The 111,971-nt window shown below is 47.8% G+C and overlaps 4 protein-coding genes, 1 non-coding gene and 1 pseudogene across 10 annotated transcripts; 5 read left to right on the forward strand and 1 right to left on the reverse strand.

Annotated features, from left to right (window-relative positions):
* The first annotated feature begins 2,587 nt into the window (after positions 1-2,587).
* On the forward strand, positions 2,588-17,502 carry MEIOC (meiosis specific with coiled-coil domain). The gene is made up of 8 exons (XM_033847544.2): positions 2,588-3,047; positions 3,660-3,794; positions 7,052-7,209; positions 9,226-9,330; positions 11,491-13,360; positions 13,865-13,999; positions 16,605-16,785; positions 17,221-17,502. Exons 1-8 carry the CDS (start codon positions 3,042-3,044, stop codon positions 17,448-17,450), a joined length of 2,820 nt encoding a protein of 939 aa, XP_033703435.2. The 5' UTR covers positions 2,588-3,041; the 3' UTR covers positions 17,451-17,502.
* On the reverse strand, positions 3,981-30,392 carry CCDC43 (coiled-coil domain containing 43). Of its 2 annotated transcripts, none has more exons than XM_033846625.2 (5): positions 30,129-30,392; positions 26,669-26,756; positions 24,861-24,996; positions 23,480-23,538; positions 3,981-4,290 (listed from the first exon to the last, which is right to left on the reverse strand). In XM_033846625.2, exons 1-5 carry the CDS (start codon positions 30,330-30,332, stop codon positions 4,223-4,225), a joined length of 555 nt encoding a protein of 184 aa, XP_033702516.1. In that variant the 5' UTR covers positions 30,333-30,392; the 3' UTR covers positions 3,981-4,222. The 2 variants fall into 2 exon arrangements, with proteins under 2 accessions (XP_033702516.1, XP_004311199.1); XM_004311151.4 differs by lacking the exon at positions 3,981-4,290 and adding an exon at positions 20,493-22,331 and having other exon boundaries at positions 30,129-30,384.
* LOC117309881 (small nucleolar RNA SNORA11) lies at positions 9,541-9,670 on the forward strand. Its single transcript, XR_004524171.1, has one exon. It is a non-coding gene; the product is annotated as a small nucleolar RNA SNORA11 (small nucleolar RNA).
* Positions 30,393-30,438: 46 nt separating the features above from the next.
* DBF4B (DBF4B-CDC7 kinase regulatory subunit) lies at positions 30,439-72,587 on the forward strand. 5 transcript variants are annotated; one of them, XM_073798456.1, is made up of 15 exons: positions 30,439-30,552; positions 44,304-44,401; positions 45,555-45,787; positions 46,272-46,334; positions 53,739-53,893; positions 57,074-57,259; positions 57,882-57,932; positions 58,688-58,775; positions 59,789-60,024; positions 62,076-62,109; positions 63,559-63,604; positions 65,916-66,032; positions 69,284-69,392; positions 69,531-69,655; positions 70,496-72,587. In XM_073798456.1, exons 2-15 carry the CDS (start codon positions 44,376-44,378, stop codon positions 71,433-71,435), a joined length of 2,409 nt encoding a protein of 802 aa, XP_073654557.1. In that variant the 5' UTR covers positions 30,439-30,552; positions 44,304-44,375; the 3' UTR covers positions 71,436-72,587. The 5 variants fall into 5 exon arrangements, with proteins under 5 accessions (XP_073654557.1, XP_033702514.1, XP_033702511.1 ...); XM_033846620.2 differs by having other exon boundaries at positions 30,532-30,552; positions 44,304-44,475; XM_033846622.2 differs by having other exon boundaries at positions 30,534-30,552; positions 44,304-44,475; positions 59,951-60,024.
* LOC101319819 (protein tyrosine phosphatase type IVA 1 pseudogene) lies at positions 40,467-42,411 on the forward strand (annotated as a pseudogene).
* Positions 72,588-77,345: 4,758 nt separating the features above from the next.
* ADAM11 (ADAM metallopeptidase domain 11) lies at positions 77,346-97,711 on the forward strand. Its single transcript, XM_033847840.2, has 26 exons — positions 77,346-78,014; positions 78,471-78,646; positions 86,854-86,930; positions 87,079-87,145; positions 88,145-88,230; positions 88,312-88,387; positions 88,801-88,867; positions 88,936-89,003; positions 89,347-89,421; positions 89,502-89,573; positions 89,780-89,946; positions 90,485-90,569; positions 90,685-90,775; positions 90,892-90,943; positions 91,452-91,551; positions 91,634-91,705; positions 91,815-91,907; positions 92,271-92,351; positions 92,896-92,946; positions 93,045-93,108; positions 93,311-93,410; positions 93,614-93,733; positions 93,825-93,993; positions 94,083-94,197; positions 94,285-94,375; positions 95,026-97,711. The coding sequence occupies exons 1-26, from the start codon at positions 77,945-77,947 to the stop codon at positions 95,072-95,074; spliced, it is 2,334 nt and encodes a 777-aa protein (XP_033703731.1). The 5' UTR covers positions 77,346-77,944; the 3' UTR covers positions 95,075-97,711.
* Positions 97,712-111,971: the final 14,260 nt, after the last annotated feature.

A 111,971-nucleotide genomic window follows, 5' to 3' on the forward strand; every position in this document is an offset into this window, starting at 1 on the left:
CAAAAATAGCAAGAAAAAAATGAATTTATTACTTAAGGGCACCATAATTCTGAGCTGGATCAAAGTTACTGAAATGTGGTCATCTTATGTAAAGATCTTCCCTGGTTGCTCCTATATAGGAATATTCAATAAATGGAGACAGGTCACCATTTCCCCCAAAACTTTAAATTCAGATGAAGGCAGAGAACACATAAAACAATTATTTGAGTATTTGTAACCCCTTCTCATTTTAGTCTGAGGTTTGTATATATCTTTAGGTAATATTGTGAAACCAATTCCATCTACCTTTCAACATACCCATTCAGAATGAGATCTTCCAAAAAACAAATGCAAGAGCTGAAAGAAAGAACTAACTACACACTGAATACTTGTTCTGCTCCATAACCAAAATGTTCCCTTTACTAATGTATTCACTTGAGTTCAATGGAGTGTTACATTTTCCTGTAATATTCACTTTCAAAACAAACCATATCAATACTAAACAAGACAGTACAACCTCAAAAATGAGCAAAGGGGCTTCCCTGGTGGCGCAGTGGTTGAGAGTCCGCCTGCCGGTGCAGGGGACACGGGTTCGTGCCCCGGTCCAGAAAGATCCCACATGCCGCGGAGCGGCTGGGCCCGTGAGCCATGGCTGCTGAGCCTGCGCGTCCGGAGCCTGTGCTCCGCAATGGGAGAGGCCACAACAGTGAGAGCCCCGCGTACCGCAAAAAAAAAAAAAAAAAAAAATGAGCAAAGGAGTTAAATAGATATTTTTCCAAAGAATGTACACAAATGGTCAAGAAGCACGTGAAAAGATGCTTAACATCATTAGTCATAAGGGAGATGCAAATCAAAACCACAATAAGATACGTTACACCCTCTAGAATGGCTATTTTTTTTTTTAAAAAAAGGAAAATAACAAGTGTTGGTGAGAATGTGGATAAATTGGGATCCTGATGCATTGTTGTGGAAATGTAAAATGGTGCAGCTGCTGTGGGAAAGTTTCGTGTGGAAAATGTTAAACAGAATTACCATATGACCCAACAATTCCACTCTTAGGTATATGTATATCCAAAAGAATTGAAAAAGGGAATCAAATAGATATTTGTACACTAATGTTCGTAACAGCATTATTCATAACAATGAAAAGGTGAAAACAATCCAAGTGTCCATCAGCTGATGAATGGACAAAATGTGGTATACACATAAAATGGAATACTATTCAGCTATAAAATGGAGTGAAGTTCTGACACGTACAACAACATCGATGAACCTTGACATTATGTTAATAAGACAGTCACAAAAGGACAAATATTGTATGATTCCACTTATATGAGGTACCTAGAATAGGCAAGTTCATAATGATGGAAAGTAGAATAAAGTTCCCCAGAGAGTGGAGGGAAGGGGAAATATGAGTTATTTTTTTATTGGGTACAAAGTTTCTGTTTGGGATAATGAAAAATTTCTGGAAATGGATAGTGATGATGGTTGTACAACATTGTGAGTGTACTTAATGCCACTGAATTTTACACTCGAAGGTGGTTAAAATGCTAAATCTTATGTATATCTTACTACAATAAAAAAGATACATAAGAGAATTCACAGCTTTTCAAAATCATTCTGGGTGTTATGGGAGAGAGAGAAAAGACAGTACGCTCTGTGAATGGCAGGGTGGAATATGCTCCACGTCAGCAACTTTAAGGGTGAGGTAGGGAAAGAAATGTAATTGGTACAGCCACGTCACCTAAACAGCTTTCTTTTTTTTTTTTTTCATCTTTATTGGGGTATAATTGCTTTACAATGGTGTGTTAGTTTCTGCTTTATAACAAAGTGAATCAGTTATACATATACATATGTTCCCATATGTCTTCCCCTTGCGTCTCCCTCCTTCCCACCCTAAACAGCTTTCTTAACTCAAAGCTGAGAAGAGAATCTGAAATAACTCTCAGAATAATACGGGCCAATAAAACGTGTCCCCCTATCCTATTTCCATTTGTGCCGGAGTTAAAAAGAACATCTTCCACTTAATTGAGCGCTTCTCAAATTTTTATTTTAAACATACGTGCCCTAAAGGTGCCTACTGTGTTTACTTTGATCGTCTTCAGTATTTCAACGCACACGAAATTGTTTAGCATTGTCTGGGGAGAAAACCTTGAGATATCACATCCCCAAATGGGACCGCCGATGTGAACGGCCTGTCTGGTACAGGTCAGAGTAAACTTTGTTCAGGAGTTCCATTAGCACCAAGATGCCTTCACCCCCACCGAAGTGTGGGGCCTAGGACAGAGAAAAGCTCTCTTCCCCCTCGGAAGGGGCTCTCCCAACAACACCCAACTCCATAACTGTTTCCTCACGCTCCGTTAAGCGGGCCCAAGTCTATCACTCTCCGGGTTGCTCCAAAGGATTCTGGGAGTTAGGGGCGGGACCAGGGACAAAAAAGAAATGTTGGCCCAAGGTGAGCAGCCGATAGGTTTAGGATTATCGGCTGGTTGCTGAGCGATTTCTCAAATCTTCCCGACAACTTGCATCACTTCTCCCACCGGGTACGCCCGCGCTCCTTCTCTTCCTTCCACGCTCCGCCCCCTAGGCTGCCCTATTAGCCAATCATCAGGTGGGTGCTTGACGGGCCGGGCCAATCCCGAACACGCTTACTTTGAGCGGGAAAGTCTCAGAAGCTCCGGGAGAGAGAGGTCGCCTAACTGCCGGTTCTTGGCCTTGTCTCTGGGTGGGAGAGTGGTAACAGGCCCTGGAGGCAGCCGCCCATTGGCCGGGCAGCGGGCCAATGAGGGGTGAGAAAGGGGGAGCGGCCCTGCCATAGGGGGCGGGGCGAGGCGGGCAGGTGCCAGGTCGCGTGCTGGTAGCGAGCCGGTGCAGACAATGTAACGGCCTTTCCCCCCCACCCCGCCCCTCCCTCCCTGCTCTGGTCTCCGCACCCACAGACCGGCTCCAGGCAGAGCTGTGGGCGGCGGCGGCGGGGTGCGGGCTGAGGGAGCCGGGCCTCGACGCCCCCTCACCCCTGTACCCGAGGAGCTGTGCCTAGTCCAGGAGGGGCTGGGGGCACCATGGAGGTGAGCGGCGGAGACGCCCGTCCGCCCTCTTACCCCCCAGGCCTGAGGGAGGGACCAGAGGTAACCCACGGGGATGGTCCGAGTCCGGGTGTTGGCCGGGCTTGGAGGACGGCGACGGTGAGGAGAGACTGAGGAGCGGGCGCGTCCCTGGACGCGGGTCTCTGAGGCGGCCAGGCTGGGCGGGAGAGGCCGGGTCACCAGCTAGGAGCCCCGACGGGGCGCCCGGGCCGCGCCGCGGGGGTGAGCGGGGGGCGCAGCAGTCGGTCGGGCCAGGGCCTGGGGGCGCGGTGCGGGCTGACAGGACGGGCGGCCGGGCTGGGGAGGGAGGTGACGGCCCGCGACGCCCGGGCTGCCGCTACCTCCTCCACGTTGGGCCGCGGCGGCGCTGAGGCGGAGGCCGGCGGCGAGGGCCCGTCGGGTGGGCGAGGGCCGCGCCTCGGGGTCGGGCCTGAAGGTGGAGAGGGAAGCCGGGGCCCCCAAATGAATGTCCTGGGAACTGATTCCGGGTGGAGCTGGGCGCACAGCCGACGTGGAGCCATCGTCCGGCCGTTTCGGTCCTGGCTCTAACCTGCATGATGTCTCTCTCCCGTTCCCTATCCCCGTTTCGTGCAGCGGAAAGTCGCGTTACGTGGAGGTGCGAATCGCTGCTGGAACCTCAGTGTCGACGCCAGCAGTCGGCTAACAGATGTCTTCAACAGCGTGATGTTGACTGGCTCCCCTTCCTTCTATGATTGCTACAAGTCGCAGGTCAGTTACTCGGCTCTGCCTTTGGTAGAGGATTTTTTTCTCCATCAGATCCAGCACCACCCCCACTCCCACCCCCCAGGCCATTCACATAGGTGTTTAAATTGCTCCATGTTTAGGACCAGACACCCGGTAACAATATATATTTTTTTTAATAAATTTATTTATTTATTTTTGGCTGCGTTGGATCTTCGTTGCTACGCGCGGGCTTTCTCTTGCAGCAGTGGGGTCTATTCTTCGTTGCGGTGCGGGGGCTTCTCGTTGCGGTGGCTTCTTTCGTTGCCGAGCACGGGCTCTAGACCTGCGGGCTTCAGTAGTTGTGGCACACAGGCTCAGTAGTTGTGGTGCACGGGCTTAGTTGCCCCGCGGCATGTGGGATCTTCGCGGAAGGAGGGCTCGAACCGGTGTCCCCTGCATTGGCAGGTGGATTCTTAACCACTGCGCCACCAGGGAAGTCCCCGGTAACAGCATTTTAAATACAGAGTCTGCAGAATACACACTGGTTTCGAAAAAAAGTTAAGGAATAAGATTTTTCGTTGATTCTTATTTTTGTCTTGTCCTCAGCATGACGTGATGCCAGAAATGTAAGAAAAATCTGTATTTACTAAGACCATAAAATATTTCTTCCTTCCGGCGTTTATTGTAAGTCGGTGCAAACATACGTTTTATAATTTAAATTTTTCTTTACTCTTTTATTCTCTGGCTCTAACAATGTCTTTGGTGACATGCTGCCTTTTACCTCACGTAAAACATTTAGTTTTGTTGTTAATCGTGTTAAATTAAGCTTAGGTTAATGTAAGCCATTTTCATTTGAAATTATTTAACCAGGACATCACTGTTGATATTGTTATACTTTGAATTATAACAATATCCTGAAATAAATAATTTTATTTAATTCACACTACAACCTTGTATAGTATTATACCCACTGTACAGATAGAGAAACTGAGGCTCAGAGCGTTTGACTTGTGCCCTAAGTGACAAAGCCCATGTGGAACCCAGCTCTTTTTCACTGCCAAGACCAGCATTCCACTGCTCTCTGTAATGTTTACATGACTACTAAAATTTACTTGGATTTAATTTCAGTTGATTAAACATAGCAAGGATAAAGTGATACATTTTGCAGTTATCTAGAGTAATTAATATGCCAACCCTAAGCATTTGCATATTTAATTTCCAGAAATATTTTGACTGAGAAGGATCCAGATATTTAAAGTATAATTGTTAGAATCCACCACATTACTTTAGTTGCTTGTTTTATCCTGGCATATTACAGTTAAATCAATCTTTTAAAAGGATTTTTTCTAATACTCAAATCTTACTTTAAAGTATAAAATATACTTGAAATAATACTCCCAAAATACATTTAGTTTCAAATACTGTTTACTTCATTTGATATTATATAATCTGAAAATGCTTATTTTGTTTAAGCAACTCTTTCAAAAAATGAACAATTATTTATGTCACTTTGGATACTTCAAACCTAAAAGAGAGTTAAGGGGGTCTGTGATAAAAACTGCAGAACTAAAGAAAAAATTATGAAAGGTTCTAACAATAAAATCCTTTATAAAAGTTACTGCTAACAAACAGAAATTTTGGAAAGACAGTTTTTAGTGGCACTCTTAGCAAAATCCCTTCTGTGCCTCAGTTTCTCCAGCTTCAGAATAGTCAACAAAATATAAGCTATAAACGAGAAAATTATAATGTGTAGGTTTCAAATAGTAATCATAACTGGAATTTAAACAAATGGCTGTAAAATATTTGAGATTCTTGAAGGTGAGTGATTAGAAGGTATTAATTTTCATATATTATTGGTATAAACTCAGTGAATGTTTAAAGTGTTATTTTTCAATTATCATGTCTATGAAGAACAGAAGTTTAGGAATGTTTTGATCTAAACATGTTTTATCTCTTTTTACATAAATTTCGATTAAGAGAATGAAAGCAATTAGAAAATATTTTTAACCAGGATTATATACCTTCTATATTTATAAGAAAATACTATTTCTACTGTGTTTATGCCTGGATATTTATAGTTATTACATCTCACGTTTTACTAGCTCCTTATTTGGAGAGTTAAAAATTGTGAATCTGGGCTTCCCTGGTGGCGCAGTGGTTGAGAGTCCACCTGCTGATGCAGCGGACGCGGGTTTGTGTCCCGGTCCGGGAAGATCCCACATGCCGCGGAGCGGCTGGGCCCGTGAGCCATGGCCGCTGAGCCTGCGCGTCCGGAGCCAATGGGAGAGGCCACAACAGTGAGAGGCCCGCGTACCGCAAAAAAAAAAAAAAAAAAAAAAAAAAAAAAAAAAAATTGTGAATCTATACTTTCAGACTATTTTAATTATTTAAAATTTGAGGGGGCAGTATTTTCACTGTACCTCAATCCCTTTGGGAAGGAGGCAGGACTTTTAAATAATTCATTAAAATCTTAAAACTCAAACTTTTTATCTTATTTACTCAAAATTCATTATAGAAGTGTTAAAAAAGAAAATGAGCTTGTTTTTTCTTCTAATTGTAATATCTTTAAAATTTCTTAAGATATAACATGTCTCATCTCATTTTTACACTTTCTCTTGGAAATAGAAACTAGGCTGAAAATTAAAGATATTGTTTTAAAAGGCCCTAATGTAGGAGTAAGAAGGCCTTGAGATTGGGTTTTAGTTTTGTCACCTCTTAGCTCAGTAACTTTTAGCCTCCATTTCCTCATTTTTAAAATATAGAGAATATCCATGTCATAAAGTTGACTGGATACAATAATGTTTGTGGAATTTCTTTGAAAATTCTATGTAAATGTACATTCACTTTTTTTTTCACAGATTGGGGGCAGTAAGACTGAGTTTTGTAAATGATTTATTAAAAATAATACTGCTATAGTCCACATAATGCTCATCTGTTCAAAAAATTAAAACTGCAATAACTGTGGGTGTTTTATACCAGTGATAAGCAACAGATACTGAACAGGACCAAAATTTTCTTGGAATAACCACGCCCACTTGTTTACATACTGTCTATAGTTGCTTTGGTGCTAGAACAGCAGAGTTGAGGAGTTTCAATAGAGACCTTAACACAGCAAACGCTAGAATATTAATTATCTGGCCCTTTACAGAAAAAAATCGCCAACCCCTACTGTAAGGTAAGCTTAAGTGGCTAAGTCTAGATTTGTCTCCCAACTCCTCAAATTTCCTATTATTTGGCTAATATTCTGTAATAAATGCAGTTTTGATTGTGTCTGGTATACAAACATGTCTTTAAAATTTCAGAGTGAAGACAGTGTTGACCTAAGGCAGACCTATGCTCCACTTTCTTCATCAACAGAATATGCAAGTTCTGTAGATTCTTCACTTTTCTATGCACCATCGTCTATGTATGGAGATGATATTAAACAGCCCTCTAATTCTCAGATCAGTGTAAAGAACAGGTAAATTAATAAATTAGATTTCTCAGGCTAAATGAAGTGTTTTTAAGTTTGATTACATGGGAACGTAGTTGTATTAGCCCTTTGTTCCCTATATCAGCATTTTTATGTTATGGCATAATTTTGTTTATCAAACTTTTAGGAAATCTTAAACAGGATAGTTACATGTGTATAATTTTTTCTTATTACTTTTTTTTCATTCATTAGAGGCAACCCTGAGTAAATCTTAAGTTCCTCTTTCTAAAGATAACTTATATAAATGAGTTACAGTTTTTCAATCTATTTTTTTAATCCAATTCTAAATTTTCGGTAATTTTTCCTTCACAAGTATACAACAAACAGGATTTTATCAAACATAAGATACTTTAATTATTTTTCTGTTCAATTCCAGTAATAATAAGGGCCTACTCTATGTCAGATTCTCTCCTACTGGGGATATTAGAATTAACATGGCAAAAATTATCCCTGCCTTTATAGATCTTACAGTAATGATGATGATGATGACGACAACTTGTCAGGCACTGCAAGTATAGTGAGGTTTGAAAGAAGTAGTATAGAATGTTACGGGAGCTTACTGCCAAGAGAAGCTTAAGGGAGTGACAATACCTTTATGTTAATTATAATAAGGGAGCAGTTAATAGAGGCCGATGCATCTTTAGTTTAACCAGGACATAATTATTTTTAAAATCTACTAATTAATTAAATAATTGTTAAAAAATTTTAATTTGGTAAGTTCTCTAAAATAGTGATTTTATTAGAAGGACTATATAACATATAATTCCACAAAAAACAAAAATATTTTTTAAGTTGATACTAGTTCATTGAAAAACTTCACACTTTACAGAAATATATAAAGGCAAGCAGAATTTTACCATAACCTTGCCTCTCCACCTCCCAGTAACAACTATTAACAGTTTGGTATATATTACATAGAATATTTTTCTAGATATATACTAACATTATTAAACAAAAAAACTTTATATTGAATCTTTTTGAAATAACAAGATGTAGTGGAAAAAGCATTAGACTTGTAGGCAGACCATTTACTCAGCAAGTGTATAGTAAAGCATGGCAAATCACATGCCCTTGCAAAATTCAAGTTTCTTAATATCACACATGATCATTTATTCAACAGCTTAACGATTACTAATATCTTCCCTTCCTATGTTATGAAGATCAATGAAATTTTGAGTGTTATGCAAATATAAGGTATTTTTATTTATTTCTAAAATGTCCTAACACTATGAAATGATAGACATAAAATATGAAAAAACAAGAAATTACAATTTAAAACAACATATTACTTCTAGGAACAAATTACCCCAAATCCATAAGCGGTAAAAAGGCACCAATTTTCCCTCTCCTTGTGGCTTTTACATTTTGTATTATTTAGATAGTTTTAGTCACTAGGTAGGATTTCAGGTACATGGAGTACCAGTCACTTCTTCGGCAAAGATTTAGGGGTAGCCTCCAAATCTTTTACATTTAAGGGACAACTGCAATGTTGCTGTGATATCTAGGATGACCATATCACATTTCACTTTTTAATCCAACGTTTAGTATGAAGAGTCACAAAATAGAGCAACAGGTTCATATGGTTTTCAAATCACAAATGGAAAAACTGAGCAAGTGTTGTTGATGTAATGATGTATACTAGGACTAAACATGATTTCAGGAGCAGCCATGGTACCAACCGTGTCTGCAACATCATGGATCAGAGATTTGTATCTTGATCACCTAAAACGAATAGCATGTGTTTTGGAGAAATAAGAGGTAAGCATACATTGTGAACTAGACATAGGATTTGGAATGAAGGAGAAATACTTATGTAACATAAACACTATGCTAAAGTGGAAAATATTCTGAGTTCCTGTTCCCTTTTTATTTGAAATGATGGTATAGAGTCAATCCAAATATTTTATCGAAAAATAATGGCAGAATAAGTCTGGAAATAGAAATCAATATATTGTATTTCAATATGAGCAAAAGTATTTACATGTGATATTCATTTATCTTTAGGATTCAAACAGAAAGAAATGACTATGGTAGTGAAACAGACTTATATGGACTTGTGTCTAACATTTTGGAAGAGCAAGATAAATCACAGCCATATTTCACTGAGGGGTTAGTATATTATATAAGCTATACAGTGTGTAGTAAACCTTTAAATTCCCAGGTACTAGATTACCCTATTAACTTTTATTTTTAGTTAATAGAGGATCATCTGACAGTAGACATCTTAATTCAGATATTTGTTTCGAGAAGCCTTGATTTTGCTGTGGTGCTTGCCATACAATTGAAAGTTTAATTTGCTATTAAGAACTTTCATTTGTTGAGGTGTGCTTAGAGCAGGGGGTCTGAAGAAATGGCTCGTCTGTTTACAACATACCCGACAGGAATCTGGGTTCATTGTGACAAGGGGCACAAAACTTGTGGCCTTCCTATGAACAAATACCCAACACGTATCCCCCTGCACCTCCATGTGGCTGCTGGGCAGGACCAGTGGGACAGGGCTCAGTACTGGAAGGAAAGCTACAGCATGCAGTGGGGAAGTTTGCCACGTGGAGCCTGTCTGGTCCACGTGTGAGTGGGCCATGAATGGTCTTATAGGCATAAAGGCTTTGAACCCCTCTCTTAAAAAAAAGCAGAAAAATAGATTCCAACTTATGCCATTCTGGAAAAGGCAAAACAATGGAGACAATAAAAAGATCAATGGTTGTCAGGAGTTTGCGGGGAGAGGGGAGATGAATACATAGAGTACAGAAGTTTTTATGAGGGGTGAAAATACTTTGTATGACATTATAATGATTTTATGTCATCATACTTTTGTCCAAACCCATAGAACATGAAACACTATTCACTTCGTAAAGTGAACCCTAAGATGAACTAGGGATGTTGGTGATTATGATGTGTCAATGCAGTTCAGCCTTGGTTAAAAAAAAAAGTCTTAAAATGAATTAACACTCGGGGTAGACGTTTTTGGCAAAACTTTTGTTTCACTTTTATATATGTATACACATTATATATGTGTGTGTTTGTTGGATTGTGATGTAAAATGTGCTTTTTAGATTAAAAAAGTTTGCAGGCTACTGTAGTTATACTGGCAAATAAAAGACAAATTAATTTTTTTTAAAAAAAGAACTTTCATTTGGAAACTTGCATAATTATTCTTGCATAATTCAGAGCTATTTCCCTTGAGTTCATGAGCTAAAATTTGGCTTAAAGAATGTACATTCCAAGGACTTTTATACTTATACCTACAAAAATAAAACTATCATTACTGCTGTGCAGAAATATGTATGGATTTTATTCATACGGTAAAAATTTTTTAAGTATGCTTTAATCGTTTTATTTGGGTGTGGAAGCCATGTTATGCGGCACGTGGGATCTTTAGTTGCAGCATGCGGGATCTTTGGTTGCGGCCTGTGAACTCTTAGTTGTGGCATGTGGGATCTAGTTCTCTGACCAGGGATTGAACCTGGGCCCTCTGCATTGGGAGCACGGAGTCTTAGCCACTGGACCACCAGGGAAATCCCAGCACATCTTTTTTATTTAAAAAACATTGAGGTCAACAACACTTTTGTATTATATAATAACTTAATTAAAAGAAAAACTTATTTTGGTTTCTACTTACTATATATAAACAATTCATGTGGGGACTTCCCTGGTGGTCCAGTGGTAAAGAATTTGCCTTCCAATTCAGGGAACACAGGTTCGATCCCTGGTTGGGGAACTAAGATCCCACATGCTGCGGGCAGCTGAGCTTATGCACCTCAATGAGAGAGCCCGCGTGCCACAAACTACAGAGCCCATGCACTCTGGAGCCCGTGCACCCCACAACTAGAGAGAGAAAACCCACACGCCACAGCTAGAGAGAAGCCCGCGGGCCGCAACATAAAAGAGCCTGCATACCTCAACAAAGATCCCACGTGCCGCAACTAAGACCCGACACAGATAAAAAAGAAAGAAAAATAAATTAAAAAACAAAACAAAACAATTCATGTAAGACCATGTAGTCACCAGCCTCAGGCCTTAGTATATGTCTCTTGGGAAAGTATAGTGAAGACATATTAAGATTACAATGCATATTTATATAGCATATAGCACATTTCAAGTTATAGTTATTTGGATGTAATGGCAGCTTATAAGGCAAAGTTGGAAAGGATTAGAGATTGGTGAGGTGGGGCAATATAAATGTTTTTGAAAGCCTTTCCTACCTTCTCCACTAAGAAAATAAAGACTTTTAAAACCTAAATTGTAATTAAATGTATTTACTTGTTCTAGGACCTGCTCCTCCAATTTAAAGTCAGTTTGGCCAGTGAACACAAGCAGATTTGCAGATCACCATGACCTCTTAACAGAAACCAAAAGGCCAATAGATACAGCCATCTCTCAGCAAGCTTTTTATACTGGTGAATCTGTGTCAGCAGTGGAAAAGCAGTACCTGCATAATAGTAATCTGATACCACAACAAAAAATAGATGAACTTTATCATGGATTTACTGGTTTAGACCTTGAAGAACAATGGATGTACCCCTCACGAAGTGATCATTCTAACTGTTACAGTATTCAGACAAATGATACAGCTAAGACGACATTTCAAGAATATCTATCTATCAAAAACTGTTTTACACCCCACATTGGTCTGTCTGACATCATGAAAGAATCAGGAGTTGATACCTACTCTTATGGAAGAGAAAAAATATGTGCTAAAGGTCTTGAAGCACCATTACAGCAAAAGAGGGCAGAGATGTTTCTTTCCCAATTTAATAGATACAATGAAAATGCAGATTATTGTAGATACCCAGAATATGCTTATCCTAATAAGGCTAAGCTGAATAAGTGTTCAAATTTTAGTGTCCAAGATAGTAAAAAATTAGCCAGTGGCACACCTGAAACACCAACTGTAGAAGCAGACACCTACACAAAGTTATTTCAGGTTAAACCAGCAAATCAGAAAAAAATGGAGGCGACAATACCTGACCAGCAGAATTTCACATTTCCAAAAACTATACCACATCTGACAGAAAAACAGTTAGCAAAGGAAGCATTTACTGCTGATTTTGGCTTAAAATCAGAATGTGGACTAAAACCTCACACAGCTTGTCCAGCTAATAATGATTTTGTCAATGTCACAGAAAAGCAACAGTTTACTAAACCTGACCCCCCAAATTCTGAGTATTTTAGGTCAGTGAATTTACTAGCAAACTCAGCAGCATCTTCAGGCAGTATCAACTTAAACAGACCAACTTGGATGAATGTCCAAACAAAAAATAACACTCTTATTCCTTATCGAAATCAAGGTAACTTGATGAAATTAAATACTCATTTAAGTGCAGCTTCAAAAGGTTCTAACCATTCTTCAGATTTCCTGCAACTATCATCTACAAATTTAACAGCAAATAGCAATTTATTTCAGAAGTATTGCCAAGAAAACCCTTCAGCATTTTCTAGTTGTGATTTTGGTTATAATGGTGCAGAAAGAATTCAATCTGTCAGTCACATGAAAGGACTGACAAAGACTGGAGAAGAAAATCTCTTTGAATCTGTTACCGATAAAAAAATAAAGCAGCCAAATGGATTTTATGATAACTATTCAGCTCAGCAGTATGGGATCATTGAAAATGTAAACAAACATTATTTTCAAGCTATGCCCCAGAGTGGCCATTATGATCCTGAGGAAGGGCCTAAGCATTTAGATAGCTTATCTCAAAATACATATCAAGATCTGCTGGAGTCACAGGGTCATTTTAATAGCCACAGACAGGGAAGTGGAGAGAACAATATTAATAGCCGTGTGAATCGCACACAGGTGTCATGCTTTTCTAATAATTATATGATGGGAGATTTAAGGCATAATCAGAGTTTTCAACAACTTGGTTCAAATGGGTTTCCCCTAAGATCCACACACCCACTTGGCCATTCAGTTGTTCCACTGTTGGATTCCTATGATTTGTTTTCTTACGATGACTTAAGCCATTTAAACCCGTATTTCAATGATATGATGTATGGTGATAATTCCTTTTCTGGTTTTGTGCCAACTTTTGGATTTCAAAGACCAATTAAAACCCGTAGTGGACCAGCCAGTGAACTTCATATTCGTCTAGAAGAGTGCTATGAACAATGGAGAGCATTAGAAAAGGAGAGAAAAACGGTAACACAAAACTATCCATTTAGGTGTAACTTAGTATATCCCCTTTGCCTATCTTCATTTTATTTACCTTAGTGTAGCTTAAGAAAGAGTACTTGCCTTATTTTTAAGTTGCATTCTTCTATAATGTGTAGTATTTGTTAAGTTCATGACTATAGAGAATTAATTAGGTAATTTAGAGACTAAAAATGCTTGGGGTTTAAAAAAATTTGTTATTTTAAAGTTTATTTTGCCTATTAGGTAGACTTTTTCCTTAATGGGTTAAAAGTTTATTTCTTTGAATTTTCTAAGTATTAAACTATTGGAGTGTTTAGGTATTTTATGCATTAAGTGTGACAGAAAAGTACTGTGGTACTGTGGTTTGTATTTGTTGCCTTTTGATACCAAAACAATTTTTATCTAAAGGAGTAATTTTCAATTTACTTCTTAGGCCTATGAGAAATATTATTCATGATTGAATCATATTTAGAAAATTTAGCATCTAAAAGTCATATAATTTTTTTACAGACTGAATTGGCCCTTGCCAAAAATTATCCAGCGAAAAAGGTATCGAGTACTAATAATACTCCAATTCCAAGGCTAACCTCCAACCCATCTAGAGTTGATCGCTTAATTGTGGATGAACTTCGAGAACAAGCCAGAGTAAGCTGTGAAAATATCCAATAGCAGATTTTTTAAACTGATAAAATTTTAAAATGCTTCAGCAAGTTAGAATTCTGAAGGATTTTAAAATCACATTTATGTGTAACTCTCTGAAATGTATTCTTTTCCATGTTTGGACCTAGAACTATTAGTTATTTAGGAAAGGGAAAATAGCCCCACTCAGTCATTGAAATAGTAGGTTTAATAGTCTAAGTGGTTCCTCTTCAAGAAACCCAAATTAGCAATGGAACTAATCCTCAACAGAAAGAAAATTCTTTTTAAGCAAAAATCATTTTGCCTTTTACAGGGAAAGTCCCATTTCTTAGTCACAAATATTTGTTTCCTAGCTTCATGAGCAAACTGCTTGCATTATACAAGATAGTAAATTAACAGGAAATTACCATATCTCATTTTCTTAACTCTGTACTCTTACCTTTATTTTTGGCTGCATTGGGTCTTCGTTGCTATGCATGGGCTTTCTCCAGTTGTGGCCAGCGGGGGCTACTCTTTGTTGCAGTGCATGGGCTTCCCATTGCGGTGGCTTCTCTTGTTGTGGAGCACAGGCTCTAGGAGCATGGGCTTCAGTAGTTGTGGCCCACGGACTCTAGAGTGCAGGCTCAGTAGTTGTGGCAGACGGGCTTTGTTGCTCCGCGGCATGTTGGATCTTCCCAGACCAGGGCTTGAACCCGTGTACCCTGAATTGGCAGGCGGATTCTTAACCACTGTGCCACCAGGGAAGCCCACAGAGTCTTATTTTATTGAACATTAGTTTCTTACTTGTACCATGCTGTCTTTAAAATACAGATATGAACTACTTCAATGGAAAAAGATTGATTTTACCTAGCTTTCAGCCTCATTCAGTTGTAATTTTTAATCAAATTTGTAAATTTGTACAATGGAATTTATCAGTGGTATAGTCAGATACTGACATGGGTTATAGCCAAACGTTATAAAAACTTAGGTCTTCTGTTTTTTTCTTAAAACTGTTCCAAGTTAAATTTTTTTTCTCAGTAATACATTTCTAGGCAATAAATCAAAGGATTGCTAACTGTGGATATTAAGAAATATACTTTTTCCAGCCTTACTTAGGCTTCACCCTAATTTAGAAGGTTATGTTTATAGCTGTTATAATAATTTTGTTTATATTTAGCAACATTAGATCAGTAATACACAAAGGGCAAAAATATTTTTATGTGTACCACTTTCTAGTTTGCTGGTTTTGTGGAATTCTGAAAAAAATCTTTTAAAAGTTTATTAAGGGCTTCCCTGGTGGCGCAGTGGTTGAGAGTCCGCCTGCCGATGCAGGGGACAAGGGTTCGTGCCCTGGTCCGGGAAGATCCCACGTGCCGCGGAGCGGATGGGCCCGTGAGCCATGGCCGCTGAGCCTGCGCGTCCGGAGCCTGTGCTCCGCAACGGGAGAGGCCACAGCAGTGAGAGGCCTGCATACCACACACACACAAAAAAAAGTTTATTAAAAATCACCTGTGTAAATTTCTTTCTCTACACTTATCATTTATTCAAAATGATTGTCTTATTTTAAAAATACATAATTTGTAGTTCACTGGAGTTTTTTCTATGGTATTTTCTTTTGTTGTCTTATTTTCCCCTCAAGAATCTGGCTGGTTGTACAGTTGGGAAGAAAATATTTTATACCTGTACACTTGTGTTTTCTCCATGAGCTTAAACTGGGATAGACTTATTCCAAAGAAACTTGATAGGAGTGTGAGGTTAGAGGCATCATTCAGGTGCTTATTAATTGAGAGGTATTTTTCTACTCTCTCCAATCACTGAACACCAAGTTCTTAATGTAAATTTTAAATCATTTAGCTCCCAAAGGCAATTATTGTATTTATTTGATGTCCAAATCCTACTTACTCAAAAACTGCTCTTTCCTTACACCTTACAAGTTTAGAATTTCAAACAAGTTAGGCATATACAACTATGAAACGTACTACCCTTACTGATACACAGTGCTCTTCTTTAAGCTTAATTAACCAGAAGATTGAGACTTCCTGATTTTCCTTAGCAGTTTTGACAGTTATAGGATTTATTTTGTATTAGCTCAGCATAAGTTTAAATTGGTATTTTCTGGATTATGGATTCCTTAAAACTACCGCTAGCCAGTATTATTTCTGATTTCCAAAAGGAGAACTTTGGAGGCCCAGAAAGGAATTGCTGAAGTCAAGATTAATCAATCTAGGATTTCTCCTTTTTAGCTCAGTTTTTTTCCCTTTTAATTACAGTAACTCCTAATAATGCTCTATTTGCAGGCTATTCTCTTATTTGCCAAAAAGAATGTCATATCTTATATTTGCACTTACTGTTAATAACATGGAAATATTTGAATGTTTGACTTTTTCATTGTTGCTTATTCCCAGTAACTGACTACCCTTAAACCTTTTAGAATTAACATACACAAATAGGTACAAATACAGACTTTCCATCTTTGTTTCCTCCAGCATGGTGTCAGGACATAGTAAGCATTCACTTATTTATTGATTATTACTGCTCTCATCTCTATTCTGCTTCATTGAAGATTTGTTTTAAGTTACTGACAGGGCAATGTGGTTACATGCCTCATCAAAATTTAAAATGTTTCCCTCAGGTTGTGACTTTACTGGGCAAAATGGAACGGCTTCGAAGCTCTCCCCTTCATGCCAGTATCTCTACAGCTCTTGATAGACACTTGGAGTCCATTCACATTGTACAGTCACGTAGAAAGGACGAAATTGTTAATGCTTCAAATCGGCAAAGGCAAGGTGTTCCTAGATGCCAAGACGACAGAGGTACAAACATGAATGCATGTTCTTTTGATAAGGCACTGAGAGGATTTGAATGTTAATAAAAGCAGACTCTAAAGTTAAAGGGTTGAATTTCTAACATTTATACTTATCTAAAGAATAAATTGTTAAATGGTGCCCACATAACTTACTCCAGAAGTACTTTGATCTATTTTGCTAATATTACCCATTTAATTATAATAACTCTGTTACAGTCTGTGTTCTACCTAAAGCATAGTCATGGTTATACAAGTCAGAAATAAATACAAGTATCAACACTTTTAAATATTAAGTCAAGTACTTTGGTTAGCTCAGTCGATAGCCATCCTTCTTTTATAAAAATAATGTTTGATCATTTAGTAGCACAGCACGGGGTTTTATGAGTTAAGGGGTACTTAAATGGCATCTGATATGAACTGACCTCAAATATTTCTTTTACAGATGTTTTTGCCCTTGCTTCAGCAATTAAAGAGATGTGTGTGGCTACTCGGAAAGCACGCACTACCCTGTGGTGTGCACTGCAGATGACCTTGCCAAAAACAGCCAGTACAGCTGGCCAAACAGATGTGGAAAAGGCTTTACAAGATATAGTAAACTGTGAAGATAAAGTCCATGAAAGCCTAAATAGTAGCAATCCAATGAACCAGAGAGGTGAAGCAAACAAACATTAAGGAAATGCCAGCAGAAAGAAGAATAAAAAGCTGATAAGTAAATGTATCAAAACATGCTAAAAAATGTTAATGAACTTGTCAAACTTGAAAATTTCATTACATTAATTTTCTTTCAGATTTAAAGGTAATACCTTAATGAAGTCTAACTTCTATTTAAAAATCTTCTATTTGGAATGAATCAGATGTAGTTTAAAGTGAACTCAAAGCTAAAGTTGACTACCCTAGGGGTTCCTGGGTAGTCAAAGATAACAAGTTTAAGTAAATTAAATATTTCCTAACAGCTAAAATATTGCTGAAACCCATTCTGCAGTGCAGGTAAATGCAAATGTGAAATTCTTCTAGAAGATGTTTCATTTAGGTCTGCCTTAGTAAGTATAATTCCAAATAATGAATCTAAGTGACTGTAACCCAATTATGGCTACAGTCTAGTAACCAAGACATAGTTTTGATTGTGATATAAAAGTGTTTTCCTTACAAAACTGGATAATACCTAGGAAACAAAGGAAAACAAGGATGAACCCAATATTCATGTAAAAATATTTAAAATACTACCATATTTATAAATTTGAAATCTTAGTACCTAAGTATATGGAGGAAAATGCATCTGATTCTCCTAAAGCAGGGATAAAAGTGCCAGTGAAAAGACCATGCAAGTTACTGAATATAAAGCCTGTTCAAATCATTTGTGTATATTCTTTAAAATTTAATTATACTATCAATTATTAAATATTTCCAGTTTTAAAGTATTTTAACTGAATCAAAAACAAAACATTTCCTTTATCTGGATCTTTTAGACTTGATGCACAGTAACTAAAATAATGATTATTGTTTTAATATCCTTAGTTTGCTGCCTTTTATGAGGGTATCACGAAGTTCTAAAATGTATTTTTTTAAGGTTAATCTTTAACTTGTTTAGTTTGCAATTGGTTAGTGTATATTTTGTGTAGTTCTGTTCATTAGTTTGCTTCTGTATTTTTTTAAGAGCGTTCTTGAAAGCTTGGCTTTTTCTGTTTCTCATCACTTAATATCTTTGTATGGAACCTGAGTAATTCATTAATATGAAATGTTGGTATTATGTGACTCAGAAGATCTTGGGTTTTAACATTTCTAGCATGAGTTAAACTATAATATAATGTACTTATGAAATTTAATTGAACTATCCTTGACTAGAAACACTAATGTTTCAAATGTTGGTGTGTTTCCTAGTTTTAGAAATCCTGGTATTAAAAAAAAAAAGTGTAATCACACCACATAAATTTTCTTTAGATGATATTCAGAAGAAACTGATTGAGAATGCAGGATTAACTGTAGGGAGAAACACTTTGATCACTGAAATGCCTTAGAACTACCCAAATGAATTACATTGAGGGTAGTCAAATAAAATAGATCATCCCACCACAGTCACTGTATAGAAAGTGGTTAAGTTTGACGTAAGACATGTTGGGTGTTATGAAAACAAATATTGAACTGAATTTAGTCTCTCAGGAAAAATAAATAAATTACTTTGTTGAAAATATTTAGTTTCATTTTTTTACATGTTTGTATTAGTTTTTTTTTAATATTTATTTATTTTCTTTTATTCTTTTTTGGCTGCGTTGGGTCTTAATTGCAGCATGCGGGATCTTTCCTTGTAGCGCGCCAGCTCTTTGTTGCGGCGTGTGGGCTTCTCTCTAGTTGTGGCTTGCAAGTTTTACTCTCTAGTTGTGGCACACAGGCTGTCCAGGGCGCGTGGGCTCTGTAGTTTGCAGCACACGGGCTCTCTCGTTGAGGCGCGTGAGCTCAGTAGTTGTGGGAGCCGGCTTAGTTGCCCTGCGGCATGTAGGATCTTAGTTCCCCGACCAGGGATTGAACCGGCATCCCCTTCATTGCAAGTCGGATTCTTTACCACTGGACCACCAAGGAAGTCCCTGTATTAGTTTCTAACATTAAGAGTCACTCATGCCAGAAAACCAATTAAATTTCATTTAACTGATAAGAACTGGTGGTAAGTTTTAAATTTCATTATTAACACATAAATAATAGTGTTAGTAGATAATAAACCCATGCCATTCAGATATCCTTAGATCTAACCTGACCTCCTTCAAATAAATTTTTGTTCTGCCTTTGTGCTATTCCTGGCAAACCAGAATAAAAATTCTGGGGAAACTTTTACATGACAGTGGTCAGAAATTAAACACTAGTCCATTAACAAAATACAAACACAAAAATTCTTTGAAATTCTGTTAATCAAGTCATGCTTTGGATAACTCAAGTTAGTAGGTTGTTCCTTTCTATTGTATACCCTCTAATGGATGGTTCTTAAGCATTGTACTTCTGAATTACAACCTATGAATAATCTGGTACTATAATGTTTTAGAGGGTTGGGAATTAATGTTGTGACCGAAATTCCAAATTTGGCCTAAAATGTCAATCATACCACAGAAAATATGGTTGTTTAAAATTTGCCTTTTGCAGTATTGAATATTTTAGACATAAAGGATTTACTGGCACCTGAGTTAACTGGATAACCTTACTCAAAGCCTAATGAGCTGATCCTCTTTTTCTGTTTAAGCATTAGTTCAAGTGTACACTAACTATAACCTATGTAATAGAGTCCCAGAAGAAAGAATTGCCTACTGTTGTAACAGATTGAAACTAGAACCCTTCAGGGGTCTATGGATATAACTTGACTCTGCTTCAGAGACCAAAATCAAGGTGAGAACCAACCAAAAATCCAAAATATGGGTTATTAAATTAAAATAGGCTCTCTCATATGCTATCTGTAGCCACAGCCACATATGAAACTAAGACTCCAACAGTACTTCAGAGACTTCAAAGCCAATCTACTGACTGTCCAAAAGAGAAGGTAACCTTTCTGATCTCCTAATATCCAACTCATAGAAAGGAAAACTGAGGCAGAGAATTTATAGATTCCAGGAAGAGGTTCTACTAGCAGAAGAGATAACTGGGCTAATCAAAACATAAGTAAAATTCAAACCCATTCCTAAGTGACTATCCACACAGAACTCACTTCCAGGTGGAAGGAATCAGAATAAATCAGAAGACAGTGATTTAAATAGTTTATTTTTTTAAAAGGTGGTTATTTAAAAAAAATTTTGCAATGCCACGGTTATAGGAGTGTATAGAGGTGACACATCATTTCCTTAACCATGCGTTTTACCTTCCACAGAAAGGTAAAAAAATTTGTTAATCTCATAGTTAATGGTATAAAACAGAGGTCAGCAAACATTTTCTCCAAAGGGCCAGGTAGTAAATATTTTAGGCTTTAAAGGTCACATAAGGTCTCTGTCACATATTCTTTCTTTTACAGCCCTTTGAAGATGTGAAACCCGTTGTTAGCTTGCACCGCACAGAACCAGACTGGGCAAAATTTGGCTGCTGGCAGTTGTTCGCCCACCCCTGGTATAAAATATCTACTTTCTGTCTTGACAGAGGAATTGCTGTCTTCAGGCTTCTTGACAGGCTACTGCCTGAAGTAGGGAAAGGCCTATTTACAGCCGAATGTGGCTTGTGACAAAAGTAGACATGGAGGAGAGTTCCTACTCACTTTTGACTCTCCCAAGCAGTTTTTCCATTCACTCACTCGTTCAATAAATTTGTTGCACCTACTATGTACACTCTTAAATATCTTTGTGTTAGCAGAGGTTTCCAGTGTTTCTTCCTTAAAAGGGTTTCTTTAAACTTGTAATTATCAGGTCCTTATATGTTTTAGGGCAGATCAGGATTAAAATCTCTACTAGCACTCAAGAGGATTCATGATTATAAAAAATGAATCTAGCTAACAATGATATCCTTGCACTCAATACTGACACATCCTTCTTAAAATCACAGCCCAGGGCTTCCCTGGTGGCGCAGTGGTTGAGAGTCTGCCTGCCGATGCAGGGGACACGGGTTCGTGCCCCGGGCCGGGAAGATCCCACATGCTGCGGAGCGGCTGGGCCCGTGAGCCATGGCCGCTGAGCCTGCGCGTCCGGAGCCTGTGCTCCACAATGGGAGAGGCCACAACAGTGAGAGGCCCACTTACCGCAAAAAAAATAAAAATAAAAATCACAGCCCAGATAAGGAAAAATATATAACTATCTCTTATTAAAAGACACTTTGTTTCCTACCATAGGCTGAAACTTTTAAAAAATCTCAAATGTAGAACAGCCACCAAATAACTTCTCATTTTCCTAGTTTGTTGCCATGTAACATAAAGTCTGGATCCAGGTGGGGCTCTTCATCAGCTTCCTATTTCAGCCATAAAACAATACATTTAGGGGTGAATACTACTTCTGAAGCAATTGACACTCCTACATTTCATCTCAGGGAAGGAGTGGTCATGATTCTGCTCCTTCAGGACAAAAACTGTCAGCTTTCTGAATATTCCTGCTCTTTATCCCAGGTGAGGGAAGACTTTTTAAAGTGGCCAAAAGGAGTACAGGACTTCAGTATTAAAATATAAAGATTGCCCCCATTCCAGATCTTTGGTACAGACATCAACTACAATAATCTGCTTACCCACATCACAGAGACATGGCACATTTTGTAATTAGAAGTGTTTGTGATTTTCCTTTTGACCATGTAAACAAAAGGGGAAATGCCTTGGGAAACCACTTTTGCAATGTTTTCTCATTTCTCTTAAATACACAAGTGCACAACCAGTTCTCCCTTTGACCAAGTTCATGAGGAGAAAGAATAGAGTGGACCAAGGTTATCGCTTTCGCTCTCCTCTTTGAGTCCTTTTCTTTTCCTTTTCCTTGCGCTCCTGCTTGGCTAGCTTGTCCCTCTCCCTCTGCAGCTTGTCCTGTTCCTTCTTCCTTTGGGACTCATCCCGAAGAGAGTCTCGCTCCAGTTTTCGGGCATTAAGGACATCTTCCACGTTGGTGTTTCGAAACAGGGCTACAGGTGAGTTAAGGGATGAGGGTCCAGGTCACACAGGTCTCAACTACTGCTCTCTCCTCATTCTTGCTGTCATCTCTCTACATGCCAAGTCTTCAATACTCTCTACCTATCCCTAGTCTTAAAAAAAAACCCTTACGTTTATCTTTGGTCTAATGGGAAATCCTAAAACTACCATTAGTAAAAAACTAGAATAAAAATCTCATTCAGACTTATCTGAGTGTTAAATATTTCATGAAAATGAAATTTCATTCTACAATAAGTACTTATATCATTCACTGACGCAATATTGTATAGTATCCAGGCTAGTTTTAGTAACTAGAGTATTAAAGTAACTGGCAAAATTTTTATGTACTTGGCATTATTAAAATGCTTGAAAAGAGTTAAGTTGTTTAACCTTACTAAACTTTATCAGGTTGCTTTTTACCCTAGACCACTAAAGCTTAAGTGAAAATCATGTTCTAAGGAAATAAGTTTAACCAGTTAGAAAATACCTAGCCAAAAACTTTACTCTTCATTTCTTACAACTTTAAAACATAACCTGTTACTACCAGACAAGCTCCTCTTTACACTTAAAACATAATTTTTTTCTGCCTTTAGTGCTTTAAAATGAGTAAGTCTCACTGAAATAACCCCCCTTCTCAGATAATCCACCATACTCCTCACCTTTAAGGCGGATTTCTATCCACGTTCTCTAGGAAGCTGCTCATAAGTGATTCTGTTGGTAGGGATTTTCCTCAGCACGTATGTTCCAATCTGTCCGTATTTTAACTTAAAGTCTTCAGTGTTTGTAGTGTCTTTCCACTGAATTATAAGATCTTTGAGGACAAAGACCAAAACTGCAATATTGTTCTATTTGCTTCCACATTGCTCGGAAACCCAGCGCCATATGCACGGAATATAGATTCTCATTTTCCCTTAGAAATCCTTTCTCTAAGCCCTTCACAGTTCATGTTAACATATTTTCTTTGGGGAAAATTCTTGCTAAATTGACTATTTAGTACTGTCCTAGGACTGAGGCTCACAATGCTGGCCTGACCTGTGTCATTGGAGGTAAATGGAGCCCCCAGCAAGGACAGTAAAATAAAAACTGACCCACAAGAATATTCTACGGAGGAACACATGGGGATGGACACAGAGAAGGATACATTTCTCAGAACCAGTGCTCATCATGGTGGCACCTGAATCATCCTTCTCATCTGCTTCAGTGAGTGACGTTAAGGAAAGTCAGATGGAAAACAAAGGTTAGCACATCCCAACCCAACATCAGAAAATAGTGACTAAGGTGATGGGTAGGAAAAGCGCGCTGAATGGAAGGACTCTGTCAGGGATATGACGGTAGACCCAGGAGAGTCATCTTGGGAAGTCTCAACTTGGGGAAGACTGCTCAGAGCTTCTGTAAAATCCTTATCTGTCAGAGGCTGAAAAGAAACTGAAGCTGGTCTAGGTGGACTGCCACATTACCTGGGAGCCAGGGGATGGCAAGATAACCTCAAAAACGGTGGTTCTCAAAGTGTGGTTCCCAGAACTTGTGAGAAACACACATTCCTGGGCCCCATTCTGGATCTACTAAATCTAGAACTGTGGGGCATAAGGCCCAGCAATCCTCCGGGAGAACCACTGCTTAAAACATTCTTTTCTAGCCCAAGAAATGAGATTTTGTAGTTGGAACCTCAGCTCTGCCAAACCTGGCAAGAAAAATCATGAGGGAAAACTAGAAGAGGAGTTGGCCCCAAAGAGCCTGAGAATTCTTTCCTAACCTAGTGACATTTCTGGTATGATGTCCACTCCATTCAAGCTGGCTCAGTAAGCTAGGCATTCCCTAAACAAACTTCAAATTCACAGGAAACCAGATCTGCCCCCACCAGCAATACCTGCTTTTCACACAGTCCCCGCTCAAATTCCAGGTTTATTCTGGTGTTGCTTTGGGGGGTTCAGTCTCACTTTGGGGGTTCAGTCTCACTTTTATTAATTATGTGGTCACTGGAATATTAAAAAAAAAAAGATTCAAATGAAATTGCTCCAAATTTGGGAATCCAAATTCAAATCCAGGTTCTAGTCCTGGTTTTGCTATTAATTCTTTGAATGTCTCTGATCACCCATTCATCTCTTAGTGCCTCAGTTTCCTTATCAACTGTGAAAAAATATAAAGATGGATTATACATGTAACACTGTACTTCATAGAAAGGTATCATACAAATGTAAAGAATCATAAGTGTAAATCAACTACAAAGAATCACAGCTAGAGCATATTTTCTGAAAACATAATAACAGTGGTCCATTCAGGCATTATTTGTTTCACACTGAAGTTTTCAGGAACATATAGATTGTGTCTTAAAAAATGTAAGTCCAGTATCAACCATTCCAACATCATTCCTCACGCCCACCGAGGGCTACAGATCACTGCCATTTCAAAGAAGAAAATTAAGCTATAGAGGGGGACTGGCAGCTTCCCAGAGCTCACTGTAAACCAGCAAAGGCTTTTGGCTCAAGCCTCAGCGAATAGCGCTGAGACTCCAGAAAGGATATTCCTCTTCGTCTGTCACGTCAGCATACTGCGCCAGGAGCGCAGCTTTCCTCTGCTTCTCCTCTTCTGACACCATCCTGGGCTTCACCACAATCTGCGCCTGCTTCTCAATGAGGGTGGCAATGGCCTGGACCTCATCTGGGAGGTGGTGGGAGGGCAGGGAGGGACAACAAGGTTGTATGTGAGAGGAAACATGCTCACCGAACCACTAGTCCACCACCCTGGCAGTGCTTGGAGTAAAGGCAAGGGCATCTGCTGACTCCTTAGAGCTCTGGGGTGCAAAGGAGGTGCCTCGGGGGCCAATGAGAAAGACAAGGAAAGGCCGTGAAGGCCAGGCTTTAGGTCTCGTATTCGTCTTCAATCAGAGCAGCCCTGCTTTTACTTATTTTATATAATGAAGTTCTGCTGCTTTAAAAAAAAAAGGTTAAAAAGCACCGCATTAGAACCATAGACAATGAAGCCTCCAAACATGAAACTTTCTCTCCTCTCAGCTCAGAAGCCAAAGAGGGAATCTAGCATCAACTTAAGCTGGCCTATTTCATGTTGATAATTATGCTAGGTGAAATTCTTATACTATTTTAAAATAAAATCATCTGTTAACTTCTCCATTCTCAAAGAAAGGAGGCAATGGTGTAAAGCAGTGATTCTCATGCCTGGCTGCATATTAGAATCATCTGGGGGAGCTTTAAAAAAGATAGCAATGCCTGGGTCCCCACCCCAAAGATGTTTATATAATTGGTCCATGGTGCAGCCCAGGCACAGGCACTTTTATTTTTATTTATTTATTTTATTTTATTTTTGGCTGTGTTGGGGCTTCATTGCTGCACGTGGGCTTTCTCTAGTTGCAGCGAGAGGGGGCTACTCTTCACTGTGGTGCGTGGGCTTCTCATTGTGGTGGCTTCTCTTGTTACAGAGCACGGACTCTGGGCACATGGGCTCAGTATCTGTGGCATGCAGGCTCAGTAGTTGTGGCTTGTGGGCTCTAGAGTGCAGGCTCAGTAGTTGTGGCGCATGGGCTTAGTTGCTCTGCGGCATATGGGATCTTCCCGGACCAGGGATTGAACCCGTGTCCCCTGCATTGGCAGGCGGATTCTTAACTACTGTGCCACCAGGGAAGTCTTGGCATTGGCACTATTAAACGTACAGCAAGCAATTCTAGTGTACAGCCACGACTGAGAACCAACATGCAGATGGCTTAGAACAGATTCTGTTCAAGTTTGGATTTATGATTTGAGCTTTCTGCAGCTGATTTGTCATCCTAATGGTAACATCTCTTTCATTTTAAAGGGTGGAGGGTTTAGCTGAATAAAGTAAAAGACCAATCATAATTTGTGTTATGAAATGAGAATATGAAAAAGATGGGAAAATATAGTTGACCCTATACCTGCAGAGCAAATCTACAAGGGGGAGTGGGAAGAGGAATGAAAACGAAAAAAGAAAAAACCACAGTGAAGAGAGCCATGGTCAGCTGAAGCGGAAAAATGTAAAAGGAAAAAAGAAAACCAATGTTCAGTTAAAAAGTTAAAGTAGGACTTCCCTGGTGGCGCAGTGGTTGAGAGTCCGCCTGCTGATGCAGGGGACACGGGTTCATGCTCCGGAGCCTGTGCTCCGCAATGGGAGAGGCCACAACAGTGAGAGGCCCGTGTACCGCAAAAAAAAAAAAAAAAAAGTTAAAGTAAGCTGCTCTGTGTTTGCCAGTTTAACTTATTTTAGGGCAAATGAGCATCCACTGGAGAAAACTAAAAACTCTTTCTCTAACAGCTGTAGAGTAAAGGTTGTTGGAGATTAGACGTAAAAACTCCAACTCTACCTTCTTTTTTCACTTTGGTGACAACATTCTGAGTTTCCGACCATCGTTCCACAATCTCCTTGCAGATGTTAAGAAGGGAATCTTCTTCCTGGTTGGAAAAGTAGACCAATTAATTTCCTGAGAGCTCTCAACCTGAACAAAGTCTATGCAGAGGGCAGAGCTCCCCCTGCTGGTGATGAGAAGAAATCACAGGGAGGGTTTGGAAGCCACAGAATAGAGATTATGTTTCTCTTCTGAGGCTCCAAACACAGAGGTAATCCTATGCGTGAGTCCCAGAAGCCACACCTGCTAGGTCAAGAGCACCCACCCCATCCTGTCAAGCTCCAAAGGAAAGGATTCTCACCAACTCAGGGCAGTCCTTCTCCTTTCGGGGCAAAAACCTCTTGCTTGAGTCAAAACTCTATGAAATCTTCCTTGGCCAATTTACTCAACTCAGAACACTCTCCAAAGTTTATCAACTTTCTTGCTGGAACATATCCACGAGCTTGCTGATCCATAATAAAGAGAAGTTAAGTGAGTAGATGGTCTCCTATACAACCATCCCTCTGTCCATTTTTCATAAGCAGACATATTCTGCACACCAACCAATCTTCCTCCTTAGCATGGTATGACAAAAAGGATGTTGGCTTTGGTGTCAGACTTACTTAAATTCAAATCCCAGATCTATGAGCAAGTTTCTTAACTTTTCCAAGCTTCACATCTTCCCAGGATTTGAGAGAGGATGAATGTGTATAAAGGGCCTACAGTCCTAACCGCTGGTGGTCCAGCGGTTAGGACTCTGTGCTTTCACTGCCGTGGGCCAGGATTCAATCTCTGGTCAGGGAACTAAGATCCCACGTGCTGTGCACCGCCAAAAAAAAAAAAAAAAAGGCCTACACCACTGGGCAAAGAACAGGCATTTCAACAAATATGGGTATTTCCCTCCATCTTCATTATGGCTGCCTTCACCACCTTCACCTTCTATCCCTCAGGATGAGTTGTCAGTGTTCACATTTCCTACTGTGTCAGGCACTGTTCAAATACATAAGAACTCTCAGAGTTCTTAAAACAGTCTCAAGAAGCACTCTCAATTTAGAGATGAGGAAACCAAGGCACAGAGGTTAAGCAACTTGCCTAAGGTGATACAAGTAATAAGTGGATTAAACAGGATTTGAACCCAAGCATTCTGGCTTTGAGCCCACGTTCTCAACCGTTATATTACACCATCTCTCAGAGAAAAGTAAGGAGAGGCAGAACACAGACTTACTGTGGATATCCTTATTCTGTACCCAACAAAGGATTCCATCCTCTACCCTGCATACTTTTAGCATGCATGCCAGACATATTGGACTTCTTTGGTCCAGAGTTCCTGACTTGCAAGGATCCCCAGCAGGAAAAGCAAAGGGAGAGGAAAAGAAAAAAGGGTAGGAAAAGGAATGGAGAGGCAAAAGAGAAAGGGCACTCTTGGAGGACGAGGTGGTTTATTCCCCCAATCCCCTCATCCAAACCAAAGAAGTTCATTCCTCCATTCGTTCATTTATTCATCCAGATGGTTCCTGCCATATTCAAGGCACTAAGATGAGTGCTAAGAGATGAATGAGAAACAGTCACTAGCCTCATGACACTTACAATTTAGAAGGCTGGTATATAAACAGCTGTGACGAAATGTAATCTCCTGTTTACTAAACTCATTGTGATAATCATTTCATGATGTATACTGGACACCTTAAACTTATGTAGTGCTGTATGTCAATTATATCTCAATACAACTGGAAGAAAAAAATGTAACATCCTCCTTAATGCTATGACCCTACTTAAAGCTGCTCACCCCTCCATTCCACTCCTGATCCTCTTACAATGCTCCTTTTTTCCTAGCACTAATCATTTTCTAACATACTATATAATTTACTGATTATGTCTTTCCTTACCGGAATATAACCCTTTGAGGGCAGGGATTTCTGTCTATGTTGTTCCCTAAAGTACCCCAAGCACTTAGGGCAGTGCCTGGCCGATGGATATTTTTATCCATCGATAAAAATTTGATTAATCAGTCAATCAGCGCGGGACTTCCCTGGCAGTCCAGTGGTTAAGACTTCGTCTTCCAGTGCAGGAGGTGCGGGTTAGATCCCTGGTGGGGGAGCTAAAATCCCACATGCCTCACGGCCAAAAAACCAAAACATAAAACAGAAGCAATATTGTAACAAATTCAATAAAAGACTTAAAAGAAAAATCAATCAGCGCAAGTGCAATCAGAAGGAATAAAGGGAAGGATGACAGAAGCTTTTGTTTACTGTCATTTGCTCCCAATTATATATACTATTCTTGAATCTTACCTCAAATTGTTGCTGACAAACTTCTAAATTCCTAATATTGAATCTAGCCCAATATGGCAATTGAGTTGGCTATGCCTTTTGTTTTTCCTAGAATGGGAAAATAAAATAAATAAATTTTTTAAAAAGTAATTTAAATTGCTTGCCTCCTACTCTTTCCCTCTATGACCTGCAATGTAATAGTTCAAGGAAATAAGTTATTCCACTGTGCTGTATTTCCACTGAACTTATGAGTTGCATCACAAGCTGTGTTAAGGCTTTCCCATTTATAGGTCAATCTCACCAGAGCAGGCTCTGGAACTAAAAGGGGGCCCTTGCCAGGAGGCCCTGGGACAGCTGCACTAGTGTTATGTTTTAACCACGTGACCAGTCAATGAACTGCACTTTCACCAAGTAAGTGTAGGTAGAGATGAGGGCAGGAGAAATGATCAGGTTGGAAAAGTGGACATCTTGGTGACTTACCACTTAAATACAGTTTAAAGCACAATTTCTGAATTCTTGAATCTGCTTCTAAAAGGCTAAGTATCAAGTTTATCTCTCTTCTTTAAAACTCTGATCTCTCTTACTCCCCAACCTACTCCACCCAATGATTACTGCATTTCTAAATACAGTAAAGGATCAAGCACAAAATTTGTTTCCATTCTGCCTAGGCGTGAAAAGACCTCTACCGCCTAAACTGACCTTTTTTGGACTCCTACCTCCAAAATAGGAAACCGAGAGGGTACCTCCCGCAGGCTTTTGTCAGGGGCACTGCCTCTTAAAGGGCACAGACATCTCAGAGCACTTAATTCCCCCCTCTGAACACTGTCAGCGGATGGGAATGAAATTGGTTGTTAGACGTTTATGACAAAACTCATTCAGACATTTCAACGCCTTTGGAAGAATACTCACCCAGCTCACCGACAGGCATCTGAGAGGGCCTTGTCCTCAAGAATAAGGTAAAGCCTTTCCTCTCTATGCACCTGCAACCTTCCGGCTCCCAAAACCCTGCATGGGGAGCAACCCCCTTCCCCCGAGGCCCAGGGCTCAGAAGAGTATTCCTCTCCCAGGTGAGACCACTAATCCTCTGGGACACCAAGTAGGGGAAAGGGGATACGAAGTACTGACAGGGGCCGGCAGAGAGGCTAAAGGAATGTGTCCGGGCTTCTCACCAGGAAAGCAGAGAGGATACCCTGCAGAGCGTCCAGCTTCTCCTCTTCCTCCTCCTCCTGAAGGACTCCCAGGATGTAGGCACCGTAAACGGCTCGGTCCACTCCCAGCGCCTCCAACCGTCCGTCTAGCCACGATTCAAAGCCGCTGCCCCCTCCATCGCTCTCGCCGGAGGCAGCAGCGGCCACTGCGCTGGGCGCCGCCATCTTGGGGCCAGGGTCCTGCCAGCCCCCAGGGCGCCTACCGCAGCGCCTGACGGGCCGCGCCACGGGCTCACTGCGCATGATCAGAAGCGAAATCCACGCCCCGGCGCGCGGGGCGTAGAACCTAGTCGACCCGTAGTGACCTGCCGGGTGTTTTGTACCTTCTAAGTAGAGCGCGTCTTGGTTTACGCACGGTCATGTGTTCTCTCAGGAATCCTGGCTGGTGAGTAGTCTTAACCGACTCTTTTTTTACAGTTGGGGAAGTTCGGAGGGGTTCAGTGACTTGACCAAAGTCACGCGGCTAATAACTAAACGGGACTGGAACTCACCTTCGATTCTAGCGCCTCGACCGGCCTCACCAAGCCGCCCTTTCACGCCACTCGTGGGAAGCTAAGCCACCCACTCCCACACAGCTTTCAAGGAGGAAACAGCTGCCTCTGTCCGGAATGCCCACTGTCTCTATCAACTGCTACCACCTGCACCTTTCCATGCTCCTCCCGTATGAAAATTCAAGCTCCAGAAAACCTCCCCTGATCCCCTGCGATCTGTGTTAAGACCACTCCAGTGTGCTGCGGTTGCTTCTCTGCATTTACCGTGCTGTGCTTAACGCGCTACCGGACACATAGTGGGTGCTCAATAAATGAACAGGCAACCTCGAGTCATTTCTTTCATTCACTCAGTCAACACACAGAAATAACTCCGAGAGCCTTCTTTACCCATTGTCAAGCATTAGCTAAGAGCTTTTGATACATTATCTCTTTAATCCTCCCAACAACCGTGTGAGGAGATGCTTTTATTGTCCACATAGTAAAGATAAGGAAAGTGAAACACAGAGTCACACAGTTACAGGGAGCCCAACCAGAGGCAAGTGCGCCTGCATAGCAGGCGGAGCCTCAGATGGCTCTCAAAACACCTGGCTCTGGGCTGAAATGAACTACCCAAGAACCCGGGTTAGCTTTCCCTGAACTGCGGAGGGGGCTGGCAGGTCACTGGCCTGACTTTTTCATTCACTAAATATTTATTGGCATTGCTGCTAGGCACTGAAATATAAAGATAAATGTCACAAAAGCTCTCCCTTCAAAGGGTCTTCAGTGGAAACAGACATGTTTAATCATGACAGTACAGTGAGATAAGTGTTTCAATATCTAATGGAGATTGCAGTAGGTTGCCTGGAAGAAGATTAGGTTAACATTGCCTGTTGGATGGGAGTTGGAAACTGGAGATGGGAGATCTAGGAAGGCTTCTGGTGGAGGCGATACTTTCACTTTTTTGAAGAACAAGTGAGAGTTTTTTAGGCAGAAAGACTAGAAGAGAAAGGGAGCAGACCCAGATGCATGGCACTGTGTGGGCCCTCCAGAGAATCATGGATGGCTTGAGCAGCAGAGTTCAGATAGAAGATTTTCAAGGGATGACAACAAAAGGAAAGGAAGGGTCTTATATACCTGGCAGGGCGCCTCCTGAGAGAATCCTCTACCCTTATTATCGTTGGGATAATGTAAATGAATGAACATGGAACATTGTAAAGCTTAGTAGAAATACAGGATACTGTGACTATTAGCCCCATGGCTTCTGTGTGCTCCCTGAGTTAGAATGTGACAATAATGGAGTCAGAGGCCGGAGTCAGCCCCCAAAGACTTGCCCCTATTTCAGATCCTCAGATGTACTTTCTAACCCAGTGGCTGTCTTGCAGGTGGGGTTTGTTGGTTAACAGACTTGAGAGCCATCATGACTCAAGGATCATAGTTTGAGGTCAGAGCCCCCACGATCAGAAAAGGAGCACAGGGGACTTCCCTGGTGGCGCGGTGGATAAGACTCCAAGCTCCCAATGCAGGGGGCCGGGGTTCGATCCCTGGTCAGGGAACTAGATCCCACATGCATGCTGCAACTAAGGAGCCCACGTGCCGCAACTAAGGAGCCCACGTGCCGCAACTAAGACCAGGTGCAACCAAATAAATAAATATTAAAAAAAGAAAAAGGAGCACAAAATTTTGTTCCTTTTTAAGTTTTCACTTTGAAATAATTACAGACCCACAGGGAGTTGCAAAAGTAGTACTTAGAGACCTGTGCATCTTCACTCAGTTTCCCCCAATGGTAACATCTTACATAGCTATAGTATAATATCAAAATCAGGAAATCGATATTGGTACAGTGCACAAAGGCTTTTTGAAGACATCCGAGAAACTTCTTACAAAACTGAGTGAAGGCTCTACAGACCCTGCATTTTACAAAATCCTCATTGGCTGTTTTATTACAAAAGTTATAGCTCATAGTTCAAAAAACCAATTCATACCACTGGACAAATGACAGAAAGCTTACAGAAAAAAATCAAGATGGCTTTTTACACTGGAAAAAAAAGTCATTTATAACTTTTAAAATATGCAAATTAAACTTGCAATGAGATAACATGTTTTCTTCTCAGATTTAAAAGTCTGATAGTACTGTGTTGATCTGACATTGGGTAACAGGCACTGGAAAATGTTTCTGCAGGAAGTAAATCGGTACAATCTTGTTGGAGGGCAATTTGAAAAGACCCAGCATTTATCCTTCTGGGAATTTATTATAATACATGCATGTGTGCAGAATGACATATTTATAAGGATATTCGTTGCAGTGACGCTAATTGTAGTGAAAAGACAGGAATAGTCTACATTCTATCTATAGGAGACTGACTCAAAAAAGCCACAGAAGGAAGTATTGTGCAGCCATGAAAGTGGAAGAAGCTCTTTATGTAGTGACATGTAACAAAATTCAAGATACATTGTTAAAGAAAAAAGTGAGGCTCAGAACAGTATGTAATGTTTGCTACCATTTGTGTTTAAAAAGTTGGAGGGATGGGGAGAAATACACACACATATCTGACCTGGCACGTGCATAAAATATCTCTGGAAAGATACACAAGGGAATGTGAAGAGGGTCGTTGCTGAGGAGGAGAACTCAGGGAGACTAGTTTTAAAACATCTTGTTTTAAAAGTATGAGCTATTTGTTATATTAATTTACCTTGCATCTTTTTAAAATATTTATTTTATTTTTGGCTGCATTGGGTCTTTGTTGCTGCATGTGGGCTTTCTCTAGTTGCAGCGAGTGGGCACTACTCTTCATTGTGGTGCATGGGCTTCACATTGCGGTGGCTCCTCTTGTTGCAGAGCACGGGCTCCAGGCGTGAGGGCTTCAGTAGTTGTGGCACGAGGGCTCAGTAGTTGTGGCTCGTGGATTCTAGAGGGCAAGCTTAGTAGTTGTGGCGCATGGGCTTAGCTGCTCCGCGGCATGTGGGATCTTCCCGGACCAGAGATTGAACCTGTGTCCCCTGCATTGGCAGGCGGATTCTTAACCACTGTGCCACCAGGGAAGCCCCATCTTTTTGTTTTAAAGAAATAATGCGTCCAATCTCCTTTGCTTCCTTCCCTACCAAGAGGTAACCTCTATTCCTGAATTTGGTATTTGTCCTCCTCTTGAATGTTTTTAAACATAGTACATATTACTACATATGTAATACATATTATAACATATGTGTGCATGTATCCATATGTATGTATCCATAAACAATATATCACATTGTTTTGCATGTTAGACTTTTCATTCTGCAGTATGCTTTTTTCACTTAAGATCTTGAAAATATATTTACCCATGTTGATACATGTAGCTCTTATTCATTCATTTAAAGCACTGCATAGTATTCCAGTGCTTGAATATAGCCCAGCTGATCCATTTCTCCGCTGATGGTCATTTAGATTATTTCCCAGTTCTTCAAACAGTGCTTCAAGTCACATTCCTTTTTATGTCTCCTTGCCCACCTGTGGAAAAGTTTCTCTAGGCCAGCAAGCATCAAACATATTTTTGCCACATCCTCTTAGCAGGAAAAATATTTTTGCTGTGCACCCCTAAAATATGAATATGTATTTATTTATGAAATACATATGTGAACCACTATTCCAAATTAGTATGTCCATCATAAGACATACAAAAAGATAACTGTAAAAAGGGCAATTGAAAAAAGAAGGAAATAATATATTACAAATATTTATTTATTTGTAGTACAAAAATCATTAGTGAGGGACTTCCCTGGTGGTCCAGTGGCTAAGCTCCACGCTCCCAATACAGGGGGCCCGGGTTTGATCCCTGGTCAGGGAACTAGATCCCGCACGCCGCCATTAAGACCCAGTGCAGCCAAATAAATAAGTAAATATTTTTTTAAAAAAATCTTCAGTGAAAATAATGTGGCTGAATATGCTTCATTACTTTCCCACTTATTATTTATTTAAAATTTTAACTGTGGCAAAATGCCCATGATATAAAATTTGCCATCTGAACCACTTTTAAATGTACAGTTCGGTAGTGTTAAGGATTCATTACTGGCAAGAGTTTCTCTTGAACTTCAGTGATTTTCTCACCCACTGACCAGCTGACTCTCTCATTGAACCTGAGAGTTTGTACTCACACTTGTGTGAGAGTCATTAGGATTATTTGTAATCTTAATCTTGCTTCTTTGGAGGAATCTTGTTAAGCCTCTTGTTCACTTTTGGGGGCTAGGAAAATCCAAATAGCATAATCTGTAATTCCATTTATCTGGGGATTTGTAAACTGTGGAGAACAGTGAAAAACACGTCGCCAAACCCTGAAAAGAAAACACAGACAACCCCTCCACATATGAAGCTCCCTTACCCTTTACCCATATAACTCACTTGCTTTACTTCATAACCCAGGATCTCCGACAAGAGCACAGGGAGGGCGCCAGCATCAGTCTGTTTCCTAAAGATTAGTAAAACTTACTTGTTTTTCTTTTGGATAAAAAAATATATTTAAATACTAATGCTTCCTTTTGGCACCTCTGTGATTATCTTGTGTCTGAGGGGTGCACATCTCTCTTTGGAGACCAGGATATACCTAGAAACAGAATTGCTGAGTTGAAGGGCATAAACCTTGTGGATATCACCATATTGCTGTCCCAAGGGCTTGTCCCAGTTTGCATTCCCACCCTTGCCTTCACATTTTTACTAAAACTTGCTTTTAATATACTTTAATTTTTGCCAGTCGAAGGGGTGTGAAAGAGCATCTAATTTAACTTGCATTACTAGTTTAATTTGCATTTAACTACTAGTGAGTCTGAGCACTTTTAATACATTTATCAGCCATTAAAATTTCCTCATCTTTTATCAGCTTGATGCTTTGTGACAATCTAGAGGGGTGGGATAGAGAAGGTGGGAGGGAGGCTCAAGAGGGAGGGGATATAGGGATGTATGTATACATATAGCTGATTTACTTTGTTTTTTTGTTTGTTAATTTTTATTTATTTATTTATGCCTGTGTTGGGTCTTCATTGCTGCGCACAGGCTTTCTCTAGTTGCAGCGGGCAGGGGCTGCTCTTCCTTGCGGTGCACGGGCTTCTCACTGCAGTGGCTTCTCTCGTGGACTACGGGCTCTAGGCACTCAGGCTTCAGTAGTTTTGGCCCACGAGCTCAGTAGTTGTGGCACACGGGCTTAGTTGCTCCGCGGCATGTGGGGTCTTCCCGGACCAGGGATCAAACCCGTGTCCCCCGCATTGGCAGGCGTATTCTTAACCACTGCACCACCAGGGAAGTCCCAGCTGATTTACATTGTTGTACAGCAGAAACTAACACAACATTGTAAAGCAGTTACACTCCAATAAAGATACAAAAAAAAAAGAAAATGAGCAAAAGACATGAAGATATTTTACCAAATAAGATACACAAGTGGCAAATAAGCACATAACAAGGTGTTCAACATCATTAGCCATAAAAGAAATGTAAATAAAAAACACTCTGAGTGAAAAAAGTAAAAAAAAAAATTTCCTCATCTTTGAATTGCCTGTTTATATCCCTTGTGGGTTTTTCTATTGGATCATTTGTTTGTCTTTGCCATGCTAATTTGTAGGAGTCTACTTTTTCTTTTTTCTTAATTTTTTCATTAATTTCATTAATTTTTCTTAATTTCATTAATTTCTATCCTTTATTATTTCTGACCATCTGTAATCTTTGGGTGTACTCTTCATTTTCTGACCTCTCAAGGTGAACACTTAGCTGATTCCTTTTCAGTCTGTCTTATTTTCTAATATAGCATATACATTTAAGGTCATACATTTCTCTCTGGTTACTTAGCTGAATTTTACAACTTTTTAAAAGGAATCTCGCAGCTTTTGATATATCGTTTTTCATTGTTGCAGTTCTAGATATATTACAATTTCCACTGTAATTGTTTTATTCTCCTATCATGAATTATTTAGAAATGTGGTTTTTTAAATTCCAGAGTAGTGCATTTTGTTTTATCCTTTAACAAACAAACAAAAAACTTACTTTTTGTTTTTGGTTTCTAACTTCATCATATCGTGGTCATAGGATGTGTTCTGTATGATGTCGAGTTTTTGGTATCGGTTGGTACTTTAGTGGCATAGTATGTCAATTTTTATAATGTTCCATGTGTACTTGAACATATTTTCTAATATTTATATATTAATGTTTGTTAGTTATAACATTGAATCTTTTATATGTTGCTAATGTCGTTTTATTTTTGTTTCATCTATCATCTGTTTTTTGGAGAAAAGTATCTTAAAATGTCCAGTATATTTGTAGATTTTACAGTCTTCCCTTGTATTTCTGGCTTAAATATTTTGATGTTGTTAGAGTCATATAAGTACCAGGTTATTTCGTCCCTGGCAAATTGTTTATCATCAAGAAATGATACCTGTATTCCTAATAATCCTTTATCTCTTGAAATCTATCCTGTCAGATTTTAATATCACTGTATCAGTTTTCCATTTTGCCCTACACTGAGAGGCAGCAGAGAGCAATGTTAAGAGCATGGACTCTGAAGTCAGGTTGCTGGGGTTCAAATCCCAGCACTGACACCTTCTAGCTGTGTGACCTCAAGCAGGTTTTAACCTCAGTGTTCCCATGTATAAAATGGGTGCAGTTACTACCTACCTCAAAGGATTATTATGAGGATTAAACTAATAACTATTTTTTAACCTAATTACTATTTTTAAAGCACTTTGAACATCATAGTAAGCACTCCATGTGTATTTGTAAAATTAAATAATTAAACATATATATGTGCAGCCCTTTTCTGTGTCACTATTTTATAGGTATTTGTCTGACAAACACCATATAGCTGCTAGATACTGTAATGCTGCAGTAGATACCTTTATTACATAAGTCATATCCCATATGTCTGAGTGTATCTGTAGAATAACTCCTAGAAATGGGATTGCTGGGTGGAAAGATATGTGCATTTGTAATTTTGCTAGATAGTGCCAAATTGCCTTACATAGGAGTCTGGTGCAACCCCAATGTAAGGCAATTTGGCACTATCTAGCAAAATCGATCTTTGCCAGGCTGTTAAGTGAAAAATGGTATTTCAGTATAGATGTAATTTGCATTTCTCTTACTTTAAGTGAGGTTGAGCATATTTGAATGCTCTTTGTATTTCCTTTTCTGTGAATGTGCCTTTACCCATTTTCAATTCGGTGGTTGATCTTTTCTGGATCTATTTGTTAAAGTTTTTTAGATATTGGGAAATCAGTCCTTGTTCTATGATATAAGCTGATTTTTTTTTTTTCTAAGCACTTCCTCTCAGGAATCAAGAAAAACAATGAGAGAGAACAACTTGAATTATTATCTCAAAATATTTTTGCCGAGTGGTAAACGCTCCCTTTTTCTGTTCACAGACTTTGTGCTAAACACATCTTTAATCTTTAAAACCTCACTTCCTGGTAGATACTGTCTTCACTTTACAAATGAAAAAACTGAAGATCAGAGAGATTCATTTTCTTTTTTCACTCATTCAACAAATATTCATTAAGAACCTACTAAATTGGGCTTCCCTGGTGGCGCAGTGGTTGAGAGTCCGCCTGCCGATGCAGGGGATACGGGTTCGTGCCCCGGTCCGGGAAGATCCCACATGCCGCGGAGCGGCTCGGCCCATGAGCCATAGCCTGCAAGTCCGGAGTCTGTGCTCTGCAACGGGAGAGGCCACAACAGTGAGAGGCCTGAGTACCGCAAAAAAAAAAAAAAAAAAAAAAAAAGAACCTACTAAATTCTTGGGGCTTCCCTGGTGGCTCAGTGGTTAAGAATATGCCTGCCAATGCAGGGGACACGGGTTCGAGCCCTAGTCTGGGAAGATCCCACATGTCGCGGAGCAACTAAGCCCATGCGCCACGACTACTGAGCCTGTGCTCTAGAGCCCGTGAGCCACAACTACTGAGTCCGTGTGCCACAACTACTGAAGCCCATGCACCTAGAGCCCGTGCTCTGCAACAAGAGAAGCCACTGCAATGAGAAGCCTGTGCACCGCAGCAAAGAGTAGCCCCTGCTCACTGCAGCTAGATATATCCCGTGCGCAGCAAAGAAGACCCAATGCAGCCAAAAATAAAATAAATAATTTTTTTAAAAATTAAAAACAAAGAACCTACTAAATTCTTTATTTAGGGGATATAGCAGTGAGTAAAACAGAAAAGGTCCTTGTTCTATGGACTTACATTCTAGGGTGGAAATATAGACCACAAACAAGAAAACAAATTAGATACTTTCTGATAGTGGTAAGTGCTGTGAAGAAAATAAACCGAAATGGTGTAACTGACAAGGAATGGGGGCGCTACTGTTGGGTTGGGTGGTCTCAGAAGTCCTAGCTGGAAAAAAAATGAGATTTGATCTGATGCCTAAAAGGAAAGAGAAGATCTGGGAAATGGAACTGTTAGTGCAAAGGCCCTAAAGCAGGAACGAGCTAGGCTTGTTCAAGACTCAGAGAGGTTTGGTCTGAGGAGCAAACTGGGAAAGCCGCTCGGAGTTTTTGAAAAGGAGGGTAATATGATGTGATTTTGTCAGTGAGGATAAGGTAGGTTCTGGTTTTAGGCCCTTTTCCATTTTTTAAAATGGAGAATGCTAGGGCTTCCCTGGTGGTGCAGTGGTTGAGAGTCTGCCTGCCGATGCAGGGGACAAGGGTTCGTGCTCCGGTCTGGGAAGATTCCATATGCCGCGGAGCGGCTGGGCCCGTGAGCCATGGCCGCTGAGCCTGCGCGTCCGGAGCCTGTGCTCCGCAACGGGAGAGGCCACGACAGTGAGAGGCCCGCGTACAGAGAAAAAAAAAAAAATGGAGAATGCCAAACAGCTTTTTTGCTTATGTGTGTATTTGTTATTTATTGCTGTGTAACAAATCACCCAAAATTTAATGACTTAAAGCAACACTAATCATTTATTTTCTCTGGGTTTCTGCGGGCCTGCAATTTGGGAGCAGCTTGGCTGGGATTTTATGACTTGGGATCTCTTGTGAGGTTGCAGTCATCTGAAAGCTAGACTAAGGCTGAAGGATCTGCTTGCCAGATGGCTCAATCACAGGATGGCTAAGTTGGGGCCAGCTCTTAGCAGGAAGCCTCCATTCCTCTCCACGCAAGCCCCTCCACAGGCATACTTGAGTGTCCTCATGTCATGGCTGCTGGCTTCCGCCGTATCAGGTGATCTAAGAAACAGCAGTACAGATATTGAAATATCTTTTATGACCTAGCCTCCGAAGCCACACATTATTATTTCCTCAATACTCTATTGGTACATAGCCCTGTTGGATGTGGGCATGCTATCAGGAGTCGAGGATAGTCAATGCAGGCCATTTTGGAGACCGGCTACCACAATGTGGGTATCTTTAAATTTATACTAATATATATATTTTATGTATTTGTGTGTATATATATTCTTATAAAATCATATTTGATATTTACCATCTTAGGAATTAAACCAAAATTTTAAAATACTAGTTTGTTCATTTAAAAATAAGCCCTCTGAGATGGGATAGGGAGGGTGGGAGGGAGGCTCAAGAGGGAGGGGATATACATATAGCTGATTCACTTTGTTGTACAGCAGAAACTAACACAACATTGTAAAGCAATTATACTCCAATAAAGATGTGAAAAAAAATAAAAATAAAAAATAGATGGGGCTTCCCTGGTGGTACAGTGGTTGAGAGTCCGCCTGCCGATGCAGGGGACACGGATTCGTGCCCCGGTCCGGGAAGATCCCACATTCCGCGGAGCGGCTAGGCCCGTGAGCCATGGCCGTTGAGTCTGCGTGTCCAGAGCCTGTGCTCCACAACGGGAGAGGCCACAACGGTGAGAGGCCCCTGTACCCCAAAAAAAAAAAAAAAAAAAAAAAAAATAGGGACTTACCTGGTGGCGCAGTGGTTAAGAATCTGCCTGCCAATGCAGTGGACACGGGTTGGAGCCCTGGTCCAGGAAGATCCCACATGCCACGGAGCTACTAAGCCCATGTGCCACAACTATTGAGCCTGCACTCAGAGCCCTCGAGCCACAACTACTGAGCCTGTGTGCCACAACTACTGAAGCCCACACGCCTAGAGCCCATGCTCTGCAACAAGAGAAGCCACTGCAATGAGAAGCCTGCGCACCACAACGAAGAGCAGCCCCCGCTCGCTGCAACTAGAGAAAGCCCACATGCAGCAACGAAGACCCAATGCAGACAAAAATATAAATAAATAAATAAATTTTTAAAAAATAAAAATAAGCCCTCTGAGGGACTTCGCTGGTAGCACAGTGGTTAAGAATCTGCCTGCCAGTGCAGGGGACACGGGTTCAATCCCTGGTCCGGGAAGATCCCACATGCCGCAGAGCAGCTAAGCCCATGCACCACAACCACTGATCCTGTGTGCCACAGCTACTGAAGCCCACGCGCCTAGAGCCCGTGCTCCACAACAAGAGAAGCCACCGCAATGAGAAGCCCGCACACAGCAACGAAGACCCAATGCAGCTAAAAATAAATAAATAAATACTTTTTAAAATAAATAAAAATAAGCCCTCTGTGTATTAACATAGATGATGCATTTTTAATGGAAATAGAATTAGAAGAATGGCCTTATTGTACATTTCTGCAAATCTCTTTAATACCTGATTTAACAGAAGAGTGTTGGATTCTCATTTTTGCCTCTGCATACTCCACTGAACATTCATGAGAGAAAGAGAGCAAAAATGGATAATGAGCATTTGGTGCCCTGAGAGTGAAGCTACAGGAGTGGACCTTTCTTGGGATAACCAAACCTATGCCAAGGGAACAGGCTGGAGACAGGTTCTGTGGTGTTCTTGGTCACCCATTTATGGAATTTCAGAAGGGCAGTGGAGATTACTGCCAGGCACAGCATGACCTCTGTGCAGACAAGTGAACTGTAGAAATTCATTACTACTCCACCGAGAAGCCCCCATAAAAGTGGCTAACCTGGACACGGAAGCGTGGAACTGAAATCCTCAGAGCATTGTACTTCCTTTCTACTGCCTCAGTATTACTGGATTGAAGAATTGCTGCTTTTTGTTAGGAGGTTCATTTCATTTCCCATTACTCCCAATTTCATACTGAAAAGCACTGAGAATTTCAAGTGCAGTATATTGAAGTAGACTCAGTTTCTTTGCATCATTTCTGTATTCAATTTTTAAAATTCTTTCATAACCCTATTGAGTGTTTTTTAACTAAATTAACATGGCTCAAATGATCCATGTGGAAGTCACTTACAAGAACATGAGATTTCTTATTACACACAATCCAACACATGTGACCTTAAGCAAATTTATAGAGGACCTTAAGAAGTGTGGAGTTACCACAATAGGAAGACTATGTGAAGCAACTTATGACACTACTCTCGTGGAGAGAGAAGGCATCCATGTTCTCGACTGGCCTTTTGACGATGGCGCACCACCATCTAACCAGATTGTTGATGATTGGTTAAGTCTTGTGAAAATTAAGTTCCGTGAAGACCCTGGTTGTTGTGTTGCAGGCCTTGGGAGAGCTCCCGTGCTTGTCGCCCTAGCATTAATTGAAGGTGGAATGAAATATGAAGATGCAGTACAGTTCATAAGACAAAAGCGGCTTGGAGCTTTTAACAGCAAGCAACTTTTGTATTTGGAGAAGTATCGTCCTAAAATGTGGCTGTGCTTCAAAGACTCCAATGGTCATAGAAACAACTGTTGCCTTCAGTAAAACTGGGGTGCCTGATGCCATTGCTTGGAAGTGGAAACTAGACGGGATGGAATTTGTCATACGTGTTAGCCAGCACGTTGGCTTGGTGAAGTCTGAGGAAGCTTCCATAGGAGTGTTGAAAAGCAGTTTTACCAGGCCAGAAACGTGGCAGAATTGCAACCTCTATGTTTGGGTTATGATCAACCTACTTGGACACTTAGCAAAGGATTCTTGCTGTTCAGCATTTAAAATGTGCTTATCATTTGTACCAATTGACCTCTCCTGAAATCATACAGTATTGAGTCATGTCTTTAAATCTGTTTCCATGCCAGAATCTTATCAATATATAAGAAATTTAGAAAGACTAGGTGCCAAAATACCCAGGACAATACTTATATATTTTTTGTATCATATAGGACTGAAATCCCAGGAACTATGAACACTCTGGACCTTGTGTGGTTTATTCCTTCCATCATTTCAAACATAGAAAGTAGGGCCTGTAAGGTTCTTTGCTCACAATTCCCACATTCATACCAGTATACATCAGATTTGCTCTTCTTTTTTTAGTTAACCAAGTCTTACAGTGATTATCTAATGTCTTTCTGTAAATCTCATTTTGTGCTGTTATAGAAGACCTCCATTTTGAAAATCTACATTGTACAGAAGCACATGTTTTTAATGTCTCCAGACAAAAAAGCCTTAATTTTAATGTTTGCGCTTTGGGGTGCAACTTACATGATGAAAGAATGGGAGGAGGCTATTAAGTACTTTTAGTAAAATGTTGCCTTTGTCTTGTGCAGGACATATAGAACATGCCCTTTAACTTAGTAAATATTTTTTAAAAGGTAGAAATACTTTGTTATTGTAGCTAAAACAATTCTTAATCATAAAATCTCTGAAATTCTTGTAATTATTTTTCAAACTTATCTGAAGCTGTTTACCAACTTAATTTTGTTTGAAGTGTGATTCCCAACCTCTCTTGCAAAAAAAAAAAAAAAGAAGTGGGTTTACATTTAATACTTTACATGCCTTTTGAGCTGTGTAACTTAATATTTGGATACTTGACAATTCGTTTTATTATGTAATTGATAATATGGTGATGTGTGTTAACGTTAGCTCAACCATATATTTATACTGCCCAGGAACATGTGGTTATAGTTCTGTGGGAGAAATAATTCGTCAGTGTTCACCAGCTTGTAAAAATCTAGTGTGAGGGCTTAAACCTTAAATAAATGATGAAATGCATTTATCGTCATTGAAAAAAAAATGGGTAATGATGTTAATATCACTGTAAAAAGTTTCAACCTCATGGAACCTTCTGAAAGGGCTGAACCACACTTTGACAATCTTGAGCTAGATTCTGATATGGTAACAAATGATGCCGAAATCTCAGTAGGTTACAACAACAAAGGTTTATTTTTTTTTAAGGTGAACGGCTTTTTTTTAAAATTAATTTATTTTATTTCTGGCTGCATTGAGTCTTTGTTGCTGCATGCAGGCTTTTCTCTAGTTGCGGCGAGCGGGGACTACTCTTAGTTGTGGCGAGCGGGGGGCTACTCTTAGTTGTGGTGCGCGGGCTTCTCATTGCAGTGGCTTCTTTTGTTGTGGAGCACAGGCTCTAGGAGCGCGGACTTCAGTAGTTTTGGCTCATGGGCTCAGTAGCTGTGGCTTGCGGCTCTAGAGCACAGGCTCAGTAGTTGTGGTTCACGGGCTTAATTGCTCCGTGGCATGTGGGATCTTCCCGGACTAGGGCTGGAACCCGTGTCCCCTGCGTTGGCGGGTGGATTCTTAACCACTGCGCCACCAGGGAAGCCCTATTTCTTAATCATGCTACACATCCATTATGGCTTGCCCATGGTTCTGTTCCAGGTCCTCTTCACCAAAGAACCCATGTTGACAGGGCACCCTTTGGCTGGACATCACTAGATAGGGGAAGAGAGAACTTGGTAAACCAGCCTGCCTTTTAAAACGTATTCTTGGAAATGATGTGTCACTTTTTTCCTTGTTTCATAGCCAAAGCAAGTCACATGGCCAAGCTGGATTCTTCAGAGCTGAGATGTGTACTCTTCTGCAGGGAGAGGCCCCATGGGAAGGGATACCAAGTATATGTGGTATATAAACTTCTACCATGGTGCTTAAAGAATATCACTGGTTGCTCATGGAGAATGGATTATACTGGGAAGAGGTAGGAAGCTATTCAAGAGTAGAAGTATGTTAGGAATTGACTGCAGTACTTTAGGCAAGAAATAACAGTGGGTTGGACTACAGTGGTGGCAGTGGTCTGATTCAAGATGTACTTTGGAGTTGGTAGAATTCGTTCTGGGAGTGGGGTGGGGATAAGGGAAAGTACTGAAAGATAACTTATAGGTTTGAACAACTGAGTGGATGATGTGACATTTACGGAGCTGGGATAGGCTGAGAAAAGGATAGGTGAGTTTTGGGGGTGGAACAAATGTTAAACATCTTAAGCCTGAGGTGCCTATTTTACACCTAAATGGAAATGTCTAGTAGGTACTTGACTATATGGCTGGAGATCTGGGGAGATGTCAGAACTTGGGCGTTAGCATAGAGCTGAATTGTAAGGCCATGGAGTTGGAAGAGATCTCCTTGGGAGAAAGTGTTAATAGGGAAGAGAAGAGGGCTGAGGGTTAAGGGCTAAAGCCTTGGCCTACGCCAACATTTTTAAATGGAAGTGGCTTTGGATCCAGCAAAGGAGGTTGAGGAGGAGCCATTGAGGTAAGATGAAAATGGGTAGAAATGGAAGCAAAAAGAAGAAAGTGTTTCAAGAAGGAGGGAGTAGGCTGTTTCAATGTTCTGTAAGTCAGACAGGATTGGGGAAAATGCAAGTCACAGTTGATAAGTGGAGGGGTGAGGATCAAACTCTAATTGGGTGAGTTGAAGAAAAGAAGGGAAGTGAAGAATGGAGACACCACTTTTGAGAATTTTGGGGGGGGGGGTTGGATAAGTGGGAAAAGGGAGACAAAAGGTGTGAAGATGAAATTGTGTGTACGTGAAATCTTTATGTAAACTATAAGCTTTAGGCTTATTTTGTTAGTTATTATTGAACTCCTAGGAATTTCAAACTAGCTTAGTGTGAAGAATCACTAAGATGCTACTGCTAGTCTCCAGCTTGCTGGCTATTAAGCCTCAAAATATCTCCAGCCTATGAAAAGCCGAGACACGAAGAGACAGAAATAGAAAACAGAGCGGAAAACGAAGGGGAAGGGGGGGAAAAGGTTTGCTGAGTTAATATTGTCCTCCCAGGGCCCCCGTAGGGCAGTCTCGCAGCTCTTACGTAGTTTTAGAGGCGGAGACGACAGGAAATTTAAACCGAAGCCGCGGCCCAGGGCACCTAGAGAATGATGTTATAGTTGCAAAGGAACAGCCGGTGCACGGGAGGCTGAAAGCTCATGGAACCCGCGAATGTGATACGGCGGCCTTAAAGGAGTACGGAGGCCGAGAAAGAGCCGAGAATTTGAGGAGGGAGCCGGGAAAGGGTACGGATGCCGGGAAGGGGAAGCAGGGGTGAGAAGCAAGGCGGAAAGGGGTCCTAAGAGTTAAAGAAGGGTGCGGGGTTGGGAAGTGGGCACAGGAATTGGGGAGCAGATAGGTCCGGGAGCTGGGGAGAGTAGAGGGACCGGGAAGGGGTCACAGGAATAGAAAGGATAGAGGTCTAAAGGGGGCAGAGGGACTTGGGGGACAAGAGCCTGGAGAGAGGCACGGGAATTGAAATGTAAGACAAGGGGTGGCGAAGAGGCCACGGGAGTTGAGGGAGCAGAGTATGAAAGGGGGCTGAGGGATAAGAACCTAGAAGGAGGCGCGGGAGTGGAGAGGGGACATGGGTTGGGATGGAGTTGAGTCTTGGGGTTCCTGGGACCCTCGATGGGAATTGTGCGGGGTTTGGGAGGCGGGAGGAGGGGATGATGGAAGGTCGAAGGCTAGTGAAGGTGGTTCAGCTGCTGTTTTGTCCTTCTTTTTCAGGCGACGATTACCTTGAACTGGAGAGTTCAATGGCTGAGAGTAGGCTCCGGGCTCCGGACCTAGGTGGGTAACAGGTCAACCCTAGGGATGCGAGGTCACAGTTGCAACTCCCGCCCCAGAGTCTCTTGGGAAGAAAAGGCCGAGAAATGTTAGTTCTCTTAAGGTTTTCTAATTACTTTGTGTGGCGGAGGGGGAGTGGGGGAGTAGAGTATGTGTTGAGGGATGTCATGGATCATTTAGGAATTAATGATAAAGGTCAAACAAGAGCTTTCAGTCAGATATTATGAATAAGATTAGAAGACTTGCTAATTATTAACTTATAAAACCCGTATCCATGGTTATTTTTACCATAAAATTCTTAAAGTTATCGATAAACGGCCCCACCCAATTAGATAAGTATTCTAGCATGTAGTCACTTCCCTAGGTACTGCCTTCTCCCCTCTTAGCATCATCTAGTTTGAGTCCTGGATTGTTACAGATATGCCGTTTGTTCGTTGCCTTTCAAACAGTGATACACTTCGCTAAATTATTTACTCTCCCTTCCCATGTCTGTTGCTTTCTTCTGGATCTATTTCTCTTTTTGCTGATGAACTTTCTCCAAGAGTGTTTTCAAAAGGGGGCTTTACGTGATAAACTTTCTGAGGCTTGTATGCCTGAGAACATGTTTATTTCACCCTTGTGTTAAAATTCTTGAGTCAAAGTTTTTTTTCCTTCAACACATTGAAAAATGACGGTGGTTTCTTCTTGCAAAAAGCAGGTGCTGTTGAAAATTGATGTCAATCTGGTTCTTGTTACTTAGTTTGTGACCTGCTTTTCTCTGTAGAAGATTTTAGATTATCCTCTTTATATTTGTTCTTAAAATTCACTATACCATAACCATGTGTGACTTTTGGAGGGTTTTAGTTTTCATAAAAATAAAATTATGAGAAATGAAAACAAAAATTACAGTTTTATGCTTACACAGTTTATTTTTTTTAATTTATTTATTATTTATTTTTGGCTGTGTTGGGTCTTTGTTGCTGCGCGCAGGCTTTCTCTAGTTGGGGCGAGCGGGGGCTACCCTTCATTGCGGTGCGAGGGCTTCTCATTGCAGTGGCTTCTCTTGTTGCGGAGCAAAGGCACTAGGTGCACAGGCTCACAGGGTCAGTAGTTGTGACTCGCGGGCTCTGGAGTGCAGGCTCAATAGTTGTGGCACACGGGCTTAGTTGCTCCGCAGCATGTGGGATCTTCCCGGACCAGGGCTTGAACCCATGTCCCCTGCATTGGCAAGCGGATTCTTAAGCACTGCACCACCAGGGAAGTCCCTATGCTTGCACAGTTTAAAAGGCCAAGGTATGTCTCTCTCTCTCACACACACACACACACACACACACACACAAGAGTGGGAGTTGCTCCTCCTTTCGTAACTCCTGATTCCTAGGGTACAACCATTTATGCTCTTTTAGCTATTTCTTCTAGTATTTACCTTCTTATTTCTAAATAGCGTGCTCATACTGCTTTTGTTGTTTTCAATTTTAAATTATGTCTATTGACTTTCTGATATAGAGGATAAAGAGGTTTTTCTGGCCCCCTCTCCTCTACATCACACATAAACACATACACATTTCCCTCCTCTCCTCCCATTCCCCCAATATATATGTAGTAATTTTTGTTGTCATTTTTGTATTTACATGATGATGATATTAGCTGAGCCATATAGCAAACCAAAGTAAGCTTTGTTTTCTGTGTGTGGATCACGAATTCATGTCTAAATATAAACCAAATATAAACCAAAAATATAAACCTTCTCTCAATACTTTCAAGCTCATGAGAGAATCCGTTTCTTCTTTGTGGGGGACATACCTCCTGAGACCATTTGTCTTAGTACTACAGTCTGGTCCAGCTGTGCACTAGGCCTGTTGCACTGATTCCATCCTAGGATCTCCCTTCATCATTCTGTGGAATTCCCTTTGCCGCTTTCCTCTGTAGGGTTCCCTGTGTTCTAAATTCCATATTTTCCTCTCTTTGTTTATATCCTCATTTTGGGCGAGTACATCTTCTAGTATAGCTTCCTGAGAAAGGGTATGTGACAAGTAAATTTTTTGAGACCTTGTAGGTATGACAATTCTTTACGCCACATAAAGAGTTCTAGGTTGGAAATAGTTTTCTCTGAGTTTTGAAGACACATTTCATCTTTTAGCTTCCACTGTGTTGTGGCCAAGTCTGATGTTACCAGTATTTCCACCCTCCTCCTGAACACTGACTGCAAGGGCCTAGGCCCCATGTGCTCTGAACCACCCCCACCCCATCAGCATGATTGCTGTCTAGCAACAATACTGTTGTTATTATTGTCTCTCCTTTTTACTTCCGAATTAGTCGTCATTATGATTGTTTTACACAGTCAGTGATTGTTTAGATTTATACATATTTTTACCAGTTTGGGGACATTTCAGTCCTTCCTTCTGGGTTCAGTTTCCTTCTTTCCAAAGTATACCTTTTAGAAGTCCTTTAGTAATAATTGGTTGATGATAAACTGTTTGGGCTTTTGATTAAAATGTGTTTAGTTTACCCTCATTCTTTATTTAATCAGATGTAAAATTCAAAGTTGACGTTTATTTTCCCCCAGCATTGTAAATACTTATTTTAATAAAATTAAAGTATTTAATAATTTAAATACTTATTTTATAGTCTATGTCTGATCATTCTGTTTGAAGCTCTTGGGGATCCAATCTTGCTGTCTTTAATTTCTGCTGATTCTTATCCATGATGGTTTGTTTTCTTTGTGTGTTTTTTAATGTTGGAGTGTGAGCTAATGTTTGATGATGGTTTTTTTGTGTGTTTTTTTTTGCGGTACGCGGGCCTCTCACTGTTGTGGTCTCTCCCGTTGTGGAGCACAGGCTCCGGAAGCACAGGCTCAGCGGCCATGGCTCACGGGCCCAGCCGCTCCGCGGCATGTGGGATCTTCCTGGACCGGGGCACGAACCCGTGTCCTCTGCATCGGCAGGCGGACTCTCAACCACTGTGCCACCAGGGAAGCCCCATTCCCTTTTTTTTAATTAAAAAAATTTTTTATTGAGGTACGATTGACATACAACATTCCTTTTTATTGTTGAATATTATTCTGTTGTGTGGATTACCACATTTTATCCATTCAGCAGTTGATGGACATGAGTTTCCACTTTCTGGCTATTATGAATAATACTGCTGTAGACATTTGTTTCCAGGTTATCGTGTGGATATATATCTTTTTCCATGAGTGTACACCTAAGAGTCATATTGCTCGGTCATATGGTAACTCTCTGTGTAACCTTTTGAGGAACTGACAGACTTTTCCAATTGGCTGCACCATTTTACATTCCCACCAGCAAAGAATGAGGGTTCCAATTTCTCTATGTTCTCACCAACACTTGTTATTATCTGTCTTTTTTTGTTAAAGCCATCCTAGTGGGTATAAAGTGGTATCTCTTTGTGGTTTCAATTTGCATTTTCCTAATGGCTAATGACTTTGTGCATCTTTTCATGTGCTTATTGGCCATTTGTATATCTTTGGAGAAATGTCTGTTCATTGCCCATTTTTAAATTGGATTTTTTTTTTAATATTTGAGGGTTTTTTTAACTATTCTATTTTTTACGTCCATTGTCTCCACTTACTTCTTTTCTTTACCTGCTGTTCCTATTTTATGTTTCTAGTATGCTCCTTGCCGTCTTGAGGATATTTATTATGCTTTAAAATTCTTTTTCCTGTCTGGTCCATTACTTATGAGAGAAAGACAGCCTATACCAGAGAAAGCATCTTTTATAGTACTTGCTTTCTTCAGTTGCCTCATATTTTCTTAGAAGCTAATGTTCTCTTGAGACTGTTAGCCACTCTGATTGGTAATGTGCTCCTGGAAGAAGATGCAAAAGCTTAGGTTCTCATGTTATGCCCCTCCTTTGAGTTTAGGGCTTGGGGGTTGGATAGAAGAGGAAAACCACCCCAAGGTGGGGAGCCCCTGGTTCCAGTGTGGGCTCAGTCACCCCCCACCTTTGCAGCAGCATTTTGAGCCCCCCAGTACACACACGTTGCTTTGTTATTCATTTGCAAGAACTGTTCCCTTGAGTTGTAATTACCAAACTAACCAAATGGATGGGGCAAGGGAGGGAGGCTCATTCGTGCCATCTTGACCTCTTGTTAACTGTTTCTCTTTCACACACACACACACACACACACACACACACACACACACACACACAAGCATATTCACCCCAAGGTAGGCTCCACCACTGCCCTGATGTTACCCTACTGTGTCTGGTTGGTGCTGGGCTGCTTATCTGGCACTGGCAGTGACCCACTGAGCACAACTAGAAGGCATTCTCCAGTCTCACCCTCCTGCGAGTCCTGGCATTCCGCTGTAGGCTTGCTGTTCACCCAGCCCCCCGTTTCTGACTCTGGCATCCATCTAATTCCCTCTTCAGTGGCTTCCCTAGGATTAGGTCCTGTGGAGAAAGTCACAGGCCTTGTGTGAAAGTCAAAAGGGCTTATTCTGAGAAAGCCTTCTATACAAATATTGAATCCTTATGTTGTATCACCTGGAACTGATATAATGTTGTATGTCAGTTATACCTCAATAAAAAGAAAAAGAGGGACTTCCCTGGTGGCACAGTGGTTAAGAACCTGCCTGCCAGTGCAGGGGACACGGGTTCGAGCCCTGGTCTGGGAAGATCCCACATGCCGTGGAGCAACTAAGCCCGTGCGCCACAACTACAGAGCCTGTGCTCTAGAGCCCGCGAACCACAACTACTGAAGCCCGCGTGCCTAGAGCCCATGCTTCGCAAAAAGAGAGGCCACCGCAGTGAAGAGTAGCCCCACTCGCCACAGCTAGAGAAAGCCCCCGCGCAGCAACAAAGACCCAGTGCAGCCATAAATTAATTAATTATTTATTTATTTTTTAAAAAAGCAAAGGAAAAGAAAGCCTTCTGGAGAAGGTGGCCTTGGGGAGGGAACCAAAATGGCTACAGTTATAATAATTCCCCTGGCTGACATTCAGCGCATACTCCTGGTGTGGCTGTATCAGATGTTTCTCGCCAGTCTCCGTTCTGAATGGTTGGTGCCTGTTTTGAATAGCTCCTCAATGAGGGTGGGTGTTTATCATTATCACTATGTCAGAAGTGAGGAAATAGGGTTTCATAGACACTAAGTGAGATTATTGTGACTTACCCAGGGTTACACAGCTAGTCAGAGGGTGAGGCAGGACTCAACAAAGGCCTTTTCTGTAAAATGCCAAGCTGACTTTCCAGTATTTCCTGTCTCTATATACCTAGGACTTTCAGGAAAAGGTTGGTTTATGGGACCAGAAGGTAAGTGCTTGAGGGTCAGGTGCCAGCTGAGGATGGGAGAGCAGGATCTGGTTTAAGCATTATGGGAATGATAATGATGTGTAAGTCAGAGGACTCTTCCCAAAATAGTTCCCAGTCTACTGGGGAGATCAGAGGTGGACCTGAAGGAGTGAGTAAACAAGAATATGAAGCTGAAAATACTAAGAGGACAGACAATCAGTAATGTGGAACTCAGAGAAAGAAAAACAGTATCTCATCAGGGCAAGCAGGGTTTAACTGAGGGGGTCCAATCAAAAGTCTGTCTGTCTGGTAGATAGGAGAAATTCAGGAATTCATGGAGTCAAAGAGTTTTAGAAGATTTTAAAAAATACCAGGTCCATGGGACTTCCCTGGTGGTCCAGTGGCTAAGACTCTGCGCTCCCAAGGCAGGACGCTCGGGTTCGATCCCTGGCCAGGGAACTAGACCCCGCATGCCTCGACTAAAAGATCCCGCACACGGCAATGAAGATCCCGCGTGCCGCAACTAAGACCCAGCGCAGCCAAATAAATAAATAAATATTTTTAAACAATGAAATCAGGTCCAAACCCCTCATTTAAAGTCCAGCAGTTTTACTAACTATATCTTGGTATCAGCTATTCTGGGTCAATTTTTTGAAGTATGTGTCATGCTCTTTCAATATGTTAGTTTCAAATATGCATTTTTATTTCAGGAAAGTTTTTAGAGTTTTTAGTATTCTGGGTGTTTCTGTTTGTTTTAGTTTTTGTCTTCAGAGACTCTGATTATCTGTATATTAGAACTTCTGTGCTTATCTTCAGTATTTGCCACTTTCTCTTGAATCCTTTTTATCTCTTCAAATGTTAACATTTTGTTGTGAAAGTTTTCAAACCTGCAACAAAGTCGAAAGTAACAGTGAGCACAGACACACCACTTAGATTTTACCATTGACATTTTATTTGTTTGTGTGTGTGTGTGTGTGTGTGTGTGTGTGTGTGTGTGTGTGTTTTGGGTTTTTGTTTGTTTTGTTGTTTTTTTGGCCGCACCACGTGGGTTTTGGGATCTTAGTTCCCCGACCAGGGAATGAACCTGGGCCCTGGCAGTGAAAGCACCGAGTCCTAACCACTGGGAATTCCCTATGACTGACATTTTAATACATTTGTTTTATCACATATCTATCCATCTTATTTTGATACACTTCAAGTAATTTGTAGACATTATAATAATTCAGCATGCATTTCATTGACCAGAATTCCATATTTGTTTGTCGTTTTTTTCCTTTTAATGTAAAATGTGTATACAATGAAATGCACAATTCTCAAAGGTATGTTCATTGAGGTGGGTTTTTTTTTAGCTTTATTGAGTTATAATTTACATACTGTAAAATTCATTTGTTGCAAATGTACACTTGCAATGCTTTTTAGGTAATTTACAGAGTTGTGCAATTAACACAACAATCTAATTGCAGAATATTTCCATCACCCCAGAAAGAACCTCATGCCAGTTTGCGAACACTCCTCATCCCCACCCCCAGCCCTAAGCAGCCACTAGTCTAATTTCTGTCTCTCTATATTTTTCCTTTTCTGAACATTTCATAAAAATGTAATTTACAGTATGTGGTCTTTTGTGTCAGGCTTTTCTCACTCAGCATATTTCTGAGGTTCAGAACTGTAGCCTGTTGCTGTAGCCTGTGTCCACAGTTCATTTGTTTTTCTTGCCAAATAATATTCCATCATATGGATAGACCACATTTCGCTTACCATTTTATTTACATTTGAATTGTTTCCACTTTGGGGCCAAAATGAATAATGCTGCTGTGAACATTCTTGCACAAGTTTTATTTGGAAGTATGTTTTCATTTCTCCTGGGGGTATGCCTAGGAGTGGAATTGCCGGGTTTCATGTTAACTCTATACTTAACCTTTTGAGAAACTGCCACACTGTTTTCTAAAGTGGCTGCACCATTTTACATTCCCACCATCCATGTATGAGGGTTGGGTTTCTCCGCATCTGGGCTTCCCGAGGACAGGAACACAAGTCTCACGTCCACCTTGGTGGACGGGTGCCCGAGGCCTGGCCAGGTGCCATGCAGGGGCTGTTTGCGAGGGCTGATTGACCTGCAGGACTCTCTCTTACCTCAGGCTTCTCACTTTGCTCCCCTTTGTTGTTGTTTTCTAGGGGCTCAGCTAGGAGTTTCCAGTTGTCTGGGAAAATGCCCGAAGAGCTCACCGGATGCTGGGAGGCAGCCCTTTTCTGGAAAGTCCTTTTACTTGGATCTGCCCGCTGGCAAGAACCTACAGTTTTTGACAGGGGCCATCCAGCGGCTGGGCGGGGTATGTAACCTGCTTCTCCCCTGTGGTACCGTGTGCCTTTGCGAGTTGTAGGGCAGGAGCTGGAGAGGGCTTATATCTGTGACCTCCAGGTATTTTTAGGGCTATCACTACATTTTCCAAAGCAATTTAAGTATAAACCATTTTTAAAAAATAAATTTGTTCCCTAATTGGAAAAGTAATATCTGTTCATTCTAGAGACTTTGGAGAACATGGAACTGTTCAAGTAACAACCATCATTGTAATACATTTATTTTCTTGTGGATTCTTTTCTTCTTTCCCTCCCCTCCCCTCCCCTCCCCTCCCCTCCCCTTCCCTTCCCTTCCCCTTTCCCCCTCTCTCTCTCTCTCTCTCTCTCTCTCTCTCTCTCATGGCTTTATTGAGATATAATTCACATACCATACAACTCACCCATTTAAAATATACAGTTCAATGGTTCTTAGTATATTCACAGAGATGTGCAAATTGTGTGATTACACAGTCAATTCTAGAACATTTTCATCAGCCCCCCCCAAAAAAAGACCCATACCTATCATCAGTCACTCCCCATTTCCCTCAACACTCCCAACCCTGTATAACCACTCATCTACTTTATTTTATTTAATGCTTATTTTCTGTATAGCTATTATCATGAATACATTTTTGATTACCAACTTTTTGCCCATAACCTTAAAGCATTAGCACTTTCCTATCATTCTTACCCCTCATGGACATTCTTTGTAATGAGTATATAATATCCTTTTGAGTAGATTATTAATTTATTTAACAGTTAACGTATGGGCATTTAGATTATTTCTAAATTTTAGCTCTTATAAATAGTACTGTGGTGAACAACTTTGGGGTGAAAGCATTTGCTGTATCTGAGTCCATTACAATATTTTCTAGAGCACATCATACAGTACTTTTAGTAAGGGGTTGACAGGGGTATTTCTGTGTTTAGAAAATAGGATGGTAACACTTGGCCCAAAAGAGGCAGGTAACTGGGGAAATTGCATGAATAGGATCAGAATGCAGAGGCTCTTTGCCGTCAAACGAATGGAAACTCAGGGATCTAGAAACTCAGCAATGGGGATGGACAGAATGAGGATTATACACCCAAACCAGCCCAAAATTACATGTTGAACTCTCAGTCTGTTCTTTCATTTAGCCTTTGCTGTATAAAAAACCACCCCAGAACTTGGGCTTAAAACAATTTATTGTTTCTCACTGTTCTGTGTACTGGCTGAGTGCTTTCTCTGCTGGTTTCATAAGGGCTCACACCTGCAGCTGCGTTCGGCTGCAGGGTCAGCTGGGCTGGAAGGACCCAAGATGACCTCCCCCACACAGCTGGCTGTTGGTGCTGGCTGCCTCTCTGTGACTTCTCATACATTGTATGAGAAGTGTCTTACATATGTCATATGTATACACACCATCCTATGTACATACAGCGAGCTAGACCAGCTAATCTACAAGGTGGTCTTAGGGCAGCTTTCCCAGAAGATGAAGGGAGAAGCTGTAAGGTCTCTTGAGGCCTAGGCTGTAGAACTCACACGTATTACTTTCATCACATTCTGTTGGTCAAAAGGAGTCCAATTCAAGGGAGTGGACAAATGGGTTCCATCTCCTGATGGGAGGAGCAGCAAAGTCAAAGGAGTGGGTTTGTTGGGATGGGAGGAACGTGTGGCCCTGAAATCATCTATCTTTTTGCCATATTACAGAAGATAGGCACACTCCTTCTAGCCATAGCTTTAAAGATTTTTTAAAATTGTGATAAAATGGATATGACATAAAATATGCCTTTTTAACCATTTATAAATTCATTCTTTTAAGTTCATTGGCATTAATTACATTCATCCTGTTGTATAACCATCACTATCTGTTTCCAAAACTTTTTTCACCCCAAACAGAAACTCTGTAACCTCTAAGCAGTAACTTCCCATTTCACCTCCCCCAGCCCCCATAATGCGAATCTACATTATGTTTCTGAATTTGCCCATTCTAGATACCTCACATCAGTGGAATCACTGATGTTTGTCCTTTTGTGTCTGGCTTATTGCGCTTTAGCGTAAAGTTTTCAAGGTTCACCCATGTTGTAGAATAGATCAGAGCTTCACTTCTTTCTCGTGGCTGAATAATGCTCCATTGTATGGATAGACCACATTTTGCTTATCTATTCATCCATGGATGGACACTCGGGTTGTTTCTGCTTTTTAGCTATTATGAATAATGCTGCAGTGAACATCGGTGAACAAGCGTCCATTCGAGTCCCTGTTTTCAATTCCGTTGGGTGTGTACCTCGGAGCGGAATTGCCGGGTCATGTGGTAATCCATGTCTAACTTTTTGAGGAACCTAAACTTTTTTTTTTAAGCCTAAGTGTCAGGTTTCTCATCCAGTCACACTTCAGAGAGATCATCCATCCTTACTTTCACAGGGGTGCTGGAGCTGGCAGCTGCTGGCTCACGGGAACCAATTGTTACCATCTCTTTCCAGTTCCACATTCACTGATGTCATCTGGCTAGCTTGAAATCAGCCACAGTAGTGTTTTACCCCATAGAAATCGGCAGATGCTACAAAGCGGGTTTTTTCACCCGGAGAGCTGGTCATTAAGCATTTGCCAGCTCACTACTGCTTATTTCCGTCTTTTCTTCTTCCCACAGACATGAGTTTTGTCATTGCGTTTCCGGCACTGTGTTGGGTTCTTGGGATGCAAGATGAGTCAGACCCTCTCAGTGCCGTGACGGGCTCACAGGTAGGATGAGCAGATATTTAGGCAGCTGAGTCGTAGCCAAAACCCATTTTTGTTTCAGGCTTTTGGTAGGGCGGTCAAGATTACCGATGCAGCGTGTGGATGTCCCAGTGTATCTTCACAGCAAAATCATGGCTCAGCCAAGTTCTAATCTTCTCCGATCACTTCAGTGTGCTCTCACTCCATGCAGACTCAAACTAGTCAAATACTCAGAGCCTCCGGGCTTCTGCTGCTGGGGCAGGAGGAGCTGCAGTTCTGGAGACAAGAACCTGTGTCATATCCTGTTGTATTTCAGGATGATGTCTTCTTGGGGGCCTGGCACTGAACTGCATTTGGTCTATTTAAAGACATTGATTCTAGAACTTCTGGCAGCCAAGATTTCCTTCCCCTACCTCTCGATATTGATGATTCTACTTCGGCCTTTTGGGTTTTAGCCACCTCTGTGATCTGGTTTCAGGTAATTGAGGGGTTTCTGAGCAAAGAAGTAAGTTACATCGTGTCCAGCCGCAGGGAGGCGAAGGCTGAGAGCAGCGGGACAAGTCACAGAGGCTGCCCCAGCCCCAGCGAGGTCACAGTGGAAACACTGTCCGTAGCCAACCCAAAAGGCAGCCATGCCAGCCCCGCACAGAAAGCTGTGGACTCGGTAAGAACCTCATGGGGAAGGAAGTGTGTGTCTGATAAACGAAGGAAGTAGGCCTCGGTGAGCCCGCTTCGGCAGTTTCTGGTTTTAGTTTCATCTGGTTTATTTTAATCTCATATTTGAATTCAGGGGCTGAAACTGTCTTATCATAGCTCTGGATCTACACACCTCAGCGACATGCTATCCCCACGCCCTCCCTTCTGTGATACACGTTCACTTTTTCTGGGACTTCAGAGTCTGAGGTTCAGAAGCAGTAGGAGCATCCTCTGTAAACCAGAGAGGCCTTGTTGGATTGGCCGAAGCTTGTCTGCTAGGGAGTGCGGGCTCTTCAAGAGAGGTCTCAGGACATTTGTAACGCTTGATCTTGGGTGAATTCAGAATGCCCTTCACCAGGCTCCAAGCTGCCTGGGCTGCAGCTCCCTGTGGGTGACCTGAACTTGAGTGTGGCTTTACCTTTACCTCTGAAAGGTTCTCCGGGCTCTCACTTCTGCCACTCCTCAGCTGTCACTGCTCCCAGCTTTCCGAGGGATGTGACTCCCAGACGTCCTTGCCAGCCCCCGTGGAAACATCTGTTTGTGCACAGGTGGTCTCCACAGCTGCCCCCATTGCTCCTCTCTTCCGCCAGGTGCCTCTGAGCAGAGGGAAGGAGCTCCTGCAGAAGGCCATCAGGAACCAGGTGAGCTAGGGGGACGGGCTGGAGGCCGGTGTCTCTGGCACAGGGACGGAGTCAGCCTTGCCTCTGGAGGTTCTTCTGAAGCACTAACACAAAAGGCACACCCGGGCAGACGTGTAGAACTGTCGAGATTTTCTCCTTACAAACGAGGAAGTGGGGCTCAGAGAAGCTAAGTAATCTGCCCAGAGTCACCCAGGGTGGAGGTGGTAGAGCCAGGGTTTGACTCCATGATCTTTCCAACTCCAGGGCCTCCCAAGAGAGCTTGGGAGAAACGCTGTGGCACGTGTCAGACTTTGTACTGCTTTCACAAGTAGCTGTTTATCCTTTTTGTGAGAATCCAGGGCCATTACAGTGAAGTGGCAGGAGGAGGAGTTCAGGTGCCGTCAGTGGGCGCCTTGGCTGTGGCTGTGACGCGGGAGGGTGGTGTCGCCGGACTCGGGCAGCCAGCGTAGTTTCCTGCTCGATGATGGTGACTGCTTATTGTGTCCTTCTGGTCCCAAGGTGGCCGGAGCAGAGCCTATAGGCAGATCAGCAGTCCGTGCCCTCCCGATGTGGCCAGCCCGTGCGGAGGAGAGGCTCTTCCCCGGGGGTTGGGATCAACTGTCCAGGCCCTGTGCTCTCGCCCCTGTCCACCCCGCCCCACACGACAACCCCGCACATGGATGACCCGGGGCTCCCAGAAGCCAGGCCAGCCTGTCCCCTGGTGGTCAGGCCTTGGGGGATCTCATGCTCCTGCCTGACTTGGCTTGTCTTTCCAGGGCAGCGGCGGCGGAGGCGGTGGCGGGCGCAGCAGCAGCCTCCTGAGCAACGCCCGCTCCTGGGGGGTGCGGATTCTCCACGTGGATGGTACCCTTCCTGCCCGGGGCCTGCGGAGGGGAGGGTTGCCGACTTTGTCTGGGAACCTCGACTGTGATAGGGACCAGAGCCGTGTACTAGTTGAAGCCAGATGTACTCAGTTACTTACTGTGCTGCTCTGCTACGATGCGGGGGGTGGCGTGGGGAGCAGCACCAGCAGTAGCAGAGCGCGGGCGCTGGGGAGGCTGCTTTGTTTAACCCAGGCACAGCCCTCCTCAGCTGCTGTGAAGATCCTGTTTTATAAATAAGAAACAAATCCTAATATCCATGACCCCTTATCAGGTATTTCCGCTGTGCTAGGAATCGCCTAATTTAATCCTCACCGCAGTCTTCTGCCCATTGTACAGATGAGGAAATTGAGCCTCAGAGAATGGATTAAGTAAATTATCCATAGTCTCACCAGGAGTGAATAGTGTGGCTCACATTCCCACCTATTTTGGCTCAACTAAATTTCATGTTCTTTCTTTCCTCTAGGGTTGCCTCACACTATAACCACCTGTTTGCAGGTTATAATAAATTTACATGAGAATAGCTGTCTTGAATCTGCAGCCAGCCCTCACACCCAGCTGCACTTTGCTTCTGGGGTTTTTTCTCTGACCCACTGAAGGGGGATGGTCCAGATCCAGCCCTAGATCTGTGGTCGGTGGGGGGGTGCGGGTGGTAGGGAACTGTGCTGGGGAAGATCCTGGTCTGGGATGCTGGGGGGTTCCATCGCCGCTGGAAAACCAACCATTTCTGACTTGATCTAATTTCCTGCCTTCCGTGTATTAGAGAAGCTGCAGCATGTGTAGCCCCTGCTGGGTCTGCCACCTAAGGGTGCATCTGAGTAACTGCCATGGCTTGGTCTCCCCCACAGAAGCCGCTTTTCAGTAGTACCTTAAAGCTCTTTATGGGTCATAAGGCACCTCCTGTTCAAGACTTGTATTCAGTGCTCCAAAGGAGCGTGAAGCCAGCTTAGGTACTTTTCCAGGGATAGAGGACCCAGCCCTCTCTTTTATTATCAGCAGGTGCAGAGATGACACGTAGCCAGAAGGTGGCAGGCAAGGCTGGTGTGATCCAGCAAGCCAGGCTGGGTGAGAAGTTTAGTCCCCCAGCCCCAAGATGGGGCTGTGCTGGGGAAATGAGGAGAGGAAGCCTTCGGCTGCAGCCCTCTGTTTCCTCCACAGAAATGATGATGCATGTGCAGCAGCTGTCTCTTGATGCGCCCTGTGTGAAGAAGCAAGGGCCAAAGAAGCCAGAGGTAGGTCATTCCCCTGAACTGAAGGGCAACAGCAAAGTCTGTGACAACGCTGGTAAACCCAGGACCCACTCCAGCCACCTCCTTCTGGCCTTGACCGAGAGGAGCTCGGCCTCTCGGTCAGCTCATCCCTGGTGCTCACAGCCCTGCGTTGCCCTGTCTTCTCTCCTCCCTGTGCTACCTGCGCATCCCCCATGCTACACTGAGGCATTCGTTGCAGCCTGGGCTGTGGACTGCCTGCGGGTAGTCCTGGCCTGGATAAAACATAAACACTCGTGGCCTGCTGGCCAGCCTGCCCTTCCGAGGATGGCTCTTGGCCCAGGAATGAGCCTACAGATTGCACGGGTGGCGGCAGTGGGGTGATGGTGTGGGAAGTAGCTGCCGTATTCCAAATCCTTGTTTGGCTTTTCCTTCCTTTGCTGGAGTTAGAAATTGATGTGTATCACATCAAGAGAGCCGGGCTGATTTAAAGCCACGGGGTATTCACCCAGCCTGAATCCGAGGAAAAATTAAGCCCCACAGGTCCATCCAGGGCCTGACACCCAGGAGCAGAACCACATCCAAACCAGATGGCGCACTCAGCCTCGACACCCCTCGCCCCAGCCCCTCTGGTTTGGGCATCTTTAGGGTCTTGCTGCCGCTGCTAAGTAGATTTACATTGCTCGCATTTGGGAAAAGTATACAATGAAAGTCTCGTTCCCCTCCAACTCCTGCTCCCCAGCCGCCGAGCTCCCTCCCTGAGGTCCACAATGTGAACAGTTTCTCAAATGTCCTTCCAGGACTCCAAGCATCTACAAGCAGATACATCAAAATTCCCCCCCTTTACACGAATACATAGTATTTTTACTTTGTTCGCTTAATAATCTCTTTTGTAGTTACTTGGGACCCTTTCGGAGCAAGTTCTGGGTGCAATCTGCTGATAGGTGAGGGCAGGTGAAGGGTTCTTCGGGCTGTGTTTGCCCCGGCAGTGCGGCCTGGAGGAGAATCTGGAACCTCCTCGGGCCCAGAGGCGCACACAGTCATGGAGCCGTTGGATCTCTCATCCTATCCGAACCCTCCCAACTCTTTAACTGATTTTTAAAAATTTGTTCCATTTGGTTTTTAATATTAGCTTTGTTTGACCTTCGCCTAAAAGTTGGTTTGTTGTTTTTTTTGTTTGTTTGTTTTATTTATTTATTTTTGGCTGCATGGGCCTTCGTTGCTGCACGCGGGCTTTCTCTAGTTGCAACAAGCAGGGGCTACTCTTCGTGGTGGTACACAGGCTTCTCATCGCAGTGGCTTCTCTTGTTGTGGAGCACGGGCTCTAGGCGCACGGGCTTCAGTAGTTGTGGCACATGGGCTCAGTAGTTGTGACTTGCGGGCTCTAGAGCACAAGCCCAGTAGTTGTGGCGCACGGGCTCAGTAGTTGTGGCTCGCGGGCTCTAGAGCACAGGCTCAGTAGTTGTGGTGCACGGGCTTAGCTGCTCCTCAGCATGTGGGATCTTCCCAGACCAGGACTCAAACCTGTGTCCCCTGCATCGGCAGGCGGATTCCTACCCACTGTGCAACCACAGAAGTCCCCTAAAAGTTGGTTTTGACAAACACAGTCAGGGTATGCGAGATAGGGCACCGTAAGCAAGAGGCGTTGTCTTCACCCTTTTCCTATCAGCTGCCCTGAAATGGCAGCCATGCCTAGAAAATACAGGCTGCCGTTAGCAAGCACATACTCTGCGTCAGGTCTGTTACCTGCTGGAATTTCATCTGTGCCACATCCACAGAGTTAAGTGGGAACTCTGCACATCGGCCCCCGAGCCCTTGCTCTTTGCTCTGCCCTGCATTCCCTGTACAAAGTCAGCTGCCGTTGAGATTCACGCACAGAGTTCACCACACTTCAAGTCCCTGGGGAGGTGGAGGGAGCCGTGGTGCTGAGGTCTGCTCCAGCTCACAGTCCAGCCGTGGGCAGGAAGCTAAGTGGGGCAGACTGGTGGCAACTCGGCTTACTGGGCCCAGTTCCTCGACCCCCCCCCCCACGCCGGCTGCCTCACATCCTTAACCTATTTTCCCTTTCCATTTAGGGAACATGTCCAGCAGAGTCAAGAACACGGAAAGGTCAGTGTGATAGCTCCTCCTCATTTAATTGCCATCCCTCCCTCCCTAAATGCTTCCCCACGACTCCCTCTGTGGCAGCATCTGCTCGCTTTTCTGCGGCAGGAAGCAAGTCCAGGTTGTATGGCCCCATCGTGTTTCCAGGGCCTGAGCTTCGGAGAGGAGAGTGGTGGGAGAGAGGCCTCCATGAGCGAGTCCCGGGCTGCTGGGCCGGGCCTTCTCTTTACAGCCAAGACCTCAGGCGGTCGCTCTGGCTCCTGCATCCTCTGGCTGTTCCTGGTCACTGATCGCAGTTCAGCATCCTTTTCCTTCTGATTCAGGAGCAGTTTGGGGTGGGCACTTTGACAGCTGCCTACCACTTGCAGAAATGCCAGACTCCCTGCAACTGACAGACAGGCAAAATGGTAGGCCGGCTCTCCTTGGACAGCAGGAGAGTTTCTCCCCCTGGATGTTCCTCCCAGAGATGCTCTTTAAGTGGCATTTATTCGTGCACAAACAGGAGCTAAGAAAAGTCACTTGGCACCTCTCACATGTGAAATCCAAGGAAATCTGTAGGGGACTTGATTTTAATCACTGGCTCAGTTAATTAGAAAGACGAGAAGTCGCCCCAAAAAGTAATTAATGGGATCTGCTGCTACTCAAGGAGAAAGGCTGCTTCTGTTTGGGCAGTGGTGGCCTGGAGCGGGTCTGGGAGCTGAGAGGGGCCAGCCTCTTTGGGGATTTGGTTCTGCCCAGGCTTCCAGTGCCTTGGCTTCCCCTTTGACAGGACTTCTGGTCATTGTGGGAGCGTGGAAGTGGTTTGTAATGCCTAAGAGAGTCTGTAAACTGTGCAGATAGGCAGCTAGTAGGGGATGAATCTCTTGATTAATTGACTCCAAATCTGTCTTCTCAGCACCCCTTTGCCCTGTTTTTTCAGGAACCAGATTTCACTTTTGATATTTTTTTCCTGTCCTTCTGCCAGGACCTTGAAACACTCTTTTGCTCCCTTCCTCACTGCTCCTCCCCTAAAAAAAACCCAGGATTCTCGTGGAGAATTCTGTCTAGGAGCTGTTCTCAGGCCCCTTGGTAAAGGTCTGGGAAGGAGCTGAGGCTTTTAGCAGAAACCAACAGGGGCTGGGTTTCTCCCACGCAGCCAAGTTTCTGACGGTCGAGGTTGACAGCCTCCAGCACCCACGCCCAGGAGGCTGAGGGCGGGCACACCTAGGACCCCGGGCACCCTGCAGCCTCTCCCCGCAAGAGTTGCTGCCTCTCTCCCAGGTAGAGGCTGGAGGAAGTAAGAGTGGGTGCCTCGCTCTGCAAATGGAAAGGCACACCTTGGGGCGGCGAGCGTTCCAGCTCCGAGAGCCCTTGAGGCTTTGGCAGAGCCTCACCTCCCTGCGCATTTCCTGCGTGTAGAGCTCAGGCCCCACACCGGAGCAGACAGATGGCTAACGGGCACACTCTTCCTTCCAGTGGCCAGACTGAAGGCACCGTTCCTCAAAGTCGAAGATGAGAGCAGGTGAGTGGGCCACCAGACGCAATGGAGGAGAGGTACTCGGGGCCCCAAGCTGCCATGGGGACATGAAGCCCCTCAGCCCTGCACTTTTGTCTTCCCCGGAAGTCCCTTTGTCCCCTCTGTCATGGAAAAGTCTCACACGGTGCCTCTCAGGCGGCACCGTGCCCAGCCGGCACTCCTCTTGGTCATACATAAGTCAGAGGTTAATGATCCTGTGTGTGAATTCCCTCCTTTTAATGCTCTGCTTTTGTGAGTCCGTGGTGTCCCATCCAGGCTCAGTTTTGCTCCTCGTTTCCCCCCCACATGCACACTGACACTTAATACCGAATCGTTGCTGGTATTAGTGCTAGTACTGTCTTGGATGAAGTGAAGATCTCTGGGGTGATATTGGGGTTCCCTTGTCAGACCACCTTGTACTTGATGCAGCCTTTCTGTCTGGCTGTGTAAAACCCTTTCCTGGTACATGTTATCTCGTGACAGCCCTGGGTAAAACTGGCATGAGGAGAGTCCATTCTCTTCCCAGTGGGGAAACTGAGGTCAGAGAAATTAAGGGACATGAACATGGCCACTTTCCTAATGAATCTTAGCCCAAAGCTAGAATCCACATCCAGCCGGGCGCCCTCTCCACTCTGCCCTGTCTGCCCCCACGAGGGCCCCTTCTTACCTAGAGCAGGAAGGTCACATTGATGATAACCTGATGAGCTGTTAGCCACCTGGGTTACCACTGACTCTTCCGTAGAAACTAGATCAGGAGTCTGTGAGAATCTAGAATTAACCCAAAAAGTTTTTTTAAAAGAGAAAAAGCCCACATGTACCCAGCAGCAACTCCTGCACCAGAATTCTCTGTGTCCCTCAGCTCAGGTGGGCCAGCTAGAGACCCAGGCCCAGGAGCCTGGCCTGCCTGCCCGCCCTCCAGATGGCACCGGCACACAGTACAGAGCTGGCTCTGGCAGCTCGAAAGCCAGTAGAAAGAACACGGGTGGAAGGAGGCCCCCTCGTCTGCTGTGCCAGTGGGCCGGGAGGCACGTCCTTCACACTCAGCCCCTTCACAACCAGCTAAGTCAAGTAGTCATGACTCCAACGCAGTGGCTGAGACACCGCCAGGGCCTCAGTATCTCTGCACACGGCATGCACAGGCCGTGTCACCGGTAACCGGAGCAGGGTACATGGGTTTGTGTGTCCCTGGCATCGTAGGCAAGATCCAAGTGGAGCTGAGCTTTCTCACGATCCTTTTTTACGTGTGGTTCTAAAGCAGGCGGTCTTCAAAGCCCAGCATAGCCACACCAAACTCAACTTTCCAGCCTCCTAAGCAGGAACAAAGAAACATGGAGGAGGCGAAAGGCGGGTACCAGGGCTGTGAAGGGCGCCTCCGTCTCCTTCAGGGTCCAAGAAGACTTTTTTTTTTGGCTGTGCCGCACGGCTTGCGGGATCTTAGTTCCCCGACCAGGGTTTGAACCCGAGGCCCCTGCAGTGGAAGCGCCGAGTCTTAACCACTGGACCACCAGGGAAGTCCCCAAGAAGACTCATTTGTTAATTCACTCCTGAGGCCGCGGGGCTCTTACTGTGCCACCCAGCAACCCAGGGCCTGCTCTCCTCTGGAGCACCGGCCACTGCAACCCAACACCGTGTGCCCAGGGTTTGCTGAGCATCCACAGATCGCCAGATCTGGCTCTGAAAGTCTCCTGAACGTGAGCAACTTGAAGCAAACCCCCCAAATCACTCAGTATAGGTCTGACTATCCAGAACCTTCACTGTGCCTCTCTTCGTTCCAGAGCACCACCCCTCAGATAGTACAAAGGACCAGCCCAGAGCAGAGATGTTCCTCTTCATGGAACAGGACGATCACTGCTCTGGGTTAAACATCCTTGCATTTAGATTCTGCCAGGCTAGAGTCCTCAGAGGTCACGTGAAGATCGAGAAACAAAATGGAAAGATGGGAGGAACTAGATCAGGATTTGGGAGACGTGGCCTCCCACCTGGACCTGGCCACTTACAGGTCGTGAGCCCTTGGGCAAGTCACAAAACCTTCTGGGCTTTGTTTCCTCTTGTGTAAAACAGGGCGACACCGTTGTCCCGCTCAGCTCAGAGGTTACAGGATTCAGGGGAGGCAGTAAGTGTAAACAGTCTTGGAAAGTAGACAGGAAGAGTGTTAATTTAAAATATTAATCTAACCTAGTAAGGCAGATGAGAGCATTGTTCTAGAATTTAAAAGTTGGGCAGGTGAGAGTGGAATTCTCGGGAGTTGGGCCAGCCCCCCTTCCTCACCCTTTCCACTTCCCCACTGTAGTCAAAGTGGAAGTTTTCTGTGTTTCAGGAAGTTTCGTCCTTTCCACCATCAGTTTAAATCCTTTCCCGAAATTTCTTTTCTGGGACCCAAAGACGCAAGTCCCTTTGAGGCCCCGACGACTCCGGGCATCTCGCAGCATACCAGGTGGGTCTTTCTGGTTCCTGAGTACCAAGAGCTGGTTCCAGGCCAAAGTCCTCCCCGTTGGGCCTGCTGGTCAGGTTTGGGAATGGCCATGTGTTAGCTCCTTAGGCGAGGTCTATTCCGGGAACTTAGCCCAGAGAAGAGAGACGCCAGGAGTGTTCATTTTATTTGGTGCTTTCCATCCATACTGAAGAATTTGACTTGTGTCCAGAGGGCAAGAGGCTGTTTTCTAAAACTCGAATTATAGACCACCTTCATCAGAGTCCCCTGGGGTCCCTTTAAAAATGCAGGGTCCTGGACTCCACACTCATAGAATCACAGTCTCTGGCGATAGAGCCCCCAAACCTGCATGTTCGTGGGCTCCCCATGTGATTTCAGTGCACATCAAAGTTCGAGGCCTTTTGGGCTAAACATGGGGGCAGGGGATCTGGGGGACCTGCCACACCATGTGGTCCAGAGTGGCTTGTATGCTGGTCGGTATTCCTACTCTGCAGATGGGTGAGAGTTTGAACCTTCACTGACCAAATCACAGAAGGAAGGTGGTTCGGGTGATGGCCTGGACACCTTCTCAGCCCCTTTCTAACTTGTGGACCGCAGGGTTAGTTTACAGACCAGGAGAATAGAAGGCAGATGTTCAGCCCGAGGGTCCCCAGGGCCAAGGAGGACCTGTGGCTTCCACCAGCAGAAAAGGGCCACGTGATCAGGAAACAGTGCTAATGGTAAGAAAAACAGAAAGGGAATGTGGCAGTAGATGGAAAGCAGAGGAAGGCAAGAACAGGCTGGGGTGAAGTCCAGGTGCCCCTCATCCCTTTCTCAGAAGGTGCAAGGGACAGCAGAGAGGAAGTCATGAGGCCGCCCGGGCTGGGCCTGGGCGGGGTGCTCGGCCTGGGATGGCCTGGGGATGGCAGAGGAGCCGACAGGTTGTAAAGGGAAGACAGTGAAGCAGTGAAGCTTTGGTGACCAGATGTGAGGAACAGAGAGGGGGTAGCCCAGCGTTTTGGGGGTGTGCATAGAAAATCTGTGGGAGGAAATGTTACATTTTTTTTTAATTTTAAAATTGTTATATTTTGGTTCAAAATTCAAGAGTTACAAAGGGTTTAAAGTGAAAAACCTACATTCTACACCCATCCCCCAATCTCTAGACTGTGAGTCTCTCTCCAGAGAGAGTTTATGGACAGAAGTACATTGTGTATCCTTTGTTCCCTCTTCTCACAATATTCTTCCCTGTGCTGGATCTTGCTTTTCCACTTAACATATCTTAGATTAATTTCTATTAGTACCTGAAAAGCATCTTCATTCCCTTTAACGGCTGCAGGGTATCCCATGGTATGGATTTACCGTATTTTATTTAACAGACACGTAGATGATTTCCAGTCTTTGGCTGTCATAAACAGTGCTGCAGTGAGTAGTCTTGTTCAGAGTAAATTTGTGACTGTTCAAGTATATTTGCAGGATAAATTCCTAAAAGTGGAAATGCCAGGTCAAAGGGTGCTTACATTTGTAATTTTGAGAAATGTGGCCAAATTGCTTTTCATGGAGGTGATGCCAGGGTACGCTGTCACCCGCACTGGACCAGAGCCCGTTTCCCCATCCCCTTGGCTAATACTGTGAGCTGTCAGACCTGTTGACTTCGGCCAATCTTATAGATTAAAAACCGTATCTCAGTGTAATTGTAACTTTTTTTCTTTTTATGAATGAGCTTAAGTGTGTTTTCCTGTGTTTGATCATTTGAATTTCTTTTTGTGTAAACCTTTTTCATATCCTTTGCCCACTTTTCTATTCAGTTATTGATCACTTACTGATTTGTAAGGAGCCCTTTGTGTTTCAGGGAAATGAGCCCTTTGCTATGTTATTAGTTATAAATGTCCTCCCCAGTTTATGGTTTGTGTTTTAACTTTGTTTATGTTTTCTGCCATGCATATATTTTAAAAAATTGCATGTAGTTGAATTTTTCAGCTTTTTTCTGTTTCCTGGGTTTTGTGTCATACTTGGAAAGTCCTTAGGGGAATATTTTGGACCCGTTGAGTTTGCTGGGACAGCCAAACACCAATGCCCTACAGGCTGTTAAAAATGCAGGACTGACTACAAATAATAAATGCTGGAGAGGGTGTGGAGGGAAGGGAGCCCTCCTGCACTGTTGGTGGGAATGTAAATTGGCGCAGCCACTATGGAGAACAGTATGGAGTTTCCTTAAAAAACTAAAAATAGAGCTTTAGTTTTGATGCCATATGATCCATCAGTCCCAAGACATGGAAGCAGCCTAAATGGCCACGGACAGATGAATGGCTAAAGAAGATGTGTACACACACACACACACACACACACACACACACACACACACACTCACACACACACACACACACACACACACACACACAGCGGAATACTGCTCAGCCATAAAAGACACTGAAATAATGCCCTTTGCAGCAACATAGGTGGACCTAGAGACTATCATACAAGTGAAGTAAATCAGGTAGAGAAAGACAAATACCATATGACAGCGCTTATATGTTGAGTCTAAAAAATAATACAAATGAATTTATTTACAAAATAGAAACAGACTCACAGACATAGAAAACAGACTTATGGTTACCAAAGGGGAAAGGGGGTGGAGGAGGGATAATTTAGGAGTTTGGGATTAACAGATACAAACTACTGTATATAAAATAGATAGACAAGAAGGTCCTACTGTATAGCACAGGCAACTATATTCACTATCCTGTAATAAACCATAATGGAAAAGGGTATGAAAAAGAAAAAATACACACACATATATATATAAACTGAATCACTTTGCTACATAGCAGAAACTAACACAACGTTGCAAATGAACTATACTTCAATTAAAAAAAAAAATACAGGACTAAATTCAGAGGAGAGGTCAGGTTCAAGAAAGATGTGAAAGTCCTCAGTGAAGGTGCAGCTGTGCGGGTCAAACGAACATGGGTTTGGGTGCGTGTGCAGAGCTGGAATGTCCTCAGGGATTCTTGCTGCCACTCATCAGCCGTCCTCACCTGTGGTTTGAGATGTGTGGGCAGGGACAGGACAGAGCTAAGAAAGGGTACTCACAGGGAGGCCTCGCCTTCCTTGCTGCCTCTCCTGAGGCCAAGTGTAGGCAGGCCAGCCTGTGCCTGCCCGGCTCTGGCCATTTTGGTCCATCCCTGCCCTGGTCTGGGCTCCAGGCCCCGGAGCAGCAGTTCCTGCTCTGAGGGCCCCAGCAGTGACCGCTTTCCCCCACCCTGTCCCCTCGCCAGAGAAGCCAGGGACCAGGAGCCAAGCCGGCGATCAGCCGCCTGCACGGTGCCCAGGAGGAAGAAGGGGTACTGCGAGTGCTGCCAAGAGGCCTTCGAGGAGCTGCGCGGGGTGAGCTCCTTCCCCACCACACACAGCAGCTCCCAGCCTGTCCTGAGGCCGCCTGCCCCGCCCGGTCTCTCCCGCCTGCTCCGCTTGTCTCCCGCCCTGGTCTGGTCTAATGCCCCTGCCTCCTCTCACCCTGGGCAGCATCTTCAGAGCCCCCAGCACCGGGGCTTTGCCCTGGAAGCCCGCCCGTACGCCGAAGTGGATCGGATCATCGCCCAGCTGGGCCACAGCTTTGCGGACATCCCCTTCCAGGCCAGCCTCCCCGGGTGAGCGCCACCGTGCCGCCCTGCTGCGGGTGGCGGGCACGACCACCTGAGGTGGGAAGGACCCTCAGGTTGGCGGCAGCAGGGACCAGGCTATGGCGTCCCTTCCCTTTCTTTCCCGCCATCTCCTGTCCTGTTTGTTTCGGGGGGGGGGGGGGGTTGGGGGGGGGAAGACCTCCATTTGTGGCTTCAGCTGATCAGATCAGGATGGGCCCTGATCAGAGTGTGGCTCCCTTTTCAACGCCCGGGCATCGCCACAGTTGGGGGCACAGGAGGAGCAGTTCAGCTGCTGTTTCCCGCCATGTGCCTGGTCATGGGCTTTTCTGGCCTTCTAGAAGTGGGGAGGGGGATTCCTGGGTCCTTCCCAGGTGGGTGAAGAGGAGGATCTTGCTGCTTCTCTAGACGTTTACCCCCAGAAAGGATTGCAGGGGATTCAGCAGAATCCCAGGGCCCTCTGAGCCCCAGCTTCCCTCTGCTGCCCACCAAGGAGCTGTGGCTTCACCTCCCACCCCAAGTCTCCACCCCGGGCAGCCTCCCTGGGCTCAGGTTGGACAGCCAGGACCTGTGCTGCTTTCTCTAGCCACCAAAGGGCACAGCCTCCTGTGTGAAGTTAATAAATGAAGCAGCCTCTAACCTGTTCCCCTGGCCAGCCCCGAGCACAGGCCGCAGAGCCAAGAATGGGCCTCTCACAGGGACCCAGAATGGCCAGCTGTCTTCAGCACAACCAGAACACAGAAGGCCCCCGCTCTGCCCTCGGCCCCAGCCTCAGCCCGGGAGGACCCCAGCTTGCCACCTGCTCTGGAGTTGAACGCTATGGCCCGCTGGGTGCTTTTATCCCCACAGGCAGCCAGGCTCCTTGGCTTCCGATTGTGACCCTCTGTGTCCTGAGACTCCGCCTCCCAGCCAGCCGTCCTATCTCAGGGCAGCATCTCCCAGGAGGAGGAAAGAAGACGATCACCAGGCCCCAGGTGCCTCAGAGCAAGATGGGACAGTGGGCAGCATGAAAGCACCAGCTGAACCTGTGGAGGCTGGCAAGATACCTGGACCAATAGCAAGCCACCAGGAGCCGGGAGGGTCGGCTGATGTCTCTGTGGACCCCCGAGAGACACCAGTGTCCAGGAGCCCTGCTTACCAGTGCCTGCTGACCAGCTCTGGATTTGCTGAACTCTCCTCTGGCCCAGACCTGGCACTTGTTGGCCACAAGCGGAAGGTTCAGTTCCCCAGTGGCAATGCCGAGAAGAGGCCAGGGGTGTCCCGGCCACAAGCCTCATTCTTCGTCCCGAGAGCCCCCAGCCCCTGTGGCACCAGGACAACCAGTGGCAAGCATCTTCCCTCCCTTCCCCTTCCAGGCCATGAGCCCAGGCCTCTGGCCTCCCTCCAGCCCGTGTGCCACCAGCAGACCTGCCTGTCCCTCCCGGGCCCCTTTCCCGGGCAGCCCACAGACAGGCCAGCAGAGTTCTGGGCCACACAGGCCCCCTGGCCTGGGGGAGGATGGCCCCCAGGATCTAAGGATTCTGAGTGCGCAGCCTCTGGCCCTGTCTCCCAGCAGGCTGAGCAGCTCCCCAGCGGCCCCGCAGCTCCAGGCCAGCTGCCAGCCCACCTGCACTCAGCTGCGGGCACACAGATCCCAGGAGGACCTGCAGAGAGCCAGGCTACCTCTCTGCCCCCGCCCCTTCCAGCCAGCCGGGGGGCCAGCCGCTCCCGATGGTCCTGGACCCCCCAGCCTCTCCCTGTCTCCCAGTCCCAACCCCAGCCCAGTGCCAACAGAGAACTACTCCTGTGAGTCCCCCCGGGCACGCAGCTCTGGGGCCAGACAGCTCCCAACTCAGGTTAAGTTCCACCTCTGCCGAGTGCTGCACACCCAGCCCGGGCTGACCGGGCACACGGGGAGGAGCTGCGCCAGGGGCCTGGCCCTTGAAGTCCACGTGAACAGCTGTGGTCATGGCCAAGCTCTGTGGGGTTGACGGGGCCAGTCCTCCCACCCGCCAGGTCTTCAGGTGGGACCAAGAGGGTCTGGGCTGGGGGCTGCCCTCTCCCCTTCCTCCAGCCATGGCTCGTGCAGCCACGGCCAGCTGCCCAGGCCAGGAGGCAGAGGCAAGGTTGGCATAGGGAGAGCCCACAGAGAAGCTAGAGCAGCAGGCGCCATGGCCTGGCTTACCGTCCCTCTGCAGGTACTTGCTCTGCAGAGCCAAGAGGGTTAGTTGTCGGTGTTCACAACCACCACCCCCCAGCCTCCTTTCCCACAAGCATGTGGCTCTCCTGCTTTCTGAGATGTGTTGTCCCCTCCCCCAGCCCCCCACGCTGGTGCACACAGATCCTCAGGAACATATGAAGCAGAGGAGGGGCTCGGCTGTGCACTTCCAGAGCTCCCTCCCTGCTGCACTTAGTGGGGGCCCGGCACTGACCTCTCCCCTGAGCCCAGGATGTAGCCAGAGCCCCCTCTGGGGACCCCCGTCAGCTCTTCCCTGCCGCTCAGCTCTGGCTGCCCACCCAGAGTTCAGTTCCAGTGTCAGTGGCTCACCTGCCAACTTCTGCAATCACCCTCCTCCCTCTCTCCTTCCCCGAGGACCTCCCCCCATTTCTTTCAGCCAAGCCATTAATCTGGAGACAGATGAGTTTGCTATCGATTCTTTGGCCACTTTTTTTTTTTTTACATTTTGTACTGTGGTTCTTCTCACCCTTCTCTGCCTCTGTGTGTTTCTCTCTTTAAATGTGGGGCTACCAGAAGGCTGGTGCTATTCTGTATCTCATTTTGGAGGAAGAAAGGGGGGCCTACCTGCAGGTGAGGACCTGAGTTGTTAGTTTGGAAATAGAGCAACTATGTGTGCAACCCTCATAGAGGTCTTGTTTGTCCTTTTTATGCCATCCTGTTAAATTTCACAATTAATCTTGGTTCAGGAGATGTAAAATAAATTTGTTAATAACAAATAGCAAAGATAGGGGGGCTGGAGTATGTGTGTCGGGCCTTGATCTCCCCTCCAGGGACCTGAGCAGTCTGACAGCCCAGCAGATACAGACAGAACAACTGGTAAAAAGGACGGCTGCCTCCTGCAAGTGGGAGAGCATGTGTGGGTGCCACCGCCCTCCTGAGGGCTGCAGGGAGGTGGGGCCGTGCCTGTCCAGTCTGCTCAGGTCACTCACTGGCCCTGCTGCCCACTGAGTGGTCGCCTGCTGAGGGCATGCTCGCCGCCCACTCCCAGAGAAACTCCTTCGCCCTAATGAGCGTTCTGCTCCAGGCCCTCTCCCCTTCCCTGGGGCCCAGACAGTAGCTTCCTTCTGAGCTCCCTGATGGGTGCATCCCTTTCCTTTTGTGACACATGGGCATGCCTTGTCCCCCAGTGCCTTTCCCATGACTCTGCCACTCTGGGTGGGAGCTCCCCCGCCCCTTCCTGAGACCTCTGATAGCCTCACATGCTACTCACTCCAAAACCGATGCACCAGGTCCTAATACCCTCATCACCATCTGCCCAGGACCTCACATCCAACTGTATGGAATTCCCCTCCCATTTCAACAATTTCATGTGACCTTGGACATCACAGCTCTGCCAGGTCAAACCCCAAGGTAACATCTCTCCACAGCCATGTCTCTGTTCTGGCCTCCAGGATATAAGTTGAGAGGAACCCAGGACGTCTGAGGTCCGAGCCAGGACAGGTAGGTGCTGCTTGACCTTGATCTTTAATTGAGGGGGCTTGTTTGAGATGATTTCAAGGGTCCTTCCTCCGATAATAAAATACCATAACCTCCTAGGAATCCCTGCGTCCCTCCTGTCCTGCTGCCACCACAGAGGGACTCTGGTCCGAGCCTGGATCCCCTGCCCACTTCGTCATACGTCTCTCCTGTTTCCTCCACCAGCCCCAGGGCCCTCCTGTGCACTCTCCCTGCTGGCAGTGCTCCCCTTAACCCACCCTCCTCCCTGTCCTCTCCGCCCCCTCCATCTCGGACCCTGTCCAGCCAGACCATCGCGGGCAATGCAGCCCCGTGTCCTCACTCTTGGGCCCTGACCTAGAATGACCCTCCAAAACAGCCGGAATGCCCACTCTTCAAGGCACAGCTTCCATATTTTCCACGAACCCTGTAGCCTTCAGGCCACGCAGGCCTGAGTTTAAATCCAGATCCTGCCACTTTGTGACCTTGGGCAAACTCCTGAAAGTTTTCTTAATCTGAAAAATGGAAGTAATTGTCATTGCCACATCACCAGGAAGTAAGAATTAAATCTTATGTCGGCGAGGTGCTTGGCACATTGTAAACACTCAGCAAACTAACTTATTATTACATCCTCCCACCAACACACTCACCTGCGAGGCCTGCCTTCTAGACATTTCACCAGAGATGAATTTCACTCCTCTCCCACCTCATGCTGGCTCTCTGACCCATAGCCCCGTCTCCAGTGTAAATTTGTGGATGAAGCTGCTAAGGGGCTCTGTGAGACACCCCATCCCTGGGCACCCCACTTTCCAACAGCCGGTTCCCCAGAACTCCAGGAGGATCCCTTGCATGGGACAGGAGGGGCAGTGGGGTGGGCGTACTGTTGGCCCCCCAGGGGCACGACTGCATTTGTGCACTGTGAACCTCTCAAAGGGTGGGTGTCCCCAGGATTCTGGCACCCTAGGCACCTCCAACTCCTCCCTGAGGCGAGGCCTCAGAGCTTCAGAGATTAAAGGAGGGGGCCACCCAGACAACCAAGAGGGAGGAGCTGAGGCTTCCCTCGGAAGGATATTCGGACGACAAGAACGGTCCTCTCCTGGTGGAAAGGACAGGGCACTGGGTGGGACCTGGGAGGAAGCAGAACGAACTTCTTGTTCCACCCCCCACCCCTCAGTATCATGTCATTAGGCACAGTCTCCCCACATGCTGGGTAGAGAGGACCCCGCACATGCTGGGTAGAGAGGACCCCGAGGCCCCCAAGCCATAAAGGAGTCCTTTGGGTCCTGGACAACAGCCAGGAGCTGGTTTCCTCCTTGTCACCATAAGGGCAACATGAACAGTGTGAGCCCAGGGTGAGTGAGCCCTTCTGTCACCAGGCACTGCTCTGAGCACCTGAGGCTCACCCACTCATTTATCTCCCCTGCAACACTGCGGGGAAGACTTTTTACCCCCATTTCACAGATGAGGAAACTGAGGCTCAGAGAGGTTGCGGGACTCGCTCAAGGTCACACAGCGATTAACCAGGATTGGGACCCCAGTGGGTTGCCTGGAGCCCTGAGTCCTACTCTTACTCACCTCACCACCCTGCCCCCTTGCCTGGCGTGGTCTCTGCTGCAGGCCTCGCAGACTAGGCAGGGGGCCTAGACTGCCTCTGTTGGCAGGAATCCCTGCCCACCATGCCGCCCCAGGGTGGAGGCAGCAGACACCCCTCCCTTACCTGCAGCTGCTGCTGGGACTAGGTCTTGGTCCCACATACGCCCAGCTTCGCCCCTGTGCAGGAAAATTTGAGGGGAAAATTGGCTGAAGGGCAGGAAGAATGTACAGGGAAGGAGGCCCCAGCCTCCTGATGGTAGGGGGGCTCCTGAGAGAGGACTGGGGGTGGGGACCAGAGCCTAACATCTCCCCAGAGGGTGGCCCGAGGATGGCATCAAGACAGCAGTGGCCACCAACCTCTGATTTCTTCTGCGTGGGGAAACAAGTGATGGGCAGAGGGTCCAAAGGAGCCCACCATAGCTGTGGGGTTAGGGTGAGCATTCCCTCAGGGAAACCAACCCCTGTTTGAGGGGGAAACACAGGCCCTGCCCTCAGGAGCCCCCATCTAAGGAGAAAACCATCCTTGCTATCAGGGGCCAAGTAGGATGGGGCGGCAATCCCTACTCTTGTGAAGTCCCAGTCTGAGCAGAAGCTGTCTACAGCTGCCACCCCCGACGTCAGGCAGGAGGTTGCGTGAGGGAATTGAAGGAAGCCTCCTGCTTGGGAGTGGTGTGCAGCTTGTAGCAGAGCTGCCACTGAGGACACGATGGAGAGGAGGGGACTTGGGTGGGGAGTGGAGTATGGTCAAGGGAAGGTCAAGCTGTCCAGCTGGGTGTGCTCAAAGCTGGGAACCCAGAGAGATAAGGGGCTGTTGGAGGCCAGTGGGCCCTACAATTGAGCTCCAGGGGAGCTGGCCCAGAAGGCCACGGGAGACGTGTCACTCAGGACCAGCAAGATCTCCCCACCTGGAAGACCAAGGAACCAGGGCCACAGAAGTTGTAGGAATGTGCTTCAGCCTAGGAGGTCCGGGCCACAGACTGGGGTCTCTGTGTGGTCTTGGGCATGTTGCAGGAGGGGATCCAGACTCCCACAGGCCCAAAGCCCTCCATGGTGAAATGAAACCCTGGGAGGCCGTGTAACATGGCGAGGGTAAGTTAGGACAGACTCACCCTGGTGGTGTCTGGGGTGCCAACCAAAGGGGTAGAGGGTGGGATAGATGGACCAGATGGGCCAGTCCCTTCTAGGTCCCAGATAGAAGGCAAAGGTGGGGATAGGGGTGGCCAGGGAGGAGGGGGACCCTGGAATATGGGATGTACCTCTCACCGACCAGCTGTTTGACTTTGGGAGGCTCGCGTAGCCTCTCAGAGCCTTAGTTTCCCCACCTGTAAAATGAGAAACACAGTCTCCCCCTCCTGGATAATTGTGGGCTTCCAGGGAATATCACACAGTAGGTCCTAATTCCTCAGAGCCCCTACACCCTGGAGGAGGTTTCCAAGATGTCTCAAGGGTGAAGGAACAATTGACTCAGACTTGCTGAGCATCTGGGTCTGGAATGGCAGGTGGTTGGATGGGGGGGAGGGGGAGTCACCCTGTTCCCAGCATTGATGTCAGCGCCTCCTGGGAAATCACCTTCTCACCTCTCCTGGGCCTAAAATAGAGCTGGGGGGGCCTGTCATGAGCCAGAGGCAGCTCCCTCCCTGGCAGAGGCCCTGGGTCCCTGGGGAAGCAGAGGACCCAGCAAGGGGATCCCTGCCTCCATTCCTGCTCCTCAGTGATCTGTGGTCTCCCAGTGTGGTGTGAGGATGCTCTGGCTTGGGGCACAAAGTCAGGGTGAGGCCTCACCAGCGGGGCTCACGCGTCTTACCACACCCTAACCCATCACTGACTCTTAGGATTCCTAGCAGGGGTCAGAGATCCCAAGCCCCCAGTGTGGGCACCCACCTTGCCCAGGAACCTGGGAGCTGAGCTGAGGGCACAGCTGGGGAGGTAGGTTGGGAGGCCAGATGGTCTATAGACAGGGCAACCTAGTTTGGCGAGAGAGGGGAGGCTGGGGCTGCAGAGGTATCTTCTGCTCCTCAAAGATGTGGGCTGGCAAGGGAGGGACAGAAATTGGACATGCTAACCTCATGTAAATTACCTGGCTAGTTTATATATTTAGGGGAAGGGGAAAGAATTGAGGTGTCCTGTGTGAGGGACTCAGCCCAGTGAGGGGAGGACCCCCCCCCCCCCCCCGTGACAGCAATGCCTGAAGCCCTCCTGGAGGCAAGGGCATCATTCACCCAGAGAAGGAGGCTGCTGGATGGAAAGGGGTCTGGCCCAAGAGTTTGAGAGGACCCAGCAGTGCCCTACTCCACCGGGAGAGATCCCAGAGGCACTGAGTTGGGTTGGCCGCAAGAGCCCCTGCCCCTCGCTTCCATCCCTGGGGCCTCAGCCTTCCCAGCTCCAATAGCCTTCAGTGGAGCAGGGCTCTGGGGGCTGGGTCCAGGGAAGCCCTCTCCCGGGTACGAAGCCAGAGGGGTGACCCCAGGCGGGGCAGCCACGCCCCCGCACCTCGATCGCGCGGGTCCCCAGAAGAGCCGTCACCAGATCAGAGCCCGGGGGTCCCTCTGTACCCTGCCTCCCTCCCCCTATGAATCGACGGGTCCTCGGAGCTCCCCAAGCAAGGGCAGCCGAGGAGGGGATCGCGAGGTGGAAACCGCGTGCGCCCAGCCCTGCACCTGCCGAGGGGGCCGAGGAGGGGCGGGAAGGCTGGTCCCGGGCGGCGCCTCTTTTGTCCTCCCGTCGCGGCGGCCCCGGCCCGGCCTAGCTGCGGGTGGGGGTGGGGGGCCGCGGAGGGCGGGGGCGGGCCCTCGGCTCACGTGCTCGCCGCTCGGCTCTTAACCCGGCCCGCAGCCCCGCCGGGATGGCCGCGTCCGGAGCGCGCTGAGCCGGGCGTCCTCCCTGCCGCCGTCGCCGCAGCCGCCGGCCCGCGCACCGCTCCCGCCCCTCTCCCGACTGCCCGGCGCCCCCGCCCGCGGCTCCCGCAGCCCGCGCCTCCCCGCCCGCCCTTCCTCCCGCCCGCGCCGCGCAGCTCGCCGCCGCAGCCCCCGGACCCGGAGGATTATGAGCGAGCCATGAGGCGGCTGCGGCGCTGGGCGTTCGCGGCGCTGCTGCTGCTGCTGCTGCCGCTGCTCCCCTCGCCCGGTGAGTGACCCCCGCCCGGCCCGGCCTCGGCGCCCCCTCCCTGCCCCCGCCCCGGGTTTTGCGGCGGTTTCTGCTGCAGCCACATTTTCCTGCAGTGCTCGGGGTGACAGCAGGTCCAGAGCGCGGGAGGGCGTGGGGGGGGGGGAGGGAGGGTGCGTGCACCCACCTGTCCACATCTGCCCCCCACTGCGGCCAGCCCCCTGCCGCCGGCCGGCGGACTCTGCAGGTCTGTGAGGCTTTGGTGGGGGGGCAGTCGTGACGGTCGGGCTGGAGTGCAGCTCCTGGCCCCCTCCCCATCGGGTTCTTGCCTCGGCAGGGCAGCAGATCCTCCCACCCAGATCCCCCCAGGGTTCCAGGGGCCACATCAGAGTGGGGGATGGGCTGCCGTACCCACCCCATTCCCGTCTCTTGCCCCATGGTGGGCATCTGTCTGCAGCTATGCCCTTTTCTCCCCAGGTGTGGGGACCCGGGGTCCCGCCGGAGCTCTGCGCTGGAGGGTCTCTCCCCCGTTGGGGGGCATGGAAGCCCCGGAGGTCACAGAGCCCAGCCGTCTGGTGGGGGAGAGCTCCGGGGGAGAGGTCCGAAAGCAGCAGTTGGACACCAGGGTCCGCCAGGAGCCTCCCGGTGGCCCGGTGAGTGGGGCCGGCAGTGAGGCCAGGGGGCTGGAGCAGGCCTTAGAGCCCAGGGGAGACCACGGGGCAGCCAGGGCTTGGGCGCCTGCCTCCCCAGCAGCCGGCTCCTGCAGCTTCCCCTTCTGTACAATGGGCTACCGAGGGGGTGCTGGAGCCCGCTAGTGGGAGCACACACCTGCCCCTCTCCAGGCCCCCTCCCATCAGGGTGGGGATCCCCTGCCCTCCGCGGACCTAGAAGGCCCAGGGCTCAATCCAGCCTTGGTCAGCTTTCCGCCAGCCCCCTCTCCTGCCAAAGCAAGCCGTCCTACACCAGATGGGGCTTGGGGAGGGCAGTGAGAGGCAGGAAGAAGCAGCTAAGAGGCCAATCAGGGGTTAGGGCTGCTGGGTGCCCGCCACAGCCACCCTCAGTGGGCTTTTTTGGGGACCAGCTTAGTGCTTGCTTCTGCCTCAGTTTCCCCCTGTGCCCTGATCGAATTGTTGTTCTCCTTTCCGTTCTCGCTGTGGGTGGGCCTTGGGAAAATGTTCAAGGCCCCAAGCTCACTCACAAATGCCCACTCCACTCACCCACTGTCCCTTTCAGCTGCCAGGCCCCTCCTGCCTCCCTGAGGAAGGTTGGGAATGAAGGAGATTAATTGCAATTAATAATTAATTAATGTCCTGTGAATAATAATCACCCAGATGGAATATTCATTCAGCATGCCTAGGCTCTCCAGGAGCTCGAAGCTGCAAGTTAGCCAGGCCAAGGGGTCGGCGAGGGCAGGAAGGCAAAGGCCTGGCAGAAATAGGAGGAGGCGAGAGACTCAGAGGAGTACAATCAAGGTCTGGGAAGTTTTGGCAGCTGGGAGTGGTGGGAGGTAAATTGGGCTGGGCAGAGGGAGGAAGCAGGGAAACGGAGGCTAACATTGCGGACATCTGTCAGACTGGCTTCTGGCCCTGCCTAATGTACTTGGTTAAAAGCCCTTGGGGGGGTGGAGGGGGCTGTGGCGTTGCCGGGGGGTGGGGGGGCGGGGGTACTCGGGGAAATGGAATGGAGCAGGAAGGCGGCATGCATAATAGATGGACCATCACTCAGGGCAGTGTGGGGTGGGGGAGGGGTGGTTAATGGTCCTGAGCGGGCAGGCCTGGTGAAGATGGGGAGGGGTGGGGGGAGGTGGGCTGGGAGGGAGGGGAAGGCGGTGGAGGCTGCCTTTGGGGCCTGCCCAGGCTCCCTGGCAGGTGGTAGATGGGCAGTAGGCATGGTCCCAGGGCCAGGGATAGGGTGTCCTTGCTGGGTTTGGCCCTTGGTCTGACTTTCTTCCTTGGTGGCCCCCTACCTGTGAACCGTGCACCCCAAGTCTGTGTTGGCTGGGAGTTGGCTGCCGTTCCTGGCTGCTGGGAGTCTGACTGGTGTCTTAGGGGATGTCCAGATTGGAGGATGGGGTGGTACCACAGTGGGGTCAGAGGACAGGGATGAGGGAAAGCCGGGGGGCCAGGGAAGGCTGAAGAGTGGGTGCTCCTTCGGCTTAGTCCTTCCTGAAGAGAAAGAGTGGGGGCAGGAGTCTGAGGTATGGTGGTACCTGTGATGGTGGGGAGACGGGGATGGGTGCGCTTGGACTGGATGGGTTGAGTATGCAGAGGATGGGGGAGTCTCTCTGGGTGTCTCTCTGCTGGGTGAGTGGGTGGCATGTGTGCATGTGTTACAGTGTGTGAGTGACCAAGTCTGAATAAGCCCAACCGGGTGTCTGGAGGGTGGGAGTGGAGCTTCTGTGGAGCTGTGGGGCAGTGGTCACGGTCGCTTCCAGTGGGGATCTCTCTGGGACTGAGCCTTCCCTGGGACCTCCCTGCAGCCTCCCAATGAGGCTCACTCATTGTCCTGACTTGTCTGTACCCCATTTTCCCCTGGGGTGGAATTCTTACAGCTCCGTAAGGCGGGTAACTTTTGTCTGCCCATTTTGCAGATGAGCAAACTGCGGCTCAGAGAGATTAAGTAACTTGCCCAAAGTCAATGCGATCTTAATCAGTGGGGTGATTTTCTCCAAGAGCAGGGATCTTCCCACAGTGCCGTTCTGCCTCCAGGCACTCTCTGGGTTTTGGCACGGGGGTGGGGGTGGGGGGGGCATTTCCCAACCTCCCTCCCCCCACCCCAGCCCAGCACAAGGTGGAGGAAGGCCAAGGGAGACAGAAAGACATGTCCAGAATATTCCCACCTGACCGGAAGGAGGCCCCTCTAGCTCCCACTTGGCATTTCTCCCTGGAGCACTTCTGGCCTCAGAACCTCAGGGGCCGATGGTGGAGCCCGTGCAGCGTTGAGCCCAATGTCCCAACAGGAAGTGTCCCACCCTGCTGCTGTGTGGTTTTGTCTGAAGTTCTTGCACCCATTTGGGATCTCAAGCCAAACAAGGTCTTGGGTCAGCAGCAAGATCTCCATCTGCTGTGGGTCATGTGACAAGTTTGGGGGCACGTGCGGGCCGGCAGGGATGGGATGGTGGGAACCAGGGTGCTCACCTGCTCTGGCCTTGGGCCAGCACCTTTCTGAGCCCGGATCCCTCAAATCAGGATGATGAGAACATTGATCTCAGACCCACCCACTGCCAGGAGGTAGTGATGGGGAAAGACTCCTGGGTTTTGTGAGGGGGGACCAGGGAGAGCGAAGCAGTCCAGGAAGGAGTTCGAAGCTAGAGAAATTACAATTTACTGGGCCCTCAATGGGACAGGCACTGTTCTACCTTTCTATGTTATTAATTTATTTCATCCGCATCACAACTCCAGGAGGTGGGGCTATTATTATTCCCATTTCACAGATGGGGAAACAGGCACAGAGAGGTGAAGTAACTACCCCAGGTCACTCAGCACTTAAGCAGCATGGTCAAGCTTGATTTTCAGGGCAGCCCTCTTAGCCAGTGCATGCTGGCCCCTCGCTCAAGGGTACAGCAAAGAGAGGCCCAGGGGACTCTGCCCTCCTTGCCACGGCTCTCAACATCTCACTAATGTCCAGTTTGGAAACAGGCTAGGCCTGAGGCCGAGAGGTCGGGGAGCTTCTGGAAGTGTAGAAATCTGGGATCACAGGGAGCCTGCAGCTGGGTGTGAGGCGGAAGAACAAGCAGGGCCTCAGTGTACAGTTGGGCTGGTTGTTCACTGCACAAGGGTGCCCGGGCCAGTGGGCTGAATGAATCGGAGGACTCGTGAGGCTGCCTGTGTTCTGAAGGGACCCTTTTTCTAATCCACACGAAGCGGCTGTGCAGGTTGTGCCGCCCCCTGAAAAACCCAGCCTCCTTCGGAACCAAGGAGAGGGCAGGATGTGAGTTAGTGAACGGGGGCGTGGAGGGTCCCAGGCCCAGGAGTCAGCTGGCAGAGGGGACCTCAGTCTCTGGGTTGAGCTCCTGTGAGAGCTGCCCAGACCAGCATTTGCCACCTGAAAGCCCTTAACCGAGGACGTGTGCTGTGGTGTCTGCGTTTTCTTGCTGAGGAGGAGTGGGGGGCAGTTAGGCAAGGCTCAGTCCTCAGCCCCTTGCAAGATGGCAGTCACGGGCAGGAAGCCACAGGGCCTGTGCCTGGAGCCCTAGTACCTGCCCTGGGTCAAGGTCACAGCTCTGACCTGGGATCAGAGGCAGGAGGGGGTTCCTGGGAGGGGGCTGGTGGCTGGAAGGATTTGTGCTGGGCCCAGCTCGCTCCAGGGTGGGCCCTGAACGAGCCCTGCCGTGAGGCTGGGCAGAGGGAGAGTTCATGCAGGAAGCTCAGCTTCCATTCGAAAGGCTGTACCTGTGGCTTTGGCGCGGGACAGCCTCAGTGGGTCCTGGCTCCCCTGCTTCTGACTGAGTGGCCTGGGCAAGCCTTCCGAACCCCACCTTCCCCATCCATGAGATGGGGGTAACTAGTCTCTACTTCGCCCAGGCTGCTGTGAGGATTAGAGGAGATGATGGGTGTCAGGTGTCCTGCCTGGGATCCGGCAGGAGCAGATGTTCAACATCTGGCCTCCTGAGTGTCCGGGGCCAGGTGTGGCAGGAGGGCTGGGTGTCAGGAACAGGAGTCAGGGCATTTGGGGTTACCTGTCAGACTCCGTGCAGGGTTGGGGGAGGGGCAACGTGGCAGGAGTCTTGAGTCCTCCCCAGCCAGACTCCAGCCTGTGGGCTTGGCCTCACCAAAGCACCCCTCCTGGCTGCCTGGAGGGACCCAGCTGCCCAGAGTCTGTCCCCAGAGAGACTAATGACCCTGTAAGGAGTCACTCTGTCCTCAAGCATTTAGGTCAAATCCCATTATCGGAAGTTGGTCCAACTGTTCTCACTATCTGGGACTCCCGCTGTCCTGCCGAAAAGTGCAGGCTCGGCGCATCTTGGGGGACCAGGGCTGGGAAGGCGGGGATTTCTCCCAGGTGGGGCTCCTGCCTCTCTGGCTCCTCCCCCTCTGCCACCACCAGCCCACGCGGTTTCTCCAGTGCCTCAAAGCCCTGTTCAGCTGGAACATTTACGCTTCCTTTTTCATTGATTATTATATTACTAATCCTTGTGAGAAAAACACATGTAAAAGGGCTTTCATTTAGTCCTCATGACAGCATCATTTTACCAGTGGGGAAACTGAGGCTCAGAGAGGGTAAGCAGCTCACTCGGCCCTTCTGATGCCTTTCCTTCAACATAAGTGTTGAGCCCCTGGGCAAGGAAAAAGGTGGGTGTAGCCCGAACCCCAGGGGACTAAAGGCCGCCCCTGTGAAGAATTGAATCAGTGACCAAAGAAATCGATGTGCCCGAGGTCCCAGGGATAGAGAGGGGCCGAAGCCCTGTCAGGTGGGTGGGTGGGTGCATGCCCTGTGGTCGCAGACGAGGGTGAGGAGAAGGTCCTGGGAGGAGATGGAAGCTTGGGAGGAGGGATTCAGGGTAACTGTTTGAGGGGTAGCGCCTGGATGTTCAAACTTTCTGAGGTGTTTGGGAACCCGAAAGATATTTAGGCTTCCCCTTCCCGAGACTGTGATTCTGTAGGTCTGGGGTGGAGGCCTGGCATCTGTATTTGTGATTCTGGGACTTCAGTGGGGATTTTGCCTTCTTGCCTCCACACTCATATCTGGTGGGGGGCAAGCAGGTGCCTGGAGAGTGGACCAGCTGGCGACAGGGGAGGGTGAGGTCACCGCAGCCAGGTGGTCACAGCGGCCATGAGAGACAGGAACTCCGGCCCGAGGGTGAGCCTCGACCCAGCTTCTCCCAAGCGTGGCCCTGGGCCAGTCACCTCCAAGTGTCCCTCCCTGGCGTTTATAAAATGAGCACCAGACCGCCCGGGCAGGTTGAGATCCAATGAGCCTGAGCACGTGAGAGCCAGTGGCCGGGGAGCGAGAGGCAAGCACGGGGCACAGGGTGGAGGCCCGGTCGGCCGGTCACCAGCAGCGCTGAGCTGGGTGCAAAGGAGGGCAGCAGTCGGGGACAGGAGGGGCTCCTGAGGGAGGGACTGAGGGATAGCGAGAGAGGTCAGGGACAGGTCTGGCAGGATGCAGGCCAGGAGCAGTTTGGATTTGATAGAACATGGGCTGAAAGCTCGGCTGGGAGTGTGTGGGTTGGTGGGGGGAGCTTAAGACTCTGGTGCCAGCAGGAACCCCCTACCCGGGCGCCTGGGGTCCAGAGGGCCTGGGGACTGAGGTGGCTTTGCCTGATCTTTCTCTTCCTGCGGACAGGGGGTGTCCCCCCCAGTGCCCCTGCATCGGGCCAGGTTAGGCAAACGTGCCCCATTATCTACTTTCCGTCCTCTTCTTCCCATAGCCTTTGGTGGTTCCCCCAACCCCTCCTGGGCTTGCCTCCCAGTCCCAGCAGCTGCCCTTGCACTGCCCCAGGATCCTACCTGGCCTGAACCCTGTGTCCTGCTGGGGAAGAGGGCCTCCCAGCCCCACAGTTAGGCCTTGCCAGGTAAGGAGAGGGATGAGGCCTCAGCAGGCTGCAGGAAGTGGTGGGGACAAAGGCCACCTGGTGTCTGCTCCCGCATCGGTCCGGGCTTTACCCTGAGTTGGGGTCAGCTTGGTCTGCACAGAGAGTGGGGAGGCCAGATGGGTTAGCTCGCTGACTTTCTGAGTGGGGGAGATTCTGCAAGCACCAGGGTCGACTCTTCCAGAATCCCCCAGGCCCAGGACAACCTCTGCCACACAAGGCAACCTTGCAGCCTTGCATCTGGGCTCATCTTACCATTTTCAGTGGGAAAATCTGAGGCTCAGAGAGGTTGCTTTAGAGAGCGGAATCAAGGCAAGGGGCCTGGACAGGCTGCTCTCCTGGGTGGCCAGCATAGGGGCCGGTATACAGGCTTGTCAGCGGGGGCCAGAAAGAACAAGCAGGAACAGACCTGAGGGCAAGAGAGGGCAGAGGTGGTCCAGACAGGGATGGGTGGGGAAGGCAGAGATAGTCCAAGTCCAGGAGGGGAGAGGGAGGGCAGGGATGGTCCAGACAGGGATGGGTGGGGAAGGCAGAGGTAGTCCAAGTCCAGGAGGGGAGAGGGAGGGGAGGGGTGGTCCAGACCAAGGAGTTAGGGTATTGGGGACAGAGCTGGTCGAGGCCCAGGGGCAGGGGGAGGGCAGGGGTTGTCCAGACCAAGGTGGGGAGAGGGAAGCAGTGACTCCTTGTCTTTGACTTTCTATTTCAAATCTGGTTGACGCTCTATGGGCTCAGGATGGAGCTTGGAGCCTCGGTCAGCCTGGGGTGGGGTGAGTCAGTGTCTTTGGGGCTCAGAGGGCTGCCTACCTCACCCTGACTCCCAGGGCCTCTCATGGACACTGGGCCGTTTCCATCTTACCTCACCGTTGAGGGGAGAAGGCCCTAGAAGCTGGTTCCCTAGGCTTGAATCCCAGCTCTACCACTTCTTAGCCTTACGACCATTGGCATGTTAGTTAGCCTCTCTGTGCCTCAGTTTCCCCATATGTTAGATGAGGATAACATTAGTATCTATCCCACTGGGTTGTAGTGAAGATCAAATACGATGATACTTGTAAAGTGTTTAGAACAGTGCCTGGCGCACAAGCGCTCATGAAGATTAGGAATCTGGGGGGCTGATGAGGAAGCCGACTACACCAGGCTATGGAGTTTTGTGACATCGGGGCTCCCCTCCATCTTGTAACCTGCTCCCCCAGAAAGAAAGGCAGCCAACAAACTTCCTCACATCTGTACAGCCCAGTGGTGGGCCCCTCATCTGGGGATCTGGATTTCAGTCTCCTTAAACGGACGGGGATGAACAGAAGTCTCCAGCCCCCCTCAGGCTCTCCCTGTGCTTTGAGATCTTTTGTAAGACCTGAGGCTTGGGCTGGGGATGTGGGAGCCGAGAAGGCTGACTTCTCCTCAGCCCAGACTCTCCTGCCCCTTCTTCTCTTGGGGTCGCTTTCCCTCCAGGCACACTAGCGTCAGGTCTGGAATCCGCACCCGCTACAGTAGCTGGGCACCCAGGCCTGGGAGGGCAGCCATCTTGCTCAGGCCTGGTACGTTGTCATGACAACCTGGAGCCTCCCAGCCCCACTGCAAAGGCCCCTCTGAAAAATTTATCAGGAAAACTTCCGTGTTTAAAAATTAACCATGGGATTGAAATATCAAAGATGAGCTGCTTTGGGCGAGGCAGAGGGCAATGGACTTGGGGGTAGAGGAGCCACGTTCTTTCCCCCGACAGGATGGCATTTGCCCATCATCCCAGCTTCCAGGGGCCCTGCGATCATTTCTAACCCATTCCACCCCTGTCTGCAGTGTACGAGGCCTCCTCCATAAGTTGAGGCTAGGGCCAAGGTAGGGGGACAGGAAGGGAGGGGCCTGCTTCAGCAGGGCCCTGGGGTCACACTGCACCCCATCTCCTGTTTGCCTTTTTCCCGTGATACTTCTCGGGGCCTCCCTTTAGTTCACCTGTGGGTGAGCGTGGCCCTGCCAGCAGCAGGGAGGGCCTGGCGTGAGGCAGTGGGCAGGCTGAGCTGCCCCTGCCCATCCCTACCGTAGACTGGCCCCAGGGCCACACCAGAGAGGGTGGGCTGGCACCCAGAGAGCCAGGAGGCCTGTGCCCCGGGATGCGTGCTCCTGCCCCTCCCCCCAGGAAAGGAACAGGGTCTTGGAGGAAGATGAGCTTGGAGGAAAGCATCTTCCCCCTAGATCAATGGTACCCACAGCTACTGGGCCTGGGTCATCCCCTCCCCAGGGCTACTCCCCTTACTGGGGTTTCGCCAGTCCCCCCAGTTCCCACCTTCAGGCCTCCCCAGGTTGACTCCCCTTCTGCCTTCCCCCACTTTCTCCCAGCCTGTCCACCTGGCCCAGGTGAGTTTCGTCATCCCAGCCTTCAACTCAAACTTCACTCTGGACCTGGAGCTGAACCAGTGAGTGTGGCCTTGAGTCTGGGGGAAGGGCAGCAGGCGGGCAGGCTGGCTGGGGCAGGGCACCTGGATCTGAGCTGTGGTGGGACCCAAAGAGGACCCAGCCCCACTGTGACCCGCTCCTTCCTCCTGCCCACTCTGTCTGTTCCAGTCACCTTCTCTCTTCGCAATATGTGGAGCGCCACTTCAGCCGGGAGGGGCCCACCCAGCACAGCACCGTGAGTGCCTTTGGAAGGGGATGGGGAGGTGGTATGAAGGGACAGGTGGCCGGTGGAGATGGGGTCTGGGGTATATTCTACACTCGGGTTGGGCCTGGCCCCTCCAGGATTGGAGTCGGGGTGGCCTGTCGAATGGCATGGAGTCCTCAGCTCCCCTCGCCCAGCTCCAGAGGGCTGACCCCCAGCCAGCCTGTCTGCCAGCATGGAGATATTCCAGGACCCCCACTGCTCCATGCCCAGAATCTTCTGGCAGGGGGCGGTTGGGGCGACGCCCCTCTTGCTCAGCACCAAGGCCCTGGGAATTCCGGGCTGCCTGGGACCCCAGGGTCCCAGCCCTGAAGGCCCAGGGGTGCAAGCAAAGATGAATGGGTGTCTATAGATAGCCTCGGCCCTCCCCCTCCAGACTGGTCAGTAATCGGAGCACCAGTAATTCTGCAGGAAGCAGAGGGGAGGTGGTGCTCGTCCCCTCTGACCTGTGAGCCTGGCCAGGAGGACACACGCTGCTTACGTTTCCTCAGCCACAGACCATGCGTCCAGGGGTGGCCCACAGAGGCTGTGGCGTCTGTGAACACACCGTGTGTGAAATGGTGTGTGTGTGTTGGGGGTGAGTCCATAGCTTTCATCTGATTAAGTGAGCGGATCCGTGGTAAGTGCTTAGAGTGGTGCCTGGCACCCAGTAGGTGCTATATGAACGTCAGCTATTCTTCTCAGATGAGTCTGTGATCCCTGTACCAGCCCCAACTCATGGTTAAGAGCCACTGATGTGCCCCAAAGTCCTCACGTTGTAGGTGAGGTAAAGCAGGCCCAGAGAGGGCTAGGAACTTGCCCAAGGTGAAACAGCACATTAGGAGCATAGCCAGAGCAGAGCCGGGCTCCAGATCCCCAGGTGTATCCAGGGACCGCAGCCCTGCACACGGGGCAGCTTCAGCGGCCCTCACCCGTCCTCCTGCCTTCATGCGGGGAAGGGAGCATGTCCACTCACGCTCTCTGCTCCCCCAGGGGGCTGGAGACCACTGCTACTACCAGGGGAGGCTCCGAGGGAACCCGAACTCCTTTGCTGCCCTCTCCACCTGCCAGGGGCTGCAGTGAGTATGGGGAGGGGCTGGGCGGCCAGGATGAGCCTCCAGCCCTGGGGACGGTGGGGAGCTGTGTCTCTCTCGCTGCAGCGGGGTCTTCTCTGACGGGAACTTCACCTACATCATGGAGCCCCACGAGGTGGCCAGGCCTCAGGAAACCCTCCAGGTGAGCCCCTCCCTGGCCCCTCTGACAGCCCTGCCACGCTCGTCCCAATGGCTGTCACCTCAGTGGCTACTGCTGCCTCCTCATCCTCCTGCCTTGGTAACCTCAGCCTCACTGCCCTCGCCCGTGCCCCCAGCTCTGGTTCCCTCCCCCGTGCCCCCAGCTCCAATGTCCCCTCTGTCCCCCAAGTGACCTCCCATCGGGCTCCAGTGTCCTTTGCCCCTGTCTCTCAGGGTGCCCCCAGGTCTTGACCCCGGAATCTGAGCATCTGGGAGATCAGATCCGACATGGGAGCTCTGGCCAGTTCTGGGTCACCCTGGGGTGGGGTGGGGGGAAGGGCTGGAGATGTTCCCCCGCAACTGGGCTCAGAGCAGATCTGGTCGGCCTCCCCAAGAACTAATTTCCCCTCATTGCAGGGACCCCTTCCCCACCTCATTTACCGGACCCCTCTCCTCCCAGCCCCCCTCGGATGCAGGGAACCAGGTAAGGGAGGGAAAATGGGGCTAGGGAGGGGGTCAACTGTGCCCCCCTCACCGGCACCCTCCCCCCAGGCTGCCTGTTTGCTGCCCCTGCCCATTCTGCTTCTCCGAACCGACCAAGGCTGAGAAGGAAAAGGCAGGTATGGGGGCCCGCACAGACCTCCTGCTGCAGAGGCCTCAGGCTGTGGCCGGGAGCAGGAGGTCACCCCCATCCATAGCCGGGGCAAAGGAGGGCTCAGACTGATGTGGCTGGAAGCCAGGGAACCACCTCTGGCAGGAAGCGCCCACCCTAGGCCCTACCACTAGTGTCTAGGCAAACCGAGGCTGCCTGCCCTGGTACCAAGGCTGGATGGGACCCGCACAAGTGGGGAACCGACACTGTCTCTGGCTGGAGTCCAGCCCCTCCTTGAGTCTGTCTGTGGCTTGGCCACGATGCCAGGCATGGAGGGGACTGATTCCAAGTGCCCACCTCCCCCCCGCCAGGTCCGCAGGGGCCACCCTACAGTGCACAGTGAGACCAAGTATGTGGAGCTGATTGTGATCAACGACCACCAGCTGGTACAGTCCCAGGCTGGGAGTAACTTTGGGAGGAGGGGCTGGAAGCAGACTGGCCCTCCGCCCACTCTCTTCTCTCCCAGTTTGAGCAGATGCGACAGTCGGTGGTCCTCACCAGCAACTTTGCCAAGTCCGTGGTGAACCTGGCAGATGTGGTGAGCAGCCCTCCCTTCCCTTCCCTCTCCTCCCACCCCCCACGCCACCGCAGGCATCCTCAGGGTGAGCTCTCAAGGGCACCATCAGCCTCTGACCCCCACTTCCTGGAGGGACAGATTGAGACCTTCCTCCAGCCCTGTTCCCCCACACCCACTCCCACCCTCCAGCCCCAGCCCCCTCCTCATCTTCTCCCTTCTTGGCCCAGATGTACAAGGAACAGCTGAATACCCGCATCGTGCTGGTTGCCATGGAAACGTGGGCAGATGGGGACAAGATCCAGGTGCAGGATGACCTCCTGGAGACCCTGGCCCGGCTCATGGTCTACCGGCGGGAGGGCCTGCCTGAGCCCAGTGATGCCACCCACCTCTTCTCGTGAGTCCCTCACCCCATGAACCCTGCCAGCCTCTGCTGGTGGCTGTGGTGCACAGGGTTACTGAACATGGCTCTGGGCCAGGCACACTTGCAGGGTGTGGGGACTGGGCTCCCCTTGTACCTACTCCCAGCCATTTGCAGCAGTGGCTGGGCATCTTCCCCTGCATCTTAGGCTCAGGCCCCTTTTCCCTACCACCCGTGGTCTTCCTCTGCCCATACCTCCCCTTCGTCCCCTCTTCCCCTTTCAAATGGTCCCAGCATCCCTTCCTCAGGGCATCCCTTCCAATGCCCTAGTAGGGAAAAAAATCTGATAAAAGGTCCTTGCAGTTAGAGATGATCTATTAGGAATCCCTCATTTGGCTTAAGGGTAAATGAATCCAAAGAAGGGAAGGGAATTGCCTGAGGTCACACAGACTGACATGAAGGGCAGAACTCACCTCCTCATGGGGGGGGGGGGCTCACCTGTCTCCCCATCAGAGCCCAGGGGAGCCACCACGGGGAAGGCAGTGGGTTCTCCTGACAAGCCTCTCCCTTCCAGGGGCAGAACTTTCCAGAGCACCAGCAGTGGCGCTGCCTACGTGGGGGGCATCTGCTCGCTGTCCAGGGGTGGGGGTGTGAACGAGGTGAGCAGTGGGGGGGGCGTGGCCGGGTGGGAAGGAGAGGGGCTGCGAAGGGCATGAGCCCTGTGCCTTTGGGAGGGATGTAGACATCTTTGTGCTCCATCTTCCTCACCCCAAGTATGACAACATGGGGGCCATGGCGGTGACCTTGGCCCAGACGCTGGGGCAGAACCTGGGCATGATGTGGAATAAACACCGGAGCTCGGCAGGTATCAGTGAAGACCCTCACACCCCGCCCAGACCCACACTCTAGAGATGAAGAGGGTGCCCACGGGAGGGGGGCAGTTCTTCACCCTCCCTTATATTCACCTGGCTTACCTCTCAGGGGACTGCAAATGTCCGGACAACTGGCTGGGTTGCATCATGGAGGACACTGGGTGAGTTCTTGGGGACAAAACGGGGGAGGGTCTTGGGCAAAGGGAGTCCTAGAGCGAGCACTGGGTGACATTCTGGACCCGGTGGCCTCAAGAGATCCAGCTCTCTCTCGGGACCACTCAGAATTCCAGGAAGCACAGCTGTCTGTGGACACTGCATAGGGAGACGCACATTCCCCAGCCGGACGCCCGAATTGTTCAGGCTTGTAGTGCGCACTGTCGCCACTGGGCACCGCCAAAGCCTCATTTGGAGGCACCTTCCCTCCTTGGCGCACAAACCTCCGATTCCCGGAGTCCTGAGGTTTCGGGGAGAAGCCAGGAGCGGCGTCCCCTGCCCACTCCCGCTTGATGGGCAGGCGGGAGGATTCTCATGCAGTGTCCAGGCACATAGATCTTCAGCCTCCTCGAGATGGTGACCGAGTCCGCCGGTGCACCCCATCCCAGTCTTGAGAAAGGACGAGACAGTGGGCTGGCGGGGACTTAGCGGCACGGCCCCCTCATCCCTACCCAGGTTCTACCTACCCCGCAAGTTCTCGCGCTGTAGCATCGACGAGTATAACCAGTTTCTGCAGGAGGGCGGCGGGAGCTGCCTCTTCAACAAGCCCCTCAAGGTACCAGCCCCAGGGCTGGGAACGTGGGAGCGGGGCTTGGGCAGGGTCCCGGCCAGACTCCCGACACCTCTTCCCCGTCCAGCTCCTGGACCCGCCTGAGTGCGGGAACGGCTTCGTGGAGGCGGGGGAGGAGTGCGACTGCGGCTCGGTGCAGGTGCGAGACTAGTGCTGGTGCCAGGTGGGGGGCGGGGAACGCAGGGGTGAGTGCGAGGGAGGGTCTGGGTGGGGAGGGTCAGGGCTCGCCCTTTCCCTGCGTCCCTCAGGAGTGCAGCCGCGCGGGCGGGAACTGTTGCAAGAAATGCACCCTGACTCACGACGCCATGTGCAGCGACGGGCTCTGCTGTCGCCGCTGCAAGGTGAGGGGGACCCGCCGCTGGGACGGGAAGGAGCGGGGACCGGGAGGGACTGGGCTGCGGACGTCCAGATAGGGGGCGGGACTTAAGGAGGAGGAGCCGCTGGAGGCAAATCTGTAGGGGCGGGGCTTGACGCGAAGAAAGCGCCAATGGGGAGGGAGGAGCTGGGCGTGCGGCCCTCTCCGTTCTGTTGAAGGCGGAGCTACGGGGAGTGGGGCGGAGCACCTGTTGAGAAGTAGCGGGGTGGGCGGAGCCGTGAACGGATCTGGGGGCGGTGCTGAGTGGGCAGGGAGCGGGCGGGGAGGAGGCGGGAAGACGAGGGGTCGGTGGTTCTTGCTTGAGCCCCGCAATGCATCCCTTCCCTAGTACGAGCCGCGGGGTGTGTCCTGTCGAGAGGCCGTGAACGAATGCGACATCGCGGAGACCTGCACCGGGGACTCGAGCCAGGTCCGTCCGTCCCGGCCGCCCTGCGGAGTCCCGAGCGAGGCAACCACTATCCCTATCCGTTTAGCTCTGCTGGGTGACTGTTCTGCGCGCCCCTCCTCTCCGCTGCTGTAGTCGCCGCCGCTGATCAGCCTCCGTTTCTCATCTGAGAAAGGAGTTCTTCATGCCTTCTGGCTTTGTTCCTCCAATCGTTAAACCAGTATTTATAGTCTAGCTGGTGTTCCCAGTGCCTGGCGCAGTGCCTGGTGTCTACTAGGGATCACAGTGGATAATAATATTATTTAACCTCTAAGTCCTTATTACATACCAGGCATTCAGTGCTCCCAGCCCTGTGAAGGAGGTGCAGGAAACTGAGGGAGACTGGAGAAACTATGGGACCTGCCAATCCATGTGGTCTGAGTTCCCTCCTCTTGTCCTTGACCTGGAGGAGCCCTGGGACCTGAGCCCCCACCTGGTGGGCCTTTGGCACCCCTTTATTCTTCCCTGGAGCCGACCTCAGCTCCCAGTCCTGGGTCAGCTCTACTCAGTCCAGCCCCTTTCTCCGCAGTGTCCCCCCAACCTGCACAAGCTGGATGGTTACTACTGTGATCACGAACAGGTATGATGGGGTGGAGCTTCCACCCCCTGTGGGTCTCTGGCTCAGTGCAGTCTCTTGTCCTCAGTGTCTGTGTCCCTTGTCTCCTGTCTGTCCCTCAGGGCCGCTGCTACGGAGGTCGCTGCAAAACCCGGGACCGGCAGTGCCAGGCCCTTTGGGGCCATGGTGAGTCTTTGGCTGGAGATGGGAGAGGGGAACGTGGAATACCTGGAATGGAGAGGCTGGGGACAGGCTCTGGCTGAAATGCCTTCTGCCAGATGTGCGGCTCCCCAGGATCTCAGGGACCCAGCTGGACTTGGGGTCAGGCCTGAGGCCCCAGGTGGGTTCTGGAGTGGGTGGGGTGATGCCTGGCGTCATCTCCCTACAGCGGCTGCTGATCGCTTCTGTTACGAGAAGCTGAACGTGGAGGGGACAGAACGTGGGAACTGTGGGCGCAAGGGGTCAGGCTGGGTCCAGTGCAATAAACAGTGAGTAGTCAAAGCTCCTGGTTGGGCTTCCCCAGTTTTGGGGCTGGGGCTCTGGGGCTGGGCAGGGTTTTTTCAGAGATGGGGCGGGCTATGAGTCCCAGCGGGAGACTATGTGAAAAATCAGGGGGAGAGGGCAGGTACAAAGTCAGTTGTTGGGTCTGAGGTCAGACTTGGGGCCCACTGTCTCCACACTACCCCAACAGGGATGTGCTCTGTGGCTTCCTCCTCTGTGTCAACATTTCTGGAGCTCCTCGGCTGGGGGACTTAGGGGGAGACATCAGCAGCGTCACTTTCTACCACCAGGGCAAGGAGCTGGACTGCAGGTGTGGGCTGGGACCATGGCTGGGGAAGGGGAGGTTGCAGCCGTGATGGGGTCGGGGGCAAGGGCAGAGGTCGGCTGTGCTGTTTCCCCAGGGGTGGCCACGTGCAGCTGGCCGATGGTTCAGACCTGAGCTACGTAGAGGACGGCACAGCCTGCGGGCCCAACATGCTGTGCCTGGACCATCGCTGCCTGCCAGCCTCTGCCTTCAACTTCAGCACCTGCCCTGGCAGCGGGGAGCACCGGATCTGCTCCCACCACGGGGTGGGTGCCTGGAGGTCAGGGATCAGGGGAAGGGCTTACAAGTGGGGACAGGGCCCTGCTCACCTCTACCGGCCCCACCCCACCTCTAGGTCTGCAGCAATGAAGGGAAATGCATCTGTCAACCAGACTGGACGGGCAAGGACTGCAGTATCCACAACCCCCTGCCCACGTCTCTGCCCACAGGGGAGACGGAGAGATATAAGGGTGAGGCTGGAGCTGGCCAGGGTGGGGCTCCATCTTTCCTGTCCTCCATGACTGTCCCTGCCAACTGAGCCCTGCCCTCCTCCCTAGGTCCCAGCGGCACCAACATCATCATCGGCTCCATCGCCGGGGCTGTCCTGGTTGCAGCCATCGTCCTGGGCGGCACGGGCTGGGGATTTAAGTAAGACACACACATGGCCCCTGCACCCCCTGGCATCCTCTGGGGTTATCAGAACCCCAGGCTGTTGGAATTGAGGGGGCCTCCCTGAGCGGTTAACCAAACCGGAGCTCGCCTGTCACAATCCAAGCCAGCCCACAGCGTCTTGTCTTAACATTTAAAAAAATTGGTTGCTCACATTTAAAAAACCAGGAGATTTTACATTAAGAATCCTGATTTCCAGCTTCTCTTGAAATGTGAGAAGATGGGGGCGCCTTGTGCTTCAGTGCATCCCAGCCTGGCCACAGTGGAGCTGAGCAGGGAGCTGCCCGAGTCCTCAGTCCCCAGGCCCCACCCAGCCTACGGTGCTCTGTGGGCACCCGTGTCTGGGGCCCTCGAGCTGGTCTAACCCCTGAGTGTACAGAGGAGGACCTGAGGCTCAGGGTCATGCGGTGAGTTAGTTGCAGTCAGGACTCAAACCCAGGACCCAAGTTCAGTAGGTATTCCTGGTAGCGCTCCCTGGGCCTGTCATTAGCATCTAGGTCCTGGGGCCCCTGGCCCATCTCTGGGGCAAAGGGTCTCCCGGGAGCCAGAAGGCCCCTCCCTGGGAGAAGGACAAGGTCACAGACGGCTCCTTTTCCTTTCTCTGCCTGTCCTCTCCTTGGCTCCTGAAGAAACATCCGCCGAGGAAGGTATGACCCGACCCAGCAGGGGGCAGTGTGACGCCGGCCACGCCATCCCTCCCGCTGTCCCTGTCTCCTCCATCTCATTCGTCACCTCGCATTCTGTGGATGGGGAGCTGGGGCTGGTTCCTCCACCCTTGCTGTCACTGCTGTCACTACAGGGGTGGGAGAATCCCACTCCAGGAAGTGTCCTCGACTTGCCCCTTGCCCCTTCCTCCAGTCCACCCGCCCCCTCAGGCCTTGGTCGTTTAACTCCTGCCCTTCCTACGGCCAGACCACCTCTGGCCCCGTGGACCCTGGAGCTGTGCCCCCGCCCACACAGGCCCTAACCCCTGGGAAGGGAGCCTACCTCTGCGTCCCATCTGTTTTGTCTTTCATGTCACCGCTGTCTGACCTCCCGCCAGATCCCCTCCCTGACCAGCCTGTGACTTGCTGTCTCCAGGGCCCAGCACTGACCTCCCAGGGCCCAGCTCGAGGCTCTCCTGGGCCCTGCCTTATACCCTCCCCTGATGCCCCCTCTCCATTCCAGGTCTGGAGGAGCCTAAGCGCCCTCCCCCTCCCTCCGAGCCTGGCGTCCACCATCTCGGCCCTGAACCAGGAGTCTGCCCCCGCCCAGCCACGGAGGGAGGCATCAAGCAAATGTCTTCCGGGCTCAGCCCTTCAACCCCCGGCCCTACAAGGGCTTGGGGCCGGGTTGTGGCCCTGCCCTCACAACACCAGGGTGGACCAGGCCTGCAGGGCATTTCCCCCATGGTCCCCCACCCCACCTCATGCAGCTTTGGCCTTGCACACCAACTCTCCCTGTGTGAATGTACCTTCCATCATCACAGATTGCCACAGCTCAAGTTGGGTGGGGGGAGGACTAGAGGGGTGCCCCAGTGGGGCAGGCAGCCACCAGTGGGCATGGCCTGGGATGGCCCCTCCTCAAAACCTGGCAGCTGGGACCAGGCAGGGTTTAAGCTCTCTGGGACCTAGTGGGAGAGGGCTGACATCTACATTCTTTTTTTTTTTTTTTTAACTGAATCTCAACTGATGAATGTAACTTTGGGGGTGCTGGGGCCAGGGCAGTTGTGGGGATGTTTCGACATTTGCAGGAAGGACTGGAGGAGCTGAGGTCTGACCATCCCCGCCGTCCCTCCCCTGGGATGGTCACACCTGGAATCTTCTCACTGAACACAGACGTCCCCAAGCCAGGCAGGGGCCTGGCATCCCTGCTTGCCCCCTCCGCCCAGCCCTGCTGAGCTTGGAGAGAAGTAAGAGTGCTGATTCAAACCAAAGCTGCCTGTTCCGTGCCCAAGGCCTAGGTTATGGGTGCGGCAACCACATGTCCCAGATTGTCTTCAATTCCAAAACAACCGTCCTGCTGTCCCTGCCAGGACACATGTATTGGGGGGACGATCCTAGAAAATACAGTCCCTAAAATAACACGGCACCTTCCCCCTTTCAAGAAGGGTGATTCTGACTCAGGGTTTAGGTGCCCCCTGGCGTGGCCTGGAGGTTCCCGGCTGGGCCATCTTCCCAGGGAGCACTCTCCCAAGGACGGAAGGCCAGGGGTGGCCCAGTGCCTGGAGGGTTAGGGGCTCTGCCTGTGATGTGCAAGAGGACGTAGGAAAAGGCAAGTCTCATGTTTGATCCTCAGCTTCTAGAAAAGTCCTCAAGTCCCTGTCAAACCCATTCTGCTCCTTAACCCCACTCCAGGGCAGAGTAGTAAGTTTACAGTCGTTTTCCCCATTAGTCCTCTGATCCCCACTGCAGCTGAGCCCGAGACCGAGGCTGGCAGAATTCCTCAGTCCCCCCACAAACACAGTCCTGCCCAGGGCCTTTCCTCATGACCCTCGCTTGGGACAGAGGAGCTGGCTCCTTAACTGCTGAAAAAAAGCCGGCAGGGGCAAGCTGGGGGTGAAGCCACCTTCCGGATGAAAGCCACAAATGAACAGAGCCCGTCTTCCCAGGGATACCCCCACCCAGACCAGCAGGGGTTTCTGAACACCCCAGGGCCTTTGAGCTGCCTCCCCCTGGGGCATCTTTGAGGAGGAATCATGGAAGAAATGGCTCCCTGTTTATTTGCACCACCCCTCAGGGCAACCTGGGGACTGAGGCCCACTGACACCCTTTAAGGTGGCTGGATGCAGCTGCAGTGGGGTCCTTGATACTGAGCTCCAGCTGGTACTGCCCAAGTGAGGGGAGTGGATGGGGTACCCCTCTGGCCAGTACTGCCCCACCAGCCATACAAACTGAGGCAGGGGCAGGAGGCTGAGGGCCGGGTTTTGCACTATTGCTGCGGTACCTGAAGGCATCCTCTGGTGGTACACACGTGCACACAGGTGGCGATGCATCTGGCACAAGCATTTGGATCCACATCTCCGCACAAGTCTGAATACCTCTGCACGCACAGGCACACCTGTGTGTGCGTGCACATGGGGGTGGGGGTGGGCATGTGGAGAACACAAGACTTCCTGTGACCAGTCCACCTGGCTCCCAGCTGTCTGCATCCTCCTGCCCCACCCTGGCAGCGCCCACCCTGGCAGTGCCCAGGGAGGAGTGGAGGCCGCACTGACCTGGGCCTGGAACTGGCTCCATACAGCATCCTGTAAATATGTCATCTGGGGCTCGGGGTGGGGAGGCAGGGACAGGAACATCAATTAAAGATCATGTCCAGGGGCTTCCATGGAGCTCACACCGACTTGTGTCTCTCCTTTCTGTAAATGACCGCGCGGTGGCTCGGGACCCTTCCCTGTCCTCTCTGGCCCAGGAGGGAGTGTGATGACTGGGCACTGAAGGTGGGACGGGAGCACCCAGGACTGGGCTCTGGGAGGCTGGGGGGAAGGGGCGTAGCTTTCCATTCCCAGACAGGAAATAGGCATCGACTGGGTGGAGGGCCTGGCGCTTCCGCTTCCTTGCTCTCCTGACAAAGATAATGCTGTCTCTGGCTTCAGCAAAGCAGATGGGAGTTGAGTTAGGAAAGCATCTTACCAACAGGCAGAAGACCCAACTTCCCTTTTATGGTTGAAGCCAGAGCAGCCTGTCCTCACCTCCCAAGAGAGTCCAGAAAGCTGGATAAAACCGCTATCTGGTCCCAAGGGCACTGTGCTCTTGAGCCCACAGAGAATTTGCTCTTTCCTCACTGTGCCCGGAGCAGGAAGGGGCTGAGTAAGGCCAAGGCTGGGAGTCCCTCCCCCACTGGGGGCCCAGTTTGAGCCAAGAACCTCCTCCTCCCATCCTCCCCTCCAGAGCGTTTTGGGCCTGCAGATATCTTGCTCTGAAAGTCCTGCCTGTTCAGGGGAAAGATAAGATGAGAGAGGTTGGGGCAAGGATGGAGGAAGGGAAGGGTAGAGAAGAGATAAGGGGAGCAAGAAATAGCTGCAGTGGGCAAGGGCCTGGGGAGGGCGAGCAGCTAGAAGCTGCCGGAAGGGCAGGATTCCTCGGACCACCTCCACGTGCAGGACCACCTCCACGGGGCAGTGCTGGCCTAAATTCCTGGTCCCCACCCTGTTCCGGCATCTCAATCCCCCAGCACATCTGCAACCTCTACCCCCAGACTCCCCCACTGCAGAAGGTCAGTGACAACCGATGACGACTCTTCTTGCCGAAAGGACTTCAAGGGCTCTCAGTAATGGCTTCAGCTTCAACATTTGGCCTTTGAAGATGGAGATTAATTCTCATTTCTTAAGATGCTACAGATACATTTAAGGGAGTGAGATCTCTGCACCCCAGGCTCACGCAGACCCCCAGGAGCTCCTGCCAACCCCGGAACCCTCCGCACCCCAACCTTAGCTCCACATTCACAGTGGCTCTTCAGGCCTCCTGGTGCTGAAAGCAAGGTGGGAAATAAACGTCGATCGGTGCTGTGGTTCAAACTATCACTGTTCTTTTATGACCTTACGACCTGGACGCCACCCGTGGTGACAGTTCCTGAAAGGTGCGGCGACAGCCCTTGGGGCAGGAGTCCTCAGGAGGACTTGCTGTCGCCTGAACCTGGGAGAAGTGTCTCCGTACTTCCTGAACTTGATGAGGCTGTGAAGCCCCGGATCCCATCCCCCGCGCAGTGCTGCCTTCCAGCTCAGCTGTAAGGAGATGAGGCACACTTGGTCCCCCAGAATGCCAACAGAGCATCCCTGATGCTGGACTGCCCTTTGCTCTTGCAAAGAGCTCTTCACGTGGTCCGTCTGACCACGAATTGAGACCCAGCCTGACCCACCCCCCCGGGAAGTGACGCCAGCCGTGTTCAGTACACTCACGGCCCCAGGGCAGCCCAGACCACTGGGCTCAGGCCTCGCGCCCCCACTGCCGTCTTGGGCTCCGAAGTGTTACCTGCTGCTCCCTGCAGATCCCCACCCCGGCCCCTCTGGGACTGTCCTGGCCTTCAGCCACCTGAACCCCTGCCCACTTGGCAGCCTACATGCTTCCTGACAAGTGTCTGACCAACTGCCAACCTCTATTCTCCCCAAGAGCTGTCTGCTCCTCCCTGGCAGCTGGAGTGCCCACTTGGGTTTAAAAATAAACTCATGCTCTGCCTTTCTTCAGCCTGACCCCTGTAACTTCCTCCAGGTTAAGCCTGATCCCGGCAGCTGCTGAAAGTACGGGGCCTCCATCACCCCAGAGGCCACTGCAGGAACGTGTTCCAGCGTCTCCACTGAGGACAGACCGTATGAAGTTTGTCCCAGAAAACTCTGTTTTGTCATGAGATGATTGTCAGTTCTCTGGGGTTCATTCCCAGGTTGAGGTGTGGTTGAGGGCACAGGGGTAGGGTGGTGGGAAGCAGGGCTGATCTTAGGGGGAGAGAGACTCTCAGGCTTGCCCAGGTTGACATCATTACAAAACCGTAGTCTCGAAACAACCTAAATGTCCATCGACAGATGAATGGATAAAGAAGATGTGGTCCTTATATACAAGGGAATACTACTCAGCCATAAAAAAGAATAAAATAATGCCATTTGCAGCAACATGGATGCAACTAGAGATCATCATACTAAGTGAAGCAAGTCAGAAAGAGAAAGACAAATACCATATGACATCACTTATATGTGAAATCTAAAATATGACACAAATGAACCTATGTACGAAACAGAAACAGACTCACGGACATAGAGAACAGACTTGTGGTTGCCAAGGGGGAGGGGATTGGGGAAGCGATGGGGTGGGAGATTGGGGTTAGCAGACATAAGCTATTATGTATGGAATGGATAAACAATAAGGTCCTCCTGTATAGCACACAGAACTATATTCAGTATCCTCTGATAAACCATAATGGAAAAGAATAAAAAAAGAATACATATATGTATAATTGAATCACTTTGCTGTACAGCAGAAAATAACACAACATTGTAAATCAACTCTACTTCAATTAAAGAAATAGGTAAAATTAAAAAAACCAAAACCAAAAAAAACACAGTAGTCTCCCACCTCAGCTGGGTGCTCACAGCAGCGGCACAGGCACACCTGCATTTGCCTGGTCGATGCTTTCCTCTCCCCGTCATTTAATCCCACCTCCTTTGCTCCCGACAAACTCACCCCATCCCACCCCTTCTCACCCAGATAACCACTCGCCTCCTACTTCACACTCAAACTGAAACCCCACTCTTAAGCCCTGCCGGGGTCCCACTTGCATTCTTACCAGTGCTCTTGAGTCCTTCCTCCCAAAGGTCAATCCCTCTTTAGCTTGAACCGCAACCCCCCCTACCTTCTCCGGACATCATTCTGCCATTAATTTTTTTTTTTTAAGTTTTACTTATTTATTTATTTATCTTAGTTGCGGCACGTGGGATCTTCGTTGCAGCACGTGAACTCTTAGTTGCGGCATGCATGTTGGATCTAGTTCTCCGACCAGGGATCGAACCTGGGCCCCCTGCACTGGGAGCGCAGAGCCCTACCCACTGGACCACCAGGGAAGTCCCCATTCTGTCATTTACTAATCCTCTCCCCTGATATCTTCTACTTCTTTGCAAACTCAAGACCTTTCCATCTTTAAAAACAAAACCACCACCACCAGAACACCCCTGGCTACCAGCCCTGAATCTTCACAGCCACACTTCTTTTTTTTTTTTAATAAATTTATGTATTTGTTTATTTATTTTTGGCTGTGTTGGGTCTTCATTGCTGCACGCGGGCTTGTTGCGGTGCGCAGGCTTCTCATTGCGGTGGCTTCTCTTGTTGTGGAGCGTGGGCTCTAGGCGCGAGGGCTTCAGTAGTTGTGGCACCACAGCCACACTTCTTGATAGAATTGGCTGCTCCTACCATCACATTTCCTCATCAATCATCCAGGGCTTCCCTGGTGGCGCAGTGGTTGAGAGTCCGCCTGCCGATGCAGGGGACATGGGTTCGTGCCCCGGTCCGGGAAGATCCCACGTGCCGCGGAGCGGCTGGGCCCGTGAGCCATGGCCGCTGAGCCTGCGCGTCCGGAGTCTGTGCTCCGCAACGGGAGAGGCCACAACAGCGAGAGGCCCACGTACCGCGAAAAAAAAAAAAAAATCATCCAGTCCTTGGAGCAAACACTGGAGGTTGTCAACTCCAAATCCATCTCCTTCTCTATCCCATCATCCGGACCCTGGCAACGGCCAGCTCCACTCCTCCAGCCACGCCCTCTCCAGTCATTCCTCAACGCGGAGCTCTGGCTCACCTTCCTGTTCCCTACCTGCCTTTCCAGCTCACTTCAAGTCCACCTTCCCCCTAGACTACAACCTTGGGAATCTCTTTCAGTCTCTTGAAGTTTTTCAGGACCTTCTCCCCATTTATGACGTGACTGACCCTCATTTTCTCCAGCTAACTCCTATTCATCATTTAGGTCTCAATGGACGTGGCTTGCTCCAGAAAGACACCTGGGTTGGGTGTCTCCCCCACATGTTCTTGGAACACTTGTTCTCCTTCCTAGATCAGAGCACTCAGCACACTCCATCACACTAGCCTGTCCACGCATGCTTCCCACCCCTCCAGACAGCATCAGCTCCGTGACGGGTGGGCAGAGCCTGCCTTTCACAGTATCATATTCCCAGCATGTAATGTGATGCCCGCAATATTCATGGTGCTTAGTGTTTGTCAAGTAAAAAAAGGCAGTGCCTCCAAAGACTAAACTGGACTGGATTGGATGGCTGTGCACTGGGCTAGGGAAAACAATAGGAAACGTACAACTGGACCTGAAAATCCAGACTGGCTCACAACTGTCCTGCTTTTTTGTTTTTTTGTTTGTTTTTCTCGGCCACACAGTGGATTCTTAACCACTGGCCCACCAGCGAAGCCCCTGTTGTGTTGAACTGGGGTTTAATCTGGATTGTGAATGATCTATGGGGTGTGAGAGCAAAACAGTTTCATTTGAGACATACCCCACAACAGGTGTTCACTGTGGAAATTTCTTTCCCAATGCACAGCAGAAAGAATATCTGACTTGTTACTGTAAAAAAGAATTGGGATTATATTCCCAATCCCACACCCTCTCCCTCAACCATATTTCCTCTGAGCCTTTCCAGGTTTATTGGTGGAAACACCATTCGTCCCACCAAGTACCCTCATGTATGAAGCCTTAGAACTCACAGCCCCTAGTTAGTAAGGGCTTACAGTGGGCCGGGCACTGGCGCAGCATCTCAGGTGATACACTCACCAAATGCAGGTCTATTTTAGCCCCACTTGACAGATAAGGAAACCCAGCCTTAGAGGACACGCCCCCTTGAACCCACTATGTTGCTTGTAACGTTCATCTGACCCTGTTAACTTTGATGTAAAGCTCCTATTTTCTACAACTCTGTAAAGGCACTCAGGGAGTCTCGTTTTCTGTCTTTTTGCAACTTCTGCAGAGTTTTTTCTTATGTGGGGCTACCTAACATCCTTGCTGGGGAGGACGCTAATACATGACACCCTGTGCAGTCGCCGTGGCCCAGAGCGGAGACGGTGGAGCTATGAGGTAGAACAGGCCTGCTGCTCCAACACAAGAGCTGGCCACTAGCTTCAGAGGATCTCCATGGGTTCTTCCCTTTTCTGAGTAATTCATAAACTTCAAAGATTTATAGTGTTTACTTACTAAAACACTTGGCCAGCCCCTCCAGGAGCTTCAGGGGAAAGAATAAAAGAAAAAAATCCTAATAATCAGTGTTGTTGAAAGGGGGATGGAGACTAAAATCTTGTTTATTCAGACAGAACTGCAGAATCAGGAAATGAGAGGGACTCGAGAAAGTATCTGTCCAGCTTCCCGCTTGATTCCTCCTGCAAACCCCCCAGTTTAGCCTTCGTGTGAATTACAATGATGGGAAACACACCACCTCAAAACCCTAGAGATTCTTTATCAGAAAACTTAAATTGTAACCACGTTCTGCCTCCCTCCGATTCCTCCTTACTAGTGTCCTCTTATCTTCCTAGGACTGTCCTTTTTTTTTTTTTTCGTCCCGCTGCATGCGAGATCTTAGTTCCCTGACCAGGGATCGATCCGGTGTCCCCTGCGGTGGAATCCCGGAGTCCTAACCACTGGACTACCACGGAATTCCTAGGCGAGTCCTTTAACTGCGAGGACTGCTCCTACTTCCCCAGTGCAAGTCTTCTCTCCCTCAAGCTAAAGATCCTTTCGGATTCCTTAAGTGCCCTTCACGGGCCAGGGACCCAGGTCTTGCCCTGTCCTGTTATTCTCCTCTGGACATGCCCCAACCTACCCATGTTCCTCCTAAAGCACGTTGCCCAGAAATAGAGAATACGCCAGTGTGTCACGACCAGTCGAGCCAGAGCAGTGGGCCCATTACCATCCTTGATGAGGAAGCCTCACTTCTACAGAAGCAGTACCTGTGCTCTGATCAGACCACATCAGAAATGCGTATTTACCGGCCTTCATCTTACCATGATTTGGCCTAACTCTGTAGATGTTAAATCTGAGAAAGTTTTGGGGGCTAAATTTAATAACAGTTTTTAGGAAAGAGCCAAAACTACATGTCAATCCTCGTTCAGAGGATGTATTATACGAAGACACTAGAAATTACGAAATTACGCTCGGAGAGACAGCTGAAGACCCCCCATCAAGCACCTGCATGGTCTTCGCTTTTGGTAAGCGCTTGCAAATTCACTTCTGGGAAGCTCTCTCTCCTGTTCTCTTGAGAACATGGTGTTGAGGGTTGCTAGGAGTATAAAGTATAAAACTGAAGGCATCCAGCAAAGCAGGTCTACAAATGCTGTGTGAAAAGTGCTCCAAGATGTAGGAAGTGAAAAAATAAGACATGGAGGTGTCTATAGGATGACACCTCATACGTAGACTGATATACGCACAGGAAAAACCTGTGTAGAACTCACAAAAACAGACCAGCATTTACACTTGGGGAGAAAAACTATTGGGAAAGGGATATTTACTCTTCACCCACTTAACACATTTTGGTACATTGAATTTTTGTTTGTTTGTTTTTGTTTTCTTTTGCGGTACGCAGGCCTCACTGTTGTGGCCTCTCCTGCTGCGGAGCACAGGCTCCGGACACGCAGGCCCAGCGGCCATGGCTCATGGGCCCAGCCATTCCGCGGCACGTGGGATCCTCCCGGACCGGGGCACGAACCCGTGTCCCTTGCATTGGCAGGCGGACTCTCAACCACTGAGCCATCAGGGAAGCCCCGGTACTTTGAATTTTTAAGACATGTGCATGTATATTACTTTTTAAAAAATACATAAATGTATGTATTTATTTATTTTTGGCTGCGTCGGGTCTTTGTTGCTATGCGCGGGCTTTTCTCCAGTTGCAGCGAGCGGGGGCTACTCTTCGTTGTGGTGCGTGGGCTTCTCATTGCGGTGGCTTCTCTTGCTGTGGACCACGGGCTCTAGGCACGTGGGCTTCAGTAGTTGTGGCGCACGGGCTCAGTAGCTGTGGCTCGCGGGCTGTAGAGCGCAGGCTCAGTTGTGGCACACGGGCTTAGTTACCCTGCGGCATGTGGGCTCTTAGTTCCCTGATCAAATGCATGTCCCCTGCACTGGAAGGTGGATTCTTAACCACTGGACCCAGGGAAGTCCCTACTCTTCTAGCTATTTCCCGGGATCATAGCCAACAACTCAAAGGGCTGGCTTGAGCAGCTGCTCACTGCCTAGGGTCGATTAAGATAAAGGAAAAGCAGTTCCTACCCCACACTATGTGTCTTCTGGGTCAACAAGCCCCCCAAAGCAGACCACTGGAACTAAACACCATAATCACAAGCTGGTCTATAATCACAACTGGTTCAAAAGCTGTAGCTCAGGCTTCCCTGGTGGCACAGTGGTTAAGAATCCGCCTGCCAATGCAGGGGATGCGGGTTTGAGCCCTGGTCCGGGAAGATCCCACATGCCGCGGAGCAACTAAGCCCGTGCGCCAAAACTACTGAGCCTGCGCTCTAGAGCCCGTGCTCCACAAGAGAAGCCGCCGCAATGAGAAGCCCGCGCACCACAACGTAACCCCCGCTCGCCGCAACTAGAGAAAGCCCATGTGCAGCAACAAAGACCCAACGCAGCCAACGATAAATAAATTTATATTTTAAAACAAAGCTGTAGCTCCTTTGTCTGTGATCATTTCCACATTTGAATGTGAAGTAAGCAATCCACTGACAATTCGCGCTGTTTCCAGGGCTTTTGGCATTAAAAGTGTCTTACGGAGCCCAAATCCTGTGCAGACCCCTCTGCAGTCAGCAGTTGAGGCCTGTCATTGCTCTCTACAGCACCTGGGTGCAGGATCGAACATCAGTCTCTGCCTGCTGGGCAGAAGCCACAGCTGCAACACGCTTTCAGGAAAATGGGCCAGGCTGAAGGAGCTCCCTGTCAGTGTTTTTCAATGTTTCCAGAGCAAAGATAAAATTTCACTTTCACGGGACTGACTGTACAAACTAAAAATAAAATTGAAAAAAGCTATCTAGTTCTGTATCATTTTTCCCCATGGTCAAGTCCCATTCAGGTCACTGGCTATGCACCGAAATCGGTTATGAACAGTTGCTTGGTTCTGCCTTGCCTGGAGTTTAAGGCTGTCAGCCAGCCCATACCCTGTGTGATGGCCCCGCAGAGCAGAGCAGACAAGGATACTTGTGGGAGGTTTGGCCGAGGGTAAAGAGGGAATCCGGTCAGCTTTTCCTTGAGGCACTAGCAGTGGGCTTCCATAGGTTTTCTTTCACCATCCCTGAATCTCGTTTAAAGTAGGCATAGCATGTCAAGGGCAGGGCAAGGAAGTGCTGCGCCATTTCCTCAGGATTGAGAGGGCAGGAGAGAAAACCAACTGACAGCGGATGCGTGTTACCATGTCATCATCTTTTTCCTTTTGTTTTCCAACCCTGAGTCACTTCCTATTTCTAATTTCCTCAAAGATGTTATAGAATGTAGGGTGGAGAAACTCCGAAGTAAAGACACCAAACTCGTTCATATACAAGGTGGGATGGTTCTTGGTCTAGTCATAGTCATAAGCCAGAAGTCCTGAGTGCATATTGGAAGATGTTTTGAAAATTTATGCTTGGGGGGGAGGGATAAATTGGGAGATTGGAATTGACATACACACGCTACTATATATAAAATAGATAACTAATAAGAACCTAGTGTATAGCATAAGGAACTCTTCTCAATACTCTGTAATGATCTATATGGGAAAAGAATCTAAAAAAGAGTGGATATATGTGAACGTATAACTGATTCGCTTTGCTGTACAGCAGAAACACATTTTAAATCAACTATATTCCAATAAAAAAACACTTATGTTTAAACATCTAGTTGGAGACAGCATTCTTCCCAGCGGCCCCCGCCCCTCCCCCAAATCACTTACGGACTAACCCACTGATTCCAGATGAGAGTCTGAATCATCCTGCAGTCCTCCACTCCAGACAGCCATCAGTCTGAGCTGGCACGTGAGATGACATTCATGTGCTACGTCAGGTTTAAACCTCCTTGAACAGAGATCGCTCAAAACAATCCCCCTCTCACTTTTATTCTGGCCCACATTCCATGTTTTCATTTTTTTCCTAAGTGGTTCTCAAACCTCAATATACCTAAGAATTACCTAGAGAGAATTTTTGGGTGATGTCACTATTCTGTATCTTCCGGTGGTAGTTGCTCAATGCATGCATTTGTAACTATACACTAAAAAGGGTGAATTTTACATCATGTAAATTACACCTTAATAAAAGATTAAAAATCACCTGGAGAACTTATTAGTTCTTATTATAGGCCTCAGATGGGTCCAAGGAACCAACATCTTAATAGGAATTCCCTGTTACTTCTTCATAGGTGGTCCAAGGGTCACATTTGGAAAAAATGCTGTAAACACAGGACGGTCCAGCCAGCTGGATCCACCCCCTGCCACAGTGAGAGCCCCACTCATATCTGCTTCTGCACTTCGCTAGGAAAAGAACATAGGATGCTGGATTAAGCCACTGCGCAATCACTGTGCAGACCTGGATTCTGTTCTCAGCTCCGCCTCGACCCCCCTATCCTTTATGCCCCTGTGTAACATGCTTCCAACTCGAAATAACTAAAGGAGGCAAACGCTAAAAGTATTACATGTTAAGATTGGTATAAGCCCTTAAAACCTTAGAAATATTGTTTTAATCTCTATGTAGCAAAGAAAACAGACTTTAACTTTCATGCAACAGCTTTTCCAGGTACTAATATCTGTTCTGATGGCAAATCTGCTAAAGAATCCACTTTCCAAACTAGCAGTGACTTAACAGCTCCAGCAGCTTTCAAACAGCTCACAAGTTTATTACCAAATATGGTTGGCTGACCAGTTTACAATCTGTGCCGCTGAGGGTGGGCTTGACGCATGACCTATTCTGTCACTCAGTCAGCTATTCTGTGTCTGGGGTAACAGAGGGCATTGTTGGAATAAATGCTACCCTCTCCTCAGCCCTCTCCCACATCCGCTACTCTCACAAAGTGGATTAGTCACACCAAGACTGGTCTACGTCTGTGAGGAGCATCTTTCTCAGAAGGCACTCCTCTTCTCCAGGCCTCGAGAACCAAAGGGAGCCAGAGAACGGGTATGTTCCCGGTTTCTGTGCTTAGACCTTAGCCTCCACCCTTAAGGCCACCTACGCCTCCCAGATTGTGATGCCACAAACACGCCAAATCCTTTTAGCCACAGCCATTCCAGAGGAGTTCTAACCCAGCTATGAAAAAAGGCATCTTTTGAGCCCAAACCTCTACTTGGAAAATTTCCTGCTCACGTATTTCCACTGAGATCAACTTACAGGTGAAGGTATGGGAAGAGACTTTCATATCAGGTTTTCTGTGTAAACCATTAAGCTCTCGGGCACTATCTGACACAAAGAATGGGGTAAAAATCCTCAATGTGACATCTCCTGGCAGTTGAGTTTTCACGTTTGGAAAAAGATGCACAGACCACGAATGAATCTTCTAAACTGTATTTGGAACTGACAAAAACATCTGGAACTGACAAAAAATCTTCCTAGAGACAAGGCCCTCAGCAGAGTCTGTCCCCACCATAAAATTTTACATCAACTGTACAGAACAAAATTAGCAACGAGTGATCTTTGGCACTAGAATGGGTAACTCCTTAGCTGTTCATACAATATCCAAACTGCACATCACATGACATTAAATTGCTGGTTAACAGTTGAATTTTACATTTAAATTATCTTAAAAAGTTGGAAGTCCTAGCTAAGATTTTTGGTATCAATATGCTAATCATATCTAACACTTAGTGCCTGAGGTAGAGACTTCTGTAAGAGATTTATCGAAGAGGACACAATAGAGAGTACAGAAAAGAAAACCACTTCCAATCTTGGAATCATACAGCCAAATGTCTTTGCTGGTTCAGCAAGCCAACCCTGAAGTGCAGAACTCTTACTTCTTTTATTTCTGTAGAGATTTTGCACGGGAGCAGGGCTTTCTTTTGTTTGGACTCCTGAATTTTGGAATCCATGGATTGCTTCTTTCAAAAGTATGATTATTAACATGGAATGTGCATGAACCAAACTCACTTACCATCATTATTAAAAACAACACAACTGCACATTAGGGACAACAAATAAAATCTTTTAAACTCTCCAGGACATGTGGCCAGAATGCGTGACAAGTATGCAAGTCAACCTAGTGACTCTAATCTTTGATGGTGACTGTGGATTAGTACAGATTTACGATATATAGGCGAGCTGAAATTTTATTTCCAAACTCTGCACTGTATAGGTGCAGGGGCTTTACTTTCAGGTGGTAAGACTCTTCGTGAAATTACATGATTTTATAAAGATAAAATTAATCTAACAACTGGAACCTTCCAATCAAAATGACCAGCAGCTGCATATCTCTGACTTCAGGTACTTTTCTTCCAGTTGGGAAAGACCTTTCCTGTATAAAAAGGCATTTGTGAAGTAGGTTCAAGTATAACATACTTGCCTTTTATAAAAAAACTGGCTGGCCAAAAATTTATCCTAAACTATAGGTATTATTTTTAGCAGTGTACTGTCTCTTAAATGAGACAGAAAACGTAAAGCCTAGACGTTTATAAGCATAACGGGTAAAGCATAGGTATGACTAATAGGAATAACATTTAAGTCCATTCTTGGTATAAACTGCTTAGAGCAAGTTAAGTGTTTTAAACAATCACTGACTCCTGTGATAAAGAGCACTGAAGGACTTCTTACTACATCACATAGTTCTTTCACCTATTTTTTTTTTGAAGCTCCAAGGTCAGACAAATGACAATAATAGTTGGCTTTTTAATACTTTTTACCAGACGCTTTTTCTAACTACTTCATAACACTTCTGAGAGGTAAGTGGCTCCTGGAACTTGGAAAAGTAAAGTGAACTGCCTAGTCTCATACCATGAAGAAATGACAGTTAAGGTACCTAATGATGACGTTTTTCTTTTTAAAGATATAGGTGTCCTTCTAAAAGACAGATATATGGGAGCCCTAACCTGTGAGAACCATTTTAGTTGGCAAAGTTCCTTTTTATCGAAAGTCTGTAGACGTCAGTCAAGGAAAATCCCCAGACAAACTGACTTCAATGAAGTAACACGCTTGTGGTTTTAAATGAACAAATATAGAAACAGGCGAAACTAAGGCATAAAGCAAAGAGGAAGCCACAAAATGAACAGTAACATTTCTTTAGGGGAAAATGTTATATAATTCTTCCCTCAAATTTGAACTAAGAAAAAAAGCCTATTTGTTTTACTGATCTCTTCTGAATAATTGTAACAAAGATGAACAAAGGACACACCACATCTGAATAAATCCAACTGTATTTTAAGGAATATAACATGTTGACCATATCCTGATTGTAGTCTGTGAAGGACTAAGCACTCAACTTCTATTTAGAGAAGCAAATGTCATACGACAGAGCATGTCTTTTTTGCGGTACGCGGGCCTCTCACTGTTGTGGCCTCTCCCGTTGCGGAGCACAGGCTCCGGACGCGCAGGCTCAGCGGCCATGGCTCACGGGCCCAGCCGCTCCGCGGCATGTGGGATCTTCCCGGACCGGGGCACGAACCCGAGTCCCCTGCATCGGCAGGCGGACTCTCAACCGCTGCGCCACCAGGGAAGCCCTACAGAGCATGTCTTATACAGCAATTCAAAGGAATGATTTTGATAGGGAAAAAAAACCCTGCTGACAGGTGTTTTATACAAATACCTGCAAGTTCCAGAACAGTAACTGGAACGATATTTTATAGACTCAATGTAGACCCAATTAATGGGTTAACAAGCTAGACACTGATAGGGCCGTTTTCTTAATGTAAGTCCACGACATGTTGTTAGGGGAGAATGGCCTTGGCAAACTCATATGTTCAAAGGCTGAAAGAAATGGACTAAGAAAGCAGTGAGAGTTCGGAAATCTATGTCATAATTAGAACTTTAGTGAGAGAATAAAAATAGACCTTAACACATGTGAAGTGACCCAGAATATCTTTCTATGTACTTGAGGAAGTTGAAGAATTATCCAGACACAAAAGATAACATTCTCATCAGAACAAGCCCAGATGAAACACCAGAGGCCCTGTTTGTAGAAACTAAGTGGATGCTTCTGGCGCCGAATGTCTGCCTGGCATTTCTGCTTGACTCCTTCCCTCTCTCTCACTCAGATCCCCAACCCTTCCACTGGCAAAGCCACTCTGTTCTCCTTCAGGCTCTGAATATGGATGTGAATGTATGTGTATTTTTTCTGTCCTTCAATTAAGAAATATACATGAAGTTCTACTGACATAAAAATTATTGCTAGTTCTTTATCTTAGCTGGCCTGAAGTATTTAAAAGCCTCCCTGTTTTAGAATAATTATTTGAAATTCCTTATTAAACACTTGGTTTCAAGGAAACTGTGCAGGTCTATTAATTATCAAGGATCCATACATGTAGAAATCATTTTCTGAAATTTCCCCTTCAGTCTCAAGGGAGTTTACCTTTTGCTTAAGTGTTTAGAGATCCTGAAGAACTTCTCTAGGCTAAAATTTACAGACTAAAAAAAGCAAAATAAAGGTAAATGCATGGTTAGAAGATAAGCTTAAATTTGCAACTGAGTGTCTTTTGCGGGGGGGGGTGTGGAGGTGGGGGAGAAATGCAATGGACAGCAACAAAGAAAAAAAGAACTGCATACAGGACGCTGTTCTAAGAATAGAGAACTGACATTTAAAAATTAAGTCAAAAAAATAGCACTCTTGGAATTTCAAAGTTGGAGGTGGCTTGCAATAACTTTCTGTTGGAAGAGAGTGAGATACCCAAAATGAAAGCTCCCTGGTGAAGCAAACACCGCTCCCTTTAAATCTTTACCAAAAGCTCTTACTCAGAAGCTCATAAACTGTAAGACAAATGATGTGAACATGACAGGAGAGCAAAGTTCTCCAACGTTAGAGAAGGTTGAAAATGGCAGTAAAATACTACTGCAAATTACGAGTGTTATGTGAACATTAATGCTTGTCATTAACTAATAGATATGCCTATAGCAAATAAATACTGAAATTCTCTTTCGGTCTATTCACAGATAGAATCCCAGGTCTGACTGGTCTTCCAGGCAGAAACCTACATTGGCAGAAA

Source organism: Tursiops truncatus, chromosome 20 (assembly GCF_011762595.2).
Source record: "Tursiops truncatus isolate mTurTru1 chromosome 20, mTurTru1.mat.Y, whole genome shotgun sequence".
In the NCBI taxonomy this organism is placed as follows: Eukaryota; Metazoa; Chordata; class Mammalia; order Artiodactyla; family Delphinidae; genus Tursiops; species Tursiops truncatus.

Coding starts and splice junctions, on each gene's coding strand:
- MEIOC (XM_033847544.2), top strand. Junction 7,210..9,225: donor CAGATCAGTGTAAAGAACAG/GTAAATTAATAA, acceptor ATTTATCTTTAG/GATTCAAACAGAAAGAAATG. Junction 13,361..13,864: donor TAGAAAAGGAGAGAAAAACG/GTAACACAAAAC, acceptor ATTTTTTTACAG/ACTGAATTGGCCCTTGCCAA.
- CCDC43 (XM_004311151.4), bottom strand. CDS start 30,332: ATGGCGGCGCCCAGCGCAGTGGCCGCTGCTGCCTCCGGCGAGAGCGAT. Junction 24,997..26,668: donor CACCAAAGTGAAAAAAGAAG/GTAGAGTTGGAG, acceptor ACCACCTCCCAG/ATGAGGTCCAGGCCATTGCC. Junction 23,539..24,860: donor GACGTGACAGACGAAGAGGA/ATATCCTTTCTG, acceptor AACGTCACTCAC/TGAAGCAGATGAGAAGGATG.
- DBF4B (XM_033846620.2), top strand. CDS start 44,318: ATGGCCAAGCTGGATTCTTCAGAGCTGAGATGTGTACTCTTCTGCAGG. Junction 45,788..46,271: donor GAGGAGGGAGCCGGGAAAGG/GTACGGATGCCG, acceptor CTTCTTTTTCAG/GCGACGATTACCTTGAACTG. Junction 69,656..70,495: donor TTCCAGGCCAGCCTCCCCGG/GTGAGCGCCACC, acceptor TTATCCCCACAG/GCAGCCAGGCTCCTTGGCTT.
- ADAM11 (XM_033847840.2), top strand. CDS start 77,945: ATGAGGCGGCTGCGGCGCTGGGCGTTCGCGGCGCTGCTGCTGCTGCTG. Junction 90,570..90,684: donor GGGGTGGGGGTGTGAACGAG/GTGAGCAGTGGG, acceptor CCTCACCCCAAG/TATGACAACATGGGGGCCAT. Junction 93,994..94,082: donor GGATCTGCTCCCACCACGGG/GTGGGTGCCTGG, acceptor CCCCACCTCTAG/GTCTGCAGCAATGAAGGGAA.